This window comes from Erpetoichthys calabaricus, chromosome 11, assembly GCF_900747795.2.
Source record: "Erpetoichthys calabaricus chromosome 11, fErpCal1.3, whole genome shotgun sequence".
Classification (NCBI taxonomy): Eukaryota; Metazoa; Chordata; class Cladistia; order Polypteriformes; family Polypteridae; genus Erpetoichthys; species Erpetoichthys calabaricus.
In genome coordinates, this window is record NC_041404.2 from 138,247,384 (window position 1) to 138,391,562 (window position 144,179).

At 42.1% G+C, this 144,179-nt stretch overlaps 4 protein-coding genes across 6 annotated transcripts; 1 reads left to right on the forward strand and 3 right to left on the reverse strand.

Annotated features, from left to right (window-relative positions):
- Nucleotides 1-560: 560 nt before the first annotated feature.
- Nucleotides 561-16,001, forward strand: clec19a (C-type lectin domain containing 19A). The gene is given in 6 exon segments (XM_051933951.1): nt 561-779; nt 4,344-4,521; nt 8,422-8,455; nt 8,457-8,518; nt 12,473-12,603; nt 15,824-16,001. Coding segments are annotated over 6 exon segments (570 nt in total). The 5' UTR covers nt 561-691; the 3' UTR covers nt 15,901-16,001.
- An 8,520-nt stretch (nt 16,002-24,521) lies between these two features.
- Nucleotides 24,522-80,229, reverse strand: syt17 (synaptotagmin XVII). 2 transcript variants are annotated; one of them, XM_028814080.2, is made up of 8 exons: nt 80,109-80,229; nt 72,639-72,656; nt 65,313-65,461; nt 52,947-53,095; nt 51,321-51,943; nt 37,991-38,111; nt 37,750-37,905; nt 24,522-24,801 (listed from the first exon to the last, which is right to left on the reverse strand). In XM_028814080.2, the coding sequence occupies exons 1-8, from the start codon at nt 80,121-80,123 to the stop codon at nt 24,605-24,607; spliced, it is 1,428 nt and encodes a 475-aa protein (XP_028669913.1). In that variant the 5' UTR covers nt 80,124-80,229; the 3' UTR covers nt 24,522-24,604. The 2 variants fall into 2 exon arrangements, with proteins under 2 accessions (XP_028669913.1, XP_051789907.1); XM_051933947.1 differs by lacking the exon at nt 72,639-72,656.
- A 13,322-nt stretch (nt 80,230-93,551) lies between these two features.
- Nucleotides 93,552-108,259, reverse strand: LOC114661002 (inositol 1,4,5-trisphosphate receptor-interacting protein-like 2). Of its 2 annotated transcripts, XM_028814078.2 has the most exons (3): nt 108,117-108,259; nt 96,133-96,258; nt 93,552-96,042 (listed from the first exon to the last, which is right to left on the reverse strand). In XM_028814078.2, the coding sequence occupies exon 3, from the start codon at nt 96,039-96,041 to the stop codon at nt 94,533-94,535; it is 1,509 nt and encodes a 502-aa protein (XP_028669911.1). In that variant the 5' UTR covers nt 96,042; nt 96,133-96,258; nt 108,117-108,259; the 3' UTR covers nt 93,552-94,532. The 2 variants fall into 2 exon arrangements, with proteins under 2 accessions (XP_028669911.1, XP_051789905.1); XM_051933945.1 differs by having other exon boundaries at nt 93,552-96,258.
- Nucleotides 108,260-125,081: 16,822 nt separating this feature from the next.
- notum2 (notum pectinacetylesterase 2) lies at nt 125,082-137,424 on the reverse strand. The gene is made up of 13 exons (XM_051933946.1): nt 137,320-137,424; nt 135,745-135,936; nt 134,882-135,200; nt 134,606-134,658; nt 133,390-133,485; nt 132,631-132,691; nt 131,878-131,948; nt 131,641-131,743; nt 131,026-131,214; nt 128,942-129,042; nt 128,627-128,774; nt 128,451-128,498; nt 125,082-126,311 (listed from the first exon to the last, which is right to left on the reverse strand). The coding sequence occupies exons 3-13, from the start codon at nt 135,181-135,183 to the stop codon at nt 126,005-126,007; spliced, it is 1,479 nt and encodes a 492-aa protein (XP_051789906.1). The 5' UTR covers nt 135,184-135,200; nt 135,745-135,936; nt 137,320-137,424; the 3' UTR covers nt 125,082-126,004.
- Nucleotides 137,425-144,179: the final 6,755 nt, after the last annotated feature.

Here is a 144,179-nt window from a genome sequence, read left to right on the forward strand (position 1 = left end):
TATTTTGTATTTTTTTTATATACTGTAACTCTGAGGATGACTAGGGGCTTTGGAAATGTTACCTTTGGGGGTCTCTGCTCTTTTACATTTCCAGCTGCCTGCTGTCTCATGACAGTTCAGTATACGAAGTCTTTATAAACTTTAACTCGTCTTTCTATATTTTACTTTACCTGGTGACTGATATCTTTATGTAGTTACGCTTAGGGGGGCCGGTGGTCCTTATATACGTAACTTTGGTGTCTTTATCTGGTTTATTTTACAGGTGTCTGATGACTTTTTATATTTTACTTTTTTGGGTGTCTTTAACTTGTGAAATATTTCAGGTCTTTATATCCTTTGGTTTTGGGGGTCTCTGGTCTAATTTACAGGTGTCTGATGTCTGCCTGTATGTTTGAGTTTGTCTGGTGCCGGTGGTCTTTATGTTCTTTCCTTCTTCCTCTTTCTTCCAGGGCTTTTTGTTCTTCTTCTCCTTCCTCATCCTCTTTCAAAGCCCCTCCTGTGGTCCCTCGTCCCTCCCCAGATTGGCTGTCTTATAGCTCCTCAGCCCCCTCCCTCTGCCCCCCCCCCCCCCACTGCCCTTTTCCTTTTCACCTCACGTGGCTGCAGAGTTCAAATCCCAGAGCCGTCCCTCCTAAAGGCTGCGCCGAAGCACACGGACCCCCGCGCTCGCTCACAACAGACTCACTCCAGCATGCTGTGTTGGGACGTGTGTGCGCTCCTGGGCTACGCAGCCCTTCTCGTTGAAGCATTTCCTTCAGCCAGCATCAGGATAACACAAGGTAGGTGAGCTGGTGGGAGTTGGGGGGGACGCAGTGAGGGGCCGTGGTGGTAGAGCCTGGCATTTGAGAGGCACGTCTTCGCAGTTAGAAATGTTAAATGAGCCGTCTGATTGTGAAACTTCACTGGGACATCAAGTGTGTGTGTGTGTGTGTGTGTGTGTGTGTGTGTGCCTTGACGCCACGGTGCTTACACTCGGGGGGCTTCTGAAAACTGAGACAGAAACCAAAAGTTTCAAATGAAGCCAAAGTTTAGGAGGGCAAAAAAAGCGCAGCGAGAATGGCAGTAATGGCAGGGTGGCATCTCGAGAGGCGACTCCTTTCAGATGAAGGGTTTGCATGTCCACCCAACCCGTGTCCAAAGGTGTGCAGGTTAGGCTAATTCATGGAGGTCCATCTCCGACCCTGGAGGGCCGCAAGGGCTGACGTTTTCAATTCCAGCCATTCCTGCTGCTGATGCCCTCATTTAAATTGTCGTACCGTTAACTCCAAACACATTTCATATCAATTGACCTTCTGATGCTGAATATTAACTTTTACAACCTGACATTTAGGATGTTGTGATGTGCTGAAACTGAGAACACCCAGAACATTGGGTCAGATTTAAGATTCAGTGCCCCTCATGGTGTCCTAAAAGATAAAAAGGCAAAGTAAGTCAAGAGATGACCCGCCACCCTCAGTCCCTTGTGTCCATCGTGAATCCTTTATTAGTATTTGACAAGTCCGTGTTCACTGGGCTCTCTTGTTGCTGCTCTTACATCGCTGCTGAGATAGGCTCCAGCCTCCCGGGGTCCGAAATTAGAAAAGCAGCTGGCACACCATACAGTCACTCAAGTCTTTGGTTGGCATTTCGAGGGCAGATATTTTATATCCGTTAAATAGAAATGGCCAACACTGAACAGCGATGGTGGAGGACAGAGAAAGAGAGAAGGGATTGACATGTAATGTCATGATATTGATGATGTGTGTTTGAAGGAGAAAGAAAGTTTAACCAACGCACCACATTTGATAACCTTCAATACAACGCTGAGTCCATCAGGGACGAGCACAACAGTGCAGCGAAGTGAGAAGACAGCGAATAAATGTGACAGGACAGGCAATCAGCAGTCATGTAAAGTGACACGGGCTGATGGATCTGTCTGTCATATAGCGCCTTTCACATCTATCTATCTATCTATCTATCTATCTATCTATCTATCTATCTATCTATCTATCTATCTATCTATCTATCTATCTATCTACCTATCTATCTATCTATCATATAGCACCTTTCAGATCTATCTTTCTATCTATCTATCTATCTATCTATCTATCTATCTATCTATCTATCTATCTATCTATCTATCATATAGCACCTTTCAGATCTATCTATCTATCTATCTATCTATCTATCTATCTATCTATCTATCTATCTATCTATCTATCTATCTGTTATATAGTGCCTTTCACTCTCTCTATCTCTCTCTCTCTATCTATCATATAGTGCCTTTCATGCTCCCTATCTATCTATCTATCTATCTATCTATCTATCTATCTATCTATCTATCTATCTATCTATCTATTTAATTTATTTACCTTCAGCTAATATACCCCATTTATTCCATACTAGCTGTGTAAGCCCATGCTGTTAAAAGCCCTGGGGTCCTAGAAACTATCAAAATCTTCAGGAAAAAAAAAGATGTCAGGTAATTGAAAGGAACTTCTCTGGGTGTCTCTCTCCTAGGACAGGGATGCCAAACTCCAGTCCTGGAGGGCCGCAGTGGCTGCAGGTTTTCAATCTAACCTTCTTCTTCATTAGCTTTGCTGCTTATTAACTTCTTTTGCCTTAATTTTAATTAACTTGAATCAGGCCCCTTAGTTGTTTTTTTAGATAGATAGATGTGAAAGGCGCTATATGATAGATAGATAGATAGATAGATAGATAGATAGATAGATAGATAGATAGATAGATAGATAGATAGATAGATAGATAGATAGATGTGACAGGTGCTATATGATAGATAGATAGATAGATAGATAGATAGATAGATAGATAGATAGATAGATAGATAGATAGATAGATAGATGTGACAGGTGCTATATGATAGATAGATAGATAGATAGATAGATAGATAGATAGATAGATAGATAGATAGATAGATGTGAAAGGTGCTATATGATAGATAGATAGATAGATAGATAGATAGATAGATAGATAGATAGATAGATAGATAGATAGATAGATAGATAGATGTGACAGGTGCTATATGATAGATAGATAGATAGATAGATAGATAGATAGATAGATAGATAGATAGATAGATAGATAGATAGATAGATAGATAGATAGATAGATAGATAGATGTGACAGGTGCTATATGATAGATAGATAGATAGATAGATAGATAGATAGATAGATAGATAGATAGATAGATAGATAGATAGATAGATAGATAGATGTGAAAGGTGCTATATGATAGATAGATAGATAGATAGATAGATAGATAGATAGATAGATAGATAGATAGATAGATAGATAGATGTGACAGGCGCTATATGATAGATAGATAGATAGATAGATAGATAGATAGATAGATAGATAGATAGATAGATAGATAGATAGATAGATAGATGTGACAGGTGCTATATGATAGATAGATAGATAGATAGATAGATAGATAGATAGATAGATAGATAGATAGATAGATAGATAGATAGATGTGAAAGGTGCTATATGATAGATAGATAGATAGATAGATAGATAGATAGATGTGAAAGGCGCTATATGATAGATAGATAGATAGATAGATAGATAGATAGATAGATAGATAGATAGATAGATAGATAGATAGATAGATGAAAGGCACTATATAACACATATAGATAGATAGATAGATAGATAGATAGATAGATAGATAGATAGATAGATAGATAGATAGATAGATGAAAGGCACTATATAACACATATAGATAGATAGATAGATAGATAGATAGATAGATAGATAGATAGATAGATAGATAGATAGATAGATGAAAGGCACTATATAACACATATAGATAGATAGATAGATAGATAGATAGATAGATAGATAGATAGATAGATAGATAGATAGATAGATAGATAGATAGATAGATAGATAGATAGATAGATAGATAGATAGATAGATAGATTCATTCAGGTCAGTAATGGTGGTCTTGGCCATTTAAGATTTCACCCGGATGACGGAGGGTATTTGGCCATTTTAGTGAGGGCTGCCATTTTTGACATTCTGTCCTTTCCCAGCCCTCAGCTTCACTTGCCGCTGTGCCCCCCATTCCTGTCATTCATTAGTCATCCCGGTTTACTTGGCTTCACCGCCTGAGTTTTGCAGAACCCACACATCAGTTATGACGAAGTGGTCCGCACTGAGTGGGATGTCTCTTGGCAGGCTTTGTTCTCGCACACAGAAGGCCGCTGATATAATTAGAGTTGGGTGTTTGTGTCGGGGACGCGCCGGTGACGTCACTCCGCACAGCTGCCTGGCCAGACGTCTCCGGTCTCTCGCTTTCCTCCATGCTCACCGGTGGTGACCTTCATGTCTTCCGCAGCCCACCCTCTGCAGCTGACCGAGTTCCAGCCGCCAGCGTCCTGCCCGCTCTTTTGGACCGAGTTTGAGGGTCACTGCTATCGTTTCTTCCCCACCAACATGACCTGGGCAGAGGCAGACCTTTACTGCGCAGAGTTCTCCAATGGCTTCAAGTCGGCCAAGCTCACCTCAATACACAGGTAGACACTCAGCACCGTCTGCTGTGACATGTGACGAGTGACGAGTCTGGGGCAGGTGGGCTGGGCAGGTGGGCTGGGGTGACATGCTGTGATTTGAGCCAGAGGGGTGACGGAGGGGCGTGACGTCACATGTCTCAGATCAGACGAGGAACGTCTTCTTTGTCCTTCGTGTAATTTTCTTGTTCGTTTGTCTGTAGGATTGAGATCCGCGTTCGGAGGATTGGAAGGTAAAGACGGCAGAGCACAGAAAATCACTGCAGGGATTTAGGAGTTTAGAGTCGACATGTCTGTCCTGTCGTACTAACGATGTGAGGTGCTGCACATTGTTATCTCGTGTGACACGGCAACGACGGCACCCACGAAAACTTAAGATGGTGTTGGAAACAATGCAAAAATATCTGAACAACATTAAATACTTTACAATAACAAAAACTGTTAGAAAATGTCGTAGCGTTTATTGTGTGTACGCCGCTGCTGCAGTTGCCCCTGCAGTCCTGAGTCTCACTTTGCGATCCTTGTTTGGTGGGATTGATGCCCTCCTGTCATCCAAGTGGCCGTTTTTGGTTTGTTTAATTGGGTTTGTCTGCTTTTTCTGGAAAGTCATATTTTTGGCTTCCTTGCTCTCTTTTTAATATCTTAAAAAATTCTTTAAATATAAATACACTTTGTATTATTTGGAGTCAGAGACCTTATAGTCCTCCTTTTGGTGAACATTTTCATTTTTAAAAGGCTTAGCCACATTTTTTGGGCCTGTGCAGGCCAGAAGCCTGCATTTTGAGTTTGGGGCCGGGCTGTATGGAGTGAGGCCTATCCAGTGGGCCCAACCCTGGAAATGGGGGCAGGTCTGCTTTTCCTGTGATTGTTTTGAGGTCTGCCACCCACACTTGCATACACCGCCATCTTGAAATTCCGTTTCTATGACAGAAGGTGGTGGTTGCTAGGGGGCGTGTCCTTTGGAAGGCGTTCTCACTGTATTGTAGGTGTGTTACTGTATAAGTCGGCCCCACGTGAGGCTCAGTACCTGAAATTGTGGGTACCCCTTGTCACACGCATGTGCTTAGGTGGCAGCCAACAAGCCCTAAGGTGAGCGACACAACACGAGACGAAGGGTTAGGGTAAGGAGTACTGATGTCACCACCACCCCCCCTTTAAAACCGAGCCAAAGAAGAAAAAGAATAACTGCACACCATTACCTTCAATGCTTCCAGTTTCACAAAATGGCCAGTACACAGCAGTCCTGTCTCAGGATACCATAGATGATGTCACTTTCCGGCCCCTCCATGATGACGTCACCTCTGGCCCCTAAAGATGACATCACTTCTGGCTCCTCCACGATGATGTCACTTCCAGCTACCGTGGATGATCTCAATCTGGTTCCACCCTGATGACATCACTTCCGCCCTGTCTGCATTGGTGTCATTTCCTGTACTAAATCACTTCCTGTCCCCATTTTGTATATAAATCCTCATGTGACTACTGTACGATGTCAAATGCTTTGGTTTTCTCATTTTTTCAATCCAAACAACATTATATGGGACAATTCCCCAACTCTTTGTGACATTTCGTGGAGTCAATTCATTTCATTCCATTGGTGTAGTCGACAGGATTTTGTTCCAAAATGTCAGAGGAACAGGACCTTACAACGGTGCTCGCTACTATGATGATGACGGAGTTTCAGACCCTGAAGATCCAGATGGGGGGCAAACAAGAACTGAACTGGCGGAGTCGGAAGCCCGGGCAGTGGCAGCAGTAAGGATGGGCACTGCTTGGTCTCTACCCCCTCGGTTGACTTATGTAACTGAAGGGGATGACATAGAGTCATGTTTTTGGATTTTTGGAGCCAGACAGTGACGTCATTGTTGGGGGCCAGGAAAGTGATGTCATCATGGAGGGGCCTGAAAGTGACGTCATCATTATGAGCTGGACAGTGAAGTTATCACTGGGGGCCAGAAAAGTGATGTTATCTTTTCGGGCCGGAAGTGACATCATCATTATTAGGAGCTGTGAAATGACATCATCATTACGAGCTGGACAGTGAAGTTGTCACTAGGGGCTAGAAGTGACGTCATTATTAGGGGCCGGAAAAGTGACGTCATCATTACAAGCTGGATAGCGACGTTATCACTGGGATCCGGAAACGTGATGTTATCTTTTGGGACCAGAAGTGACGTCATCATTATTAGGAGCCATGAAATGACATCATCATTACAAACTGAATAGTGAAGTTGTGACCAGGGGCCAGAAGTGACATCATTATTAGGGGCCAGAAGTGACGTCATCACTGGGGGCCGGAAGTGACGTCATTATTAAGGGCCGGAAAAGTGACGTCTTTATTAGGGGCCAGAAGTGATGTCATCACTGGGAGCTGGAAGTGACATCATTATTAGGGGCTGGACAGTGAAGTTATCACTGGGGACCGGAAAAGTGATGTTATCTTTAGGGGCCGGAAGTGACGTCATCATTACGAGCTGGACAGTGAAGTTGTGACCAGGGGCCAGAAGTGACGCCATCATTAGGGGCCGGAAAGTGGCGTCATTATTACAAGCTGGACAACGACGTTATCACTGGGGGCCCGGAAAAGTGATGCTATCTTTAGGGGCCGTAAAGTGACGTCATCTATGGTATCCTGAGACAGGACTGCTGTGTAGTGGCCATTTTGTGACACTGGAAGCATTGAAGGTAATGGTGTGCGGTTATATCTTTTTCTTCTTTGGCTCGGTTTTAAAGAGAGAGGGTGGGTGGCATCAGTACTCCTAGCCCTGACCCTTCATCTCGTGTTGTGTCGCTCACCTTTGGGCTTGTTGGCTGCCACCTAAGCACACGTGTGTGACACCCTTTGTGAAACTTGAGCTTTAAAGGTGGTTTGACTAACGGTTTTCTGTCCTTGACTGCGATCCTGATGTGTTTTTTGGAATTTGGTGACTGAGTTCAGTGACAAACGAGGGTCCTCATCGGTTCAAAATGACAGTGCCTTCGTTTCTTAGTTCTTAGTCTCTCTTGGTTTCCACCTCAGGGCGTTGTTGGGTTTTCATCCTCATCCTCTTCTGATTCCGTTTTCTTCTTCCATTCCTTTCCAGGTAGGTAGCTGTAGTGTGGACCACCCCAAGATGAGACCCCGTGTAACGTGTGTGCCCCATAGAAATGGTCATGTGAGCTGCTCCTCCCAAATGTGTGCACCCCATAATGTGTTCCACCGGCAGCAGAGGCTCTTCTGGAGGTACCTTGCCTGCCTGGTCAAGTTCTCCACTACAGGTTTGCACCCCATGATGTCCAAACCCCACAGTAGGTTTCATCTGTGGTTAGAGGGGACATTGTGCGCTGCTCTGTTAGCAGAGTATGAAGTATAAGAACACAGACAGAGCAGATGGAGAGTCGGGGGGCCATCCCCGTATGCTGCGTACCCCTCAAGCAGGCACTGGTCATTTGCATACAAAGTACACACGAGACGATTGATTGGTTGACAGAGGGAGGTTTTATGGAGTCGTAAGCGGAAGTAGAGGACATGAGGGTGACGGAGTGGGACAGAGGAGCCGGAAATGAGGAGATCATCGGTGAGATGAAGTCATCACGGGAGAGGACGGTTCGTTGTGTATGGACGTGTGTTGGGCTTTGTTGTCGGGAGGTCCTCTGCCCAATGTCTGTGTACACAATTTCGGACTTCTGGTAAGATAGAGAGAGAAAGGCTTGATACTCTGTCCTGTACTCCCGTCCCACGTCTGCCGGGCCCCCTAATCGCGCGCCCGTGCGTGTGTGTGACAAGAGGTTGACCTGGGATTTGCTCCACTTGAACTTGGGACTCCATATTGGTGTGTCAGGAACGTCCCGAAGTGGGGGCCTCTGCTTCGCCCCGTCACGATGAGTGCGCTAACACGTTTAATGCTCTCTCGTCCTCTTTTGCAGCTGGCAGGAGAACGTTTTTGTCTATGACTTAGTCAAACAGCCGAGTTCCCGGGATTCCTACGATATCAGGATCGGACCTTCATGATAGGAGGCAGGTGCGTATGCGTTTGTGTCTTTGTGAAAACCGATGGGCTTATGAGACCCCTGAGGTTTGACGTGCTGGCAGCGGGCGTCACTGAAGTGTCCAACATTGTCCTTTAGCTTCTGGATCTCCACTGACGTTCACCAGCTGTAAACCTCTGCAGCCTGGGCCATGCCAGCCATGACTTCATCTGAAAGACCACCCAATGAGCTTGCCCCAAACAGAATTCTTAAATGTGTAAAATTATTAAAATATACAAAACAAAATACAAAAAAAATACAAACTTCAAAGCTAAGAAAAGAACACTCCATCCATCCATTATCCAACCCGCTATATCCTAACTACAGGGTCACGGGGGTCCTGCTGGAGCCAATCACAGCAACACAGGGCGCAAGGCAGGAAACAAAACCCGGGCAGGGCGCCAGTCCCACCGCGGGGCACACCCCACCCACACTAGGGACCAATTTAGAATCGCCAATCCACCCAACCTGCATGTCTTTGGACTGTGGGGAGGAAACCGGAGCAGACATGGGGAGAACATGCAAACTCCACGCAGGGAAGATACTGGGAAGCGAACCCAGACGGGTTCTACTAACTGTGAGGCAACAGCACTACCCACTTGTGCCACCATGCTGCCCGAAAAGAACAACAGGGCAGTCTATCATATTAAACAATATGAGGGCTGGTGAAGGGTGCAGGAGTTTACAAATCGCGTTACTCACATTTGACCGTATGACTGCCGGTATTCGAACTTGTTCTCCTTTGTGTCCTTCCTTTGGTCTGATTATTTGGCAGACGTGGCCTTAACCTCCCACTGCTATGCAGACGATAGACAGTAACATCTCAGGGACAGACTCGCCGACTGCATCGCTGATCTTAGCTATGGATGGAAATCCCCTAAATTTCTCAAACTTAATAGGCAATAATAACACTGAAGTGTTACTGGTCGGCCCAAACTCCCAACTTTCTAAGGCATCCAACGTCTCAGTTTCTGCTGATGGTCCCCTCGTCACACCTGCTCCTGCTGTCAGACATCTTGGATGTTTGGTTTGATTCCTCACTTCACTTTGAGCCACACATCAGGTCTCTTTCCAAAATTTCATTCTATCATCTCCGGTCACATCGCCCGCCTCCGTCCATGTCTGATGCTCGTTGTTTGTTGTTTCCTAACGTCTCGTATCGATTTCTGTAATTCCATCTTCATCGGTCTCCCTGCACAGAAGCTCCAGGACATTCAGATCTCCGCAGCCACACGAAGCCTTCTACTCACCAGCTTCACTGGTTACCAGTTCCATCAAGGATTAAATTCAAGATTCTGCTTCTCACCTTCAAAGCCCTCCATGACCTTTGTTCCCCTCTTCCTCACTCAGCTCCTTACACTCCTGGTCACTCTCTCAGGTCCTCTCCTGACTGTCCCACACACCAGACTCTCCACCTTGGGAGGACAGGCCAGCCTCCTCAACTCTCTTCCCTCAGTCTCTTCCACGTTTGCTCCTCTTTCTTGCACTTTTTATATCTCAACTGAAAACGTTCCCTCTTCTATGAACTTTTGTCATCTGTGTAAATGCGCTGTGCCCAGCGTGTGCTCCTAACGTCTCTCTCTTATGGTGCCTACGTGACCACACGGTGATACCCCCAACTATTCTGAAGCGACGTCTGCCCGCTGATTTGTGTTTTTTGTATCTCACACACCTTTATCGTAAGAGCATCCCTTATCTATGATTAGAAGAAAATATGAAGCTGGTTTTAAATGAAAAAGTCGTCGAAGTGCGAATTAAATTGGTAACTGAGCTGCTGCCACAAACATCGATGTGTCTGAGAAACTGGAGGAGATAAGAAGATGTAAAAAATGAAGTGTCGTATTTTTGAACGGGCGTTATAAGTTGGGGTCTGATTTTATGATTGATTTTTTCGACTTATACGCGAGTATATACGGTACTTGGAATGAACAGTTCAGGGTAATGGGGAGTGCAGAAGAGAAGTGAAGAAGAGAGTGCAGGCAGGGTGGAGAAGAGTGTCAGGAGTGATTGGTGACAGCAAGAGTGACAGGGAAGTTCTACAGGACGGTAGGGAGACAGCGATTTTATATGGGCTGGTGACGGTGGCACAGGAGACAGAGCTGGAAGGTTAGCAGAGTTTAAGATGTTAAAATTGGAAATTGGGGGTGACGAGGATGGACAGGATGAGGACATTAGATGGTCGGCTCAGGTTGGGAAGACCAAGTCCGGAGAGGTGAGATTGCGTTGGTTTGTACCATGTGCTGAGGAGAGATGCTGAGTATATCGGGTGAAGGGTACTAAGGATAGAGCTGACGGGTAAGGGGAGAAGAGGAGTCCCTAAGAGAAGGTTTATGGATGTGCTGAGGTGATGGGGTGTAACCAGAGCAAGATGACGAGGACAGGAAGATATGGAAAAACGTGATCCGCTGTGGTGGACCCCTAACAGGAACGGCCAAAAGAAAAAGAAGAAGAAGAATTACTTCCTAAACAAAAAGGTCCACAAATTCAAAATCTGAAGAACAAAAAAACAAACGTGTGGTGAGAATGCAGCACCAACATGGCCTGCAGTACCCAAAAAGTCCAAAACCAGGACCTCACCAGTCAAACTCAAGAGACGATAACTCAAGAGTGGGGCTCTCTGGCCTGCACGGGCCCAAATGGGGGCACTGGCTTTTAAAGTGCAAAAATACTTTTTAAATGTCCCAAATACACAAAAGTGACCATCAAGGGTGAGGAATCCATAAAACCCCTGGCTTAATAGGACAAAGGCGAACAAATCTTTATACAGGTAAATAAAGAATATATTCACCATAATCAAAAAACAAGCGGGAATAAATAATAAGCACAAAAGGGTAGGCCTTCTGCGGTGGGCTGGCGCCCTGCCCGGGGTTTGTTTCCTGCCTTGCGCCCTGTGTTGGCTGGGATTGGCTCCAGCGGACCCCCGTGACCCTGTAGATAATGGATGGATGCATGGGTAGGCCTTAAAAGACCACCAAGTCCAAAACGCAAACCAAAGGGCCAAATCCAATAAGCCGTAAAGAGCCAAACAACACTAAGAGACGATCTCAGTGACCCCCCCTGCTGAAAGGGCTGAGGGTGGAGCCACAGTAGTGATGTCATGGTGGCCCCGCCTCTTAGGGTGTGCAGCTCCAGTAATCCTCAATAAATTGGAAATAAACCGAACTCACATGACACAATCCTCACAAACATCACATAAAAATAATTTAAAAATCAATACACAGACTACAAGTGCCTTGAGCACGGGAAAGGCGCAATATAAATAAAATGGATTATTATCACTGAGGGAGAAAATCTTAACAACCACGACTCCAGAACCTGAGCAGACAAAAGATACGAAAACTCGCAAAGGTGAAGAACAGAAAGGGAGCCGAGGGAACAAATGCCACAGCAAACAGGCCACGGCAGAAGGGCTCTTGAAGAAGTCCCAGTGTCCCCATCACCTGAGGACATTCATCTAACTAAAGAGCAAAGGGTGGGAAGAAAGCCAGAGGAGAAATGTCAGCTGAAACACGACAGAGTTGTTTGCAGGATAAGAAAAAATGTCTGGGTTGCCGTCTGGGCCACAAAATGGCAGACACGAAGTCGTTCACTGGGCAGCTTCAAAGAGACAACTTTCAGGACACTCAGTAAAGAATTTGGACTTCTGTCAACACAAGATCTGGGTCCACATCAAGATCAGACACCATCCTCAATGGTGTGGACCAGGAGTGGTTCGCCGGTGCCCTCTAGGGGCAGAGAGATGAAGGAGACAAGTCTGTTAGTGGCAGTGCCTCCTCTCGTCCCGGGGTGCTACATGTTACTTTAGGTGACCCTCTCGCAACATGCTGATGATGTCACATGTCATGTCTCCTAAAAGTAGCAACAACAAAACAACGGGCGGTACGAGCAAATGGGGGCTTCGGTAATAATGGCTGAACTTTGACGACACTCTCTTCTGTTGCTCTAGGAGGGGCGTCTTCGAGTGGACCGACGGCACTCCGTACGCCTACAGTTATTGGGATGGGAACCAACCAGACGACGAAATCCACAGCATCCTCGGAAAGGAAGACTGCGTGGAGATTTGGTTCCGCCAGAGCAGTGGTAAGGAGCTGGGGTCGCCTCGCTGGCGTGGTGGTCCGTGTTGGTGCCTCCCAGCTCTGGAGTTGGGTTCAAAATGCCAACCTGGGGTCTTCTGTCCACACCGTTATCTGAAGCTGTTGCAGGTCGTTTGGATTGGAGACTCTGAATTGGCCAGTTGGCGGGCCGCATGACAGGCCTTGTATTGCAATGAGCTGATCGGAAAAATGAAGCGAGCCAAAGATTTGATATCTGAAAGGCCGAGAGGAAGGTGAGACCTCGAGCTCCATATCTAAGCGACGACCTAACGAGTAGAGGAGGTCAGCGAGAACTACAGTAGGGAAAGATGAAGTGAGCAGTCAGTGGGCTGCTGGCAATGCCAGTGAGTCATGAAGCAGTTTGGTTAGGTGCCCTCTCTCGGTTAGAGGGGTCTCGAGCTGTTAGACCTCAATCAGGGTGACTGAAGCCCACTCGTTTGAAGAAACAGAATAGAACAATTTATCAGTAAGCACAAGGATTATAGAAATATGGTAACTGCATAAATATATCATGTGACCACTAGGGGGCAGTGCAACACCCCAGACCTCATATACTAATATGAGCCCGGCGGTGCCACTCTTTCTCCTTCTCTTTCTCCTTCTCTTCTCTCCTCCGCTCCTCCCCGGTGAGTGTCGTCCATCTCCTCGGCAGGGCTGCTCCATTTACACGAGACCCAGAAGTCGTTCCTGTGCCAGCGCATTGTCCTTACGAAGTACGACTCACAGATATAGTGAGGAGCACAAGTACAATACAATAGCATTTACTTTAGTAGAGCCCAGAATCACACAAGGAGTGTCGCAGTGGGCTTTAACAGGCCCCCCCAGCCAAGAAAGAAACTCCCCAGGGGATACAAAAAAATGGAAGAAACATCTGGAAAGGCAGAGGGTGACAAAAAGAATAAGGGGGTCCAACCAATCCACAGAACAGAACACAAGTCATCATCCATACAATACAATAGAACAATAAAAATATGACAAGTACAGGACACAATTCAACCGGAGGTGATATCCCATAATGCAATTTGGATTTGTTCAGGGTCCTGGAGACTTTGGCCATCAAGTCACCTCCCCCTAGCCAATCCGATGAAAGGACCCCCCTAACCCAATGATCCTCCATCAGAGTTGACTTTACCTTAGGCAGGCAGAACAACATGGCAGGTGGGCACCAAGTGCCACATTTGAGCACCAAGAAGAGAAACAGAACTGGTGAGGGTTAGTAACAAATTATAACGATCATCTTGCTAGGGATCTGCACTGGCAATCCCGTAAATGCCAATAGGGACTCTGCTCTGTTGGGCCCTTAACCTGCAATTGCTGAGCGCTTTGAGTAGTGAGAAAGGCGCTATATAAATGCAAAGAAAAGAATTATGACTTGTGTTTTAGTGCTGATGACTAACAGCAGAGATGCAGTCTGCACAGTTAATCAGCAGCTCTAGTCAGGGTGTGCTAAACTGACGTCGTGAGTCTTCAGCCTGAGAGTGAAGGGGCATCTCTTATAGTCGCAGGCAGACCACTCCACAGTTTAGGGGCAAGTCCCTGCAGCATCCCCTGGCGTCAACCTCAGAACTCAACAGGGCCAGTCCAACAGGACTACAGTTCCCAGCATGCCCCTGCGGGGTGTCCGTTATGTCCAGGGATACTGCCATCTTGTGTCTCTCCCCCCACCACTCCCCAACATTCCAGCACGCTGGCTTCCTTGACTGAGCCCTTCCAGGACGCTGGCATCTCCGCTTGCAGGGTTGGCACCTTCTACCCGATCTCCTTCCTTCTTGTCCAGTTACGGACTTGGCCCCCTGGCTGGGTGATGTATCTTGAACTGTCCTGGCTGGGAAATCAGTCCATGCTTGCCATCCTTGACGAGACGCAAGCCAAGCCAGTACGGACGTGTAAAACACAAGGGGCTGGCTGATCAGACTTCTAATTTATCTTGGCGTCTTTAAGGGTGCGCTCCGGGTTCAAGGGGACGATTCTCCTTGCGTTTTGTTAGGTGGTCCTTTGGTCCACAGTCGGGTCTGATGCTGCCTCCCTTGCCAGGGGAAAAAAAAAAAAAAAAGTGTCACAAGAGTTCAGGCTTCTGGAAGTAATGGCTGCTTGTCACACGGTCACCGGCACAGAGAGAGAGTGTCCGGGGGGCTTCTAACCCCAAAGAGAGCAGACAGAACAGACTGCCAGCCCCAAGGAGACAGAAGAGACGAGTGCAGCTTCTTTTGAAGGAAGGTGTCACCTCCGGGGATGGCACCAAAGTCCCCTCCAGTGACAGACCCCTCACGTGTTGTTTTGTCCCCCACATACGGGCAGGTTCAGTTTCGCAACCTGCTGAGGTGCCACCTTTGTCACCAGATGAAGGGCTGGTGGAGCTGCAGGTCAGCTGTTCACACAGGGATGCAGGTGGGAGTGGGTGGTGCAGATGGATTTCTGCATCGCCGTGTGGCACTAAAAACGGGCAATGCCCAACTGTGTCCCACATTCACCCACTAGGGGTGGACAGTTTGGTTATCAATGCGTAACGCAGTTTAATCAAGTCCATCCATCCATCCATTTTCCCAACCCGCTGAATCCGAACACAGGGGTCTGCTGGAGCCAATCCCAGCCAACACAGGGCACAAGGCAGGAACCAATCCCGGGCAGGGTGCCAACCCACTGGAGTAATCAAGACCTAAATCAGAAACAATGACATCATTCACATAAATGTACATAATTGACATAAAGGACACCACGTGCTTTGTGTTTTATTCATTTATTGATTTTTCACAAACCCGTTCCATCCGGTTTACTGCCCACTATATGGCACACACCATCATGTGGTGGGGGGGGGGGCATTCTGAAATTTTAAAGGGGTCTTGCACAACAGAAGAGATTTTCATCAAAAAGCAAAGATGCCCTTGTAAGCAGACCCTCGGGTTTTTGACATCTGTGGTGGTCCGGGCTCCTCCTGACCGAGCCTTAGTGCTTCAGAATTCAAACAGGACCCGGCGTAGCAGCAGTGAGGGGGGACAGGAAGGCCCACTTGTATCTGAGAAGCACTTTGGCCAGTGGTGGGCTGCTGGTGCCCAGTTCACCCTTCACTTCCCTCCACTCTGCCCACCTTACAGCTCATTAATGAGGGTGCTGTGAGGGTCACCACAGGCTCGGGGGTCCTCAGGGGTTCTTCTGACCAAGTCTTCTCTCTCTCTCTCTTTCTTTGTCCCCCTCCCCGTGGATGGCAGCCCTGCGCTCCTGGAATGACAACAGCTGTGACAAGATCTTCCCATTTGTGTGCAAGATGCCCACCCAAGTAAACTGACCAGGCAGCAGTGCAGCAGACACGTCACCGAGTATCAGGTGTGCAGGACCCCCACAACCCACTGCAGGCTCCCATTCAGCAGAAAAGAGAGGGGGGTCTCCATGCTGGGGTCCTGGCTCGTCGTCCACATTGGCTTTACCGACTCCTCACTCCGATTTATTTTTTCCTCACCCTTCCCGAGGGGGTCTCTACCATTTTATCCATTAAAGAATATTCTTCCCATTCTGTGGTCCTCCTCTAGATGTGAATTATCTCGCCTCATTATGTCTTTGGGACGTGACGGACTTCTTCTTCTCATCGGTGTTACTTCGCCGTCATCACAAAGGTGAAAATGTGCTGCTCACGTTCTTCCTGCGAGCTTCTCGTTGTTGTCGACGACGTTCATCGCCGGACTCGCGACCGATGGCGGCACTGCCCTAAGTTAAGATGGCGCCGCAGTAACGTGGGCGACGGGTCTGCCTTCCCACAGTAGGCCCCGACTCCATTTTGGACTTTATGTCCGTGGTGCTGAGCGGGTGGTCCGTACGCTGATGAACGTCTTGAGAAAATTCTAGAAAAATAAAAGTTACGTAAAGTTATCTAACTGTTAGAATTCATCATTGGTGTTACAGTTACAGTCAGAACAGACGGATGTGCGGGACACAAAGTTTTCTCGTTTCCGTTATTTTTTTGCAACTGAGCTTCATAAACAGATCGGTGCGGGCAGCTTGTAGGGCGTGGGTGGGATTCCATCTCTGATTGGACGGCTGCCCCTTCCTGTGTTTTCGTGTGTTCAGGTCTTCGGCTCGTTTCTTGCCGGTGGGTGTGTGTCTGTGAATTGCCCACAGTAGACCTCCAGGGCTCCCCTCCATTGAGGGGGCTATCACATTCTATTATAGGTGCACCGTAGTGGTTAAGATGAGGGTTGGGGCCGCCGTCTCGTCAGAGTCAGGTGATCATCTCCAGCCCCCGATGACTTGAGAGACCACACAGACGTGGCTGGCCGTTGGTGCCCGATACTCTGACAGAGCAGCTCTGTGCCCACTTGTGCCCCTCACTTTCTAGGTGCTGATCTGCTCATCAAAGTGGCAAGCGAGGGTCGAGTCACTCATCATTTCCTTCAAATCTCCATCTCCCGATGTTCTTGGGTTGTTCATCGACTCCAGCAGACCACCTGAACATCTACGGTCTGAAGGTCAGTCAGCTCACATGCTCCCATTTGGCCCTCAACCTCCCCGATATAATCCTCTAACATGTGAGCTTCAGGTCGGAGGTCTCGACCATCAGAGGTCCAGCATGTCCGTGTGGTCCTGCAGCTGCGCTACAAATGGACGGGGCCTTCTCTAAAAAACACAGAATGTTCTTCAAAAATGGAAACAAGAAGAAAACCAAAAACAATTCAACACGAAGAAGAATCGGGCATTAAAGCCACTGTCACCTGCTGGGACTCCCACCTCAGGGTGCCCCGTCCACATGAAGCGGAAAGCAGTCGATCCTGGGAACACGATGGCCACTTCACACGGGTGGGCTACACTCAGCGGGCAGTGCTCAGTGGTGGCATCACCTGGGGACACGGAGTCCACCAGGAGGTCCATCTCAACGAGTGGAGTGGAATTAAAGAAAATGACAAGCCAAGTGGCTCCTACTGGACCAGTCTGTCATATGGAGAGCCTTCCATCTCTTGAGTTTATCACATGACGCCTCACATATCCGTCATGAAGTGCTTGTCACATCCCTCTGTTTTTATAGTGCCTTTGACATCTGGAGGGTCTTCACATCTCTCACCCCCTCTGTTAGTCTTACTATCATGTGGCGCTGCTCCCTCACTCTGACAAATGGATAGATAGAAATGAAAGGCGCTATATGATATGTAGATAGACAAACACCTGGCACTTCATTTGGCCCAAGGGGAAACTTAGCTTTATATTTACAGTATCTCACAAAAGTGAGTACACCCCTAAGTGAAAAATGTCCAAATTGTGCCCAAAGTGTCAATATTTTGTGTGGCCACCATTATTTTCCAGCACTGCCTTAACTCTCTTGGGCATGGAGTTCACATGAGCTTCACAGGTCGCCACTGGAATCCTCTTCCACTCCTCCATGACGGAGCTGGTGGATGTTAGAGACCTTGCGCTCCTCCACCTTCCCCACAGATGCTCAGTAGGGTTTAGGTCTGGAGACATGCTTGGCCAGTCCAGCACCTTTACCCTCAGTTTCTTTAGCAAGGCAGTGGTCATCTCGGAGGTGTGTTTGGGGTCGTTATCATGTTGGAATACTGCCCTGCGGCCCAGGGAGGGGATCATGCTGTGCTTCAGTATGTCACAGTACATGTTGGCATTCATGGTGCCCTCAATGAACTGTAGCTCCCCAGTGCCGGCAGCACTCATGCTGCCCCAAACCATCACACTCCCACCACCATGCTTGACAGTAGACAGGACACACTTGTCCTTGTACTCCTCACACACGCCTGACACCATCTGAACCAAATAAGTTGATCTTGGTCTCATCAGACCACAGGACATGGCTCCAGTAATCCATGTCCTTAGTCTGCTTGTCTTTCTTCTGCATCATCTTTAGAAGAGGCTTCCTTCTGGGATGATGGCCATGCAGACCAATGTGATGCCATGTGCGGCGGGCATACGGTCTGAGCACTGCCAGGTTGACCTCTGCAGCAATGCTGGCAGCACTCATACGTCTGTTTTCAAAGACCACCTCTAGATATGACGCTGAGCAGGTGGCACTCAATGTCTTTGGTCGGCCATGGCGAGGCCTGTTCTGAGTGGAAACTGTCCTGTTAAACCTGTCGCTGTATGGTCTTGGCCACCGTGCTGCAGCTCAGTTTCAGGGTGTTGCCGATCTTCTTCTACCTTATGCTATCTTTACGTAGAGCAACGATTCTTTTTGTCAGATCCTCACAGAGTTCTTTGCCATGAGGTGCCATGTTGAACTTCCAGTGACCAGTATGAGAGAGCGTGAGAGCGATAACACCAAATGTAACACACCTGAGACCTTGTAACACAAATGGGTCACATGACTCCGGGGAGGGAAAATGGCTAATTGGGCACAATCTGGACATTTCTCACTTAGGGGTGTACTCACTTTGTGTTGTAGATATTAATGGCTGTGTGTTGAGTTATTTTGAGGGGACAGCAAAGTTACACTGTGATACAAGCTGGACACGGACTACTTGACATTGGAGCAAAGGGTCATATCTTCAGTGTTGTCCCATGAAAAGACCTAATAAAACTTTTGTGAGATACTGTATATAGTGCCTTTCACATTTACCAACTCATCTATCTTTACAGCTATCAATCAATTATAAGGTGCCCTTCACATCTTTCTATCACTTTATCTATTTGTTATATAGTGCCTTTTGCACGTGTCTATCTGTTGTATAGTGCATTTCACATGTCTACCAATCTATCTAACTGTCCAGTATATAGCGCCTTTTACATCTAAGCACCTCCTACCTGTTACACTGTATAGCGCCTTCCACGTCTGTCAATTTATACATTTGTTTATTATATGGTGCCTTTCACATCAGTCTGTTATCCATCCATCCATTATCCAACCTGCTATATCCTAACTACAGGGTCACAGGGGTCTGCTAGAGCCAATCCCTGCCAACACAGGGTGCAAGGCAGGAAACAAACCCCGGGCAGGGTGCCAGCCCACCGCAGGACACACACACCCCAAGCACACACTAGGGCCAATTTAGAACCTCCAATGCACCTAACCTGCATGTCTTTGGACTGTGGGAGGAAGCCCACGCAGACACGGGGAGAACATGCAAACTCCACGCAGGGAGGACCCGGGAAGTGAACTCAGATGGGTCTCCTGACTGCGAGGCAGCAGCGCTACCCACTGTGCCACCGTGCCGCCCTCAGTCTATTATACTGTATAATGCCTTTAATATAGTGCCTTACATTTCTCAGTTTATTTATTTCCCTGTTTCACCTCTGAGTGCCTTTTGCATTTCTCTCTTAACTTGTTATATATTACCCTTCATGTCTATTTATTATATAGTGCCTTCCCCATCTCTCAATGTGTCTATTTCTCTGTCAATCTCTTATATGGTGCCTATCAAATCTTTCATTTTATCAATTCTTCATGTTATTTAGTGCCTTTCATATCTATTTCTATTTGTTATATAGAATATGTTATACACATGTTATACAGTGCTTTCACATCTTTATCAATGTATCTATCTGTTATCTATTATTATATAGTGCCTTTTACATTTCTCTATCTTCTATATAGTGCTTTTCACTTCTCTATCAATGTATTCATCACCTATAATGTGGTGTCCTTCATATCTATTTTTATTTCTTATATAGTGCCTTTCACGTGTATCCACTATATTGTGCTTTTCACATCTATTCTTTATTTATCTGTTATATAGTGCCTTTTATACATGTCTATCGGCTATATAGTGCCTTTCACTTATTTCCAGCTCCGTTGTTGTAGCCGGATCCCCGGCGTCTGGTTGTTTCCGTCTGTTTATCGCTCCAAGACGAAGCTGCAGGTGTGGCGCCCCCCCCCCCGGTCACGTGACACTCAGCAGGTCATCGGCGCCCCTCTTTATTGTTAGTAAGTGAGCTGACGTCGAGCACACAACAAGACAACAAGAGTTTGGGTTTGGGAGAAACACTCGGGGGTCACAGAGAAGACGAGCGGCTCGTGGAGGGGATTCTGACATCATGGAAGTCCACACTTGACGTCAGCACAGAGGTGGAGTCTCTGGTTTGAGGACACTCAGCTTGTCACACAATATCACCACAATGACACTCGACACAACAGCAAGCGCGTTCCAGGGAGGAGGGTCACCAGAGAGTCACAGTTTGGTCACCTGGAACATCCGCTTGACCACATTTGAACAATTAGAATCCGGTCACGTGACAAAAAACAAAAGGGCAACAGTCACAGGGGACACAAAGAAGATGTCACCAGAGCTGGAAAAAAAAAAAAAAAAAAGCCCATCTGGTGGCCGTGGAGTGGGACCTGAAACCCCAGGCCTCAAGTTCAAGTTGCACCCTGAGCAGCCCACTCAGCTCGCTTATTCATAAAGTATGAGGTGTCTCCCTGTCTGTGTTTGGTGAAAGGCGCTATATAACACGAGGCCCCCTGCCGCCTTTCATCTCTTCACTCAAATCCAAAGGGAGGACTCCACTCCTTTCATCTCTATTTTGTCCCAGGGCTCTGCACTGCTTTTTCTTTTCTTTTTAATTCCGTATAATAATAATACGTTTTATTTATATTGCGCCTTGCCCATGCTCGATGTAGGTGTGAGATAACGGTCACTGGGACAGGCGCTACATAAGCACTCAAATCTGAGCCCTTCAGACTGGTGGACATGGGTACAAATCAGGTATTGTGGGGGACGTCTGGTGCCAGGCTATCCACACGTGTGCCAGGCCTCCTGGTGGCACAGGCAAGAATTGCCCACGTGGACTCTTTTGGCCTGGGGGGGGTATCTTGCTTCTTGGCACACATGCAAGGCCAAGCAGCACATTGAACCCAGGATCACCCTGTGCCCACCCATAAAGCGGCGTGTGTGTGTGCGCACCTGACAAAGGCGTCTTGTCCTCACGGCGGACTTCAGTTCACTCAAATGTGTGTAAAGGGACACGAGTGTGACAGTGACAGGGGCAGCCAAGCAATCATCACGTCAGGCTAAACTTCATCATTACAACAACAGCAACTAAACAAACCCCAGCCCACCCGAGGTCTTCCACTGGAGGGCACCGGTCAGCATCCCACCTCTCAAACTGGACCACCTGCTGGAGCCCCTACTTTGGTGTATTCTGTGCCCCAAAATCTCTGACTGACTGTCACAACTGGGATCTCCAGCATGGAGAAGCCAACAAGGCTGCAGGTTCAAATGCCACCGCTGGCTCACTGTGGGACGGTGGCCTTATCGTGGGCAGAATACATCCGTGGGTGCAGCTTACCAAGATAGGCAGGGCACTGGGGTGGGCAGGGTCATCATCTTCAGTCTGCTCATTGCAAAGGGGAAGAAATGAGAACAATCAATCTGAAGGAGAACAAATGTGAATGGGGGGTCTTGAGGGGTGTCATGGCTGGGGGTTAGCATTAAAAAAAAAAAAAAGTCTGCATTGTGATGTGCCCCTCAGCAGCAGGACGGCGCAGTGCTGGAGTTGAACAGACTCAAAAAAATAAATCGGGGTGACCTCGAAAACTCTGGGGGTGCTGATGGGACTTCAGTGGATTCTGTTAGAAAGTGAACCTTTACATCGACTCACCTGCCGTATCTGTGCCACAATGCCAGGCATGTCCCCCTCTTATCTAGCGCCTTTCACAGACATCACTTCATTTCTGTTCTTCCACTTTATAGTGCCTTTTACATCTCGTTAATTTAACTGTTTGCTTACCTGTCTGCTATAATGGAGGTTTCACCTATGATATAGCGCCTTTCATGCATAACATTAACATATTTCTGCCAATCTATTATATGATGATGCCTTTCACACCTCTCAATTCATGTTTTATAGCGCCTCTCACATCTCTTATCGATTTGTTCTGTGTTGTAGATGTATCTGCCTTTCTCCTCCGTCTCCCACATTTCTGTCGATGTATTTATTTCTCAGTCAGGCTGGGCGGCTGCCGCGCAGTAAGAAGACCGGGGTTCACATCCTGGGTCTTCCCTGCGTGGGCTTCTGAAGACATACAGGTGAGGGGGCTTGGCGACGGTGAGCTGGCCATGTGTGTGTGTGTGACCCTGCCAATGGGGACTGGGACACTACACTGGTGCTGGGAGAGGCTCCTGCGCCCACGATGCTGGTAAGGACTAAGAGGGCTTGTAAAATGATAGAGAATGGCGTATCTCTGTCCACCAGGTACACAGTGGCTTTTCTGAAACTCTTCATTTAACTGTTTACCTTTCTGTTAATTTATTATATAGCGTCTTTCACATTTCTCAATTCACTTGTCTCTTATTTAGTGCCTTTGTATTGTCTTTGCTGTCTATCGATTATATAGCGCCTTCCATATCTCTGTCAATTTAGCTGTTAATTTCTGTCAATACACTTTATGGTCCTTCATAGCTCTCAACTGATCTGTTGATTTCTGTTAATCTATTATATAGCGCCTTTCACATTTCTGTATTCATTTATTTATTCATCTTTTAGTTATATAGCACCTTCCATATCTCTGTCAATTTATCTCTTGATTTCTACCAATATACTTTATATTGCCTTTTGTATCTCTCTATCTATTTTCATTAATCGGTTATATAGCTCCTTTCACATCTCTATTTACTTTTTAGTTATTTAGTGGCTCCCACATCTTTCAATTTATCTGTCAATACACTTTATGGTCTTTCTTGGCTCTCAAATGATGTGTTGATTTCTGTTACTCTATTATATAGCGCCTTTCACATCTGGGCATTTAGTTACTTAGTGGCTCCCATGTCTGTCAGTTTATCTGTTGATTTCTACCAATATACTTTATATTGCCTTTTGTATCTCTCTATCGATTTACTTCTGTTACTCTATTATATAGCGCCTTTCTCATCTCTGTTATATAGCGCCTTTCTCATCTGTTATATAACGCCTTTCTCATGTCTGTTATATAGCGCCTTTCTCATCTCTATTATATAGTGCCTTTCTCATCTCTATTATATAGCGCCTTTCTCATGTCTATGTTATATAACGCCTTTCTCATCTCTATTATATAGTGCCTTTCTCATCTCTGTTATATAGCACCTTTCTCATCTGTTATATAACGCCTTTCTCATGTCTATTATATAGCGCCTTTCTCATCTCTATTATATAGCGCCTTTCTCATGTCTATGTTATATAACGCCTTTCTCATCTGTTATATAACGCCCTTCTCATGTCTATTATATAGCGCCTTTCTCATCTCTGTTATATAACACCTTTCTCATCTCTACGTTATATAGCACCTTTCTCATCTGTTATATAACACCTTTCTCATCTCTAGGTTATATAGCGCCTTTCTCATCTCTATGTTATATAGCGCCTTTTACATGTATCTATCCATTATGTAGTGCCTTTCACATTTAGGGCAACACAGATGATTTTCATTCTGCTGACCACAAAGGGAACAACAACAACACATGAACAGCCGACGACAAACAGGGGCACGCAAGTGGTCTTCAAGCTCAAGTGGTCTCATGGCATCGTGTTTTCATTGTAAAGTGACCCCCTTCGTCTTCATCCTGATGTGCCCCTCGGCAGCGCAGTGCATTGCTGGAAGTGCCAATGAGCGAAATGAAAACCACCAGGGGGCTCCAACATTGGATGTGCTGCCAGAGTCCATGACAAGAACAACAAGGGGCAGCAACAGGGAAAGGGGTGAATGCTGATAATCTACCAGAATGGAGAGGACTGACGGTCTTTGTCATCCTTAATAAACCCGATGCTTTCAAGTGGGCTTGAGTCTCGATTGTGTGAAACTATCAGGCTGCTGCTGTACAGTGATAGGGTGGGCTCGGGGTCACCATCGTCCCTTCTGAAGCTGACTTTGCTAAGCGTTGGGGTGCGTTACTTCTGCTCCATTGGGGTGGCACCAGAAGTTTCTGTCGTCTGCCAGGACATCAAAGAAGAGTCCGCCCCCCCCCCCCCCCCCCCCCCACCTCACCCCAGAGGTCCAGAATGTGTGATTAAAAAAGAAAAGTTGCTCCCCTCATCCCAGTCCTCCTCCCTCCCAGTCCGTCTCCTTTGATTTGGAGGGTCTTGACCGTTCACGTGACCTCCAGAGACGCGGGGGACACCCGGTCACACTCGGCACGGGACCTGAGGCTGTGCCACTGCTCCACGGCAGTGCGATGGGATGTCATCAGGCGGCGCCAGTGGCTGGTTTCGGGGGGCCCGGTTGAGTACTGGCCAATCACGACACGTCCCACAAAGTCGTTGCTGCTTTTCATGTTGTGGCCGTAAACTGAAAAACAAAGAAAGAATTTTATTGGAAAACACAAACACCTTCTGTGGCTGCCTGACACGGGCAGTGTGCCCTCTAGTGGCTAGAAATATAATCAAATCTCATTTTACTCTATTACTACAGTCAGTGGAGAAAATGAATGAGCAGCCTGGTGCTTTGTGGCACAGTAACTCAGCCACTAGAGGGCACACTGCATACGACGAACCGTCCCGTCATTTCTATACATATGCAAGAACAGGGGTCCCCAACTCCGGTCCTGGTGGGCTGCAGGTTTTCATTCTAAGCCTTTTCTTAATTAGCGACCTGTTTTTGCTGCTAATCAACTGCTTTGCTTTTTTTAAGATTTGTTCCCCGGGATTTCTTCATCGTTCCTCTGAATTGCTTCATTTCTTTCCTTAAGCGGCCACCAAACACAAATGACATGTGAAGTGTGTGAGGCAACAGAAGACCAACTAAGTCAGGACCTCAAACTCCAACCAGTGGCTTAATGAGGCGCCGAGTCTCGTCGTTAATTAAACCCGTTCTTTAACTCTGTGGCTCGTTGCTGCCCTCATTGTGCAATAGCAGACATGTCCGAAATTGTTGCTTTTCAAAGGGGGACCTGAGCAGATCGACATTCCTGGGACCCTCAACTTTCTTTATCTTCAGATATTGTGTGATGGACACAGTTTGCTGGTCCTGTTTGGCTCATTTTGTATCTCGTTATTGTTTGGCAGCTTGTGGCGGCGCCACTGCGGAGTGAAAACTTCAACTCCCAGCAGTCTCTGCAGTGGCTCTGATTGGTCGTCTGCTGAGGGTGCTGGGGCTGCTGGGCACAAGGAGGCCGGCATGAGATTTAAAAGGAGGCCAGTTCTACAGAAGAGAGAGGGAAGTCTTTTGTTGTGTCCTGTCTGTTTGCCACTTTGTCTTGTGTTGGATCGTCTCCTGTGTTGGTTGTCATCCTGTGATGAAAGGAAGGAGCGCTTCTGATCCCATCACACGGAAATCCCGGTAGGACTGACCTTTACATTCACATACAGCCAGCTGATCTCCGGACTTTCCACCTCCATCATTTCATTACGTCAGTTGCCGTTTTTCATAGACTTCATCGTGTGTGGTTGTTGTTCGTCGTTTGTTTTTGTCAAGTTTGTGTTTATTGTGTATCGCCGGAAAGGCAACTGCTGTGGGATCCTTTTAGTTTGCGTAATTAAGATTTATTTATCGTTTAATATATTCGTCAATTTCTGCTTTAATTCCGTTTCTTTCTGGTCTCGGTGAGGGAAGTGGGTGCGAGTCGGGGCCAAGGCGGAGTGCGCTCCTGGGCTCCTCACCACAAAAATAAATAAATCACCGTCAACAGGCGGGGAGAATCTTAGGGGTCTTCAAGAGCAAGTCAATTAAAATGAATTTAAAAAATAAGTCGATTAGCAGCAAAGACAGGTCCCTCATTAAGAAAAGGGTGAGAATGAAAACCTGCAGCCACCGGAGTTGGGGGACCCCTGCTGTAGAAAACACCAAAGCTGGAACTGCACAAGCAGCCTTAAGGTGACCACCGGGCCACTCTGTCCCTACCACAGTAAGACGAGGACAACTGAAGCACCCAGGATGGTTTACCAGCACTGCAAGGCCCCCTGGTGGCAACGACTTGTAGTGCACAAACAAACACACACCACTGTAGCAGTAGGGTGTCGGCCATTATGGATGTAGTGAGAAGTCAAGCAAAATGACCCCTTGAATTGGCTAACTATAAAGATTACAATATGCAAGCTTCTATCTAGTTAGCCAATAAAACAAACATACTGTAAGCCTTTCTCATCCAGACATTGAATTGCAAGGGTCCCGCATATCCCAGCAGCACAATCCACCCACTCAAGCAGTCATTCATTTCAGTGTTTGATGTGTTCTCTAAGAGTCTGCATGGTGCCACTGCATTAAAACTGTTCACGGCTACAGCAACACACAGCAGCGTGAAAAGAAGAGTTTAACACAACCTGTGCAGGGTACAGCGTGGCACATTTCAATGGACAAACGGCAACTGTAATGACAATCTAACTGAATGAAAAAAAAAACAAAACAAAAATGGTATGTGCAAAAGTTTGGGCACCCCGGTCTAGGTGCATGCTGCACTCAATCTGGAAACGTTTAACACAACCTGTGCAGGGTAGAAACTTAAGCGTGGCACATTTCAATGGACAAATGCCAACTGTAATGACAATCAAACTCAGGGGTGGGCAAAGTCAGTCATGGAGGGCCGCAGTGGTTGCAGGTTTTTTGTTCCAACCCAGCTGCTTAATTAGAAAACAATCCTTGCCAATAATTTAATTCCATGGCTCATCAGTGCTTTAACTCTGCCATGTCAGGTCATGCTCACATCCCAGAATTTTTTTCATTTCTAAGGATATCATCCAAATGAGTTGAAGTCTAATTCTCAGTCCTTCACTTTTTTCTCTTCAGTTTCCTTCCAAGTATTTAATTAAACCAAATAGCACACGATAAATACGTACAGGTGTACATGGAAATAAGCTAAATGGAGAAATGCTGGTCTCTTTCTTCATCTTGTAAAGCACTTTGAGCTCCGGAAAGTGTATGAGAATGTGCTCTGGAAATCAATGGGGTTGTTGGGAGTTTAAAAGTCTGACATGTAGGCGGGCAGGTTACACTTGCATTGAGCCCTCGAGTCCAGAATTTAATACTCGCCTCTTCGTTTACCTAACGTCTGATGAACTGATTTTCTATCTATCTATCATTATATAGTGCCTTTCATCCTATCTATCTATCTATCTATCATTATATAGTGCCTTTCATCCTATCTATCTATCTATCTATCTACATCATTATTTAATGCCTTTCATCCTATCTATCTATCTATCATTATTTAGTGCCTTACATCCTATCATTATATAGTGCCTTTCATCCTATCTATCTATCTATCTATCATTATATAGTGCCTTTCATCCTATCTATCTATCTATCTATCTATCTATCTATCTATCTATCTATCTATCTATCTATCTATCTATCATTATTTAATGCCTTTCATCCTATCTATCTATCTATCTATCTATCTATCTATCTATCATTATTTAGTGCCTTATATCCTATCTATCTATCATTATATAGTGCCTTTCATCCTATCTATCTATCTATCTACCTATCATTATTTAGTGCCTTTCATCCTATCTATCTATCTATCATTATATAGTGCCTTTCATCCTATCTATCATTATATAGTGCCTTTCATCCTATCTATCTATCTATCTATCTATCTATCTATCTATCTATCTATCTATCTATCTATCTATCTATCATTATATAGTGCCTTTCATCCTATCTATCTATCTATCATTATATAGTGCCTTTCATCCTATCTATCTATCTATCTATCTATCTATATCATTATTTAATGCCTTTCATCCTATCTATCTATCTATCATTATTTAGTGCCTTACATCCTATCTATCATTATATAGTGCCTTTCATCCTATCTATCTATCTATCTATCTATCTATCTATCTATCTATCTATCTATCATTATTTAATGCCTTTCATCCTATCTATCTATCTATCTATCTATCTATCTATCTATCTATCTATCTATCTATCTATCTATCTATCTATCTATCTATCATTATTTAGTGCCTTATATCCTATCTATCTATCATTATATAGTGCCTTTCATCCTATCTATCTATCTATCTACCTATCATTATTTAGTGCCTTTCATCCTATCTATCTATTATATAGTGCCTTTCACTTCCATCTATCTATCATTATTTAGTGCCTTTCATCCTATCTATCTATCTATCTATCTATCTATCTATCTATCATTATTTAGTGCCTTTCATCCTATCTATCTATTATATAGTGCCTTTCACTTCCATCTATCTATCATTATTTAGTGCCTTTCATCCTATCTATCTATCTTTCTACGTTATATAGTGTTTTTCATATCATGTCACGGGGTGCACTTAGTTTTTCACACGCCTGTAAATACAAATCTCAAACAGAGAAACTTTTCTCAAAGCAGAATAAGAAAAGAATAAACAGGTGATTTTTAGATCAATTTAGAGAGCACATGACTGACTGATTGCAAAGTGCAGCCTGATGGGAGCCCCCCAGGCCTGAACATGAGGGCCGCTGGTCCGGGGGTCTTGTCAGTTAGCAGCACCTTTCTTTGAGCTAAATGAAGCTGGGATTGTCCTCTCACTCTTTAATTTTACTTTTCATCTTTCCTAATGGACTCTGTTTTAGGTGGGTGAGATTTACACAAAATGTCAGAGGTGATGTTGAGTAAAACGATTCCGCAATTCCAATTTAACTAATGGAGAAAAGCGCCGTCCCCTGTTCACAGGTCATTTCATTAAAGCTGCCTGTAAATAAAATCTGTAGCTTCGCAGTTGCCAGCCAAGCCACCCATTTCATTATTAAGGCTGGAATCGAGCCCATGAGGGCAGCAAGCGAGGAGAGACGAGAAACGCAGAATGGCAAACAAGCAGTGAAATATTAAAGGGTGTAAACCAAATCTGTGAGGTACATTTAAAAAGGGGCGCTCATTAGAGATGGTGCTATAAAGTGCAACCACACGGCCACAGTGTATGTGCTCACTGGCACCTTAACTCTCAAGCAGAGCAGGATTTCCAAACTCCCTGAGATCACACCAGCTAAGCCGTATTGTACCACCTGCCCCAGTGTGTATCCACCAAAGGAAGAAAAATAAGAAGACATTTCTGCAGCTGATTATGGGCCAATGTCATGGCTTCAATCCCCAGGCCTGCAGTCCAAATGTTCTCCCTGTGCCTGAGTGGATTTTATTCCAGGTATCCCACAAATCCTAAGGATGTGCAGCAGATGTGACTTGACATTGATGGTGTAATCATGAGATGCCATGCAATCGATTGGCTCCCTGTCCAAAGCTGGCACCCCTTTTGTGGCCAACATTGACTGCAAACCCTGAACTGGCCAAGTGGCACAGAAAATGAAAGGATGGATGAAGGCTCTACAGCTGAAGCATTACGTGTGTCACAAGGTGAGAGGGCTTGTCCACTTTTTCTTTATTTCTACAGAGCACAAATCATGGCCGACACTACACTACACTCTTGAGAGCTTTAGAACAGTGACAGGTGGCATGCAGCTCACTTGGCAGTGCACATTCAGCCGAGAGCCAGGACACGGAGCCAGCAGCAGACTCCACACCGCTTGACAAGGAGCTTCTGCTCAAGTCCTCCTCGGTTGTAGGCTGTGACTTACCAAGCTGGCATCACTCTGGCACAGAGACTCACTGACATCCACGTCTCCATATTTATCAACCATCAAAGAGAAATGGTGGAAAAAAGCTCAAGTTGGACAGTTGGGAGACAAAGTCAGAGAGGCGAGATGGCGTTGGTTTGGACGTGTGCAGAGGAGAGATGATGGGTATATTGGGAGAAGGACGCTAAGGATAGAGCTGATGGGTAAAGGGAGAAGAGGAAGGCCTAAGAGAAGGTTAATGGATGTGGTGAGAGAGGACATGCAGGTGATGGGTGTGACAGAACAAGATGACGAGGACAGGGAGATATGGAAGAAGATGATCCGCTGTGGCGACCCTGTGTGTAAGAAAAACATCCTAATATTTGTGAGGAATTTACCCTTAACAAGTCTCCAGCTGTGTTCTTAAAAGCAACTCATTTTAAAATCAAAGTCTCGATCCACTGGACTAATTTTCCCTTCATAATTTTACACACTTCAGTCAGGTCTCCTCTTAAACTCTGAAGGCTCAGCTCTTTGACTCTTTCCTCATAACTCATCCCCTGTAGTTGCTCTTCTCTGGACCTTTTCTAGTCCTGTTATGTCTTTTTTGTAGCCTGGATAGCAACACTGCACCCAATACTCCAGATGAGGCCTTACCAGTGTGAGCTTCAGCGTCACCTCCTGTGACTTGTACACCTCACATCAATGTGCTATATAACCTGACATTCTGTTAGCCTTCTTAATGGCTCCTGAACACTGTCTGGAAGTCAATAGCTTAGAATCCACTACGACTCCTAAATCCTTCTCTCAATTTTCAGATTTCCCATTGTGTATGCAGACCTAACAAGACCTAAACTTAATGCAAGTGTTCATCTCAGCTTTTTTATTCTTCCCTCATAACTCATCCGCTGTAGTTGCTCTTCTCTGGACCTTCTCTAGTGCTGCTATGTCCTTTTGTAGTCTGGAGACCCAAATTGCACCCAGTACTCCAGATGAGGCCTCACCAGTGTGTTATAAAGCCTGAGCAGTGACCTGTACTCCACACGTCAAGGCCATCAACCATGTGGAGCACTTCTGGATGGACTATAAAACGGACCAGTAACCACCACTTAACAGCCAGAGTCAGGAGGAGGAGGACAAAGCTTAGAGGAGAAGTGGTGGTGCCAAAGGAGAGTGTTGTGGTGTGTCATTTGTGTCCTTTGGGCACGGGGAAGATGTGTCCCATGGCTGAAGAAAATAAAAGTTTTATGTATTTTTATACATGCCTCCAGTGTGAGTCTGTGTCAGGTCAGGTGCCTATATAGTGCCTTTTTACACTATCTATCTATCTATGATATAGTGCCTTTCACACATTCTATCTATCTATCATATAGCACCTTTCACACATTCTATCTATCATATAACACCTTTCACACATTCTATCTATCATACAGCACTTTTCACATCTATCATATAGCGCCTTTCATGTCTATCCATCTATCTATAATATAGTGCCTTTCACACATATCTATCTATCCATCATATAGCGCCTTTAACACATTGTTTGTCTCTATTTATCCATCTATCTAATATATAGTGCCTTTCACATATTCTATCGAATATATTTTCTAGTTTTGTGTATCATTTTGTAATCCTCGTTCCTTAACACAGTAAACGTCCTTTTTCTTATTTTTCTCTTTTTCCTTTTTCATGTTCAGCCCACTAGGCAGGGTCTCCTAGCTGTTATGCCAGGTTTTCATCCTTGGCTTAAGGGTCTTTTCTTTGTATTTTATCTTTTTTGTCGAATTTTCAATACAATTTTCTAAATTCTATTATTGAATCTTAGGTCATTTTTTGTTTATTCATTATTTTATATTATTTTCCTATGCATTTATCAGTTCTTTCTATTATGCCTGATATTGCAGCGGAGGGGCTGGCCCTAGCTTTATTTAAAGTGGTCCAGCTGCAGATCTCCTCAGCTCTGCCCTGTTGACGAGGTAATCAAATTACAGAACAGGCCGCCTTGACAGTACATTTTCTTTAAAGGTTTTTGTGGTAAAGATACTTCGCTGTGCACCTCTTAGTATTTTCCCCCTGTCCTCCGACTAAATCCAAAGCACTGAATGTAAACTGGCACCTCCACAAATCCATAGTTTCCAGATGGAGTTTTTGCTCTCTAAGTCATGTGACCTAAACACACAAACACGATTGGCTGTTTAGCGGAGCCCCTGAATCTCAGAGGTCTGCAGTTGGACTCTTCTCCAAATTTCAGGCTCTTGTTGAGACACCACTGTAGCTTACAGAGAAGAAAACCCGTTTAGATACAGGGAGTGCATGCAGACTGCACATGGAAAATGGCTGAGCACAAAATTTGAACGCGGGGTGCTTGGTCTACGAGGTGTCAGAACTACTTACTGTGCAGCCATGAACAAAAGAATGTAATGAAGGTTTTGATGAGAACTGGCACTTTAGCCCAATGTAACTCGTCATTTTCTAATCTCCTAACTTTTCGAAAATGTCAGGATTTGAAAATCTCCATTCTGTATGTTCACTACCATGTAATATACTGTATGCGTGTTTATAGATTTGCATGTCAATCAATCAATTAATCAATCAATCCATTGATCCAAACTCAGAAACAGTTCAAAGTGACAGGGGTGTCTGTTTCCTGCTGCTGGGGGCGGAGGGTCACTTTTGATCATCAGTCCATAACCGTCACATCTACTCATAACTAGCCAATAAAAGTGAAGCACTCAACGCATGTGAGCCCCCCCCCCCCGAAGGGGAGACGCGCACAAGGGATTCCATCACCATAGCAACGGCCACGGAGAGGCTCTTAACGTGGTGGCGGCGGACACAGCCTTGGTCCTTATTATACAAAGGACACCTGCATCTTTGTAAAAAAAAAAAAAATAAAGGCTTTGTTTAGGCAGCCCCCACTCCTTGATGGGCCGTCACCTGTTGGTGGCTCCTGGGTAGATCACACAGTATGCAGGGAACAAACCGAGGCCCACAAGTGCCACTCTGCGTTTGTGTTAACACAGTGACAAGAAGTGTTTAATGAACATTTGTATTTGTAGTTAGTATCACATGATGGCAAGTGCAATCCATCACGTTTGGGGACAAGAAATTGGCTCAGTGCATGACACTGTTGGAACTGCGGGTCACGACACAGCTTACTTCACAAGTAGCTCTGGGTCATCTTTCATTTTTGTGTTTTCCTCTTCTCTGTTCTCACCAGCTTTTGCTAACTTTGGATTTATTTCAATATTCTACAGCAGCGCTTCTCAAACTCGGTCCTGGGGGGGCCCACTGTGGCTGCAGGTTTTTGTTCCAACCAGATTCCTAATTAGTGACAACGCCTGATAACACGGAGTTCATTTAATGAGCTGGAGTTTGTTTTTCTCTCTTATTCTTCATTCAAAAAAAGCACAGCAGCGTGATTTTGACATTTATAAGACACTAGCCGTCCCCCGCGGCTTCGCCTGCGCATTAGTGAAACAGGACAGCGAGGAGAGTCCTGCCCAGCTCTCTACTCCTGACGTCACTCTGCACCCTCCCCTTGGCCCGCAGCGTCTGTCTCTTGGATTAGTGCAAATATATCGCTCCTGCAAACTAACTCTGATTCTTAGCACAATGAGAGAAGTCGCAGAATCAACAGGAATGTTCAAGCAAATTCTAGAAAATAAACACACATCTAAATCCGTGAAGCAGTTCTCTCGTTCGCTAACTAAGCGGAGTTCAGGTTACGCCCCGAGGCCGAAGCGTGAGTGAGGAGGGCCCCGCCCCTCGATGAGCCTCTCTCGGATTCCTGCTAATAAATCGGTACCGCAAGCGAACTCGGACACTTAGTGCGATGTCAGAAGTCGCAAAATCAACGGACTGTTCAAGCAAATTCTAGCAAAAAAACCCGATCTAAATCTGTTATGTAGTTCTGTCGTGAAAAGCGGACAGGCATACAAACGGGTCTAAAAAACTATAAGAAATTTCGCGCTTGGACCACGAAATATTTAAAACCGTTTCTTAGCGAGCAGCTATGGGCCAAGGGTAACCTACAGTCCAAATTTCAAGTCCTCCTGGTTCGGGCTTTTACTAGATAGATAGATAGATAGATAGATAGATAGATAGATAGATAGATAGATAGATTCTACAGCAGCGCTTCCCAAACTCGGTCCTGGGGACCCCCTGTGGCTGCAGGTTTTTATTCCAACCGGATTCCTAATCAGTGACAACACCTGATCACACTGAGCTCATTTAATTCGCTGGTATTTTTCTTCCCATATTCTACATTCAAAAAAGCACAGCATAATGATTTCTACATTTATAAGACATTAAGAAACATTTCTGCTTTTCCTGTTGATTTAAATGCATAACTCTCTTTTGTTGATTTCATTCTATTTTGCCCTTCCTCTATACAGTTTTCCCCCTTCGTTGTTTCTTATTAATGACAAATGAAAACGAGGAGAGCAGACACGCTGGCAAACCACACAGAATAATCAAAGGCTGCAAGTACTTTAGCATCAGACCCACTAATTGGTAAATGATGGATTAATTCAGGGGTCTCAAACTCCGGTCCTGGAGAGCCACAGTGCCTGCAGGTTTTGGCTCCAACCCAGTTTCTTAATGAGAAGTCAATTATTGCAGATGAAGAACGTATTGCTTACCATTTTGATGCCTCATTTTAGTGGTCTCGCTTGTTATGGTTCCCTACCCTCAATTGCTTATTTCAATCTTGAACAGCTGCATTCACTGCTTTAATGGCTCCTTATCTATATATATAATTCACTAAACCGACAGAACAGGCGAGACAACCATGGGATACGCACGATATAGCCACGCCCGCCAACTCACAGAGACCCACCCACCAACGCTAAAACGATGGGATACGCCGACAACACCGAGCCACACCCACCGACAACACAGAGCCACGCCCACCAACTCTAAGACCATGGGAAGAGAACGCCTGCCCGCCAGCCTGACTGTTACCAGCGTGTAAAACCATCACAGCTTTTAACTCACCAAACAAGGACACCCTGTCTCTCGAGGCATTCACACTGCCGGAAGACAACCATGGGATACGCAAAAAAATAGCCATGTCAGTCAACTCACAAAGCCCAGCCCACCAACTCGAGCACACGTCCACCCACGCTCTCAAGGCATTCACAGTGCCTGCTCATGTGCCCGGACGCAACAACTCACCACACACAAATTTTGCTTAATTTGACTCAACATGGGAAACCTCACCCGGCCCGGACACGGAGAGGATTGACAGATTGATAGCTCTTTCTCGATTCTCTGGGTGGTGGTGCATGGCCGTTCTTAGTTGGTGGAGCGATTAGCCCGCTTAATTCCAAAAACGAATGAGACTCCCTACTGCTAAATAGTTACGCGATCGCCAGCCGGTCGGCGTCCAACTTCTTACAGGGACAAGTGGCTTTCAGTCACGTGAGATTGAGCATTAACAGGTCTGTGATGCCCTTGGATGTCTGGTGACGCAAGCGCACTACACTGAATGGATCAACGTGTGTCTACCCGGCGCTGACAGGCGTGGGTAAGCTGTTGAACCCCATTCGTGATGGGGACCGGGGCTTGCAATTTTTGCCCACGAACGAGGAATTCCCAGTAAGTGCGGGTCATACGCTTGCACTGATTACGTCCCTGCCTTTGTACGCACAAACTACTACTACCATGGTCAGGTGACTTGGTGGATTATACAGTATATAGAAAAGCAGCCGGAACCGCAAAGAACAATGAAAAGACAACGTGGCTCAGAGGTGCATGTGGACTGTAGCAGAGGCAAAAGCGTTGGGGGCGAGACGAGTCTTTGTGCCAAGAGATTTATCCAGGCCCAGGGCCGGAAATAAAAGACAAAGAGTAGATGACAAAGTAGAACGTCAAAAAGAGGTTCAGAAACGTTGGTGCGGTAAACATGCAGAGCAGGTTAGAGATAGTGGAAGTATGAAAAACAATGATAGTAAAGATCACATTACCGCAAACAAACGGAAATTATTACTTGATGAAATAACGGAACAGCAAAAAGAGGTCAATATATTGTTCGGATTTAAACTTTAAGTCGGAGACGTGTAGATCATCTAATTCGTGTTGCCATCAGGGAAAAGTAGTGTTTCTTTCCAATGAAGAGGCGTATCTGCAAGAATTAAAAGATTTATTGTCTGGTGAAAGTGAAATCCCGAGAGAGAAATCATTTGTCATTCATGTGAATGCTATTGTCGGAAACACATTTCTTGTAGAGAGAAAGAAACAATATTCAGTCGTGGGCAGTTATATGTCGCATTGTCACGATGTAAGTCCAAAGACGGAATCAAAATTCAATGCGATATTGACGAAAAGGTAAAATCGAAAAGAGATCGAATATATGGACACAGGTGATATGACAGAAGTATGAGGAAGAAGATCTAAGGATACGAGAAGGAATGGAGATGTGAAGAAGATCAGAAAGATAAGGAGCTGCCAGATTATGAAGGGTCTTGTAAGTAATAAGCAGAATTTGAGAGGGAGCCAGTGAAGCTGTTGAAGGACAAGAGTGATGTGTTCTATGGAAGGGGTTCTGCTAATCATACGAGATGCAGCGGCATTCTGAACCAATTGGAGTTTGTAAAGGAGTTTGTGAGGAAGACAATAATCAATACGAGATGTGACCAGAGCATGAACAAGAAGAGCAGTGCTGGTAGCTGAAAGAGATGGACGTAAATGGCTGATATTATGTAGATGGAAATACGCGGACCGAGTAACGTTATTAATATGGGCTTCGAATTTTAAGGTACTATTGAGAATAACACCCAACCTCTTAACCTGGGAGGAAGAAGAGATTAGAGAATTATCAACGGTCAATGAAATAAGATCACATTTATCTAAAACCGATTTAGTTCCTACCAGAAGAACCTCTGTTTTATCACTTATTTAATTTAAGAAAATTAGCAGACAGCCATGATCTGCTAGGTTGGACCAATGGATGTTTTTGGATGTCACCTGCTACGGTGTCACTTGTACTTTCAGCGACTCACACATTTCAGCACCGGAGTCCTAGTTTTCAATTTTGACCAAATCTCTACTGGAGTGTGGAGTCTGCATATTCTCCCTGTGCCTGGCTGCTTTGGTTTCCTTCCCATTCCAAGGCCTCATGCAAAGAGACTGACTGGCAACGTGAATTCTGCCAAAAGTGTCTGTGTGACAGGGGTCCTGACCCGGGTGGGTTTCTGCTTTAAGTTGAATGTTGCTCAATTACTCCATTGGTTGAACGTTGTTGTTCTTACACAGGTAAAGCCACGAGCTTCCTGATTTTCTTACTTTATTTTTTCTTGATGCTCCACTTTGTTAAAAGTAGAAATTACATTTTCTCCATGTATTTTAATAGGACCAACACCCCCATGTAGGGCTGGATCTGGCCTTGTGGTCAATAACTGACCCCTACCTCACAACTCTGAAAGGGATTAACTGGGTTCACAGAATGAATGAATGCTTAGTGGGGTCATTCTGTAGACCTGACATAAATACACCAGCATGTTTCCTTTGGCCTAAAGACTGACCGAGGCATTGGTTTCATGGAGTTTCACACTTGAATATAATCAGTATGCGGTTCTCCCTGCCATGTTGGCAGCGTTTTTAAGGCCTGCTTAATGAACACCAATGACATGCACAAAGCAGGGGCAGAACAGAAAACCTCAACTGGCTCCCCGTTTGGTGTCTGCTTGTGTACCTGTGGCTCTTAAACCCAGCGGCTCCTTCCTCCCTTTTAGCTCCTACCTGTAAAAACAAGGCTGACGTCCTGCAGGTCATCCGGTGCGACTCGGAAGCTGAAGGACTCGTTGTAGTAGGGGTCAATGGTTCCTCGCATGCATGAAGTCTTTTTGCTCTTCACCAGTTTCAGGCCATTCACCAGCTGAATCTTTACAAATGGGTCTGGGGATCAAACAGAAAGAATTTGGCGTATCATATGCTGCACAAACAAACACAAATTCAGTCAAAGCATTGGTGGTCTGGTCACCTGATCCCTGGCTCATGTCTGTCTGCAGCAGCTGTTTGGCCCGAATGATGTCCACATTCAGTCTCCCTGCGCTGGGCAGGTAGTTGAGGGACAAGAGAAGTTCTCCAAGTTCCACTTCATTCTGTGAGGGGAGAAGAGAATATCAAATCAAGTCAGACCTTCCATCCAACAAGGATGCAAGAGGAGTAAGGTGTGCCATCAGAGAGCTAATGGCAGGAGGAGATCCCAACATGCAGGAGTCCCAAAAACCCCATAAATGAAACTGGTATCCTCCCAAAGAGTCCAGTCATGTGGCCCAAATACCATTTTAAGCCTTTTGTTATCGCCATTTTAGCTTATGATTTCAGTCCTGAAACCAAAGGCCTCATCACCATTTCTGCCTCCAGGCTGAGGCTGATCCTTCCATTCGTTTCATACGTTGGAGAGAAGCTGGACAGAAGTTTATAATAGAAACAAAAGATGCATGGGGCATACCAGCCCTGCAGGGGGCACCATTGTTTTATGGCGAGTGAGACTGCTTTACAAGTTTACTAAGAAAAGGGAAGGCAAGCTAAAGTTGTAGAGGTGACCAGGAGAGGAACATCGAAAATACCAGGAAAAAGTTCAATACCGAGAGTGTTATATTTCATCGAATCTTAGCGCTAAACCAGGAATCAACATCAAAGCCAAAGGGTCTGAAATGTTAAGTAAGAACACGAAAAGCAGCATGCAGAGGCTTCTTTGGAATTACCCCCAAACTTGCATGACCGGGAAGTGCACAGTGCCAACCTTTTTATCCCATGAAGTGAAATGTCAGCTCTGTGAAGGGTTGTTGCATAACAACCAACAAATGCTGCTCAAAATGGCAAGACCCAAAAAACAAAGATGGCGTGGAAAAAAAGACGAGGAAAGTATATGACGATTAAAAGTCGATCTCTAATCAAAACACAGGATTTATTGACCCTAAAAAACCTGTTTGAATGTACAGTAAAATATGTCATAAATGGAGCTCCGATAGAAGAGTGATTCATTTAAAATGAACGCAAATCAGGACAGGCTGATCACTTGAACAAAATACTCCTTTATGATGGAGAGAAAGAGCTGAAGTGCCAAGCCTGGATGGGACAGGCAAAGGGAGAGTTATTTTAGATTTACTTTGGGGTGCTTAAAAACCCAAGAACAACCGTGTTAATGAAGAAGCGCCCATTTACATAAAGAATAGAATCTCTTTATAAGGGCTGGTGCTGACACCTCCAAATGATTTTAAGACACTGTGAGAGGGACTTTATAGTCCCAGTGCTTATGGACAACTTCAGAACACAGCAAGAGAGAAAAGAATGGCAAGTTAAACTCATGCTAAAATTGAACAGATTGCAACATGGTTTGAATAGAGACATGGGTCTTATGACCAGATATGAGGATTGTTTGCATCTCTTGGACTGTCCCACACACCCACATTGTATTGAAAAACTCATCAGAAACTTCAAAAGACTTTGTTGGACAGTTATCTTATCCAATGATCTTGACCATACATTGTTCTTCTCTCTTGTTAAATGAACCCTAGCCTGAAGGAGTCTATTAATTTTTTACATGTAAGATTTCTCACTTAAAGATTTAACCAATGTTGTTTCTTGTCCTAGTGTGTATATACACACAGGGAACTCCAGTTTCTGTATTACATCTTGCCTGAAGAAGGGGCCTGAGTTGCCTCGAAACCTGGCATATTGTAATCTTTTTAGTTAGTCAATTAAAGGGGTCATTTCGCTTGACTTTTCACTACATTCATAATGGCTAACACGGTACAGCACCCTAGTACTATAGCCATTTCCTGAAATACTAAAGGATTACTATATGTTATTTACCTCATGTACTTTGTAGTGATGGCTGAAAAAAAAATTAATTGCATGCTTTCACGAAGAACGGACCTAACGAAGTTTCTGATATGGTGACCAAAACTGATCAACAGCAAACAATACAAAAAAAATGTCCATGAAAAAATCTCACGTTACTTGATGTTCACACGTCACGTCAGCCAGTTGTATGCTCTCAATGGGCAAAGCGCATGTACTTTTTTCTAAAACAGTTTTACAAAAATAATTCTGGAAAATGAAAGAATAAGAAGCCCCCACTTTTGAATTAAAGACAGGACTCATGACCAATGAATGAACAGAAACCCAATTAAAAAAAAAGAGTTTCTTTGGCGCTGTTATTGGTGTTCTCCACCTTAACCGGAGGGTTTTTGTGATCACTGGACTCATCTTTAGAGACTTGCATCACAATATCTTATACATAAATGTCTACGAGTGGAAGTGTGTGTGTGTCTGTCTGTCCGGCCCGGAAGTGAGAGGAGAAGTCGGGATAAGGGCTTCACCTCTGAGGAAACAGAAACTCACGTAAGCAAATGCACAAGCAGGGCGAGCACATTGGCACAACGAAACCTCGCAATAAACAGACACTCACTTAGCCGCTAATGCACAAGTGAGGCGAGTACGTCGGCAAAACGAATCCTCCTCGGAGAGAGAAGCCCAGAAAGGAGTTCCTTTCTATTACCTGACATCTCTACATTTCAGGTTTTTTTCTGACAATTTCAATAGTTTCTAGGACCCCGGGGCTTTTTACAGGACGGGCCTACACAGCTAGTTGTATATAAGGATGCTACTCTGGAACTTGACTTTTATCTGTTTTTTTAAGATTGTATAGATTTATTTTTTTGTTACTTACACTGGCTTCTGGGAACTTCAGAGCAGCTCTTTATTAAGTTTTTTACACTGACTTCATATATGAAATCAGAATTAAGCTAGCACGTCAGGTTTTTGAAATACACATCATTGACATTTTGACACTTTTGAATATCAATATAATATATCAACACGATACCTGGAGTTTGGACTCTGTCCCACCAAAATTGTTTTGATGTGTTTATTCTGAAAACAAACCAAAAGACGATTCCAGAGACACGTTAAAGTATATTTATGTCAATTTACCTCAATATAAAAGTGAGGTCAGCGTGCCCAAAAATGTTGGGAGTCACTCGCTTTTGCACTTGTACTGCACATCCATCTCTCTTTGCAAGAACCAACAGTTGTCACCCATCATGCTCGGAGTGAATTTTCCCCGATATCAGTTTTCCATCACCTTTATATCTTGATGAAATCTTTCCTCATGCTCATTTGGTGGAAAAAAGTCGAGATGAGAATGTATAAAATGCGTCTTCAGTGACATTCTGGCTCCCGTAAGCTAATATACTTTCAGCATATTCTCCACAAGATCAGTATAATTATTTGTTCTGTGACTGTCAAGAAAATTCTGGACAACCCGCACGAACGAGGGTGCAGATTCAGTGGGCTTCAGTTTCCTTTTGAACTCCTCGTCAAGCATCAGTTCATGGATTTCAGGGCCAACAAAAACACCTTCCTTAATATTGGCTTTGCTTTTCTTGAGACCAAACTTATTTCTTAAATGCTGAAACACATCACCTGTACTGTCCAGTCACCCTAGTTGTACAAGACTTGGAACATCAGAACTAAAAAATGGGACGTGCTGGACAAAAACGGTTTTCAGATTTGGAGTCAGCAAGTGAAATTTGTTAACGTACAGATGAAAGAATCCCAGTAGCAAAATGCTTGTTGACCAGTGTTATTTTTTCATATTATTGCCTAATCTTATTTGCTTTTCTTTGCTTGTAACTCTCTCTTTGACATCTTATAAAGCACATTGAGCTATGTTGTTTGTATGAAAATGTGCTATAGAAAGAAATGTTGTTGTTTTAGAAGTATAGAGAAGGAAATATGGCTCCGTTACACTCCATTTTGGACGTATGGGCCCAAACGAAACTAAATGTCTGAATTCTGTCTTTTAGAAATGCATCGTAGCTAAGTATAACTCACAATGAGACAAAAGACGTGTCCTTAAAAAAAATCCGTAATCCAGTGAGGCAATGAAACTGTTAGTGGTTGGGAAAGACAAAAATGCTGCAACTGTGGCCTTTTTACCATATTTACTCGTGTACCACGCGGCCTCGTGTAAGACGCGCAAGCAGAAGAAGTAAATATTACAGAAAAAAATTTCCTTGTGTATGACGTGCACCTGATTTTCTAATGCTAATTTTCGGGAAAAAATGTGTGCGTGGTACACGGGTAAATACGGTATTTGAATTTTTTGTGCAATCTGCTGATCAGGCCATCAGAACCATCAGCCACAGCGTAGAATTCTATATACTGTATATACAGTATCTACTCTATATATAAAATCCTAAGCCTAAAAGTGCAACGATTTTATGTCACTTTTTTTGCCACGCTTTAAATCAGGCTTATTTTAAAATCTACATATATATGGTTGGTATCATTCTTTTTAGAATTTTTCAAACTTTAATGTGATATTTTTAGATTTTCAGATTCTTATTCCTACTAGTGGGCTCCGCCCCTGCTTGCTTCGCTCGCCAACCCCTGGCGTTGGGGCATGACAAAGATTGAGATGTATGAATTAGATATAGAATAGTGTGCAGGTGTGGATGATGCATATAGAAAGCAAAAAATACAGTGTTTGGCACAGAGTAATGGTTTATTGGAATATTTCTTTGTACACAACATTAGTAGTAAAGATGGTGTCCTGTCCTTGAATGAGTCTTTCTTGGCATGGAGCATTTATAACTTTAACTTTAACGTCAGATGAACGTCGAACACGTGAGAAGGCAACATAAAGTTGTCCATGTCCAAAAATGGGCTCAGAGAGGTAGATGCCAACCTTGTCCATGGTTTGTCCTTGTGATTTGTTGATGGTCATGGCAAATGCAGGTTTAATGGGGAACTGTCGGCGTTTCAATGTAAAAGGTAATTCTAGGTCAGAACTCGTAAGGTCAATTCTAGGAATGAGAACAGTATTGTTAGCATGTGATCCTGTAAGAACTGTTGCTTGAATAACATTGTGTGTCATGGTGTTGACGACTAAACGTGTGCCATTGCATAAACCCTGTTTAGTGTTAAGGTTTCTTAATAGCATGATTATTGTTCCGTTTTTAAGGTTAAGATTGTGTTGTGGTAATCCAGCTGGGTTAATAGTGTTCAAATATTCTAAGGGGAAATTCAGATGTTCATTGTCGTCATCAGAGTCAACTTTGTCAGAGCTTAGAAAGAGCCGTGTCTCTCCAGGAAGTAATGAAATGACCTGGTTATTAATGTGATCAACATTAATATTTTTTGGACATAATATAGTGCGTTGTGTTAAAAGGGGCATTTGGTCTAAAGAGACCGCTGTTCCAAATATCTCCGTAAGTAAGTCGTCGCAGATGAAGGGTTGAAGAATTGTAATAATATCTGGGTGAAGTCCAGCTGTATTGGTGAGTGTACAATGTTCTAGTTGTAATAACCAATTGTTATATTCGGGATCTGGAAATCGCATGTTTTGTACCAAGTGTATCTTTAGAAAGCAAAGCCAATTGTTTGCGTAACATTTTTTGTTCCGCGGTTTTAGAATCGCGCCGAGGTGAATTTTTTTGTTTGATGCGGGTTCGTGTTTGTGGTCCCGTTACTCGAGCCGTCTAGTTTTGTATCCGTGATCGTGAATTGATGACTTGTTTGATCTTTATCGTTAGGAATATGGATAAGTAATAAGTAGGATCGAACTCACTGTTAATATGCGGACTGTTCGTTTCTTCGTATTATCACCAATCAGGTCTCGCGCCTGTATATGTATTGTAGTTCGGTCTCGTGTTGTTTATATGACGTCGTTGCGTATTTTAAGGTGGACTGAATAATAGCTGAGCGTATGGCATGTGGAGCAATAGGTAAGCACTGTCTAAAATCTACTCCTAATAAAAGTACCTTCACTCCAAAGGGAATATTATTATTCATCAACGCAATGCCAATTGTCCGCGTATTTTAAGGTGGACTGAACAATAGCTGAGCGCATTGTAAGTGGAGTAATAGTTAAGCACTGTCTAAAATCTCCTCGTAATAAAAGTACCTTTCCCGCAAAGGGAATATTATTACTCATTAACTTTTTTAGAAGTTTATCAATGGTGTTGAGTAAGTGACTGGATGCCATTGTACATTCATCTATAATTAATAGTGTGGCAAGACGGATGTCACGTGCATTGTTACTGTGCATTGTCATAGTGGATACCGATGTTTCTGTGATTGGGACCGGTATTTGGAATAAGGAGTGACATTTGTTTTTGGAGCCGAGACATTTTTTCTTCCGCGGTTTCAGAAGCGCTTTGTAGGTGCCGACGTGATTTGTGCATATTTGCGTTCTTGATTTGTTTCAGGGTGCACTGTTCCAATGCGATGTAATATTTGTCCACATACGCGAAAGCAGTATGGGTCATTGCCTTTTGGTGACCTGATATTTACTCCGGTAGATGCAAAATCAAATGAACTATTGTAGGATGTAATGCAGATGCGCCGCCGTGTATTTTGTTGTTTCATGCGGGTTCGTGTGTTTGGTCCCGTTATCCGAGCCGAATCGTTTTGTACCCGTGAGCGTGTATTCATGACTTGTTTGTTCCTCAGCATGCGAAATATGGATAAGTAATAAGGAGGATCGCACTCACTGTTAATATGGAGCCTTTTCTGCAGTTGAACGGTTAATAGTGGTTTATTGTAAGGAGATCCACCTATGCTGCCTAGTGTGAAGGTGTTGAGATGACGTATGTTTAATATGGACAGTTCCTTTAGGAATGGGGCTTTGGGTGTCACTTCTTATTGATGTTAGTGTGTTTGTGGGTCTGATTCGTCGTTGTTGAGAACGTTTCGTGTGCCATGTCTCGTCTCTAATGGGCCTGGCGTGACAGTCACGGCTTCTTTTTTTTGTTGCGTTAGCAGCTTGTTAAATCCTCCTGTTTGTGTGGGTCCCGTTTCGTGTGCAATGGGATTCGTGCGGCGTTGTGTGCTTTTGCGGCGTCTGAGCGGGGGGGGGGGGTATTGGGGGTTGTGGTGCATGATAGGTGGGGCGCGAGCGTCTTCTTTCTTTTTGTGTGCCAGGGGCTTGTTGAATCCCCTTCTTTGTGTGTGTCCCGTCCGTTGCTTGTAGGGTGGGTGGGGTGGTTTTGGGTTCTTTTTTTTTTGTGTGCCAGTGGCTTGTTGAATTGTCCTCTTTGTGTGTGTTCCGTCCGGTGCCTGTGGGGGGGGGGGGGGCTTGCAGGTGGGCGCGAGCGGCTTCTTTTTTTTTGTGTGCTAGTTTCGTGTGCAATGGGTTTCGTGCGGCGCTGTGCGTCGCCTGCGTTTGACTCCTTTTTTCTGTGCTGACTCCTTTTTTCTGTGGTCGAGGGGCCTCATTTCTTTGACTCCTTTTTTCTGTGCTCACTCCTTTTTTCTGTGGTCGCGGCCGCCTCTCGCGGAGCCTCATTTCTTGGGGCGCCTGCGCAGTACGTCTTTTTGCGGCTACGGCCCATGGCCGGATGTCCCTGCGTCCATCCGGTTTAGCATTCTCGGTTAGTAATATGGATAAACTAAAAAATAGCTAGAACTCGTGTCCCATGAGATGAGACTTTGTGCCAAAAGATGCAGATCACGTAGCATGGCAGCAGCAGCAATCCAGCCGCTGATCGAGCAAAGAGGAGGTAAAAAAATAAACTGTATTTGTTCCCCATTGTATCACCGTTTAAGAGGGGGTTTCGGAGGAGCGACCATGTCTCCTTGGGGTGCGTTCAGCCCCCCTTCTTCACATTGCGTGTGGCAGAGATGAGAAGTGGGTCGCACATAGCGCAGGCCAGGGGGCTTGGCGAGTGAAGTGAGCAGGGGGGGAACCCCCTAGTATATATACAGGGTGGTCCAGATGTAATTATGCAATTTTCATTATTCTATAACTTATTAAGTTTATTACATAGAGAATTCACAAAAAATTATTTTTGTTGCCGATAGATGGCAGCACCTGCCCTGCATTCCAAAATGGCGAGGAGACGGTGTTTATTACATGATATTTTGAACAATTCTATTGTCTTGTATTGTTTTCCTGCATTACATTAAAAGTTGCATAAATAGATCTGGACCACCCTATACTATATATATGTACATGAGGGTGGACCCAAAAATAACAAGAATTTTTTTTCTGGAGGCTGGAGGGACGTGAGTTCCGATGTTTGCTGCTATGTGCGCGTACTAGACTGCCCTTTCCATTATTTGGTCAAGCGATTGCATGATGCAGTACAGAGAAAATGACCTGAATTGTGGTGATCAGCATCACGACAACACTCCCACCCACACAGCGTTGAGTGTCCGGCCGTTTCTCAGAGTTTCCCACCCCACCCCTACTCCCCAGACCTTGCACCCTGCAAATTTTTTCTTATTTCCGAGAATGACGAGGGACCTTAAAGGAAAGCGTTTTTAGGATGTAGAGGAGGTCAAGAAGCAAACGGGTATTTTGAGGGTGATTCAATTTTGGGAATGTTCTGAGACATATACATTTTTTTTTTTAAATTCTTGTTATTTTTGGGTCCCCCCCTCATATAAATAAACATATATAAATATATATGTATATCCATCCATCCATTTTCCAACCCGCTGAATCCGAACACAGGGTCACGGGGGTCTGCTGGAGCCAATCCCAGCCAACACAGGGCACAAGGCAGGAACCAATCCTGGGCAGGGTGCCAACCCACCGTAGATATATGTATATGATATATAGTATCTGTCAAATAATACAAAGAGTACACAACACATTTTTCAACTTAATTGGGGCTCATCAGGTGTTTGCAATTTTTGCTCCCCCTCGAACCTCAGACATCAGTGTTGTGCCACGGTGGCTGGTTCACCTACTTGACAGGGTGAAGATCGGAGTATTACATGCATAGGTCTGATCAAACACGTGTCATATACTATTTGTATTATTTGGCAGGTACCACATATCATGTCTATGATCTGCTTCTTGCAACTGAGAGGGCATAGTGGAAGTCTGCCGACTGGCCAACCGACCACAAGTGTTATCTGGTAGGTGACCACCCAAATATCAGATTGTGCTCAGGCCTATGCAGACAGAGAGAGAGAGAGAGAGACAGATAGTTATACATATATACAAAACATTATTCTTCCTGGGCTACTGGCTCAAACTTCACTGGTTGCACATTGACCGAGTGTCTTGATTCTTTTTGAGAAGTGAAACAAATTCAGTTTTGCTTGAATCACTGGCTCATGTCTGATAAAAGTTTAAAAGCAGCCCAGCCTCAGGCTCGAGCGGCTCCCCTGTTTCATGGTTTATGGGCTGTAACACTGGCAAAAGTCCTAGTACTGTAGGTCTTATAATGAACCGAGATGTCAAACTGGATGAGCTTCAAAGTCCCTTGGCCTCCACCATTGAGGATGTGTGAACACACGGGCACAACATGCAATCTAATGCTCATGCATCGGGGTCATGTCACGAGCCCTTTGAAGGACACAGTCTCTTCATGGCACACCTCACTGACACAGAGGTCTTACTAGCACATAACATAAACCTGGAATCAGGACGGGGCACCAAAGCCACAGCAGAGAAATGTAATTTACTTTACTTTATTGTCATAACAGTATCAATTGTATGGAATTTGATGGGAAAAAGGAAGAGCCTGTCAGTGCTCCCTGGGGGGACTTATCTGTTAAATGTACTGCACCTCGACTATGTCCTATACATCTCATAAGAGATCAAATTAGTGGTTTTCCAAGTGCAGCCCTGAAGCAGGAAGGCATTTCATTTGTTGAAACCAGAAACATTTGTGAAATTTTCAAAAACATCTGTTGACTAAAATAAGAAAAGTAAATGCTTCATATGGAAATGACGTCAGTGATGTCAGTTAAAGGAGTCTTTAGAGTGGTGCACAATGAAATTCGAGAAAAACAAATCGTGGGTCATTGGTATATGTGGAAATATACGGGGGCACTATATGGCACCGCCAACTTCTGAATCTGAAGACGAGAATGTTAAATTTCATTATCTTGCTCATCTCACTTGCTGACATATTTGAAACTCCTCATTTGTCGTGGGGTCAAGTCATGGCCTTCAAAGACAGACATTTGGTCCTATGGACACACATTTTACTGGCAGTTCTCTTCCTATTCATTTTGTCCTGCGGGTTAAATTCGCTCGCCTCCTAATACAAGTGTGTTGAGTGTCCTGCGTTACAAAATGCCACATGTGTGAACTTTAGATGTGGTCAAGTGTACCGCGAGTCTAAAATGAGTCAAATTAATTTCTGAACTTATTCCTTTTGTTGTTTGTATTGTTTATCATTCTGATAGTAATGTCATTGCAGTGCCATTCTGAATTATTGTTTTCTGAAGGCACTGCCATTTTGTGCTGGTCTGTGACAGCCACAGTCATATTCTTCTTATATAATACCATATAATAATATAATAATAATAATAATATAATACCACACCTGATCAAAGCACTGTAATGTCCTTACATTGACGGATTAATGGCCAGAAGTCCACATGACCGTCATCATCAAGATCTTCCATGTGAACCCTGAATACCATGAGGACTGATTGAGGTCACTTATGTTAGGTAGAATGCCTAGAGTGGGCTGGGTGGTCTCATGGCCTTGGTACCCCTGCAGATTTTATTTTTTTCTCCAGCTGTCTGGAGTTTTTTTTTTGTTTTTGTGCCCTGTGTTGGCTTATAGCGGGTTGGAGAATGACATGTCCTCCCTGGCCATCGGACCTTACTTTAATTCTATGTTATTTAGTGTTCCCTAATTTTAATTCTTATTTATTTTGTCTTCATCCTGTAAAGCACTTTGAGCGACATCATTTGTATGAAAATGTGCTCTAGAAATAAATGTTGTTGTTGTCCGTTTGTCTGTCCACGATTTTAAATCACCTGTAACTCACAAACCTATTGACCAGAAATTTGGTACACATATACTACGTGATGTCTACTGTCTGCTTTCGGGGTGATGATTTTTATTCCTCTTTTTATTTTTATATTATTTTATTGTAGAATCAACTCTCAGCAGCAGCCAGCAGGGTGGCCGTGTGGCGCATGTGTTACGGGCGCCGTTCTCATTCCCTACCACCTTCACCGTCACTTCCCCTAACTCTTCATATCTTAAATCATTCTTGAGGCAGATTGAACACTTAAGTGCCAGCTTAACTCCTTCAGGGCTGATATTGACTTTTGTCAAAATTCAGGGGTAGCGGATGGTGATCACTGGTAAACTGCAAAAAAAACTCACCCATATGTTTTTGTTCAACTCTCTTTGCTAGAAGTAAAGTTACATAGCTATGTTAATTTAATCTCGATTCCCTACGCGTGCATGAGTAGCAAAGAGCAAACAACCTCTAAAATGGCACCGACATCTGGCGAGAGACCAAAGTGAATGTGCAAAGCAAAATACTCCACGGGCGTTTTACGTAATTTCGTTGAACAGAACTCTGACTTGTCGGACTCAGAGTTTGATGCAAGTGATCTGGAGATGGATATTGAAAACGAAAGTGAGGTACTTTCATATAGCTGATGTGCCTACAGCAGCATTCGCCTGGGAGGGCCACCACATATTGAGTTACACTGTAACTGCCACCACAACCCACCTGCTGTGCGCAGACAGCCATGCAGCAGGCCCACTGTGCATTCCTGCTGTCCACCCAGCCACTGCCACCAGAGATGCCGAACATGAGCCAACAGCAGCCACGGCACGTAGCAACAGACATTTTATGTTGATTTATGTGTGAAATCCATTGTTTTGTGTGCTTTTCAGAAAACTGAGTTTTTTGGAAAAAATATTCAGCTCTCAAAGAGTTAAGTGAAAAATTAAGAAAAATGTACTAAGGAATTGCAACACAAAAATGGACTTAATCAGTTTAACGCAAAAAGATGCTGACGGAAGAAGAGAAGAAGTGAGCCACTAGAGTGGAGAAAACGAGCTTCTCCCGAAGTAGCAAGCGCATCAACCTCTGAGCAAACGAATGCTAAACTTACAGAGAAAGAGGAGGAAAACTATAAGCCAAGTGGATTCACTGCACGTTATTGTGCAGTCCGCCATTGCTGGTTGTGAATAATAATTATTGTTCCGCTAAAAGACTAGTGAGAGCTTTTTGAAAAGTAAACTGGAGAAAAGACGTAGGTGAAAGCCAATGAGTGCCGTAAACCAGAAAGTCGGGCACACCAAAGCCAAATCCTGACCCAAAAACAAACTCAAAAATACTAGCATGAGTCGAGAATAAGAAAATATATTTGAGTAAAGAGTTTTGGAATCTGCCCACATGGATAGAGAATGAACTTTTTGATGGCCTTAACATTCATCACATCAACATTACGATCTCCGAGAACACATCCCTAACTGGATGGGAAGCTTCCTAACAACGGGACCACAAATGGCGATGACTGTGAAACCTACAAAAATGGCGGTGTAAACTGCCCAAACAAATTTATAGAATTGACAAAAGGCGCTAATCTACAAGCAAATAGTAAAATCGGATTCTAGGCTATAAGGTGGTGGACTTCATACAAAGTACAAGTATAACAATGATGTCCTTTGCCAGTCATGACACTCAACTCCTATTTAAAATGGAGGCAAGCACATCAGCCATTCCCTCTTTGGACTGAAGCACTCTCAAATACTAATCTCCTTCTTTCTCTTTCTAGCATTGGAAGATGCCAACAGGTTCTTCCAAGAACGCTTTATAATGTTTGGACCTTTTGCATTGGTGCCTGGACCTTGGATTCTCATATTGTATTTTGGTTTTTCTGCTTGTTCTCTACTCTCCTACCCGTGTTTGGACCTTTCTGCTTGACGCTAAGCTTAGATTTTGTCTTATACTTCATTGTTGTTCTGACAGGAAGAGCGAGGGACAAAATAGTTCACAACAGGACCAGAAGATGGGACATGGACAACAAAACAGGCACAACCGAAAAGTCAAAACACACAGTCGGTAAGCCGACAATCAGAATTCTAAATTGTCGTCAACATTTCCTTTGAAAGGATCAAAAGTACAATACTCCAATGTCTTTGTTTTCATTCTGTAAACTCAGATGAGTAGGAAGTGTTCATCATGACCATTATACCTACGATCCTGTGGTATCACAGCCACACAATTCCGGGACTTTTACCTGTCAAATCTGTACAGACCACTCTATAAAATGGCGGCACCTGTAAAACTAAAGGTGCAAAAGTAATTCAGTAAATTCAGTTAAGGAAAATCGTTTTCAGAATTGGAATCTCCCAAAGGTTTAAAATAAACCTGAAAAGGTCCACCTAAGGGCAAGAAGAAAGCCACAAAAATTTGAAACGAAATCAAATCTCAATAATGGCTCTTTCGTTCGTCTTCTTGTTCACACGCACTCTTGTTTCAGAGGGTCCTTAACAAAATACATTACATTTTTTTGAGAATTTTTAATTTCACACGTGCAAAACTGGCAAAACCAAAGAATGAATATTTTATACCTGTGAACTGGGTACCAATGCTTTCCACCAGTGGCCACCTTTGATCAAATCCACATCACCGAGGGGCATTGTCACCTTGCCAATGACACAGTGGCGTGAAAACTTGTCAAAGTCAATGATGGACAGAAGGAGGGTGCGTCGCTGAGCTTCCATGAACGGAATGTCAAAGGTATAACGCTCCTCAAACACCGGATTCTGGGTCTTCCGCTTGACACCAGTCTGCCGTGAGTTCTTCTGGTCAGGTAACAAACTTATTTTCACATAAGGGTTGGAGTGGGCCATGTCCTGGCGGGTGCTGTCACAGGACATGGGAAGGGGCAGGTCCCGGGCTTCAATGATACGCACAGTCAGATGGTTCTGCATGAGGTCATACTGTGTGCTAAAATGTAACATGCCCAGCTGGTATCGTGATACAATCTCCTCGTCTGTCAAGGAATCCACATCATCACAACCTGAATCCATGGAGTATAGCCGCGGCTCAAACTTGCGGAAGTAGTCATCGTCAGCCGCATAAGTCTTGCGTAGTAAAGTGGGCTGGACCGCCTCCTTCTTAGAGCTAATGGCCCAAAACTCGATTGGCTTGATGTCAATCAAAGGGGAGCTTGGCCTTCTGGTGTCCAAACCTGTGGAAGGAGCAGATGTTTGAGTTAAAACATGACAGGGAGGCTGAAGGTCAAAGAACAGAAAGTGTGAGAGAGACAGCAGGGGGGATTGTGTAGGGGTGGGAGACAGATAGAAGAACACAGAGGTAACCTTCAGTGAAAGATAAGCTAGTGAACCTGCCAGAAAGTGAGGTACTGAGACTTGGGGTCATACCTCAAATGGAGGAGCATTGGGTACCATGAGGAAGAAGAAGCCGAAGATCAATAAAACTAATTGTTACTCTGATATGTGGGGGGCAAACAAGGTGTCCCTGTATATCAGCTTTGACCTCAGCCCACTTAAAACTGGAATGAATATCCTAGATAGCGAACACTAAAGGAAGAAGACTGGCCCAGTGCCACCCACAGGGTAATGACCTCTTCTCACATTTACAGTAGTCACACACGTGTGAGAAGGAGGAAGCTATATGGACCAAGTGAGGGTAATTCCACGCCAGGCCAGGGGGGTGGTGGGGTGCGCTAAACCTTCTTCTATTATCTCTGCAGACTAGACAGGGGAGAACCTGTCTGACTTGTCCCTGAAGACGTCGCTTCCTGTTCCGGCGCCCCAAAAGAACGTCATTTCCAGTTACAATGTCAGGAGAATGACACTTCCAGTTCCCGTATATCACTTCCGGTCTTGGCATTTAAAGCCGTCTTCTAAACAACCATTCTTCATTTCTTGTTTGGACTCCCTATAAGACACAACTGTCTTGTTTTTTAAAAGCCATTGCAGCCGGGGATATCATACAGGTGGCTGCTACCAAACCTTTTTAAGTGTGTCAAGTCTGATCATTTCACGCAGTACACTCTGTATCCTGGAAGTGTGGGTAATCATGGCAGAGGAAATTAGGCTGTACTGTCCCTGTTCAATAGGCAATTGATACCATTTTAGAGTAAAGGAAGAAGGTACCACCAGGGTGGGCAACCTGGGCATTTACAGAGGTAAGCTATAGTCAGCGGGAGGAACGACCAACAGTCTTACTGGAAATGCGGCGAGTGAGGGTGTATGCGGAGCGAGACGTGTCTGAGCTTGATCTTCTGCGGTCCGGAGAGGAGTCCTGGGGTGTGGCAGGGGGGTCACTTGCTGTATTGTCAGAGTCGCCCTCTTTATCCTCATTCTGGTCATTAACCCTGAAAGAAAGCACAACAAAACCTACTCAGAATTTTGATTACTCACATCTCACAGCCTGAACCCTGTTATGATGTTTGGCTGAGCCGCCTTGCATGTGTAGTTTGAACCATCTCTCCACATTCACGTGAGCATCCTTTCCTTACGATTGTGGTGTTTTATATATTTAGATATTTTTTAAATTTATTTAATTTTTTTTTTATTATTTACATATATTTTTTTGAGCTCACATATTTTTTCCGTGGTTCAGAATTACAGGGAAACCCTTGCATCTTTGGTTTCCTATTGCAATTTTACTTTAGACTTGTTAATTTAATATGTTTAATTGTTTTTCAATGGGTGCAGATGTTTTGGTTCTCTCAGCAGTTGCAACACATGACACTGGTGTGACCATATATAAGCTGGCACTCCAGGTGACTCATTAAGTTCGTGGATAATCGATGGAACCCTTATACAAAGCAGAGTGTCGGCTATTTGGAAAATCAACTAGAAATTGAGTTTCTGACTACGAGTTTGTGTTCACTTTCTGGTTTTGTAGAAGGACAGGCTGGATTTCTTGTTTTTGACATGGCAGGTTGGTAACCTAAATCTCATCTTCTGACCCAGTTTTCTCCACCCTTGGGGTCTGCCACTTTTAAACCTCTAGACAAAACATCGTCTGAGGACTCAGGCTTCTTCCTACACCCCTAAGACATTTATGTTTTAGCACAGGTTCATTCCCTGGCTACGTCTTTTTTGTTAATTTTTCAGTCTGGCTTACTTATTATGCTTATTTCTGTTTTTACTGTTCTCTTCTCTTTATCATTTAGTTTCATGTATTACTATTTTTATTTTGTTTAAATATATTTATGCATTGTTTCTTTACATGTCTTTAAGTGTCTTTTGTGTTTTTGGGGGGGGTGGAATCCCAGGGGCAGTACCACCCCTTGCATCACTGAAAGAGGCCGCTCCCATCCCCATATAAAAGAAAGTAGTCCCCACGGTTCATTGAATGCACTATGGTGGAGTGTTGGTGGGTTTTTCTGTGTTGCTTCTTTGAGTTTGGTGGTTTGATTTGCTCTTTTCTTTTGCATTTATTTAAGGGTTTCGTTTAAGGATTTGCAGTGGGACTTGTTTGCTTTCAGATGGCCTTGTTGGCAACTCCTTTTGCATCTTTTTTCATATTTTTGTCAATAAATCTCCTTTTATAAAGATTGTTTTATGGCTATTTTGAGGGCATTATATATATATATATATATATATATATATATATATATATATATATATATATATATATATATATATATCTGTGGTGGGTTGGCACCCTGCCCGGGATTGTTTCCTGCCTTGTGACCTGTGTTGGCTGGGATTGGCTCCAGCAGACCCCCGTGACCCTGTGTTCAGATTCAGCGGGTTGGAAAATGGATGGATGGATGGATATATATATATATATATATATATATATATATATATATATATATATATATATATATATATAAAGTCCTAAGCCTAAAAGTGCAAAGATTTTGTGCAACAAGTTAATGTGATATTTTTTTTACTTTTTTGTCACGCTTTAAATCGGACTTATTTTAAAACCTACATATATATTTTTGGTATCATTCTTTTCAGAATTTATCAAACTTTAATGTGATGTTGTTAGATTTTCAGATTCTTATTCCATTTTGAAAGTATCAATTAAAAAATATCAAGAACTCACGTCCCACGAGACAAGACTTTGTGCCAAAACCATGGCCGGGGCTGTAAATAAAATACAAAGAGTAGCACAGCTGCTGTACATGCTTTTAAATGTTCTAGCACCGCGCGAGATGAAGATCACGCAGCACAGCAGCAGCAGCACAGCAGCTGATCGAGCAAAGAGGAGGTAAAAAAACAAAAAACTATTATTTGTTTCCCATTGTATCACCATTTAAGAGGGGGTTTCGGAGGAGCAACCACGTCACCTTGGGGTGCGTTCAGCCCCCCTCTTCATAACACGAGCGGCAGACTGGCTGCAACTGGGGGTTGGGCGCCAAAGGCAACGGGGGGCTTGCCCCCCTAGTGCATATTATATATATATATATATATATATATATATATATATATATATATATATATATATATATATATATATATATATATATATATACACACACACACACACAGTCATGGCCGAAATTATCAGCACCCCTGGAATTTTCCCAGAAAATGCACCATTTCTCCCAGAAAACTGTTGAAATTACAATTAATTAATTATTGTTTTGGTATACATGTTTATTTCTTTTATGTGCATTGGAACAACACAAAAAAAAATGAAAAAAAGCCAAATCTGACATCACGTCAAACAGAACTCCAAAAATGGGCTGGACAAAATTATTGGCACCCTCAACTTAATATTTGGTTGCACGCCCTTTGGAAAAAATAACTGAAATCAAGCGCTTCCTCTAACCATCAACAAGCTTGTTACACCTCTCAATTGGAATTTCCGACCACTCTTCTTTTGCAAACTGCTCAAGGTCTCTCAGATTTGAAGGGTGCCTTCTCCCAACAGCAATTTTGAGATCTCTCCATAAGTGTTCAATCAGATTTAGATCCGGACTCATTGCTGGCCACTTCAGAACTCTCCAGCACTTTGTCTTCAACCATTTCTGGGTGCTTTTACAGGTATGTTTGGGGTCATTGTCCTGCTGGAACACCCATGACCTCTGACGCAGACCCAGCTTTCTGACACTGGGCCCTACATTGCGCCCCAATATCTTTTGGTAGTCTTCAGATTTCATAATGTCTTGCACACAGTCAAGGCATCCAGTGCCAGAGGCAGTGGATCTTAGAACCTCCACTATGTTTGACTGTAGGTACTGAGTTCTTTTCTTCGTAGGCCTCATTCTGTTTTCTGTAAACAGTAGAATGATAAGCTTTACCAAAAAGCTCTACCTTGGTCTCATCTGTTCACAAGATATTCGCCCAGAAGGATTTTGGCTTCCTCAAGTACATTTTGGCAAACTCCAGTCTGGCTTTTTTATGTTTCTGTGTCAGCAGTGGGGTCCTCCTGGCTCTCTTGCCGTAGCGTTTCATTTTGTTTAGATGTCGATGGATAGTTCGAGCTGACACTTGGTTAATTCTTTAATTTATTGACTTGCCCATTTAAAAAGTTGACAGTTACTATTAGATAACAGTAATTGACTTCCGGAATTAAGTTAGGATAATAATAGTAAACCAAACATTATTAAAAATGGAAAGTTATTTAACATTGAAATAATCTACCATATCTGGAATTAATTCTGCTAGTTGACTAATTTAAACGTGCCACAGTGAAGCAATAATGTGTGCCCCCTTCCACAATTCAGACATACCGTTTATACTTGCGTATAAGTCGGGTCTTGAAACCCAAAAAATCGATCATAAAATCAGACCCCGACTTATGCACCCGTTCAAAAATACGACACTTAATTTTTACATCTCTCTCCTCCTCCAATCTCGCACCAGTTTTTCAGACACATCAAATTTTGTTGCAGCAGCACAGTTACGAATTTCTTTCGCTACTTCAATGACTTTTAATTTAAAACCAGCTTCATATTTTCTTCTGATCGAACGCTCCATCGTAGATAAGGGATGCTCTTATGATAAAGGTGTATGAGGGTGTGAGATACAAAAAAAAGAAAGCAGTGCAAACGTCACTTCAGAATAGTTTGGGTATCGCTGTGTGGTCATGTAGACACAATACATAGAAAAGAAAGGCCGTGTGCTCCGTGGTTACTCTTTCAGGTGGGCTTTAGCATATCATAATCTCTTGGACCAATAGCGTGAGTTTTCCACATTCGACTTATACGACCAACATTATAAAATACCAGAAATTACACAACTCCCGACTTATACGAGGGAGAACTTATCCATGAGTATATATGGTAAGTCCTGTAATGTAACGCAGCCCATGTGGTGATTGTGAATCAAGCGCTCTCGAGCACCACTGACCATATTCCACAAAACTACGCATCTCATTCTCAGACTGGTAAGGAAGGAGGGATCTGGAACAATCCACATTTATTAAAAATGTTTACAATACGAGAAAGAACAGCTTTAATGACTTGCTCAGGGTCTCACAATGAGTAGGACGTGAGCACAAACGGGCAGCCTTGAGGTGTAAAATTCAGTGTCACAGCCACCTAACCAAATGAGTCAGCAGAAGAAAATGACAAAATTCTGAAAGCATGGCCTGCTCAAATGAAGAGACCTGGAGACTCGCCTGGTCTTTTATAAAAAGCTGCACTCACATTAAACCCAATCAAAGAAAAGTAGAATAAAAAAGTGAAAAGCTGGGCTCATGGATGAACCCGAATTTCTGCACAACACTGCCTGGTGGTCACCGCCTCATTATGAGCCCACGCAGTAGCCTGAAGCTGGTGACTCATCTACTCCTCTACTGCCACAGGAACTAAAATTCCTTCTGTGTCTGTTGCTCCGATCTGATAGAATCCTACACCCCCCCCAACCCCCAAAAGGCCCCCCCCCCCCCCCCCCCCCACCTCTTTCATTTCCAGACAGAGTTGTTATCAAATATTACGATTGATTTTTCCCCACTCACTCTAATCCTCTAAAGCTTTTATTCTGGCATTTAACTGTGGAGGAACAAACATCCTCAATTTCGTTTCTGCTCCCACTCACACGTCCTCAGCTATTCATTTACTGCCTTGGTCACTGTGCCGGACGCTGCTGCTCTCCAAACAAGTCCGTGTTTACATGGCTTTCATTTTTTCCAGCACACTCCAGAAACATCCTCAGTCTGTGTCACTCCTGAACCTCACCATTACTAGCATGCATTGTAATAGCCGCCCCAGAAAAAGATTTCAAAATATAATATCATTTTCAATAAAGAACGCAACTCTTTTACTTTTTTTTAATGCAATTCAAAACCTCAAAATATCAAACTTAAACAAGTGCTGAAGTGAGCGCCACCTGCAGCTCTGAAAGTACATGTGCGGCTGCATATCAGGGGTGTACACTCACAATGGAGGACACGTCTGCTACGTAACTCGGGGGGTAACATTGGCCCCTCTTCAAACTTATGCAAGGAAATCGTGTCTGATTTTGTGATTATCTGCAATGTAATGCAACGCTTTTTTGGTTCTGACTTCACAGTCATTAAGGAAAGATGGGGGGCACTGTGAGGCCAGGGTCATCTTACTGGCTGCGTTTAGTCCCAGAACATGAACTCTACCAACTGCATGACTACTACAGTAATTCTCCACAGGAATCTGGGTGTAAGGCAGGTAGCAGCCCTGTATGGGACACCCAGGGCACACACGTGCATACACGCCCACGGCCAAGCGATAATTTAATTATTAATAATTATTAATAATTAATAATTTTTTTACCTGCATTATTATCAGTCTTTAATTTAATATTGTTTTTTGTATCAGTAAGGTGCTGCTGGAGTATGTGAATTTCCCCTTGGGATTAATAAAGTATCTATCTATCTATCTATCTATCTATCTATCTATCTATCTATCTATCTATCTATCTATCTATCTATCTATCTATCTATCTATCTATCTATCTATCTAATTTAGTGCCACTAGTCAAACTGACACACGTGACTTCAAGATGGACAAGAAAATCACAAACATGCATCACAGAAAATGAGCGTAGGCATGGGGAGAATCCACACAGACAGGGACCATCTTGGGATCCTGAAAATGAGAAGTGGCTCTTAATAATGATAATAATAATAATGTTAATAATAATAATCTCTATATTATATAAAAAATCTTGGGACAAGACAAGACCTTTTCAGAGAGACGAGACTTGACTTTTTCAGAGAGACACTTTCATGTCCTGTGAGATGAGACTTTGTGCCAAGAGATTTAACCAGCCAACATAGAACGTCATAATAATTCAAAAACATTGGCGCGATACCCATGCAGAGCAGGTTAGAGATAATGGAAGTACGGAAATTCGAAAGTCTCAAAACAATGATAATAAAGATTGCATTAGCGCAAACAAACGGAAATTATTACTCGGTGAAATAGCGGAACAGCGAAACGAGATTGATTATATAGTTCTGATTTAAACTTTAAGTCGGAGACTTGTAAATCGTCTAATTCGTGTTGCCAGGAGGGGACAGTTCCGTCTCTCAATTAAAAGAATAGAAAATCTTCCTCTTCATAGGGGCGCGCCTCAGGAGCAGGACCCCCAGCAGGAGCAGAGGATGTCTGGGGGAGAAGAGAGACACGGCAGTGAGACAAAAGGACAGCTGCTGTACAGACTTTTAAACGTTCGAAGCGCAGATCACGCAGCACGGCAGCAGCAGCAGTAAGCCAGCAGCTGATCGAGCAAAGAGGAGGTAAAAAAACTGTATTTGTTACCCGTTGTATCACCGTTTAAGAGGGGGTTTCGGAGGAGCGACTGCATCTCCTTGGGGTGCGTTCAGCCCCCCTCTTCACAACATGAGCGGCAGAGACGCAAAGTAGGTGGTGCGAAGCGCAGACCATTGGCATAGGGGGGTTAGGGTTGGCAAGCTGAAGCGAGCGGGGAGCAAAGTAATAACAATAATAATCATTTTTTTACATTTATATAATGCTTTTCTCACTTCTCAAAGCACTTTACACAGTGAGTAGGGAGCGGCTTCAACCACCACTACAGTGTGCCATCCACATGGATGATGTGACAGCCGCCATTTTGCTTCAGTACACTCGCTACACATTTGCTGTTAGGTGGTGAAGTGGTGAGAGTGAGACAGTTAGAGACAGGGAATGATTAGGTCAGCCAGAATGACCACTCCATGCAGGGCAATTCAGCCAGGACATCGGGATACACCCTGCTCGTTACCAAGGATGCCCAGGGATCTTTAATGAACACAGAGAGAGGACCTTTGGTTTTACCATTTTTACAGTGCAGTGTCCCCATCACTGCACTGGGTCACTGGGATCCACACTCAGACCTCAGGGTAAGTGCCCCCTCCTGGCCTCACCAGCACATCTTCCAGCAACAACCCAAACTTTTCTTGGTTGGTCTCGTATCTACAGTAAATACTGGCCAGGCCTGAACATGTGTAGCTTCAGGTGGATGACCTCTTCTGCAGGGCATGTGGTATATGGCTGCTGACTACTTATCATTACACATCCATGCTGCTCCAAGCTGAAATGCTTGCATTCTTTTTTATTCATCCATTCATTTTCTCAACCCACTTATCCATGGCAGGGTCACAGGGCAACTGGTGCCTACCCCAGCAATCACTGGGTGCAAAGCAGGGCACCAGTCCATCAAAGAGTATTCTTTTTCAATAATGCTTCATTATTTATTACACTATTTTATATCCCTGATCATAATGTCTTTTTCAATTACAGTAGATCTCCAATTATTGAAGTTAATGTGGACTGATGCTGCAACAGATAACTGAAAACTTAGATAAAACGGATGGCCATGGCCATTTCGGTTTAAAATTCCACATGTAAGGATACCGCAACACACTTCCTTTGCCCACTCATCGTGATATTCAAGATGAAGACTTAATGAACTACGGAAATGTATAATCACAAAAATCCAAAGCAAACAAACCAGTAGAGCAGGTGCACATGGCCAACACTGGCGACACACTGACAATGGCCGAGGGGTGCAGTTGGAGTGGGGTGCATGAGCCCACATTCCCACAGTCACCAGCTCCTCGACCACTCGCCTGGTACAGTCGAGGTTAAAAGTAAAGTAGAGGATTCGTGGCAAAGCTTTTATGAATTTTAAGGAAGGTAGTGTAGTTATGATTACAGATTCACCTTGGCTAATGCAGAACCTTAGTTATTCAGGGTGTGGATAATCGGGGTTCTACTGTATTCTAGACATTGCTAATTACAGTATGCTGAAAATCAATCCGCTTCTAGCACATTTCAAGGGTGCCAGTATAATTCTGACTTACTGAAGGAATAATGTGACAGGGCCATTGTGAACTGGGCTCTTTAAATAGAATGGGATATTAAAAATTCACTTCAATTGAATATTTAAACAGAATTAAAATTAGAACTGGTTAAAGCTGTGCCTGGAGACGTGTAAGCCCCGTTGCCTCCAAATGGATGACTAGAAAGCAGGAGGCACTCTGAATTGTCTGGAATAAGCCAATGTTTACAGGTAGCCATGGAATTGCTGCATTTAAGATGACGAGCGCTTTTTAGCTTTGATTCTTTTATAGGGGAGCCAGGATTAGTTCTTGTGGGGAACTAAACACAATAATCCCTCAACGTCAAGTCAAATCGTGAAGCAGGCGATAACAGGAGGAGTGTGACAGTGGCCGTACCTAACAAGAAGATAGCTGGCACCGCCGAGAAAACACCAACTGCACTTTGTTGTAGGATATAAAGATGGATTAAGATTATTATCTGAACACTAAATGGCTGAAGCACTGCATCTCTTTTTTAGTATTTCAACCTGGAAATAACCTTTAAGTGTTTTTCTTGCTACAGATGCATGGAGAGGCTGCTCCTCTGTAACTTTTACCTGCATGTACATCCAAATCCTGCCATCTCATCTCTCAATAGACTGTGTGGTGGACGCCCTGAGTATGGAAGGATCAGGGGAGAGACTATTTTCAAGACCGTTTCTCCCCCTTGGCTTACAGCGGGGCCACGGGTTATGAGCATGGAAGCTCAACCCTGCTGGGGCCACCACCAGGGGGCGCCTGGTCATTTACAGGGCCCTATTTGGCAGCACTTCCACCACACCCAGAAGTGCTGCCGGAAGAAGCTCGTTGGGCACCTGCAGTCCTTCCTGGTGCCCTATAAAAGGAGCCAGTCACCACCACTCAATGGCCAGAGTCGGGAGGAAGAGGACAAATCCTGAGGAAGAGTGGAGGTGGAAGGACTGGCGGAAAAAGGGACCGTGTTGGGCTCTGTGAGCCTTGTGTGTGTTGGTGATTTGGGCACTGTATAAATAAACCGTGTGCTGGGTGCAAAATCGTCTTTTGCCTCGCTTGTGCCGGGGTTAGGGTGGCCATACGTGCCCTGGGCTTCACAACTGCTTATCCAGGTGGGGTAAAAAGCTACTGAAGGCGTCAGTGCAAAACCCACCCTCACAATCCACTCAATAAATTCACCACTCGGCTTCCCTTTTGGACATTTTGACAGCAATTTTTTGAGTTGCCCTGCTGTCTCCCTCTTTGGGGGAAATGTTTACGGTCAGTTGCCCTTCCTGATGCCAACCTCATGTGGTGGACAGCCGGGGCCCTTGCTAGGCCTGGACGCCTCTTCTGTATATAGTCCGGGGGAACAGGCATGGATTGAACAGTACCTCCCCAGGGACACTAGATGGCAGCTCCCTGGGTGGCAGTGGTGCCTCGGATTCCCGCAGGGCTCCATGGGAGATGGAGTTCTATAACGACCCTGTTGGGATCCGGAGGTGCTCTAGCTGTTTGATGACCCATTTACGACTGCACTTCCGGGTGTGGTGGAAGAACCACCAACATGGGCTCAGGAACCGCTGCAATGCCCCCCTGGTGGCACCCCCGGATCCCAACAGGGTCGTAGAGAACTCCATCTCCCATGGAGTCCTGCAGGGGGCTGCCATCTAGCGTCCCGGGGGAGGTACGGTTCAGTCCATCCCTGTTTCCCCGGGCCATATACAGAAGAGGCGTCCTGGCTGGGCAAGGGCCCTGGCCGTCCACCACACTCCTTTTTACGACAAGAAAAAGGGACAGTGACCTTCCTGTAACTTGTGTGCTAGTTTGTACTGGACAATCTCTGCCGTGTTCTCCAGTGTGTTATGAGAGTACAAAGTTAGTCTGAGGGAACTGAACAGAAGAAACACAACTCATCTATGGAACACAGTGTGCAGATTGACAGTGGTATCTGTGACAAGTGCTTTGAGTATGGGAAAGGTGACACCTAAAAATGCTGCATTGTTGGTATGTGCAGACTGGCATAGCATTCTCAAGGTGCCCCCACACTGCATGACCTCCACCCATATCATATGGACTGTGTATAATGGTGTGAGACAAATAAACTTTGACTTGATTTGATATCACCCATGTTGCTACACCTATGAGAGGGTACCCAAAAATAATTGGTTCTGGAAAAAAAAATTTTATTAAGTCTTACTTACTGAAACTTTAGTCTCGTTCAAGGTCCTCTCCATGTGAATGACTGCACTCGTCCCAACGGTTTTCCCACTGGTGGAAACATTTTTGGACTCGCCAAAGAGGAACGTTGTCCAAGGCCTGCAGCGATTTTTCTCTGACTTCCTCCACAGTACAAAAACCGCTTTTCTTTGAGTTCTTTTTACAAGAAAAAGTCGCACGGAGCAAAGATCACGTGACATTTCCCCTAAGAGAAAACAACATTTAAGGCAGACTCGCTGTTCTTTATAATCACCCATCACAAAGTACAGCGAGTCTGCATTTAAATTTTGTTTTCTCTTAGGGGAAAACAGCTGCTGAGACTGTAGTGATGCTTGAAAGTGCGTTTAAAGAGGCAGCTTTAAGTACAACACTGGTCTACGGGGGGTTTCAGCGTTTCAAATGAGGGGAGATGTCACTTGATCTTTGCTCCATGCGACTTTTTCTTGTAAAAAGAACTCAAAGGAAAGAGTTTTTGTACCGTGGAGGAAGTCAAAGAAAAATGGCTGCAGGCCTTGGACAACGTTCCTCTTCGGCGATTCCAAAAATGTTTCCTCCAGTGGGAAAACCGTTGGGACGAGTGCAGTCATTCACATGGAGGGGACTTTGAATGAGACAAAAGTTTCAGTAAGTAAAATTTATTAAAACTATTTTTTTTTCCAGAACCGGTTATTTTTGGGTACCCCCTCGTTTAATGCTATCCACATTGATAGCTGCTCTAATTCATGTTTCCATTAAAGAAACTAGGGGGCTCTGCCCCCTGCTCACTGAGCTTGCCAACCCCTGGGCGGGCGCTACACGCTAGTCACTTCACGGCTCTCTATCGGGAAGCGGATGTACAGTTTCAACAGATTGTCATTTTCATGGGAATTGTTACTTATGCATAATAGAACTAACTATTTGACATTATACCAAGTAATTAACCATAGTAAAAAATAGTAAAACGTAATAAATTGAAAGAAAATTATGTTTCATGTTGCATTAGAGGTATTTGCTGCGTTATACGATTTCATTCTGTTTGGCTTTGAAATGAACACACAAAAACTTTTTAAACTTACACTTTTACTGTAAAACTTCAGTAAAAACAATATTTGGAATTCACTTTTTGTCAATATCGCATTGAATTTTGATTCCGTGTTTGGAGTTACATCGTGACAATGCAACGTATAACTGCCTGTGAGTGAATTTCGTTTCTTTCTCTCTAATAAATAAACCGACTTTTTCGAATGTTTGTCACTGTGATTTGTTAATTGTCTTTGCAAAAGCTATTCTAATGGGAAACTGTAAACGTTTTAATATGAATGGCATATCAAGATCTCCTTTGGTGTCTAATGTTATCCCTGAAGATGGACTATATGACTTTTCTTTTTACCTATTAAAATTTTAAATGTCAGAATTGTTCGACCAATTTTGAATACAACTAATCTTGTCCTATTGCATAGCCCATCACTCAGACATAAATTACGCAATAACATTACGATACGTCCTTCTTTCAACACTAATTCGGCCGGTGGAAGACCAGACGGTGTTAACAATTGTAGATATTCTTCGTGATATTGTAAGTTGATGTTTTCATCTTCTGCACCATCACCACCAACTGTTCCAGCGTAGTCTATTGATACGCATTTAACCAATTTGCCGTGTAACCAATCGACAATTTTCATGTTAATTCGTTTGACTTCATTGTTTCTCGGTGCTAGGATTGCCTGTGTACTCATTTCTTCTGTTGATAACACTTCGAGATGACATTTTTCAATAAGATTTGGACATAATACGTCTTCTTTAATTGGGAACTTAAAGTGAGGAAAACGTAAAAATGTATAAGAGCTGAGAGCGCAGGAAGTGAGTCTGACAAAAGCATTCACACGTATGAGAGGTGAGAGGACCGCGGGCGTGGGCCGTGAACCGGAGATTGTGAAAAGGAGGGCGGGACTTGAACAAATCTCTTGGCCAAAGTCTCGTCTCAAGATTTTCTTTTATAACAGAGAGATGTCCTCCTGTGCTACTACGAATGGTGTGTTTGTTTGCATTTTAACATCTTTTGCAATGCTTCCTGCCATGACAGAAGCAATACACATTAAAGATTAATGGAGTGATTGATTTGTTAGCTGACTGATGATGATTAATGACAGCACAGTAGTAATACTCACAGCCACGATGGAGTCTGAGCAGGGAAAGGTCCAAGAATTTCCACTTCTTCATCACTAGGCTGACAGCAGCTACATTCCCAGCAGGACTGGCAGCAAGCCTGGCAGGTCCAACAGCAGAGCAAAATGTTGGATAGTTTGGAGAGGAAACCCTGCAGAGCAGTAAAGGAAAAAGGTAATGAAACCAAATCTTAAGTGAGTCTCCCAGACGGGCATGGCCAAAGGTCAAATGTCATAGAAAAGGGTTGGAATACAATGTGGTTTTAGTTTTTTATTTTTAATAAATTTCACATTCAAAATCATATTTTCAGTTTATCATTCTGAGGTATATGGAGTTTTGTTTGATGAGAAAAAAAAATAATTTAAATGACTTTAGCATAAGGTGAAAAAAGTGAAGGGGTCTGAATACTTTCTGAATTCACTGCACTGTAGACAGAACTTGGTTGTCCCACGGGGGAAATCTGACCACTCACATTCCTCCGCACTTGGCCATATCTTAGGGAGGTGGGAGAAAACCTGAACATCTGAAGAAAACCCACAGGAGCAAAGAAGGGGCAAGTGAAGACAACATAGACAGTGACTGCGCGGAAAAATCAAACCCATGGAGCATCACGCTGCCCATGAGATGAACTATAATCTCACAGGCCTATTGCCTGAATCAGATTTGTGTTAGGAATCAAATCCTGGTGCCAGGAGCCATGAGGGAGAAAAGTACCAGTCCCTGCACAGAGCTGTGGTCAGGTATATAAAATAAAGCTTAATTAAAGTTGTGGAGGGTGGCACTATGATTGGTGCTGCTACCTTACACTGTGGCACATCCGGACTTCATTCTGATCTTTTGCAATTTCTATTAGCATCCCATAAAAAACTGCTCAAAAAAGTTAAAGGAACACTTTGAAAATGCACCAGATCTCAATGGGTAAAAAAAAAATCCTGTTGGACATCTCTAGTGACATGGACTGATATGGTGATGTGTTAGGAACGAAAGGATGGCACATCGTTAGATGGAAATGAAAATGAACAACCTGCAGAGGGCTGAATTCAAAGACACCCCGAAAATCAAAGGGAAAAAATGATGCATCAGGCGAGTCCATTTGGCCAAAATGTCATTACAGCAACTCCAAATTGTATGCCCCCTACCCCCCACAACCCGTGCTAGTATGCATGCCTGACAACATTATAGGTGGGGATGGTGGGGCATGCACCTAATGAGATGACAGATGGTGTCCTGGGGGGATCTCCTCCCAGATCTGGACCAGGACATCACTGAGCTCCTGGACAGTATGAAGTGCAACCTGGTGGCGTCAGATGGACCAAAACATAATGTCCCACCCAGAGGTGTTCTATTGGATTGAGGTCAGGAGAGTGAGCGTGGGGGGCAGTCAATGGGATCAAGTCCTTCATCCTCTCGCCACATGAGGCCAGGCATTGTCGTGCACCAGGAGCAACCCAGGAGCCACTGTACCAGCATAGGGTCTGACAATGGGGCCAAGGATTTCATCCTGATGCCTAATGGCAATCAAGGTGCTGTTGTCTAGCCTGTAGAGGTCTGTGTGTCCCTCCATGGATATGCCTCCCTCCCCAGAACATCACTGACCCACCACCAAACCGGTCATGTTGAATGATGTTACAGGCACCATAAGGTTCTCCACGGCTTCTCCAGACCCTTTCACATCTGTCACATGTGCTCAGGGTGAACCTGCACTCATCTGTGAAAAGCACAAGATGCCAATTCTGGTATTCTATGGCAAATGCCAATTGAGCTCCATGGTGCCCACTAGAGGACGTTGGGCCCTCACACCACCCTCATGAAGTCTGTTTCTGATTGTTTGGTCAGAGACATTCACACCAGTGGTCGGCCAGCATGCTGGAGGTCATTTTGTAGGCTCTGCTAGTGCTCATCCTGTTCCTCCTTGCCGGTGGGTCCTGCTGAAGGGTGAAGGACCTTCTACGAGGGGCGCTGTCCAGGCCTCCTAGAGTAACTGCCTGTCTGTCTCCTGGAATCTCCTCCATGCCCTTGAGACTGTGCTGAGAGACACAGCAAACCTTTTGGCAATGCCATCCTGGAGAAGTTAGACTACCTGTGCCAGCTCTGTAGGGTCCAGGTATCGCCTCATGCTACCAGTAGTGACACTGACCATAGCCAAATGCAAAATGAGTGACAAAACAGATGAGTAGGGAAAAATGTCAGTGGCCTCCCTCCACCTGTTAAACCATTCATTCCTGTTTTGGGGGTTGTCTCATTGTTGCCCGTCTAGTGCACCTGTTTTTAATTTAACCCTAACCCTACCCGTACCCCTAACCCTGAAACTGATGAACAAGCCCCTCTGCTACTTAACTGACCTGATCAATAGCCCACAAGTTTCATTGACTTGATGCTATACTCTCATTAAAAAGCCAGTCAGTCAGTCATCGTCCAACCCACTATATCCTAACAGAGGGTCACGGGGGTCCGCTGGAGCCAATCCCAGCCAGCACAGGGTGCATGGCAGGAACAAACCCCGGGCAGGGTGCCAGACCACCACAGGGCACACACACACTAGGGACAATTTAGAATCGCCAATGCACCTAACCTGCATGTCTTTGGACTGTGGGAGGAAACCCATGCAGACACAAGGAGAACATGCAAACTCCATGCAGGGAGGACCCGGGAAGCGAAACCAGGTCATTAAAAAGTGTTCCTTTAAATTTTTGAGCAGTATAGAAAAAACATGAATGAAAATTAAAATAAACACAGACAACACTAAAGCAGAAAGTCATTCAGGAGCTCCATTGTCCCTTTAGTTCCAGGACAAGGCATTGCAATATCTGCCTGAAGGAGGTGCTGCATCCCAATTCCTTAAAAAAATCTGAAATATCACAAAAGCCAACATGAAGCAATGATCCAATATTCAAGGGGGATGTCAAGAAGTTACATAATGTGAGCTATGAAGGTAAAACAACAGCTCAGATTAGACAAAATGGCAGAGTAATGGGCCACGGGCAGGAATTCAAAAGGAAAAGTAACTGAGACAAATGGTGCTGCAGAAACCATGAGCAAGGCAAATGAACTAATTAAAAAATACTGGGAGCTCATCATACAGAGCGAAAAATAAAGGGAGAAATGTCTGGACTGTGCCTATCAGTACAAGTAGGGTCCTTTCCTGACATAAGTAAGCAAACCAAACTCTTGGGACCCACTGGGCAGTGGAGAGCATAAAGCTGACAGACAGAAAGGGGTGAGAGAGGAGTGTGAGTCCCAAAAATAGCCACAGTGCCTTTAAAACGTTTTCACCCTCTTGAATGTTTTCACTTTTGATTGTTATAAAGCATTGAACCCCAGTGGATTTCATTTGGCTTTTTTGATGGTGATCAATAGAAAAAGTCTTTTTACTATCAAAGTGAGAATAGATCTCTGCAAAATGGCCGAAATTAATTAAAGAATAAAACACAAAATAATCCTTTGCATTTATATAGTGCTTTTCTCACTACTCAAAGTGCTTAGCAATTGCATGTTAAGGGCCTCGCTCAAGGGCCCAATAGAGCAGAGTCCCTATTGGCATTTACGGGATTCGAACCAGCAACCTTCCGATTGCCAGTGCAGATCCCTAGCCTCAGAGCCACCACTCCGCCAATGACATAAATATTCACTCCTTAATCATTACTGGTGTTGCCAAATGGTATTAAGTCCCATCATTAGTTCAATGGAGATCACCTGTCTGGGGTTTCAACTGAACTGGACTCTGAAAAGGATTTAGGGGTTTATGTTGATGCAACATTTTCATCAACTAAGCAATGCACAGAAGCGATTAAAAAGGCAATTGTCAGGTTATATCATAAAAACTGATGAATTTAAGTCAAGGGATGTTATGCTTAAACTATATAATGCATCAGTGGGACCTCATCTGGAGTCCTGTGTGCAGTTCTGGTCACCATGATACAAAAAAGACATAGCAGCACTTGAAGCTGTGCAGAGGAGAGCAACCAGGTGCATCATGGGACTTAAGGACATGTGCTACTGTGATAGACTCAGAGAACTAAACCCGATTTAGTCTCGAGCACAGAGGATGGTGTGGGGACCCAATCCAGGCATTGATAAAGTCAATCAGCTTAAGGGTAAATCAGGTACGTCGAGGACATCAGTAGAAATGAAGGGGACGTGCATTTAAAACTGAAGCCACGAAGCACTTCTACATGCAAAGAGTTGTGGGACCCTGGAACAAAACTAGAGAGACATGGAGTTGAAGCAGAAACCTTGACAGCCTTTATAAAGAATCTGGATGAGATATGGGGACAGTTAAGCTATCAGCTAAATGAAAGGGTGGACTGAATGGTCCCCACTAGTTTGTTCAGATTTCTTGTGTAACTGATTGTATGAATCTGGAAGGTCCAGTTTTCGGTGAGTCAGTATGGTTGCCTAATTGACTAAATAACACTCAAGCAACTCAATGAAAGCACAAGTGAGGCGATGGGGACAAGAAAATAGTCAAGTTAAATCAATCATGGAAAGAGTGTGGCACAGCAGTAAATCTGCTTGAGCAGGCCCTCCACAAGAACTGATGATAACAAGGAAGGGGGCCACCTTTGGGACTTCTGAGAACTCTGAAGGAGTCACAAGCTACAGTGGAAGACATTGGAGAAGCTGCACAGACAACAGCTATTGCTTGGGTACTTCACTTGTCACAGCTTTATAGGAGAGTGGCAAACAGAAAAACAAAAACACACACACACAGGACATCTCAGTAGAAGGCCAAATGGGGACATGTCACCTGGAAGAAGGTTCTGTAGTCTGACGAGACCAAAATTGAGCTATTTGGCCATCAGGCTAAACGCCATGACACACTATCAAAAAACACACCAATCCGTAAGCATGGTGGCGGCAGCATCAGGCTGTGGGGATGTATCTCTGCAGCAGGCTCTGGAAGGCTTGTCAGGGAAAATGAAAGCAGCAAAATATGGGAAATCCTAGGGTCGGCCAGAAATCTGCACATTTGTTTGCTAGCAAGACAGTGACCTCAAGCATAAAGCCAAAGCTACACTGGAATGGCTTCAAAACAACAATGTGAATGTCCTGGAGTGTCCGAGTCCGAGTCCAGATCTCATTCTAATTGAGAATTGTGGCTAGACTTGAAAATGGCCATCTGTTTGTGATCAGCACAACAACAGAGAGACCTTCAGCAGTTTTGAAAAGAAGAATTGAGAAAAATGGCAGTGTGCAGATGTGGAAAGTCAATATAGAAAGAAAGACCCGTGTACACAGACTCAAGCCTGTCATGGCGTCCGTCTACTAAATACTGACTTACAGTCTGTGAATACTTAATGCCAGCAATTAAGATTCTGTGGTTGATATTTGAAATTAATTCAGAGGACTTTGTGGAGATCTTTTCTCACTTTGATATTAAAGAGTCTTTCTCTGTTGATCAGTGTCAAAATGCCAAATTAAATCCATTGTGATTAAATGTTATCTCTTTATTATAAAAGAAAATCTTGAGACGAGACAATTGCCATGAGATTTTCACAAGTCCCGCCCTCCTCTCCACCATTTCCGGTTCACGGCCCACACCCGCAGTCCACTTAGCTCTCATACGTGTGAATGCTTTTGTCAGACACACTTCCTGCACTCTCAGCTCTTATACATTTTTACGTTTTCCTCACTTTAAGTTCCCAATAAAAGAAGACATATTATGTCCAAATCTTATTGAAGAATTTCATCCCAAAGGGTTATCAACAGAAGAATTGAGTACACGGGCAATCCTAGCACAGAAAAACGATGAAGTCAAATGAATTAACGCAAAAATTGTTGATCGGTTACACGGCAAATTGGTTAAACGCGTATCAATAGACTCTGCTGAAAGAGTTGGTGGTGATGGTGCGGAAGATGAAATATCAGCTTACAATATCACGTAGAATATCTACAACCATTAACACTGTCTGGTCTGCCAGCGCACAAATTACTGTTGAAAGAAGGATGTATCGTAATGTTATTGAGTAATTTATGTCTGAGAGAGTGCTATGCAATAGGACAAGATTAGTTGTGTTCAAAATTGGTCAAATAATTCTGACATATAAAATTTTAACAAGCGACAAGAAAGGTCATGTAGTCCATCTTCAGTGATAACATTAGATACCAAAGGAGATCTTGATATGCCATTCGTATTAAAACGTTTACAGTTTCCCGTTAGAATAGCTTTTGCTATGACAATTAACAAATCACAGGGACAAACCTTTCGAAAAAGTCGTTTTATTTAATAGAGAGAAAGAAACGATATTCACTCACGGGCAGTTATACGTTGCGTTGTCACGATGTAACTTCAAACACAGAATCAAAATTTAATACGATATTGACGAAAAGTTAATTCCAAATATAGTTTTTACTTAAGTTTTACAGTAAAAGTTTAAAAAGTATTTGCGTGTTAATTTCAAAGCCAAACAGAATGAAAACATACAACGCAACAAATAGCTCTAACGCAACATGAAACATAATTTACATTCAATTTATTACGTTTTACTATTTTTTACTGTGGATAATTAGTTAGTTCTATTATGTATATGTAACAATTCCCATAAAAATAACAATCTGTTTAAATTGTACATCCGCAACCATATACGCAAGCGGCAGAGCCGGGAAGTGACTAGCACGTAGCACCCACACGGTGGTTGGTGAGAGAAGTGAGTATTTTATAAAAGTCAATGTATGTGTGTGTGTGTATGTATGCATGTTCCAGCATCAGTTACGAACGGCTGGCACGAATTTCATGAAACTTGGTACACATGTTTCTCATTGGTCGACTAAAATTACTGTAGGGTAAAATCAACCCTAACCCACCCTCCCTTCTGGGTACGGTGGGGTCTGATCTTGCAGTCTTGTATGCATGTCATCATCCAGTTGACACTCGGAACGACCACCAGAGGGCGAGCTGGAGGTGACTGCTAGCATTCTCTATGTTTGAGTGCCACTGCGCCCCTGTTGCTTTTGAAATTAAATAGAGTCGTCCAGTTCCGAGTGCCAACTGGATGATAACGTACATACAAGACCGCAAGACAAGCACATTCGTCAGACTTCATTGTTTGTTCATTTTTTTTATTTTTAAAGTTGTGTTTTTTTTTTATTATATTTTTCTCAAACAATTAAAAAAAACACTTTATTTTCCTCCCGGGCAATGCTGGGAATTTCAGCTAGTAAAACAATAAAATAAAAACTTCCAAGGGGGGGTGGTGAATACTTTTCAAGGGCATGTTATACTGCTTGGAGATCCAACAAAGGCCAGAAAGGACCATGGATACAGAGGAGGGAAGGCCCTTGGGATAACTAATAAAATTTAGGGTGAAGTGGGTGAGAGGGACACATACCTCATCAATGGGTTCCAGCTGTCCTTTTAGAGAGCCACAGGCATACACAAACCACGAGGAGACCGGTAAAGACACCAACAAAAAAAAAAAAGAGAGAAACACATTGTTTAGTGACCATCATTGGAGTTTACTGAAATAAAAGTGGACTTAGAACTGGGTGGCCATAGTTTGAGCAAGTCAGTGGTGACATGTGTATCGCAGCAATGCCCACACCATCCCTGCTTAACAGCGAAGATCAGCCCGCAATCTTGGTGTTCTCTTGGACTCTAGCAGGTCATTTAAAGCATACATTACAAAGTTGTCCAAATCAGGTTTCTTCCATCTTAAAAATGTTGGGAAATTAAGGTTCTTTCTAAATAAACAGGATTCTGAGAAATTAATTCATGCATTTATTTCTAGTAGGATTGACTACTGCAATGCGGTGTTCACTGGATGTTCAAACTGTTCTTTATTCAGCCTCCAGTTAATCCAAAATGCTGCTGAAAGAATTATTACAAGAAAAAGAAAATACAAACACATAACTCCAGTTCTTAAATCCTTACACTCGCTCCCAGTTAAGTTTAGGGCAGATTTCAAAATCCTCTTTTTAACATATACTGTAAAACTTAAAATGGCCGAGGTCCGGCTTACTTGTCTGAACTTATCATGACTTACACACCTGAGCGCACATTAAGATCTCAAGATGCCGGTCTGCTTATGATTCTAAGGATTAATAAAATAACAATGGGAGGTCGAGTTTTTAGTTATAGGGGGCCCCTAAACTGTGGAGTGGTCTGCCTGCTACTGTAAGAAATGCCCCTTCGGTCTCAGCTTTCAAATCCCAGCTGAAGTGTTTAGCACACCCTGACTAGAGCTGCTGATTAACTGTACAGACTGCATCTCTGTTGTTAGTTAGTGTTGAGAGTTCTAATTTGTTACTAACCCTCACTTATTCTGTTTCTCTTCTCGGTACTCACATGTGGCACTAGTTGCCACGGCCCACCTGCCAAGTTGTTTTGCCTGCCTAAGGTAAAGTCATCTCTGATGGAGGATTGCATTAATCGTTGGGTAGAGGGTTCCTTTCATCGGATTGGCTGGCTCAGCTGTGGAATGGCCAATTGGGGGAGGCAGCTTAATGGCCGAGGTCTCTAGGACTCTAAACAAATCTGAATCGTATTATGGGATATCATCTACTGTTAAATCGTGCTCCGTACTTGTAATATTTTTATACTGTATTGAGGATGACTTGTTGTTCTGTTCTGTGTATTGTATTGTATTGACTCCCCTTTTTTTTGACACCCACTGCACGCCCAACCTACCTGGAAAGGGGTCTCTATTTTGAACTGCCTTTCCAGAGGTTTCTTCCATTTTTTCCCTACAAGGATTTTTATTGGGAATTTTTCCTTGTCTTTTTAGAGAGTCAAGGCTGGGGGGCTGTGAAGAGGCAGGGCCTGTTAAAGCCCATTGCGGCACTTCTTGTGTGATTTTGGGCTACACAAAAATAAATTGTATTGTATTGTATCATCTCTTAAAAGTAATGGGGAAATAAAGGGAACCCTTTTGTGTTTTTTTTTTTTTTTTTTTTTTAAGAGATAGCTCTCCTATCCTTTGCCCAAACCAGAAAGGCAGGTACAACAGGCCCATCCATCGTGGGGTCAGTGCCCAGCCATGCTGACTTACTACACACACCGGATTTGCTCCTCCAATCGGCAGATGCCTACGTGTCACAAGCAGCAGCAGCTCACTCTATGTTGTCTTCTTCCAATCAGTGCCGCGTCTAAGCAGAGGGGCTGAGAGGCTTTGGGAGAAAAAAAAAAAAAAAAAAAAAAAAAGCACCCAGCATCCTCCCTGAGCAAATGGCCCACTCAGCTGAGGCCCACGAGGAGGAGGCTGAAGAGCAGTAAGGGTGTAAGAAATCCATAAGGCTGACAGGCACACCCTCTTAATGTTGCTTCTGCAATTAGCGGTAACCAGCACCATGGCAACAGTGGACGAAATACTGACCCCTCAAGCCCCTCCTCCCCCCAACCCCCCCCCCCCCCCCCACCACAACCTCTCTCCTCCAATTCAAACAGGTGACATGAAAAAAGAAGATCATCAAGAAGAGAAGAAACAAGCCAACCGCTCCAATGTCCGGCTCAACTGCCCAGGGAACGAACGGCACAAGGAGGCAGACAGGTGGCTTGCTGTTCAGACGTGCAGGTGAACTCATCAACCAAGAAGAGGATGGCAGGCGAAAATAAACACGAGGGCCATGGAACAAACGGAAAGAAGAAACAAAGGCAGTGACTGACAATTCATCACACAAGAAAAATGAGAAATCAAATCACAAGAAAACAAGCCGGCTTCTCCCTGGCAGACGCGGCATCAGGGGAAGGCCTAGTGGGTAAACCGCTGAACTGTAAATGGCAAGGCTGTCACTTCAGTCTCCCTCACTGCACCGCACTTCTGTGAATGCCGGTCACTAAACTTCAGTGTGTTATTGTTATTCCAATAGGAATACAGTGGAGCACTTTAAAAAACTGCTAACAACACGTTACTTTAACATGGCCTTCTCATAACTTCACTTTAATTTAATCCTGATGCTCTGTATATTCAATTCATTATAATAACTATTCATGGTGGCTCTAAAATCCGTACTAACCCCTACTCTCTCTTCTGTTTCTTTTCCCGGTTTTCTGTGGTGGCGACCTGCACCACCACCACCTGATCAAAGCATCATGATGTTCCTACATTGATGGATTAAAAGCCAGAAGTCTGCATGACCATCATCATCAAGTCCTTCCAGTGGTAACCCGAAATACAAAGAGGGCTGTTCATTTATGTTAGGTAGAATGCCCAGAGGGGACTGGGCGGTCTCATGGTCTGGAACCCCTGCAGATTTTATTTTTTTTCTCTCCAGTTTTTTTTTTGTTTTTTTCTGTCCCCCCTGGCCATCGGGCCTTACTCTTACTCTGTGTTAATTAATGTTGTCTTATTTTAATTCTTACTTTGTCTTTTTTCTCTTTCTTCCTCATGTAAAGCACTTTGAGCTACATTATTTGTATGAAAATGTGCTAAAGAAATAAATGTTGTTATAGTTGGTGCAAATGCTGCCTCACAATTGTAACAGCCGGGTTCAAATCTTAGCTTGTTCTCCCTGTGTTCACATTTTTGCTTCAGGTTGTCTAATGGATGAGCAGGTTGGGTTTAAAAATGACCCTGGATTAGCCGTTTAGGAGTCAGGGTGTGAGGGGAGTGTGCTACAGCGTAATCGGCATACTCCCCACGCCTGGCGTCCAGTGCTACTGGGACAGGCTCCAGTTTGTGCAATCCTGTCATAAAATAAGCAGGTTCAGAAACTGGACAAACAGAAACGTTCATTTCCTAATGGTGTAGAAGGTGAGGCGAATGAAAAAGAAAAGCAGGTGTACTGTGACCCAGCTGATACGGAACGGATGCCAGGTCAGCCTGGCATGGTGGGTAACCTGAGAGAAGTCGCTTCACTCCCCCTCTGTGATCACCCCTCGCTATTACATGCACTGCAATGACGATCGCTTCAGAAAGACACTACACAAGGTAAGGGGCGTTGTGATGTCTGCTTGTTCTCCTCGTGTTCCAGCGGCTCCCTGTAGCACGACAAATAGACACCAAAGCGGCCAGCACTTACAAGTCTCTGTTTATGGTCTCTGCAATGGGCTGCCATCCCTTAAAGGACTGGGTGTTTCCTGACTCCACTGACTCTGTAATGCATTTTTTATTCTTATAGCAGATGAAATTAATGAAAATTTGTATTGTCCGCATATTCACTATTGATATTGATACAGAGTAATGGGGATTGTGGAAGAGAGGTGAAAAAGAGAGTGCAGGCAGGGTGGAGAAGAGTGTCAGGAGTGATTGGTGACAGATGGGGATCAGCAAAAGTGATAGGGAAGGTCTACAGGACAGCAGTGAGACCAGCTCCGTTATATGGGCTAGAGACGGTGGCACACGGGACACAGCTGGAGGTGGCAGAGTTAACTCTTTGAGGGCTGAATATTTTTTCCAAAAAGCAACGGTTTCACTCAGAAGTCAACATAAAACGTCCGTTGCTGCATGCTGTGGCTATCAGTTTGCCAAGAATGTGCGGTTTGCTTGCTGCCAGGCTCTCTTTGCGTGGCTGGGACACGGTTGCAGTGCATTACAATCTGGTTTCTACCTCTTATCATTGTTAAGTGGCAGTCCTCCCTGGCGAACATTGTCAGTACCACGACTAGCTGGGGACCAATCAGCTGAAGCTGGAACCTTTGATCACTTGTATCAGAAACTTGAGTCTGACAAGTCATAGTACAGTTCTGAGATAATAGGCAACAACATCGTCCATGGAGTATTTTGCTTTACACATTCGCTTTGATCTCTCGCCAGATGTCAGTGCCATTTTTGCCATTGTGTGCGCCTTGCTACTCACGAGAGCGCAGGGAATCTCAGTCAAACCACTGAATCTAACTTTCCTTCTAGCAACGAGAGTCCAAATAAAATGTAGCGGTGGGTTTTGTCACAGTTTACAGTTGATTACCATTGTCAACTCTTCCTTTTGACAAAAGTCAACCTCAGCCCTGAAAGACATAAAGATGCTAAGATTTACATTGGATGTGATGAGGATGGATTAGATTAGGAACGAGGACATTAGAGGGTCACCTCAAGTTGGACAGTTGGGAGACAAAGTCTGACAGGTGAGCTGTGCAGAGGAGAGATGCTGGGTATACTGGGAGAAGGGTGCTAAGGATAGAGCTGCCAGGTAAGAGGAAAAGAGGAAGGCCTAAGAAAAAGGTTTACAGATGCGCTGAGAGAGGACATGCAGGTGATGGGGGTGACAGAACAAGATGACGAGGACAAGAAGAGATGGAAGAAGATGATCCGCTGTGTCACTACACTGGTTACCTGTGTCATTTAGAATTGACTTTAAAATACTGCTGATGGTTTACAAAGCCTTAAACAATCTGCTCCATCTTATTTTTCGTAATGTCTTACATCTTACTCTCCAAATTGTAACCTTAGATCTTCAAATGAGTGTCTACTTAGAATTCCAAGAACTAAACTTAAAAGAAGTGGTGAGGCGGGCGGCCTTCTGCTGTTAGGCACCTCAAATCTGGAAAAGCTTGCCAATAGGAATTCACCAGGCTAATACGGTGGAGCACTTTAAAACACTGCTGAAATCACATTACTGTAACATGACTTTCTCGTAGCTTCATCTTAGTTTAATCCTAATGCTCTGTATGTTCAATAAATTATCATTATTATTAATGGTGACTCCATAATCCGTACTAGCTCCTACTCTCTCTGCTGTTCTTTTTCCGGTTTTCTGTGATCTGCACCACCACCACCCTGATCAAAGCACCGCGATGTCCCTACACTGATAGATTGAAGGCCAGAATTCCACATGACCGTCATCATCAAATTCTTCCATGAGAACCCTGAATACCATGAGGACTGATTGTGAGGTCATTGATGTCAGGTAGAATGCCTAGAGGGGGCTGGGTGGTCTCGTGGCCTCGGACCCCCTGCAGATTTTATTTATTTATTTCTGTCCTCCTGGCCATCGGACCTTACTTTTATTCTATGTTAATTAGTGTTCCCTAATTTTAATTCTTATTTGTCTTTTTTCTCTTTCTTCATCATGTAAAGCACTTTGAGCTCCATTATTTGTATGAAAATGTACTCTAGAAATAAATGTTGTTGTTGTCCTAACGGGAGAGTCCGAAAGAAGAAGAAGAAGATGAAATTAATGAAAATGTCATATGCCTCGGTGGCTAAAGAACTGGAATGTGAAACAAATCTCTGGGTGACCATGAATACCACTAATGCTCAGATCTGAATAGAAAAGATGTGTAAAGAATTATAACTACATATCTTTAAAATGAGCAAAGGTGATACTTATACATAAGAACAGAGAATTATACAAGATAACAACTGCTGTTCTTTAAAGAAAATAGAAGACTCTATACTGGTTCTGTAATGGCAGTTTACTGGGTTGTGTGGTTCCTCATTGAACCAAAGCTTGACAAAGAACCATTTCATTCTGGGAAGGGGTCTTTGCATAAGAAATGGATTCTTTTGGTTTGAATGGAACAAAAACAGAAAATCTTTACTGACAGATTAAGAAACCCCTGTTATTGTATTCAGCCAGGGTCTTTTTTTTTAAAAAAAACCAGGAGATATTCCTTAAATTTGCTTTCATCTATTCACAACTCTTTATGATGCCTGTAATGGATCTAAACACAGTAAGGTTGTTTCTGGAATCTTCATGTGGATGGTAATTTTGGGAACCAAAAGTAGTTACCCTGAAGAGTAGTCACTCTGAAGAATGGCTTTGGCACATTTATTTTTTAGGAGTTTAAGGGTTTGGATCACAAACTTTGCTTGTTCTCTCCTTACTTTTAAGTCACTGGGTGACCCTGAGTGAGCCTATTCACCTGCCTGGGCTCCAACTGTAAAAAAAGTTTACAAAAACAATTGTATTCCCCTTATGCACAAGTGCTATAACATATAATTATTGTTTGTTTGTTAAACGTCACTGGTGCTGCATGGGACTGGACAAGGAGTATCGGGAATCATTTTTAAACGGCAAATGCTTAAAAGCCAATCCCACATAATATTTGAGACCATGCATGAACCTTCTGTGGGCGAGCCGCAGCTCAAATCCCTGGGCACAGAAACAAAACACACTGTCATAAAGGAACAATTTAGAGACCCCAATTCTGCCTTAAAGGAACAATTTAGAAACCCCAATTCTGTGTTAAAGGAACAATTTAGTGACCCCAATTCACATGAGCCGAACGGCTCTAGCATATGGCATACCCGCTGAAAAACCCTCTACGTAATTGAAACCGTGCAGGAAAGCCGCCGTCAACGAATTCCCAAAACGAATTCGGCTGTTAATGAAGGTGAAGCCCCTCCGTGGAATGGACCGCGTAACCCAGCGCCATCAGCGCCCGTCCAAACCGCCTGTCTCTCGTTCTGTTCATGCAGACCGCAACAGCAGCAACTGGCAGACGAGCCGGGCGGAGCGGGCAGGTGAAGCGCATCTTCTGCGGGTCCGACAATGAAACGCCAGGACGAGCTTCATGCCAGTGGCCAGGAGGCCAAGTGCTTGTCGCTGTCAACTAGCAGACGAATGTCGCGGCCAGCAAGATGGACCTTCCGTCCGGCCACTCAGCAGCCAACAGCGGCGCTCTGTGACGCGGAACAACCCGCCACTACTCCTCTGCTACCTGTTGTTTGTTGAACATCAGCTAAGCTTCAGTTCAGCACAATTTACAGAAACACTTTATTAAAATGAACTTAAAAGTAAATTCCACCTGAGGAGATGACACGGCCGCAGACAGCAGGTTAATGTTAGTGAGGTGACGCGACTAACAGAAGAGACGCAAACCTGGGATTTCTGTCTCGTGCACCGCTTTATTCTTAGTGAACAGCCCACTCGCTCGCACAACACACATCCAAGTCAGGTCAGTTCAGAAGACGCCGTCCTACCTGTATGTAAGCCATGCCGGCCGCTCGGCTCCAGAAGGGAGCAGCTCAGCTCCTTTCCGTCCCCAGCACGCAGCGCCGCCGTCCTCGTGTGCCTACTGCTCGCCCTTCTTCTTCCTCCTCCTCCTCCCTGTCTCCGTTGCGCGCGCTCTCGCTCTCTCTCTCTCTCGCTCGCTCTCAGTCGATCTCTTGCCTCCTTGTGTGGACCGTCACAAGCCTGCCGCTCGCCGAGGCTCCCAAACATCAAGACGGTCTGCCGTCTTTCGGTCCTTCTCGGGCACATTCAGATTAAACAACGTATTGTTCATTTATTATCAGATTGTAAATAACGCTTGAATGCGTTCTTTTGTTATATAGCGTCGTTTTATGATGTTCTTTTTGATAATTATTTTTTATTAATTCAATAAATGTGTTAAAATGTAAAAAGTGTCAACCTGTAATACAGCGCATTTTTAATCTATCTCATACTAGTGACTTTCTTATCTATCACACATCTTATTCGCTGCTTATATTCGTTTCTTCATTTCTGTCTCATCGAAGAACTTTCATGCGTATCTACAGTAAATTATATAGTGTTCTTTTCTACAAACATATCTTATATAGCGCCTTCAATATCGTTCTATTATTTAGTGTCTTTCATATCTATTACTTTATTCCTGTTTCATAATCTGCAGCGCTATATATGATTATACTTCTATAACAGCCGCTCGAATGTTTGTTGTGTTGGTGTTGTTTAATAAAATGTGCCAAGCTAAAGTAAACAAATGTGCAAAGCTTTTAATAAAACCGACAGGATGATAAATGCAAACATAACGGGAGAGGAAGCGCCTTCTGCAGTACAAAGTAGTTAAACGCTGACCCCTGCTGGCTTGATCCTAGTACTACGGGCACATATATGCATTTTACGGGCTGTATTGATATTTTGAACTGGGGCAAACCGCTTTGGTGTGTATGTGTCGTGTTACCAACCCTTTGGAATCGGATAACAGTTTTGACTGCATAATGCCCATTTTGCTGAAGATAATCTAAAAAGAGTTTTATTTCACTTATTTTACTTATTGAACAGAGGCAGCACAGCGGTGCAGTGGTACCACGATGGCCTTGCAACAAAGAGACTGAAGTTGTCGTCCCAGGTACTCTCTGTGTATGTGTGGGATTCGTCCTGGTGCTCTTACACATCCCAATTTCATAAAAGCGATCAGCAGGCCATTGTCAGAAGGTCTGTTATCCATTAGGCTGGGTTCTCCACTTTATCCTTCTCCAAGAAGAAGGCTTTCAAATTCATGGTCACTACATTTACATTTACATTTACATCATTTAGCAGACGCTCTTATCCAGAGCAACTTACAACAGTGCTTAGTAGTCTACGACTGTTCTTCAGTCTTTAAGGCTAGGATTAAATCTACTGTCATTAAACAAGTTACCGCTGACCAAGTTGTACACAAAACCATGCTAGAAGAAAATAGTAAGTTGTTAGTACAAAAAAATTTTTTTTTTTTGAGAAAAGGGTATAAAAAAAAAAAAAAAAGTATGGGGACTTTAGTCCAAGTGCTGTTGAAAGAAGTGTGTCTTCAGACGACGTTTGAAGACAGTGAGGGTCTCCGCTGTTCGTACAGCAAGAGGAAGTTTGTTCCACCACTGAGGAGCCAACACTGCAAAGAGTCTTGATGCATGTCGTCCTCTTCGTTTAAGTAAGGGTGGTTCGAGACGAGCAGTTCTTGTCTCACTACTGGTTCACTATGTGCCTAGCAGTTAGTTGACCATTTCTCCGACATTATTGATAAGGTGAAGACTTGTAATCTGGCTGCTGCTTCCAATTTATTTATTGCACAGGCCCAGTGAAACATTCTGGTGCCAGCCATTAGACTTGTGGTCTTTGAGATCACCTCTAGTCGTCAGTGGCTTTGTCTCAGCTATCATTCAAATCAAAAACCAACAACTCAGCTTTTTAGTTTTTGTTCAAACACACCCTGACGTGCTCACTCTCACTCTGTGTGACATTCTCTTTCCTGCTTGTGTCTCCCCTGCAATTACAGGGCTCACTTGCTGTCCCTATTTTCTCACATACTGTACTTGACTTGTTTTAAAGGAATGGCTGCTCAGACACATCTAGAGGGATCCTCATTAAGATTTGGGGTCCCACGGAAAAGCTGGTTAAGGGTCAGTCATCATCCAACCCGCTATATCCTAATACAGGGTCACGGGGTCTGCTGGAGCCAATCCCAGCTAACACATAGCGCAAGGCAGGAAAAAATCCCAGGCAGGGCGCCAGCCCAACACAGGGCACCCCCCCCCCCCCCCCACTAGGGACAATTTAGGATCGCCAATGGACCTAACCAGCATGTCTTTGGACTGCGGGAGGAAACCCACGCAGAAATGGGGAGAACATGCAAACTTCACGCAGGGAGGACCCGGGAAGCGAAGCCGGGTCTCCTTACAGCGAGGCAGCAGTGCTACCCACTGCGATAGATAGACAGACATGAAAGGCATTATATAGGGTGTCCCAAAATTCACGCAAGAAGTAATTTTGATAGAGAACACAGGTTTTTAATTAAAAATTGTAAAATTTTAATTGATTCATAAAGTATACAGTATAGGGTTATGTATGGAATAGCCTATCGGGTAAATGGCCTCCACGGCTTTGCTGGCACATACACAATCTTTTGTCGAAATTTTCCATGACCGCTTTGCATAAATGTGGCTGAATTTCTTTGATGCAGCGCTCAATTTCCTCCTTCAAGGCGTGGGTGTTCGTGTGCTTGATGGCATAAACCTTAGACTTTGTGGATTTTCTGAACCCCCAAATGCAACAATTTTTACGATTAACAAAGCCATCAAGATGAAAATGAGCCTCATCGCTGAAGATGATTTTGGAAATGTTCAATTCTTGACCACGGTGCCGAATTGATGTTCCTGGACTCTCAGCAATACTCTCATGAACTGCTTCGATGTTTTGTGTTGAACGACTTGTTGAAGGACGGCCAGAGTGTCTAAGATCACTAATTGATCCAGTCTCCCTGAATTTTTTAATTAATCTCTTCACAGTTGATGAAGTTAAATCACTATTCCAACCATATTTTGTATGAAAATTGCGAACTGTAGCTGCCAAACCTTCATTATTTTTAAAATATTGCTCAACAATGAAAACGCATTGTTCTTTCGTGTAGCGCTCCATTTTTAATAACCCTGAACTGTGAGTTGTCACGCTGTCTTTTTTTTCCGTTGGCAACACTTTACTGTACAAATGGCGCCAAATGAAATCTTGCCTGAATTTTGGGACACCCTCTATAATACATAGGTTTGAAAGGCACTATATAATAGACAGATAGATAGACATCCATCCATTATCCAACCTGCTATATCCTAACACAGGGGTCTGCTGGTGCCAATCCCAGCTAGCACAGGGCACAAGGCAGGAACAAATCCCGGGCAAGGCGCCAGCCCACTGCAGGACACACACACACCAAGCACACACTAGGGACAATTTAGGGTCGCCAATGTACCTAACCTGCATGTCTTTGGACTGCGGGAGGAAACCCACGCAGACACGGGGAGAACATGCAAACTCCATGCAGGGAGGACCCGTGAAGCAAACCACAGGTCTCCTTACTGCGAAGCAGCAGCACTACCACTGTGCCACTGTGCCACCCCTGGTTAAAGGCTTATAGTGAAAATAGCAGGTCTGACCGCATAGGCCTCTAATTGTTGGTGAATTTGACATAAATGTCTAATGCGTAGAAATGCCAATTGTTGTCTCCTCAGTACAAGTTGGATGCTCCCTCCTTGAGAATCAAGCCTTTCATTTTGTTCATGGGCCCCGTTTACTGCGGCACGGACCCTTTCACATCCCCCTAGAAGAGTGGCTCTCCATTAAATCCCAGGGGTCCAATGTGGCCGTGGATTTTCATTCCAACCAACTTCTGCTGTTAACTTGACTCCTAACTTAATACTTAAAGTATTATTTCCCTGTTTCTATGTTGTGGTGTGGATCCAGAAGTTTTAAAAAACAGGTTTCCTAAGTTTTAATTGTAGTAAAGCAAGTCTTTGTGCAGGGCAGCATGGTGGCGCAGTGGTAGTTCTGCTGCCTCACAGTAAGGAGACCCGGGTTCGCTTCCCGGGTCCTCCCTGCGTGGAGTTTGCATGTTCTCTCCGTGTCTGCGTGGGTTTCTTCCCACAGTCCAAAGACATGCAGGTTAGGTGGATTGGCAATTCTAAATTGGCCCTAGTGTGTGCTTGGTTTGTGTGTGTCCTGCGGTGGGTTGGCACCCTGCCCGGGATTGGTTCCTATGTTGGCTGGGATTGGCTCCAGCAGACCCCCGTGACCGTGTATTCAGATTCAGTGGGTTGGAAAATGGATGGATGGAAGTCTTTGTGCATGTTACATGGGAATAATTTTGTGTTTTTTGTCTTGGCTTTCACCATTGTCACCATTGTCATATTTTCATTCCACTTTCTGGTTATTAAGCCATTTACTTACTAATGATCATAAACAGCATAGCTGCTGCCACCATGTCTGCTCTGCTCTGCTTGTTCTTAACTGTCATTATTAGGATACGATGAACAGAGACACAAGATAATTAAACATTTAAATCAAATTTCTTATAAATGAAAATGTCTCTCTTGCACTTTTCTGAACACAACATATGAGAATCAGTGACCAGTGAATTACACAATGAGATCAATTGGAGATTAAATTACTTACTTATTGTGAAACTGGTTGAAACAAAAACCTGCAGCACCAGTGGGCCTGAAATTGGGAACCACTGGACTAGAGGGGACTGAGTCACATAGTGGATCTTTTTGCTAGTATTACATCATTGTCAATATTTATGCAAATTAGAATTTCATTGTACTACATACACATGACAATAAACTTCAACTCATTGTCGTTCAGACTATGGTGTGGATTTTAGGTGGCACTCCTGTCCCCCTGCTCCCCTGGTTGTACTGTACACGGTGTCACTGTCAGCAGGGTGGGATCATTTTCATTTCTTGGCACCACTATCACTCACAGTCTGAACGGGCATGAACACATAACATCTCTCATCAAAAGTCCTGCTGGTAGGTTTTCTCTCTCTGTAATTTGTCCAATTAGTGCCGGTAAAGATTTATAGTGCCGTTATTAAAAGTATCCTCACATTCTCTAGAACATTCTGATATGGCAAATGCATCTGCTCTCACTAAAGTATAAGCCACAGCATGTCATTCAGACAGCAGAAAAGACTGTGAGCTTCAAACTGGACTCCAGTGAGGACCCTTCTACTGTACATCACAGGTTAGGAAACGTGACAGAAATGTAATCCAAGGCTACCTTAACTGGGCTAACCTTCTCTTTCAGGTATTACAATCACGGAAACTTCACCAGTCACAAAAAGCAGGAACTACAGTTCTAGATACAGACACCGTTTTTTTCCCTACAGCAGTCACTATGGTTAAATATAGTCTCTGATTCACCTCAGTCTGTTCCTGATCTCCAAACTCCTCCATCCAACCTAAATTACTGTATGGTTACTTTACAAAGACTTGGGTGGGAGTGCAGTTCTATAGCACATTGTCTGATTATTTTATATATTTGTGCTTTTTGCAATATACTTGTATGATTATTCAATACCACTGCATATAATACTACGATGGTGTTATACATTGTATATTGTGCTGCTAATTGTATTTTCATACTTATAAGTATGGATGTAATGACAAGCAAAATTCCTAGCAACTACACTGACTGGCAATAAAGTCAAAGCTTAGTCCAAATAATAGAAACCTCCATCCAGATGAATGTGTGGGCTGATCCTTCATTTGTGAGCACAAGCGCCAACAGATTGTCAACATTTTGTGACGTTACACAATGCATTGGGGAAGGCCTGACTGACCGGACCCCACCCTCTGAAAGACCTCTGTTGTCTTCAGCAGCTACAAGCTCCTGTGAAGTCTGACTGTCAAGCATCTGACCTCCTGGAGAATTCTCTCTCAGTGCAACAGTTAGCTTTACCTCGACTCCCACATCTTGGGAATATTATTCTCATTGGGAAGTACTGAGGTCTCCAACCACATGAGAAGAACACTTCAGGACTAAGTAAGAATTGAATATGCCAAACCCTGCACTCTGATTAATTGATACTACACATGGAGGTCATAGCAAAGGAGAGAATTACAACAAAACTGAGGGCCATCATGAACAAAGCTGCACATCCTCTGTCTGACACGCCAACACAAATTATTCATCAGAAGTGTGTCAAGAAACATGATTGAGGGTCTTTATTAACAACGGCAAATACGCCTGTATATTGAGTCACCGTAACTGACTTCCAAGTCAGAAGTTTGTTTTTTTTTCTTTTTAAAATTTCTTTCTTTTTAGTCATTCTGGTGTGTGTTCAGACAATAGTGTGTGTCTATCTATCTATCTATTACATAGTGCCTTTCACATCTATCTATCTATATCTCATATAGTGCCTTTCACATCTATCTATTATATAGTGCCTTGCACATCTATCTATCAATTATATAGTGCCTTTCACATCCACCTATTACATAGTGCCTTATGCATCTATCTATTTAGTGCTCTTCATATCTATCTATTATATAGTGCCGTTCACATCTATCTATCTATATCTCATATAGTGCCTTTCACATCAACCTATTATATAGCACCTTATGCATCTATCTAGTGCCTTTCACATCTATCTATTATATAGTGCCTTACACATCGATCTATCAATTATATAGTGCCTTTCACATCCACCTGTCTATTATATAGTGCCTTATGCATCTATCTAACTATATAGTGCTCTTCATATCTATCAATTATATAGTGCCATTCACATCTATCTACAGTATATCTCATATAGTGCCTTTCACATCTAGCTAGTATATACAGCCTTTCACATCTATCTATCTATATCTCATATACTGCCTTTCACATCCACCTATCTATTATATAGTGCCTTATGCATCTATCTATTTAGTGCTCTTCATATCTATGTATTATATAGTGCCGTTCACATCTATCTATATCTCATATAGTGCCTTTCGCAGCTAGCTATTATATAGTGCCTTTCACATCCATCTATCTATATCTCATATAGTGCCTTTCACAGCTAGCTATTATATAGTGCCTTTCACATCTATCTATATCTCATATAGTGCCTTTCACAGCTAGCTATTATATAGTGCCTTTCACATCTATCTATCTCATATAGTGCCTTTCACATCTACCTACCTATTATATAGTGCCTTATGCATCTATCTATCTAGTGCCTTTCATATCTATCTATTATATTGTGCCTTTCACGTCTATATATCTATCTAGTAGCCTGACTCCAACGTCACAAACACTAGGTATTTCTTTATATGAAGCAGCTCCCATCTCCTTATAAAGTTTGGTTTTCTCCTTCTGCCGATCCTTCACCTCATGACCAGAATATTTCAGGTTTAGGGAGAAGTGAATTTTCAAACATGACAGAGAGTTTAGCTTGACTGATTGATCTCATTCACATCTTTTTGTGAAAAACCTCCAAAAATGTGTGAAGCCCAATTCTCTGTAAGAGATGTTGTAGCCCACAATCACACAAGATGAGCATCTGAGGCCTGGAGTGAACAAACTGTCTTTGTGTAACAGTTGCCTTTACTGATTAATGGTTCTCCGATTAATGATTATACTGGTGTCCTCATTAAAGGCCAACAGTCTCTTTGTGTGAAGCAGCTTCTATGCATGTTCAAGTCCGATTCTTGGATTTCATGAAGTGAACATTTCAGACCTAGGCCTCTAATGCAGCCCAATTCTGTTTCTGGGGTGTCCTTCCAACACACCAGACAGTGAGAATTTAATCTTTTTGTGTGATAGTTAGTTGTGCTTGATTGACTAAGTATTTGATTGGCCAGTTAAGCTCATTTTCTCCATGAAGCAGCTCCCCTCACTTATGAAGCCTGATTTTCTTGCCCTCCCACCATAGGTGTATTGTGTTGTCTCAATGTGAAAGTTGCTTTGATTTTGTCAGGTTGACTGGTTGCAGACATTCCATCCTTAAAGTATGAACATCTCTTTATGTCTAGTAGCTTCCACATCACACCTGCAGTTTATTTTTCATTTCATGAGCTGAACATCTCAGGCCTAAGTAGAACACACTCTCTCTGATGCTTTTATATTGTTTGATTGATTCCTTGATAAGGCTTTCCCCATTTTTAAAGAACTGCATGCCAGCTTATGTGAAACAGCTTTCTGACTCAGAAAGACCTCAATGTTCATGAACTGAACATCTCTGGCCAAGGCTGAGTGGACTCTCTCAGTATGACTCTTACTTGAGCTCAATTGATTGACTGAGTAGATTACAACCTTCAAAGAGAACTGAGCCCATCTTTTAATGAAGCAGCTCCCATCATCCAAGAAGACAGATTCTCTGTGTGAGGCGATCCCCGACCACAAAATCTCAGGCCTATAGAGGATCGGCTGTCTCAGTTTGACTCTCAACCCTAATTTTGCCAACTTGATCGACAGACTAATTGCACTGGTCTTATCACGGGAAACAAATGATTCTTACATCACAGGCACTGAATGTTTAGGGAGCACAGACTTTTTCATCATGACCAATCAGCTTTATTGCTCGACTAACTGATTGATTAATTGACTGATTGATCAGGTTTGACTCTAAGAATAGCAAAGTCAATCTTTCCATAAAGTATTTCCCATCACTCTAGCAGAACGATTCTGTTTGGTGTAAGGAGTGCAGAACAGATGGCCTCAATTTAATGGACATTGGAAGTGGCACCGAATGACCCAGGGTTGTGCCCAAAACCTAGAGGATGTCGATTCTTCCTACCTTATATGCTTCACTATTTCACACGTTGACATTGGCAAATTTATTCTAACTGAAAAAAGGGAAATTTTTGCCCCAGAAGGTCTTTGATGGTCTGAATGGAGTTGGTAAGTTGTCCACCCTAACATATTGTGTGGGATATGCTTGTTTTTACCTGCCAGTCTGAGTCATGTATGCAAGGTACATGTTGGTCTCATGGTGGAATCCTACGTCCCTCCCTCAGAAGGGCAGACATGTCCTTTCTGATGGTGTCACCACAAAGGCTGGCATGCTGCAGGTAACGCTTTGGGTCTGGTCCATTTATACTGAACACGGAGAACAAGGGGTGTCATGCACTCTTGGGTTGTCAGGAGTCACTGTGACATTGGTACTTATGAGGTGCAGAGGGTCACTAGAAAGTGTGCTGGAGCTGCTCCTAAATGGAAACCAACCAGAAGGGGCATAAAAGGCCATCCAGTCTCAGAAGCAAACAAGCCTGATACAATTAAAAGAAGGTGCTGTATGCTGGACTTACATAAGGATCCCTTCACCTGTGACGACCGGTGCCTTCAGGGGTTTTTGTGTTCACATCCTCCTCTGCACTCCTACCGCCTTCTTTCTTTAAATGAAATGCTATTGCCTGAGACTCAGGACCTTTATGGTGTGAAACCACTGCCATTCAGAGAAGAAGCGAAAAGATTCAGTCCTAAAAATAAAGTCAAGGAATGTAAATCTCTTCTCATTAAATTAACAAACAACATTTCTTTTAATACTAAGAAGTTTGTTGCACTGGCAAAAAGAAGGTCAGCAGTATGTTTAAGTTAGAACGGTTAGTGCGGACTTCTGGTTAAGGGATCAGTTGAAATGAAGAGCAGCAGCCCACCATTCCTGTCAAATATCCTGCCACCAACCTCTTTGCACCCTCTGATATATGGAGTTTTGCCCCCATAACCCACACCCCACCCAGTGCACCTAAATCTGGTATTTAAGATAAACATGAAACACATGTAGCAACATAAAACATTTTATTGTTAAATATTAAAATTAAATTAGAAAATGCACTTTGAGAAAATTCTTGTACAAAATCTTAAATAACAAATAATTCTAAATTCAACCGTGTGGTAGTACCATCCAGGATATAAGTGACTGGAGTGCGGCTGGACACAAAGGCGCTCTGAGAGGTGGAGGAGTCCTTTTCATTTCACATTTTTGTGAATTTTGTCTCACTCAGCTGTTCAAATGTAAAATCCACAATGGACCAATCCAAGGGTGTGATAATAAAACCCAAGCTTTGAAGTTGTTAACACTTCATTTTACTTTCCAAAATGCCTTTCAACTATGATGGACTTGACACGTTAGGAACACTTGTGGCTGAAATATAATTAGGGAGAGGGAAAGCTCACAGATAGAATATAGGGGGCTGAACTCTGAACCTAAACCTAACCCTAATCCTTTAATTCTAAGCTTTTCTTAAGATATCATCATGTTTAATAACGCGCCTTTCAAGATAAGCATCCTGACAAGGAACTTTACAAAGCAAGCAAGACTACAATACAAAGTATAATGTGTGGCCTCTTAGTGGCTCCCATGTTGGACTGTAATAAGAGTTAAAAAGAACCAAGGAAAAAAATGCCAGAATGTCTACACCAATGACCACAGGGCACAACTAAATGAATAGACATTTTATGCCACAGAAGAATTTGGAAAGGGATCTAAATATAAGAGAGCACTCCTGTGAATGAGGTAACACACTCAAAATCACATACTGAGTCAGCAGCTGATCCGGGATGTGTCTTTTAGGACCATAAGGTCTGATTAAGGTCTCAATAACAAAAGTTTAGTAGGCAGGTTAAGGGGATATTTTCTATTTTTACAGTGAACCAAAACGGGCTGGTCAAAATTTTTCTTATCATAAATTAGATCAACAGATAAACTAATCAGAGGGATGGATCATAAGAAAGGCGTCTGAAAATCTCACCGTCACATATTCAGACACTTCTGCTTTTAGAAGGACAGCCTATTAACAGCGACAGCAAAACATTCAAGAGTATCATCAACAGGCAGAAAATGGACCATTTTAACTTTAAGTAGTACGACGCTTTTGCAGCTCTTGACCTCTCTAGGTCATGAATGCAGGCCCTTGAAAAATTGCCAATCACTTTATCTCTCCTGACGGAGAACAGTTGAGGAATCCAAAGTACGCAGCCATCAAGTGTGACCTGCTGTATCATGGTCTTACTCTCGCTGTCATGTCTACTGAACTTCAAGAGAGACAGTGTCTAGGGAAGACAACCATAATACAACTTTGTCAATGATTCAATACAATCCAATCTTGTAAGCATGTGTGGTATTTATATTATATATTTTATATATATATTATATACATACATACATACATACACACACACACATACACACATAATATACACACATATATGTATATATATATATGTATGTATGTGTATATTATATATATATATATATATATATATATATATATATTATATATACACTATATATGTATGTATGTATGTATTATGTATGTATATGTATGTGTGTATATATATATATATATATATATAGATATATATATACACACATATATACATACATACACACACATTCACATATATACATATACATATATACATACAAACACATATATACATACATACACACTCACATATATATATATATATATATTATATACATATACATCTGCGGTGGGTTGGCACCCTGCCCAGGATTGGTTCCCTGCCTTGTGCCCTGTGTTGGCTGGGATTGGCTCCAGCAGACCCCCGTGACCCTGTGTTCGGATTCAGCGGGTTGGAAAATGGATGGATGGATACATATACATATATACAGTACATACATACACATATATACATACATACATACACGCACACACACACATATAAGAGAGATAGAGAGTCATGAATGTGTGCATTTGGCTGGTGTCACAGCACTAAATAAAAGGGGACTCAGAAAAGAGTCAGTGCCAGTGGAATGATATGCTTGTGGGCAACACATTTCTGACGTCACCAACCCAGATGAAGGCCAATGGCCGTGGCCTGATCCTGACCTACACTTTGCCGATTTACCTTGCCCATCTTATAATAGACATTTTGTGCCTTAATAGAGCTCTAGTCTTAATAGTGCTAGGATCATTGCTAACCATGCGCTCGTGCAGCTCAACCTTAACAAACACGAACCCCAATTTGTTTCTGTTTTCCTGTCATATCATATATATATATATATATATATATATATATATATATATATATATATATATATATATATGTAAATGCATACACATACATAGATAAAATGATACAAACGTTAAAAATCAAACAAACTTGAAACTGAATCATAATATTCTGTATACATGTTCATACAGTAAATGCACTGTATTTATACAAACACATTGGTGTTTACACGTACATTATTTTCACTGTGTGTGAAACTGAAGGGGTTTCACGACTGCACTTTAGCAAAGGCAACAGGATGAACTTTGTATTGTTTAAGATTTAGGGTTTCTTTTAATGGTGTTAATTTTCAGGTACGTGGCACACCAAACTGTATGGTAATTTTTAGAAACACTAGCCCCACGTGAATGCTTCCTTCCTTTGACTAGAAGTGCAAGTGGAGTGACTCAAGCTGTCCTCTTTTTTATTTGATTGCTCTATTAGAGAGCCCTGTGCTTGGCCTGTCCAGTCAGAACTCACGTGTGTTTGATTTCTGTTCGTGTTGCTGCTTCACTAATTGCTTCTTTGACTTTCTCCATGGCCTCAGGTCTGCCTGCTCCAGGCAGTCGGACAGCAGGAAACAGCGGCCTATTTGATTTTCACTTACCCAAGGCCATTTTTAGCTGGAAGTGGAAACTCTGATGATTTGAATATTCTTAACGTGGTTGTACTGCAGCCTTTCTGAAAAGCAGCTCTGAAACTAAAAACGCTCCAAGTGCAGAGTCTGGGGCCCTGAAATCTCACAACTACTTCAGTGACACAGACTCTGGATTTATACACATTAAAACAAAAAACGTCTGTGTATGCCAACTGAGACATAAATGCTGACGTGTTCTGCTCAGAGTTAGTGAAGGCTAAAGAGGCAAACTATGTGTAATGTAGCCAGCCTGGAAAAAATGATGCACATCTGGCCACATGTTTAGAAGATCAGAAACATGCAATTAAGGCTGGCCACACAATCCGTCACACCGGTAGGAGGAAATTATATGGGAAGCTCTGCTCAATACCAGGCTCTTATTTTCTTTATATGTGACCTTAATGTTTATGTAAAAAATATGAAAATCAGCGTTCATATTCCAGTCTCCACATTGTAAGAAACCAACCAGGGGCAAAAGATGGCAGAGGAGGTCTGACAGTCAATCCTAGCTGCACTGCTGACTCTGCATGCCCCTGTAGTGGAGGCCACATCGTTTACTGCATGAAGGCACTAGATAGAGGCTAACACACACCCATCATGCACCTCACACTCCATGTCCAGAGTGAACACTTGACCCAGGAAGTAAAAGAAGACACCTGACCAACTGGGAAAAAAGTGCCACCTAAGCTACTAGGTAAAGCAGACCACAAGTGTGTCTGTAAAACTGACCACCTAACCCACTGGCTAAAATGGATCAACTGATCACATTTGTAAAATGGACCATCTGACACAGTGGGTATGGTAAAAGAGACCCTTACATTAAAACAAGCCAAATGACCCGGCAGGTAAAAGAGACAACTTGTGCTGGGGGATACAACCTTATTTAAGCCAATGGGCCACAGAAGGCACCTGACTCAGTGAGTAAAACCAACCTTATCACCTACTGAGAAAAAGGGACCACCCTGCACCAGCAAGTACAAAAGACCTCCTAACCCATAGGTAAGATGAGCTGCGTGAACGAACTTGAGTTAAAGTCCAGCAAGTTAAACAGAGCACCTGATATAGCAGGTAAAATGGTGCACCGAGTCCTCGCTTAGCTCCCAGGATTCTTCATGTAACAACCTCTTGACGTCACAATGACAACTCTTCAGTGTGCCACATATGTGTGAAAGGCACTCTGTCAACGGCACATTGGCCTAAACTTTCTCTTGCGCTTATGGTGGTAGGTCTAGCCCAGCTGCCCAGCCACACAGTCCCGTTCCTTTGCCAGTGGTTTGTAACTGGCTTTCAATTACTAAACATAAGCCCAAACTAAACTAATGAGCTGCACTCTCTCCTCTTAGGTTTCACTACATTACTAATGTCTCCTGAACGTTCGTTCCTGACACTTCAACAACCATCAGAAACGGATATGTGAAAACACTCACGGCTGGGTCACACATCTGCAGAGACAGACAAACATCCATTCACACCCAGACACACATATGTGTATTGCTTTCAAAAACGAGAACCTGACTGTCTCATCACAAAGTGTCCATCGTTTCCTCTTACTAGCCGCTGCTCTCCAACCACAAAGCTTCTTCTTTTACTGACATGCAGTCTTACATCATTCAAATAGCCTGCTTTTTACTTTGTTCACTGGGTGCTGCATCACACAATACTTGGCATCGTACCACAATAGCCGTCAAGTACTAAGTGCCCTCAATCTGGGGCTTTCTAATTTTAAAGAACCTCCTCAGCAGGATTTCAGTGACTAGGTTGAATCGAGATGTTTACACCTCATTGCCCTCGCTGCACTGTCCCGCTGTGGACGACCGAGTCGGATTAGTCGGTGCAGGTGGACCCAGGAGTAAGCAAGTCTTGCCGAGACGAGATCCAGATCAGCAGGGTCAAATCCTGCTATTAGGTTCGTAGGGGGCACCTCTTTGAGGAACTTGGGAAGACAGTGGAAATCCGGCAATGGGCCAGCATCCCCTCTCATAAAAATGTGCCCAATTTGCCTTTTATGCAGGCCGTCTCGAAGGGTGCGCAGCAAGTCCTCCACTCGCTCCACCAGATGGCATTCCTCCCAAGCCTCAGGCGGGGTGCACAAAAGCAGCTGCATCCAGGCCATCTTTATGGCATACGAGGAGAGGACAGTTCTCCACTGGGTGGCACCCTTAACATCCATCATCTGACCACTGAGCTCCCTCATGGCTTTCAGGAGCTGCAGACATTTGAGGTGGCAAGAGCTGGCAGGCATTCGACCCTTAACCCAGCCCAAAAACTTCTGTTCATGTTTGGGGAAGTAAACATTCCACAGCATCTCATGCAAGCTGCCTGGCACTCCGGACTTGGGCTGGGCAACAAGGTAAGCACCGTCCCCAAGGTGCAAGGCAGGGATAAGGCGGACGCCCATGGAGATGTGGCAACAGACATAGTCAGATCGAGGGTTCAGGTGAAGCAGCACGCGATCCTCTGCCAGGCTCAGAGTGATGTAGCAGCGTTGCTCAAATGGGTAACGGATGGCACTCAAGCAGCGCTGCACATTGGAGTAAAACCATCTCAGGACCTGCGGTGGGCGTAGCCTATAAAACTCGCTCCCGCCAAGTTCTCCAAAGAACCCATCTACAAAAGCACGGTGATGCCGTACCCAGTCCGACTTCCGAGGAGCTTCCAGACTGCAACCCGCTAGACCCCCAGGACCACAGTCTCCAGTTAAGTGGCATCGAGGTTCCAGCTTGAGTCCTCGGGGCAGACGCAGGGGAACCAGAAGGTCAAAACAGTCAGGGCTTCCCACTTTGTGCTCCTCGTAGGCACTGCCAATTTGAATGTAATCTCCACGGAAAGCGAGTGAGGATTCGGGGGGAATGTCAGCCCGGCCTGCTCGGACCAGCTCGCTTACCAGTTTGGCCACATGTGCCTTGCTATGGCCTAAGACGTGGGGGGACAGGCGGACCTGCTTTTCATAATAGGTGTCCAGCAGCTCTTTCCTTGCGGCGTTTGGGTGTGCAGCTGGTGGTCCTGCCAGGGATTCCTGGAGCTTTCGCTCTTCCCTCCTTCCTGTCCTTGGAGAAGACGAACAACGCTTGATGAGAAGATAACCAAAGCCAAACGCCAAGATCAGTTTGACCAGAGACAGAAGTGCATGGCTCCGAGTGTCACAGCCATCCGGTCCTGAATCGTGGCCTCTGTGTAAAATCTGGTGGAAGCACAGTGTAGCCAGGAGGATGCAGAAGACCAGGGGCCAGAAAACCCTCAGATTTAGGGTGTACACCGTCATGCTTAGGATTAGAGAAAAAGGTTTCAGCCACTATCCCATTTTAATGACTTCATCCAAACATGCAAGAAGACAAAAGTGAAGCCAGACTCACAGTTCCTCGTGTTGAACGGCGTCTCGCCTGATAACGGTGGCGTCCCCTCCCAGATGAAGAGCCTAGCTATGTCTCTTATTTGCGTGCGCGTGTTGTTCTTTGTTGTTAAGAAACACTTTGGCTGTCCTGCAGAGAAAAAGCGAATATCAGACATGAGAGTTTCTGCCGGGACGGAGCACAGAGGAAATGCCAGACTGTAACTGAAGAATTTGAGTTAAAAAAAAAAAAAAAAAAAAAAAAGCTGTGAGCCATGCGACCGACTTCCTCTCCGCCCTCGGAGCTTAAAGAGACAGCGTCTGCTCCAGTCAGCTTAAAACTCGAGCAGCGAGCAACACTGAGTAGTGTGCTGCTCCATCGCAGCAGGGGGCGCCAACTCCGGCCCTCAAGGACCACCGTGGCTGCAGGTTTTCATTCTCACCCTTTTCTTAATGAGAGACCCGTTTATGCTGCTAATTAACTTCTTTTGAACTCATTTTATTTGACTTGCTCTGGAAGACTCAGACCCCTTAATCCAGGAGTCCTCAATCCCAGTCCTGGAGGGCCGCAGTGGCTGCAGGTTTTTGTTCTAACCTGGTTTCTTAATTAGAAAGCAATCCTTGTGAATAATTTAATTTCTTGGCTTGTTAGTGCTTTAACTCTGCTATGTCAGCTCATTCTCATACCCTAGATTTTCTTCCCCTTTCTAAGGATCTCATCCAAATGATTTGAAGGCTAAAATGGATGAGTAATTCTCAGTCCTTCACTTTTTTCTCTTCACGTTCCTTCCATGTATTTAATTAAACCCAATAGTGCATGATAAATATACACAGGTGTAAATGGTAACAAGCTAAATGGAGAAATGCTGCTCTCTTTTGTCATATTTCATGTTACAGTAATCCCTCCTCCATCGCGGGGGTTGCGTTCCAGAGCCACCCGCGAAATAAGAAAATCCGCGAAGTAGAAACCATATGTTTATATGGTTATTTTTATATTGTCATGCTTGGGTCACAGATTTGCGCAGAAACACAGGAGGTTGTAGTGAGACAGGAACATTATTCAAACACTGCAAACAAACATTTGTCTCTTTTTCAAAAGTTTAAACTGTGCTCCATGACAAGACAGAGATGACAGTTCTGTCTCACAATTAAAAGAATGCAAACATATCTTCCTCTTCAAAGGAGTGCGCGTCAGGAGCACAGAATGTCACATAGATAGAGAAAACAATCTCTAGCAAACAAATCAATAGGGCTGTTTGGCTTTTAAGTATGCGAAGCACCGCGGCACAAAGCTGTTGAAGGCGGCAGCTCACACCCCCTCCGTCAGGAGCAGGGAGAGAGAGAGAGAGAGAGAGACAGAGTTTGTTTATCAGTCAAAAATCAATACGTGCCCTTCAAGCTTTTGTGCAGCATGTCGTTTCAGGAAGCAGCTGCACAAAAGATAGCAACGTGAAGATAATCTTTCAGCATTTTTAGACGAGCGTTCGTATCGTCTAGGTGTGCAAACAGCCCCCCTGCTCAATCCCCCTACATCAGGATCAGAGAAAGTCAGCGCAAGAGAGAGAGAGAGAAAAGTAAGTTGGGTAGCTTCTCAGCCATCTGCCAATAGCGTCCCTTGTATGAAATCAACTGGGCAAACCAACTGAGGAAGCATGTACCAGAAATGAAAAGACCCATTGTCCGCAGAAATCCGCAAACCAGCAAAAAATCCGCGATATATATTTAAATATGCTTACATATAAAATCCGCGATGGAGTGAAGCCGCGAAAGGCGAAGCGCGATATAGTGAGGGATCACTGTATTGCTAATTAGGAGCAATTAAGACTAAAATAAGAAATAAGGGTTCAAAATCTTAACAAGCAAGGCAACTTAAGTGAAGCAGAAGTGTTACTTGAGCAATAAGGGCCTCTTATTAAGCAATTGGGTTGGAGCAAAAACCTGTAGCCACTGCGGCCCTCCAGGACCGTGATTGAGGACCCCTGCCTTAATCCATTATTTCCTAACCTCGGCCCTGTGGCTGCAGGTTTTTGTCCCAACCAGATTCCTAATCAGTGACAACACCTGATCACACTGATCTCATTTAATTAGCTGGGATTCTTTTTCTCTTATTCTACATTCAGAAAAGCACAGCAACATGATTTTTACATTTATAAGACATTTAGAAATATTTCTGCTTTTGCTATAGATTTAAATGCTTAATAATACAATACAATTTATTTTTGTATAGTAGCCTAAAATCACACAAGAAGTGCCGCAATGGGCTTTAACAGGCCCTGCCTCTTGACAACCCCCCCAGCCTCGACTCTCTAAGAAGACAAAGAAAAACTCAAAAAAACCTTGTAGGGAAAAAAATGGAAGAAACCTCTGGAAAGGCAGTTCAAAGAGAGACCCCTTACCAGCCAGGGTGGGTGTGTAGTGGGAGTCAAAAAGAAGGGGGTCAATACAATACAATACAATACACAAAACAGAACAAATCCTCAATACAATATAAAAATAAAAAAGTATGGAGCAGAATTCAACAGTAGATGATATCCCATAATATGATTTGGATTTGTTCAGAGTCCTGAAGACCTCAGCCATCAAGCTGCCTCCCCCATTTGGCCATTCCAAAGCTGAGACAGTGCTGGGCCAGCCAATCAGATGAAAGGACCCCTCTACCTGACGATTCCTGCGATCCTCCATCAGGGATGACTTTACCTTAGGCAGGCAGAACAACTTGGCAGGTGGGCCGTGGCACCAAGTTGATTTCATTCTAGTTTGCCCTTTCTCTGTGCAGTTTTTCCCCTTCATTGTACGTTATTAATGACAATTAAAAATGAGCAGAACAGACACACTGGCAAACAACACTGAATAATCAAAGGCTGCCAGTACTTTAGCATCAGACCCACTAATTAGTAAATAATGGATTAATTAAACAATTAGAACACCTAGAAAAGTATAATGAAAATATTGTTAAGAAAAAAAATAAATTATTCCCATATAACTGCTTGGTACATTTTAATAATATATATTATTATATATTTTATATATATATATATATATATACAAATTTTTTTTTTTAACCAAACTTAGTTTTCTAATTTCTAGATTTTTCTCAAAACTCAGAACTTGGGAAATAGCACATCACTTAATTAGCCCAGGAGTCCAATTAAAAACAGAAGCTGGTTGGAACAAAAACCTGCAGCCACAGTGTGCCCCCAGGACCGATATGGGAAACTGCCTTCATTGTTTCTTTTTCCTTAATTAGCAGCCAAACAATAATGAGATACAAATTGAGCCAAAACAACTGGTGTCCATCATACAATATCTGAAAATAAAGAAAGATGAAGGTCTCAGGAATGTCAATCTTCTCAGGTCCACAAAATATTTTAATGGTGCTCTTAGAAAAGAGAAAATCAACAATTTCGGAAATGTCTGCTGATGCACCACAAGAGCAGCAACAAGCCACGAAATTAAAGAACGGGTTTAATTAATAAGAATTGGCATCTCATTAAGCAGCTGGTTGGAGTTTGAGGCCCTGACTGAGTTGGTCTTCCGTTGGCTCCCTCACTTCACGTGTCATTTCTGTTTGGGTGCCATTTAAGGAAAGAAATGAAGCAACTCATAGGAACAATGAAGAAATTCAGGGGAGCAAATCTTAAAAAAGCAATTCAATTAAAATGAATTCACAAGAAGTTAATTAGCAGCACAAACAGGGCACTTATTAAAAAAAGGGTTAGAATGAAAACTTCCAGGGCCGGACTTGGCGACTCCTGCATCACAGGATGCACTCACTTGTCCTGGGTGATTAACCAAAAGGCATTGGAAGGAAGTCCCAGGTGAAACTACGCTGAACATGCAAACATCCCAGACATGAAAATGAAGTTGAGGTCCAAGAGCGGTTAAGTAGCAAAGAATTGCGCAGCACCATCTGTGACACTCACTCAAATTCTTTCACCTTTGCTCCTTTGTTTTAATTCCTCTGATTACGTAAATATATATATTTTTTGACAAAGTCGTTATATGAAAACAGCGTATTCAAAGTATTATCAAAGAGAAAGCAAAGTGACGCCCATCTGTGTAAGTTCTTTAAGTGAAAATCGTTCTGATGTTGTCCACTTGATTGGATCTAAGGCTTTACAGAGTAAACCTCCAAGTTACTGTCACTGTTTCTGAATACGAGCGTCTTTGATGTGTGTCTCCATCACAAATGCAAAGCAAGGGCTGAAAATGCAGAAGATGAAATGGGAATATTTAATCAGTGGCCAGTTTATGAGCTCTGCCTACTCATTAGCACAAATAGCTTGGTCTTCCAAATAGCCAATCACAAGGCTACAAAAGTTAATATAAAAGGCCGAGAGGTTTAGTTGCCGTTTAACCAAAATGCCCTCTCTAAGCCACATTGAGCGTGGTGCATCTTGGTGCCAGACATGGTGGGTCAACTTCCTTCCTGCGATTTTCACACGCTACAGCTTCTAAAGTTTACAGAATAAACAAAAAGTATTCAGATAATGGCAGTTCAGATAACGAGAGAGGTCAGAGGAGAATGACCAGACAGAAAGGCCACAGATGTTCCAATAACAGCTCTTTCAGTCTACAGTGTGCAGAAGCTCTGCTCTTCTGACCTTGAAGTGCATGGGCTATTAAAGTCATACAACAAGAAGACCATGCTGGGTTCCACTCAGAATAGGAAGATGAGGCTATATCTACTGATTTTGTACTGAATTCTGCCTCTCTCAGGGAAAACTAATCTTCCATTTGGACATTCATGTCTTACCTCCGAGGAAAATGTGATAGTAGTCCTCCATCTGCTTAGTAAAGGTGTCCCTAATCGCTCCTAGTCCTCCATCTGGTAAACTGTCAATGAAGGCCAAAGCTAATACCTCATGCAATGATTTGTGCTTTTTTCTCTCTGTAGAGGAAAAGGTGACTCTGGTCCTCCATTTGGCAATTTGTGACATACGCAGCCTCTTTACAAAAGTTCTGGCCCTTTTATTATTTGCTCCTTAAGAAAGCTTTTGTTTATGTTCAATGATTTCTGCTTTGTACTGTTACTGTTAAGGGAGCCCTTAATTGGGAAACCCATGCTTTGTGCAACAGTCTCAATACAGATAACGACACCTGATTGTGTTATGTTTCTGGGATGGGCTTGACCATCAAGTGGAAAAAATGGAGTGACATAATCCACAGATGTAAGAAAGAGCAGTGGTTTCACCATAACATGCATGTCGTAATGAAATAAACTTCAGTTTCACAATGCTAGTCAGCATAAAACTAGAACAGCACTCCAAGTCATACATATAAAGAAGTAATAATCACATTACATACTTCCTACTCAAAAATATGTACTGTGTAAGAAATAAGTACATCTTCTGTGCACAAGCTGTACAAAGCAATGCTCTACAAGCTACAAGGACTCAAATCTGATGCTGTTTTTCAAAGATTTTCCAAAGGCAAAGATATAAAAAGGGAACAACAGATGTAGCACGAGGGCCCTGACAACTTCAAAAAGGGGAACAATCTCAAGGTACAATGACTCATTCACATGAAAAAAGCCATCTAGGGAAGGAGAAACGGAAGGCGAAGCATTGCCTGTGTTAATCATAGTTAAGAATTACAATCCTAAACAAGCAAAACAACATTACAAGGAAATAATAATAACAGCGGCAACATGCAGACTTCCAAAACTCAAAGCTGTCATATGACAGAATAATTCTTGACAGATTTATTTCACAAAACGGAGTTACACATTTGCGACTCTACTTGATGAAATTCAAAATAAGCTGTCTCATTAGACAAGAGGCTTAATCAAAGGCAACCACTGGACTCTGATTAACCGGAGATTTCAAACTCCTATTTGTCACATATTGCCTTATCTCTAATTGAGATTCACTGATAAATGCTCACAGTGCTTTCCATTAGTATCACCAGTGTTTTTAGTGTATAAGATACAGAGTCATGCTCAAGTGTTCCTGACTATGGAAAAGTCATCTTGGATAACTGGCCGCTGATGGACAGATATTGTCGCTTGTCATTTATGTTAATCTGTTTCTACTTTGTTTTTGATATATTTGAACAAATCTGTATCCCTATATGTGACAGTTCTGTATTTAGTGAGTGTCACGGCACTCTGAGGCTGCACTTGGTGAGGTGTGCCATTCAAGAACAAAGTAGTTTGTACAATTGTATTGTATCCCATCACCGTTTTAAATACTAATTTTATATTTCTATAAAGGTAACAATGGTAATGCTGTGATTAGAGCTGCTTAACCATGGAGACCCGACTTGTCTGTGTGGAGCTTGCATGTTCTCCTTGGCTCTACATGGCTTTTTCTCCTGGTATGTTGCTTTTCCTACACACATCCTGTATTCATACATGTTAGATTAGCTGCCAATTTTAAACTGGCCTTGTGTGTGAGATTTGATAGACAGATAGAAAGGCATTATATGACAGACATACAGATAGATAGATAGATAGATAGATAGATAGATAGATAGATAGATAGATAGATAGATAGATAGATGTGAAAGGCACTATATAATAGACAGACAGACAGACATAGAGAGATAGATGTGAAAGGCACTATATAATAGATAGATGTGAAAACACTATATGATAGATAGATGTGAAAGGCACTATATAATAGATAGATAGATAGATAGATGTGAAAGGCACTATATAATAGATAGACAGACAGACATATAGATAGATGTGAAAACACTATATGATAGATAGATGTGAAAAGCACTATATAATAGATAGACAGACATAGATAGATAGATGTGAAAGGCACTATATAATAGATAGATGTGAAAACACTATATGATAGATAGATGTGAAAACACTATATGATAGATAGATAGATGTGAAAGGCACTATATAATAGATAGACAGACATAGATAGATAGATGTGAAAGGCACTATATAATAGATAGATGTGAAAACACTATATGATAGATAGATGTGAAAACACTATATGATAGATAGATGTGAAAGGCACTATATAATAGATAGATAGATAGATGTGAAAGGCACTATATAATAGATAGACAGACAGACATATAGATAGATGTGAAAACACTATATGATAGATAGATGTGAAAAGCACTATATAATAGATAGACAGACATAGATAGATAGATGTGAAAGGCACTATATAATAGATAGATGTGAAAACACTATATGATAGATAGATGTGAAATGCACTATCTATCTATCTAATAGATAGATAGAGAACTTTATTTGTCCCAATGGTAAATTTAACTTTTACAGAAGCTCAAGAAATGTTTAAATATAACAACAGCAACAACAGCTTCCTCAAACAAACACAAGAAAGAATTACTCAGAATTCAATAGTCCTGTATAGAAACCCTTGTCCCGGGTTTGATTCACAAGTCTGTTTATTTTTGGCTGTAGATGTGCACTTTCTCCCAGTGTCTGAGCTGATTTTCCTCCCACAGCCCTACAGACATGTGTTGGGTTGACTGACAGATCTAAATTGGCTTAGTCAGAGTGTAGCTGAGTGCATGAGTGGGCCCCTGATATGAACAAACACATCTTTCTGCCACTGACTTCCTGATAGGTGCATCCTCGAGGTTGTTCTTCTGTCATATAATGCACGATTAGGAAGGTGTTTTCTCAGCATGTAGGTGTACACAAAATGTCAAGCAGTCTTAAAAATAAATGAATAGATGAAACAGTATTTCATTGCTATGTGTGCATAAACAGAGTATTTTATTGTGACTGTGTATAACAGCACAGCTTGTGCTCCTGAAACTGCAAGAAACCCAGTCTTAGCTAATCGTAGCAGGCAAGCCAGGCAGGCTTCACTAGATTCAAGATTCCAGACTTCCAATGGCCAGTCATTTCCTTTGGATGACAACATCTTTAGGTCATGGGAAAAATTATTTTTGTAACGGCCATCTGAGCTACACAAGGCGCTTCTAAAGCCCGCTCAGTCATTTCCTCCCAAATACAAAAAAAAACAAAAAACGTTACCCCCACCATGTCACATTTCAGCTTTTCAGATTTAAAGACACAGTACCATTAATGAAACAAAAAAAAAGCCTGCTGGCTAAGCAGCAAAAGTAGAAAGGAAGCGGGTCACCATAGCTAAAGAAATGGATGAATAGATTAAGTAATTAATTCATTTTGAAATAAAATAACTTAAACCGGTGATTTCCAACGTGGGGCGCACGCCCGACTGGGGGGCAATTTGAGTATTTAGGTACATTAAACAATTATAAAATGAAAAAACAGAAATTGACTGTTAAAAATGATAGAAAAAAATAAATAATTTTTATTTTTTACAGAGACATTTATATATTTATATAAACATAGAAGGGATGGTGAAGAACCCTTTAATTTATGATTTTACAACTGGCTTGGGTTTTTCTACTTAGAAATCGTTTTTACCATTAAAATAATGAATTGTAACAATGATTATAAAATTCTGCAATATAACAAAAATATAAAATGATCAAAATATTACTAATATTTTTTATATTTATGAATATCACATCTCTTATTAGATGTTTTCAAAACTGTATTTTCATACTATATATATATATTTTTTAACAATTTCTTAGAGATTTCTTCGTCAGTACTTCAAACTATCCTTTCCCTCTGTTGTTTCCATGTTCTTTGGAAGCTTGTTTAGACCAAATTAATAACATTATGGGTTTCCTCCACGTGAGTAGGAGTTCACTTTTTGAAAAGGTAATAATAAGAATAAGGTATATGTTACAGTGGAGGACATCATGATTTTAGAGAGGCCTAGGTGGGGCATGGGCAAAAAAAGGTTGGGAACCACTGGCCCATTCCTGAACATCACGTCTTGCACTCCTGTTTTTCATGAGCCGTAACAATGTTAAAGCCAATTAACACCATAAAGATTATCCAACAGAACAAGACACATTCCACTCTCAGAATGTGAAATCTTTTATTATAGACAGATAGATAGATAGATATGAAAGGCACTATATAATAGATAGATGTGAAAGGCGCTATATAATAGAGAGATAGATGTGAAAGGCACTATATAATAGATAGATGTGAAAGGCGCTATATAATAGAGAGATAGATGTGAAAGGCACTATATAATAGAGATAGATAGATAGATGTGAAAGGTGCTATATAATAGAGAGATAGATGTAAAAGGCAGTATATAATAGATAGATGTGAAAGGTGCTATATAATAGATAGATGTGAAAGGAGGTATAAATAGATGTGAAAGCTGCTATATAATTGATAGATAGTTGTGAAAGGCACTATATAATAGATAGATAGATAAATAGATGGAACTTGATTTACCCTCATGAGGAAATTTTCCTTTTTACAGAAGCTCAAAAACGCTCATAAAAAAAAACTAAAAAAATATCTAACTACACCAGTTGTAAATGGTGGTTATGAAGCATATATCTGTTTTATGGATGGCATTGGTTTGGTGTGGGGCAGTCTCAGGTGAAAGTACTGCAGAGGTTTTCTTCCAACCAATAGCAGCTACACACAAGTCCATCAGTTAAACTCCCGTCTCTGACCCCGTAAGTTACCACTGTAAAACAATTGTACTGTAGCTTGACCCTTGTACAACTCTTTGTTCAATTATTTCCTATAAAACTGTACTGTATAAACAAAAGATCACTAACTCAGCACAGTCACCACTACGGACTCCCTAAATTATATTGATTAAGTCACTTCACCTATTTGTTCTGACATTGTAGAAATACGGAGACAATTTTCCAGTGTAAAATGCCACACGCTCCCTAATGGCTACGGTGCTGGACTAAACATCTTGAGATTATTTGTTCGATTGCTGCCTCCGACTCCCTGATGATCCTGCGAGAGTCACTTCACCTGCCTTTACTACACTTGTAAAACAAAACTGTGTGCCTTTAATGTACTTTTGCTTGGTGCTCACCACCGTAAACAGTAATATGTGATACAGGATCTTTCATCAATCCCAACCTCCAACACCCTTTTTAGCAGGAATGTCAAACTCAGATCCTGGAGGGCCCCATATTTGCGTTTCTGTCACTTTCCTCATTGGTAATCATTTATTACTGAAACAAACGATGTTGCCTCAATTTTAAATGACTTACTTTTTAAGATCCAGAACCCTTAAATGTTTATTTTTTGCTTATCCAGCAGCCAAACAATCCTAAGATGTAAAGCTAGCCAACACATGGCCAGAACACCCAGGGGTCTCACACATTATTGCTTTTTCAGTCCAGTCAATCTTCTATTTAACGGTTAATGAGTCACATGTATTTAACTCTATGGCTTGTTAGTGCTCTTATTCTGTCACACCAGATGTCTCAGAAACTGTTTTCTTTTTTCTGAGATCACCATTCAAATTTTATGTTGTGTTCAGCAGATCTCAGATCTTCACATTTTTCTTTACTTTAATATAACAGATATTGTATGGGGTGGCACAGTGGGTAGCGCTGCTGCCACGCAGTAAGGAGACCTGGGTTTGCTTCCCGGGTCCTCCCTGTGTGGAGTTTGCATGTTCTCCCCGTGTCTGTGTGGGTTTCCTCCCACAGTCCAAAGACATGCAAGTTTGGTGCATTGGCGATCCTAAATTGTCCCTAGTGTGTGCTTGTGAGTGTGTGCCCTGTGGTGGGCTGGCACCCTGCCCGGGTTTGTTCCTGCCTTGTGTCCTGGGATTGGCTCCAGTGGACCCCCGTGACCCTGTAGTTAGGATTGAGCGGGTTGGATACTGGATGGATGGATATTGTATGATGAACACGGGTGCAAATGGAATCAAGTTAGTCAAGTCATCTTTTGGCTCACTTTGCATCTCTTTAAGGGATGGGAAAGGCACTATATAAATAAAATGTATTATTGTTATTTAAAGAAAATTTTAAACAACAAATGGTTCACAATCTTAACTAGCAAGTCAATTAAAACGAAGTCAAAAACGTCTGCTCCAATAATAGCAGCAGCTGGCTACTAACTAACAGATTAGTTGGAACAAAAACCTGCAGCTCTATATAATTTAATTTCATGTAATTTTAGTGCATTAGATCTTATGTTGTAAAAGCCTTTGTGACAATGTGTGCTGTGAAGGGTGCAATATAAATGATTGACTTCAGTTACCAGTGTCCTCATCACAGAAATATATTAAAACAACTGTGTGATAGCAATCCACATGTACAGTATTTTAGGATGGTCCACCCTACAGAGAAGCAATATGTAAAATAAAGCTTTGCCTTCCAGCCTCCATCACTAACTTGATGGGAAACCCTGGCCGACTCTCTTGTTATGCTGCAAGTTAGCATTTCACAGTACTGGGCACAAGTGAAAATAACATCCCTATAATGTGCTAGTGGTCACCTTACAGAAATAAGGAGACATGTGCCCCTCAGCGGCTAAAGTGCCTGACTGCAGATTACAGGTTTTGGTCTGATCACAGTCCTTAACTCACTGTCAATGCTCCAATTGTGCATATAAAGTACTTAATGGTATCCAGTACAGCAAATCACTGTATAAAATAAAGATTATAGGTTCTACATCTCTGACTAATGGTATCTGCTAGAGCTCCAAATGTGAGGCACCAAAACTGCCTTTCCTTGTATGTAAAGCAGTCACTTTGCGATGGCTGTCGCTGTAAATCACCTCACATGCTGGTAAACGTGCATGTGGCATTTCCTATAAATCAGCACAGTCTGTTTTTCTTTCTGCCTATCTCATTTTCTTCAACCATTCTACACTGGCAGTGACTCCAGGACTCCGCTAGTAGCAACCTGAAAATCTCTGAAACATCTGAAAGGTGAACAACAAATCTTTTTCATTGGACATGTAAGTATTACAACTCTTAAAAGAGGTTGAAAAATGAAAATGTTTACACTTATAGTCCTGTACTGTATATCCAGCACAATGAAATATTGCTTGGCTCCTTCCGATCAGTGACAGTGGCATGAAACCAACAACAGGCAATGAATAGGAGCACCAGATTACATAAATAAGCACCTTTCATGATCATTTTGCCTGATGGGACATGTGTTGTTTCTTTTCACATTCCTTACCCGAGTGTTTGCCTTCTCTTTTCCATTTCATTTAATCCTTTCTCTCCATCTTTCTTCTGACTGCTGAACAGCATATCTTTGAGTCTAGAAGGCACTGCCAAATCATGGGTGGTGACACTTCTGGGATAGGCTCCAGTTCTTCTGGAAAAAGTGGTTTTAGAAATGGATGGATTATTCATAATTAGTTTTACTGAGGTGCAGTGCAGCAGTTCTTACAATACAGTAAACATGATATACTAATGCAGCATGCTGTACTTGAGTAAACGTCCAGATAAACCAATCCGTTCACTGATTTCTATTTGTTATGCTTGCCCATGGAGATAAATAAAACACTAAGACTAATATATTTTTACAATTTTTGAATGAGTTTTTGAAAAAAAGGCATTATAGAGCAGTACTAGCGAACTGTATCCCTTAACTAGAGAAAGGCTCTTATGACTTGTAGTTTTTGTTGTTTTTTTTTTTTTTTAACTAAAATATTTTGGTTACATCTGCCTATGGCAGTATTTCTTCTCCTTTGCATTTAATTTACTTTACTCTTAACAGTTTCACTAATTTTTATTGGTTGAATGCATCGGACCTTTCACCATATTAGTCACAATGACATGACATTTAACAATATCTTATTTTCCTTTATACCTTTTACTGAAGGTCTTTTATTATTTTTTTATCTTTACTATGAATGCTTTCTTCCACTTATCCACATATTCAGTAACTTAATAATAGTAAGAATTCTTTACATTTATATAGCGCTTTTCTTACTACTTAAAGGGCTCTCCACACAGGGAGGACCCAGGAAGCGAACCCGGGTCTCCTAACTGCGAGGTAGCAGCGCTACCCACTGCACCACCGTGCTGCTGATCACTTCTCATTTAGTAGCCGCTGCTTTGCAATATTTTTTGCCTATTCTCTTCTCTTGTCTTCTCTAGCAGCTTGTGCTACTAAACAATCATTGCAGCTTCCAGAAACAATATAAACAGCCTGCTTCTGAGAGTCTTCTTGTAGTTCATTTTGCTTCATTCCCAACACAGTAACACTTTTACAATTTTAATCTATATCCAAGTTTCTTTTAGTATTAGTATCTTTCCTTTCGCCCTTTCTTACATCATAATTTTCTTATTTAGTTTTTATTCCTCAGATAACATTTGCCATTTATTTTCTATTGGCTTCTACAACTCCTTATATTTGTCCTGTACTGCCCTCTAGTGGAGCAACAAAACTTGAGATTTAGAGTTCTGCTGCCTGAAGAAAAAATCAGGAGTGGTCTCCCCTCGACTTTCTCATAGACTCAGATATGGGGACGGATATTTGAGGAGTAAACCGCAAGACAAGGATTAAGGTATCAACCCAACAGGGATGTTGAGGCACTAACTCCGGTCTAATTTAAGGATTTGCAATTTTTTTTTTTAAATCATGTCTTTATGCCAAAACCCATCACCAGTGTTCGATTAGTCAAGCACCACTCAGTGAACGAGTCGAGGCCCAAGATTTGGAGCACCTGCAGCATTAACGCTGTAGACTCATGAAATACTCCCAGTTAAAAAAAAGATTTTATTGTTGTGTTTTACTATGTAGTTCATAGTGATGGCCGTGAGAACTTTTAATATGATGCTTTCATGAAGAATGAAGAGAAAAAAATCAGGAGTGGTCTCCCCTAGATTTTTGCATACACTCAGATTTGGGGATGGATATTTGAGGAGTAAACCGCAAGACAATGATTCTATTTGTATAATATGTACATTAAAGAACCATCAAAAACAAATCAAATTGAATTAATAACATATTGAACAATTATTATTGCCCTGTGGTGGGCTGGCGCACTGCCCGGACTTTGTTCCTGCCTTGTGCCCTGTGTTGGCTGGGATTGGCTCCAGCAGACTCCCATATATGTGTTAGGATATAGCGGGTTGGAAAATGACTGACAATTATTCTAAAAGTAAAGTTGAATAAATCAGACTCTGCAGCTTCATGAATAAAAGGTAAAGTACCACTTCTGGTTAGCGGAAATAACCCCAAAGTTGACAGAAATTTGCGTTTTGTACCTAATACTTGTATGCAAAATTTGGTTGACTGAAGTGAAAGCGTACTCAGGTCATCGTGCTTACATAAACACACACACACACACACACACATAATTTCAAAAATGGTATTTTTGGATTCAGGGAGGTCTAAAATGACAACCTCGAGGTCGAAGTTTTGGACAATTCCAATACTTTCCCTATATTTCGTGTATGAGAAAGTAAAAAAAAATTCTGCTAGGTTTAAACATTTTGCTCCAATTGACAGGTCATTATATTGGTTTGACGCTCTGGCATTTGCATATTGCTGAGGGACACATTTTTTTATTTCTTGTGAAAGTCCAGCAGGGTATTTTCCTAAAACACCAATACAGGATGAGGTAACAATGGCAGTCAGAGTCACCTATTGCTTTGCACCTATCGGTTTGTTTCTTGTGATCAAATTGTCATCGGGTTAAGAAATGCTAAGAAGAAATAATCAATTACAAACCTCTCAAAGAACCAAAGGCTAAAAATCATAAGAGTCAGAAAAAAAAAACCAAAGAAAGAAAGCCCTGTGAGGAAGATTTTAAGAAAAAGATGACTTAAGACAGTGCCTGCTGGGCAGCTGTGAGGGAAGACCACATCTCAACCACTGGGCTAAAAATAGAAGATTAAAGAATCAGCCCTTCCACATCGCCAGTCACCAGACAGTCACATTCAAAATTCAAATCAAATTATGCTTACTATAAGTGGTTATGGTACAGGGACATTTGCACTTGTATTAAGTGTAGTCACTATCTGTTTCTGAGCACCTCTGAATACGGTCTGTGCACTCTGATCATGAGTGAACTTACAACTGGTTTTAATGTGCTCAAGTGCATTCTGATCATAATTGGATCACCAAGAACAAATGTTAGTACCAGGTGTTAATGGAATTTCCAAAAATCAGTAGAAAGAAACTTTGAAATCTTTCAGAAAGAGGCCAATGAAGCATTTGCAGCGAGCCCAAGGAAAAGATCCACTGTTGAAAAATGTTAGAAGAAGCAAGGAGAGGTCTACGAAGATAAATACATGGGAATGTTATCAGGGAATGGAGGAAAAAGCTTTGGAAACAAAGGAGCAGGAGGTGGTGAAACAGGGGGGCAAACATGGAATATGTCGATACAAGCATAGATACAAACTTATCTGAATTGGGAGAGATGGCTATAAGAGCATATCTAAGGTTTGAAGGTACCCCAAAGAAGCCCCCTTCTTCCTCTAGGCGTCCAAGATGGAGTCGTCTCTGAACAGGCTGTGCAGAAGCTGTGACAATCTTAGGTCAGCGTTCCCTTCTTTCTGACCACCAGGAGGTCCCTGGCAAGTCAAAGAGTATCCTTTATGCAGCATAAAATGTAGCGACCAGCTTTACATTATGAGGGACAGACTGCAATGATTACTAATTATTATTCTCCCTGACAGAGAAGACCTGCAGAAACACACATAGTGATGCTGTTTTCTACGTTTAAGTTTTGTCACGTCTGGCTGATTGAGTGCTAAAACTGTGACAAGGAGTGATAGTGACTTTTCCAGAAGAATAAAGAATGGAACCAAAACTTCCTCCGAGAGCAACTTCTCCCAACCATCCAAGAACAGTTTGGTGACCAGCATGATGGAGCACCGGGCCATAAGGCAAAAGTGATAACTAAGTGGCTCGGGGAACAAAACGTTGCAATTTTGGGTCCATGGTCAGGAAACTCCTCAGGCCTTAGTCCCATTGAGAACTTGTGGTCAATCCTCAAGAGGCGGGTGGAAAAACCAAAACCCACAAATTCTGATTATGCAAGAATGGGCTGCCATCAGTCAGGATGTGGTCCAGAAGTTGATGGACAACATACCAGGGTGAACTGCAGAGGTCTTGAAAAAGAAAGAAGGGCCAACACTGCAAATATGGACTCTTTGCATAAATGTCATGTCATGGTCAATAAAAGGCTTTGAAACTTCTGAAATGCTTGTAATTCTACTTCAGTACACCACAGAAACATCTGACAAAAACATCTAAAAACACTGAAGCAGCAAACTTTGTAAAAACCAACACTTGGGTCATTCTCAATGCTTTTGGCCACGACTGTAGTTGTGGCCCTTTCGAACCATGCGTTGATATTCTCCTAGTCAGTAAATGACAGTGTTTGGTCAGTGTCACAAAGCTACTAATTTCACAGCACAGGATGTAGGACACAAAATTGTGGGGTAGAGGAATCCTTCCATCAGATTGGCTGGCCCAGCACTGACTCAGCTGTGGGATAACCAATAGGGGGAGGCAGCTTGATGGCTGAGGTCTCCAGGACTCGAAACAAATTCAAATTCTATTATGTAATATCATCTACTGTTAAATCCTGCTCTGTACTTGTATTATTTTTATTTTACTGCTAGTTGATTACCCAGTGGCTTCGCTCACCGAGTGCAAGGGAAAAAAATAAAATGTAGTCTATATGTTATTAAACAGTAAAACATTAACATTTAAGAAGTAAAGCAATATTGAGCACAACTGGAGTGATTTGGGGTAAACTACATTTTAAAGGCGCTATAACACAACAGGTATGTAGTACTAACAGCAGGTAAAATGTATTTGGATTATCTCTCAGTAGTAGATTCCTTGTGAAAGGCGCTACACGACTGCTGTGGTATAGAAATTACATTTTCTATGTCCAAATTTCTGCCTGACAACGTTGCACTATGTGCCTGTGATTTACTTCTTAAAATAATTCATCACAAAAGGAACCTTGAATGTTGCGGGGTTTTAGTGACTTGAACTCACCGTAAGGGACAGTAAGTAGTAGTGCTGGGTAATTTACAAACAGAGTCCTGCTTCGATGGTGCCGATTACACTCAATCGCAAAGATTTCCACTCTCCCAGGAGCCAACGGGGCACTTGAAGTGTCACAAAACAGTGCGAGAAGAGAGGACGCTGCCCGAAACTATGGAGCTCTCGACCCCACGGAGCAGCCTGACATTCCAAGCCTCCCAGCGTCCACTTTGTTCTCACGCACATTGTTTACAGCTCGCCGCAGTTAAAAAGTAGAAAGACGCAAAGCTGCTTTCCTCATCTATTCCGCGTGGTCATATGTAATTTCCGTTTCATACGTAATTTTTTTTTTAAACACGAAAAGAATTTTATATATATAAATTATATTGTATTGAGGATTACTTGTGTTCTGTGTTGTATTGACCCCCTTTTCTTTTTGACACCCACTGCATGCCCAACCTACCTGGAAAGGGGTCTTTCTTTGAACTGCCTTTCCCAAGCTTTCTTCCATCTTTTTCCCAATTAGGGTTTTTTTTGGGAGTTTTTCCTTGTCTTCTTGGAGAGTCAAGGCTCGGGGGGGCTGTCAAGAGGCAGGGCCTGTTAAAGCCCATTGTGGCACTTCTTGTGTGATTTTGGGCTACACAAAAATAAATTGTACAGTAATCCCTCGCTATATCGTGCTGCGACTTTCGCGGCTTCACTCTATCGCTGATTTTATATGTAAGCATATCTAAATATATAACACAGATTTTTCGCTGCTTCGCGGGTTTCTGCGGGCAATGGGTCTTTTTACTTCTGGTACTTGCTTCCTCAGTTGGTTTGCCCAGTTGATTTCATACAAGGGACGCTACTGGCAGATGACTGAGAAGCTACCTAATCAGAGCACACAGTTAAGTTCCTGTGTGCTGATTGGCTCAGCGACGGAGTGCTGCATTAACCAGGAAGTCTCATCTCACTCATTCAGCATTAACGTGCTCCTGCTACTGCTTCAGGGGCCATGTCCAAGCACCAACAGAAGATGCAAATGATTGCAGAAAAGGTAAAAGTTTTGGATATGTTGAAGGAAGGGAACAGCTACACCGCTACAGGACACCATTGCGGCATCAATGAGTCCATGATTCTTTTTATTTAAAAAGGAGGAAAAGCATACAAGATCTACGACCGCAGTGTCCTTTAAGCAGGGCGCAAAACGATTTGCAAGTGGACATGATAAGGCAGTACTGTAGTCTGGATGGAATCTGCTTTAGGGATTTGGATTGAAGAGTGCTGCAAGGAGAACAACGGTGGTGCTACACAATCACCTGAAGAGGCTCCTTTAGAAGAGCTGCAACGCTCTTCTTTGTTGTGCAGTAAAATTAAACTCATTGTTATCGGACAAGTGTCATTGTTGGTGAGTAACCATAATTAATTATCTACATACAGTACTTATTACATGTACATAGTTTAGTGTCACTGTACACACATTTTACTGTATACAATTTTTCTTGCATTGTACGTATTTATTGCTGGTGGCCTGTCTGTCGTAATGGCTGTAACATATGTGATATCGGAGACGCTCGATATCTTTAAAATAATATTTAGGTTTTACTGTATATAAACTGTGTTTACATACATAATTTCAACGAATCTTACCTAATATCTAAGAGCATACAAAAGGTTTATGCTGTATAATTGTGCGGGAAATGTTTATAATAGTGTGGGAGAGTTTATAAGGGCTTAAAATATATAAAAAGAACCATATGAACATATGATGTTCACCTTTCGCGGGGGGTTCTGGAACGCAACCTCCGCGATTGAGGAGGGACTGACTTTAAGAGAAAGAAAAGAAGGTGGAGACTCATCAGAACTGTTGATCCAAAGCAGTGAAGGAAAGGCGAGTGTAACATTCTCGTGTGTAGCACACCTACAAGATGAAATGATGCATCTTAAATGTCCTTGCATGTCTTCCTTGTGTTTTGATGACCTGCTACGTCATATTCAGCGCACCAGTACCCACGTCCGCCTTGCGTGTCTCCAAATCTGACGTCATTTTCGCCGTGCGTCAATCGCGCATATATCTAAATGCAAACTAGGCTTTGGGCAACAAACCGACATCATAAAGAACAGGAACTCGCGACTCACCGCCGGGTTGAGAAACGCTGCTCTAGAAGGTTCGTTCGGTCGGTCGGTGGGAGGGACGGAGGGGTTGGAAGAGTCCGCGGCGCTTAAGAAGACGTCCTGTTTCTCAATATACATCATCAATTCCCTTCCATTAAGCAAATGACAGCAAAACAAACAGGATAGACGCGTGCTGGAGTTGCGACATTCGTCCAGAGGCGAGCGGCCGCCGAGCTGCGTTTGCGATCGTCACGAGTAATCGCGAATGAAGACGCGCCGAGCCGAGCCTTGCACAAATGTCAACCCGTGTAACTGGGGTTTTAAAGACGTTCTCGTGTGGCATTCTTAGGCAGGCACCTACGCGGAGTGAACCGTGATCATGTATTCAGTAAAACAATAAATACCGACGTTCGTGAGGGGTCTGAATTGCCCTTTACCGTGCGTTAGGACCACTGCCTCCTTCATCTCGTTTACTGTTCCCATTTACACTTCCTTTCAGTCCGAACAGTTTTACAATATTATTGTGCCCCCCACCATGCTCACATTTTTATACACGAGTTACCTGAACCTATAAGTGAAGTAAGTATAATAAAATAAAATAGTAAAATAAGGTAAGTATAAGTAACCTTACCCTAGAAGTAAACCATTCTTATTAGTTTATCACTCACCTTGCTCCATTAACCTTCACCATTGGTGTTTTAGCGAGCTTGCAGACCTCGAGGCTCATGCACTCAACTTTTCTGCCGATTTTATTTTATTTTTGTCTTTCAAATTTCCCTTCTTAAGTCTCCCGTTTTGCGTGTTCTGACTCGCGTGTACTTAAAGCCCCGACTGGCTGTTCGTCTCGACCCACAGCGCGTTCCTCACTGCCTTTTCCCGCCTTGTTTGCTTGGCGCCAATTAGCGGCGAGAGGCGGAAGGCGGGCGACACCTCGAAGGCGGCAGTTGAAGCTGACACGGCGTGCAGTGCGGTGAGTACTCTCTCCTTAACGGGAACCAAATGAACTTGATACGCAATGTAATTTTCCACGTCCAATGTTATACATACTATGTGATATCATCTAGCGTCTGGCGCAAAAAAAAAAGCTTACAAAATGGACTGGAATTAGTCTTTTGAAACCGTGTGTTTATTTAAAAGCTGCGTGGTGCCAGGGGCCAGTACGACGGTATGGTATCAACCCAACGGGAATGTTGACGCACTTTCCTAACCCCGGATTAATTTAAGGATTTGGATTTTTTTTTTTTTTAAATCATGTGTTTATGCCGAAACCCACCACCAGTGTTAGATTAGGCGAGCGCTGCTCAGGGAACGAGTGAAGGCCCAAGATTTGGAGCACCTGCAGCATTAACGCTGTAGACCACAGGTGTCGAATTTCAGTCCTGGAGGGCCGCAGTGGGTGCAGGTTTTCATTCTAACCATCTTCTTCATTAATGACCAGTTTTTGCTGCTAATTAACTTGTTTTGCCTTAATTTTAATTAACTTGACTCAGGCCACTTTGTTGTTTCATCCATCAATCCATTATCCAACCCGCTATAGCCTAACTACAGGGTCACGGGGGTCTGCTGGAGCCAATCCCAGCCAACACAGGGCGCAGAATGACAGGGTGCCAGCCCACTGCAGGGCACACACCAGGGACAGTTTAAGATCGCCACTGCACCAAACCTGCATGTCTTTGGGCTGTGGGAGGAAACGGGGAGAACATGCAAACATTCACTGAAGTGAACCCGGGTCTCCTAACTGCGAGGCAGCAGCGCTACCCACTGTGCCGTCCCACTTTGTTGTTTCTTTTTTCTTAATTAGCAACCAAATAATAGTGAGACACAAAACAAGCCGCCACACGACCAGCTCACCTGTGTCCATCACACAATATCTTATATATAATTCACCAAGTCTACTCACTCACTCACGTCTGTCCGAAGCCGAATGCGCAGTCGCCTTCTGCGCAGCTGCCCGAAAAACCTTACGAGACCGACATCACGGCAGGCGGCGGATTTATGGCCGCAAAAATTCAAAGAGAAAGGCAACTTCGATTAAAGCTCTAGAGGCCTGAAAGGCGATTTCGACTACAGCTTCAGGCCTAATTACGCATTCATTCAATACACCTATATCAGGTTTGTGGTGCTTATACTTACTACTATTGCACTCGTGCCCGTTTCATCTTACTTAGTCGAAACAGGCTCTTTGTCTAGTCTGAAAATAAAGAAAGGTCTCAGTAAGGTTGATCTCTCAGGTCATGAAAACATTTTGACGGTGTTCTTAGAAAAATCAACAGTTTTGGAAATGTCTGCTATTGCACAAGGAGAGCAGCAACAAGCCATAGAATTAAATAACGAGTTTAATTAACAACAAGAATCGGCTTCTCATTAAGAGACTGGTTGGAGTGAAATTGGTTGGAATTTGAAATCCCAGTTTAGCTGGTCATCTGTTAGCTCGTTTCACATCTCATTTCTGTTTGGCTGTCATTTAACGAAGAAAGGAATCAATTCAGAGGTCTGAATCCTTGAAAACAAGACTATTAAAATGAAGGGAAAAGGAGTTCATTAGCAGTGATCACTGATTAGGAAAACAGTTAGAAAGAAAAGCTGCAGCTACTGTGGCCCTCCAGGCCCGGAGTTCGACACGCCTGCTGTAGACTAAGGTAATACTCCCACTTAAAAAATGATTTGATTGTTGTGTTTTACTTACCCCATGTTCTGTAGTTCGTAGTGATGGCTGAGAGAAACATTTAATATGATATACAACTTTTTCTCTCCATTCTGCATAAAAATATGATAAAAGCCAACAGTGACTACTACTATATAATGGCAAAAAAAGATGGAAATTGAAAAATGTCCATAGTAAAAAGAAAAAACAATCTCACGTTCCTCTCGTCATATACTGCCATGGCCCAAAGTTTTGAGAATGACCCAAGTTTGGTTTTCACAAAGTGTGCTGCTTCAGTGTTTTTAGATCTATGTGTCCGATGTTTCTATGAGATACTGAAGTGGAATTACAAGCAGTTCAAAAGTTTCAAAGGCTTTTTATTGACAATGACATGAAGTTTATGTGCACATTCAATATTTGCAGTGACTAATATGGAGCTGCTCATGAACCTCAACGCTTTCACTTCACAGTAACAGCAGTTACACCTCACTGGTACTCTTTAAGACTTGTGGCAGAGGTGGCATCCTGTGACAGTGCCACGTTTGACCGTTTGACGTCACTGAGGTCTCGAGTACGGCCAGCCAGTGTTTGTCAATGGAGATGGCACGGCTCTCTACTTGATTCCTGATTTGATGCACCTGTTAACAATGAGAGACCCAAACTAAATCATTTGGAGGGGTGTCCACATACTTGCATCCATATAGTATGCATAGAATAATTTTTATTAGGTTCTTATTCACATAGATAGATAGATACTTTATTAATCCCAAGGGGAAATTCACATACTCCAGCAGCAGCATACTGATACAAAAACAATATTAAATTAAAGAGTAATAAAAATGCAGGTAAAAACAGACATTAACTTTGAATAATGTTAACATTTACCCCTCTGGGTGGAATTGAAGAGTCGCATAGTGTGGGGGAGGAACGATCTCCTCAGTCTGTCAGTGGAGCAGGACAGTGACATCAGTCTGTCGCTGAAGCTGCTCCTCTGTCTGGAGATGACACTCTTCAGTGGATGCGGTGGATTCTCCATGATTGACAGGAGTCTGCTCAGCACCCATCACTCCACCACAGATGTCAAATTGTCCAGCTCCATGCCTGCAATAGAGCCTGCTTTCCTCACCAGTTTGTCCAGGCGTGAGGCGTCCTTCTTCTTAATGCTGCCTCCCCAGCACACCACTGCGTAGAAGAGGGCGCTCGCCACAACCTATATGTAGTGTATACAGTCGAATGACCCAAGTGTTGGTTTTCACAGAGTTTGCTGCTTCGGTGTTTTCAGATCTTTCTGTCAGATGTTTCTATGGGATACTGAAGTAGAATGACAAGCCGTTCAGAAGTTTCAAATTACATGAAGGTTATGCAAAGAGTCAATGTTTGCAGTGTTGGCTCTTCATTCTTTTTCAAGACCTCTGCAATTCACCCTGGCAGGCTGTCTGTCAATCAACTTCTGGGGCCAAATCCTGACTGATGGCAGCCCATTCTTGCACAGTCAATGCTTGGAGTTTGTCAGAATTGGTGGGTTTTTGTTTGTCCACCCACCTCTTGAGAATTAAGGTCTGGGGAGTTTCCTGCCCATGGACCCCAAATGTCAATGTTTTGTTCCCTGAGCCACTTAATTGTCACTTTTGCCTAATGGCCGGAGCTCCATCATGCTTGAAAAAGCATTGTTGGTCACCAAACTGTTATTGGATGGTTGGTAGCAGTTGCTCTCGGAGGATGTTTTGGTCCCATTCTTTATTTATGGCTGTGTTCTTAGGCCAAATTGTGAGTGAGCCCACTGCCCTGGCTGAGAAGCATCTCCACGTGACATGAATGGTCTCAGGATGCTTTATTGTTGGCATGACACAGGACTGATGGTAGCACTCAGCTTTTCTTTTTTCTGGATGTCCCAAACAATCGGAAAGGGGATTCATCAGAAAAAAATGACTTTTCCTCTGCAGTCCAATCCCAGAATATCAGTCTGTCCCTGATATTTTTTGGCTTCTTTGCTGCCCTTCTTGACACCCACCAGGACATCCTCCAAACGTCTTTGTCTCACTCTCACCTGCTTGCTTCCATTCTTGAGCCAGCTTTGCACTGCTGGTACCTGCAGCTGAATCCACTTTAGGAGGCGCTCCTGGCACTTGCTGGACTTTTGTGGGGGCCCTGAAGCCTTCTTCACAACAATTGAGCCTCTCTCCTTGAAGTTCTTGATGATCCGATAAATGATTGATTTAGGTGCAATCTTACTATCCTTGCCTGTGATCCCCTTTTTTTTTGTAAAGCAATGGTGGTCCTTTTGTGGCATAGTGGAAATGCAGTGGAAATGTTTTTTTGGAAAGATTAAGTTCTTTTTAATGGCAAAGAAAGACTTTACAATTAATTGCAATTCATCTGATCACTCTTCATAACATTCTGGAGTAGATGCAAATTACCATCATAAAAACTGAGGCAGCAAACTTTGTGAAAATGAATATTTGTGTAATTCTCAAAATTTTTGGCCACGACTGTAATCCACATAGGGGAAAAAAAGGTTTAAGGTTTTTCCATCCTGAAAAGGAAAGACTGTTAAAGACCTAACGTTTTGATTGTACAGCCTTCATCAGGTATACAAATGAAAAGAAAAAAGCGGATAACAAATATAGGGGGAAGGAGGGACAATGCCAGGGCAGATGAAAGGAGAATAGGTGTGAAAACGCTTCCATTAGACAAGATGAAGAGAAAGATGAAGATGACAGTCAGTCATCAAGACTTAGAGAAGTGTGTGATCCCAGGTTCAAAATGAGTGTAGCTACCTCTTTTTTTCTTTAAGTTTCTTTGAAACACTGTGAAAGAACACAGAGAGATCAGTACCGCTGTGATCAAGGGATGTGAAATGTTCTAACAATAGCCTTCGTAAGGTCTCTGATTTTAACGACTGCTAGCTGCCTCCCTGTTTCACCTATGTAAATAGCAAGACACTGCAGTAAATACGTTTTTTAGATTAGCAAAAAGCCCGTTGTTTAATATCGAATTTACTTGTGGCACCAGATATAAGGGAATTCTGGGTGACATATTTGCAAGTGACACAGTAGCTCTTGCTACAGCTCTCTTCTGTGAAATGAGCTGTGGACGTGAAGTTTGTGTAGGGGGAATTAGGAAAAAAGGCTCCTGTGGAAGGATCAATATACAAAACGGGGAAATTTTGTTTGGGAGGACTGGAGATACAGTTAGGTCCATAAATATTTGGACACAGACACCTTTTTTCTAATTTTGGTTCTGTACATTACCACAATGAATTTTAAATGAAACAACTCGGATGCAGTTGAAGTGCAGACTTTCAGCTTTAATTCAGTGGGGTGAACAAAACGATTGCATAAAAATGTGAGGCAACTAAAGCATTTTTTGAACACAATCCCTTCATTTCAGGGGCTCAAAAGTAATTGGACAATTGACGCAAAGGCTATTTCATGGGCAGGTGTGGGCAAGTCTGTCGTTATGTCCTTATCAATTAAGCAGATAAAAGGCCTGGAGTTGATTTGAGGTGTGGTGCTTACAGAAATCTATGAGCAATTGTGCTGTTCCTATGAAGCTCCGTAAGACAGCGCTGACAAGGGTAACCACTATATAAAAGCAAAAGTTCCCTAATCAGTTTCTAGTAGTGACTGACTGTTACCCTGAGCAACTCACCTCACCTGTAATTGTCCCATCTGTAGAGGGACAACAATTATATTTTAAATTAGCCAGGGATTTTTTTTTTACAGTTTGTTTTTATGCATCATGATGTCACTAGTGTAGAAGCTGCTTTCTGCAGTCTTTGTCTTGTGCCTAACAGCATGTATTTGTATTATTAATTGCTTAAGAAAATGTATTGTGGTAGACCTTGCTGTCAAATGTAGTATTTTTACATGATTATTGATTAATTGAAGAGCTACTTGCAGTAATGAAGGCATGGAAAAGCAATTCTGTATTAGGAGCTGACTGGTGAATAGAGATTCCTAGGCAGCACGTCTGGTTTAATTTTGTTCATTACATGAAAGGTAAGTTGATACAATATAAAACAAGAGAATAAAGCTTCCGATGGCCTTTTGTTAAACATTATGTTTAATGTGTTTAGTGCACAATATGTATTTATCATATGGACTGCACATGTACTTCTCAGGGCAAATGTCAACCTAAAGAGGCCAATGTTCTAATTAACTTGCTGTTCTTTCTCTCATCCTCCAGTCACAGTCCGTTCCTATGTCCCTTTGACTAAGTAAGGCATTTGAGTAAGCTTTATACTTGGTTTATTTCATCTGACCCCCTGGAGTAAATGAAAATCTTTTATCTTCAGCTTCTGTAACTCCTATCAGCTTCATGCTGCCCTTTTGTGGCCCAGGCTTCACCTTAACGTATTGAAAGCATTAAGCAACAACTTTTTATTTTTCATTTCTTTTCATTACAGAACTAAAAAGCACATGTAATACTGAAAATGGTGTGTGAGTTTATCAGTCTTTGTGCTTGATTAGCTTTTTTTCTCCAACACTTTGAAATGAATAAAATGGATTAAAGGCCTGCATAAAATTAGGCAAACAGAAAAACATCCATCCACTTTCTGAGCCTGCTTTCGGAGGAGAAGAAAACACAAATTCTGCTCATCAGCATACCTGTAAAAAAATAGACCTCTCAGGGGGTCTGTAGTGTAACAGACAAAGCAGTGGCCTGCACAAAGTGCTACACCTAGATTACGTGGTTTGTTGCACATTTGGTGAAGGTTTCCTTTTTCATATCAGGGTGAATATTAAAATCACCCATAAGTACAATAAGAATATCATTAATTATTTCTATAATTTGAGCTCTTGCAGATGAAGTGGTATACTCATTGTTACATAAAAATGAAATGTCACCCCTACACCTTAGCTTTTGGTAAGGTCTGTTCTTTCTGTTGTCTGTTTATATTTTATAGAGAGGTCTATAGTGAACTCTACACTAAAACAATGGTTTTCCTGTTCAATCCTGAAGGCCCCCCGTGACTGCAGCTTCTCATCCCACCAATTTCTTCTTTTACTTGGACTCTCCTATATTAAACAAGTAAGCTATTAATTCTGAAGTTTTTTGTTTGCATCAGTCCAGACTTTTGCAAAGTTTAAGGAATGAAGCAGGAATTTGTGTGTGAAATACATAAGAATTTATTTTTATATTTAAGTGTTTTTTTATTGTTTTCTGGTTATTCCATTATTTACTAATAAGCATACAAGTGGATAATACTAGAATAGACGCTCTTTAGCATTCCGTGTTGTTTACACTGATGTCCGCTATACTTGTCATTTATCATCACTTGGATACAGTCAACTCCACTGAAAAAACGAATTAAAACAAAAGTTAAGAATCTAGAAATATTTCAGAAATATGTTTCTTATAAATGTAAATCTAACACTAATGCACTTTTCTGAATGCAGAATAAGAGAAGAAATAAAAAAGGGCAGCTGATTAAACAAGAGATCAATTCAAGGGAAATGATGATCTACTGATTATGAAACTGTTTGGACCAAAAACCTGTACCCACAGGAGGCTCCCAGGACCAGAGCTCTAAAGCATTTCATAGGTAAAATACAATTGTGTCTTTAGTTCTATAATGTGACCTCTGACAGGTGAAGTTGCTCTCTTAGGATCACACAGGATGACTGAATCTGTGACTGTGTAGTTGCAGTCCAACAGCTCAGGCATTAGGAGACCACAGTCATTAAACAGATTTTACAGAAAAACACGCATTGAGGCAGTTTGTTTGTTTCAACCACATATGCTTATAGCACACAGTTCTTAATCATTGTAAGCTATAAGTAGATAAACGGAGCATGCTATGATATTTTTATGAAACAACTGACATGATTTATCACCGTTTTAATAATAATTACTGAACATTTGGTGATGTAGATTTGTGTAAGGAACCTCAACTTTTTCATGACAGAATCCAGAATGATTATTTCATTGCATACTTGGGTGGTTAAAAATGTACTTTAGAATCAGACTGCTGCTGTCTGTTCTGCAAGACAAATGTTCTACAAATCATGACCAGGCTGGAGACTGATACCAGCTCCTTGAAACTGTGAAGCAAAAGTACCGATACCCCCACTTTAGTCCATGTCATTTATTTTTTCTTTAATTAATTGATTTCTTTTCAAACCTAATTGTAGTAATGCTCAGTTGTGGACAAAGGAAACCTTTATCAGCTGTAGGGAGCTCAAGGTCTGAACCAATCCAAGATGGGGTGACCATTAACACAAGATTTTAATAATAGTGATGATTATATTTATATAGTGCTTTTGTAACTACTTAAAATTTACATAGACAGAGAGGAACTACTCAGCCTCCGTTTGTGTGCAGCATGCACCTTTTGTGCAAATATGCTCACCACACATTAGCTATGAGGGGGTGAAGGGGTGATGGAGATGGCCAGTTAGAGACTAGAGATGATAAGAAGGCCTGAATGGATGAGGCCATGATGGGTGTTGTTTTGACAGATTTGTTAACACTCTTATACTTGCTTCTGATGTCAACCTGACCTGTTTGGAATATTTAAGTGAAAAAAATGATTGCCTACACCATACATACACAAACACACGGAGGACAAGCAAATTCTGATACAGATACTGATCGGTGTGGGATTTGACGTATAATTAAATGTAATAAGACAATTGAATTTAGTAGCCATTTTTATTTGATTTAAAAAGACAAGTGGCATCACCTTAACATACAGTTTAAAACACCAAGATAAATCCAGGTACCGTCCACATTGTAGATTGAGAAACTTCATTTGTTAATGAATTTGTGATTTTCATGGACATTTGGATAGAAAATGACAACTTCAAAAAAAATGTAGATTTAAAATTTGTTTGTATGTATATTTTTAATAATTTGACTATCTTCTCATATAACTTTAATTATGTTTTAACTCTAACATATTCTAAAAGTAATTACAAGAAGTATTAGAATAGACTGTTAAAAAATAACTAAGATGGATAAATTACATATGTGTTAATGAACAAAGTTAATGATTATAAAATGTTGTTTTCAAAATAATCTCAAACAGTGTCTTGCAGGAAAATGTTAGTAGTCTGAAATCATAAATAATTTTAATGACACCCACACTGAATCATTTAAAATAGTTTGTATAAAAAGATTAGATTAATATTTGTCATTTGCAAAAAATGAAAACAAATCCTAAATGGCAGGCAGCCTTATTTTACTGAAGCATAGTGACTGGCAGGTAAGGTGCTCTCATATCTTTATACATTTTGGGAAAGTGTTTTTCATTTACAACATAAACACATTTTTAAAACTTATTTATTGGAAATAACATGATAAATATGGGAAAGAGTATTTCAAAAATAAATATTTTTACTGCAGGAGTGATCCTGAGAGAAGGACTAAATTAGAGCAGCATGGGCAAAGGAGGCCACACTATTATTATTATTATGGCAGCATATGACTAAAACAAATAGAAACTGATATAAAATAAATACCATAACATGTTTAAGAGCAGGCACTGAATTCTTGATTGGAATATTTGTAATGAGCTCTTAAAAGTTTATTTTGTCTCAATAACAGTATATATGTAATTGTAAAATCAAAGAGACTAAGAGTGAATTGAAATGTGTATAGACTGCCCACAAATATAATATTTAAAGAAATATAAATGTTTAGTTTTCTATGCCTGAATGTAATGTTACCAGCATATAGCAGCACGTATACTCTTATCATGGTGTACACAAGTCTGGCATTGGCTAACAGAAGTTCACACTGCAGTTCTTGTAAAACATTTCTTTACTGAGGAGGCAGACTACCACTCCGGTGCCTTACTTTAAAAATTACTGGGTTGCTGTTCCAATTTTGCCAGTTTAACATTTATGAATATCTTAGAAACATCAGGCTGCTTCTCATATACTCAACCAGAGCATGTATCTTTCTCTCATCTCGACAGCTATAAAAAGAGACCTTTGTTTCAGTTCGCTTTTTGTTGAAGGGGTAAGTTGATAACGTCAGGTTATTTTTACCTTAAGTGGTGTCAACGACCTACTTATTTGAAATGGAGCTAGCACAGGTACAGCAGAAGCCCTGGGCATTTTGTTTATTGACGATTTTGTCTTTTGTCACATGAGGGTAATCGTAAAAATATGACATATAAACTTTCTTCATATATGCACTTCATTTAAAATAAAAAATCAATAGGCTTTCCTTGTAGGGCTATGCTATAACTACTAAATATTGTGAAATTGGAAGCTTCGTGAGTCAGTAATATAAATATATCTTTTCGGTCGTCATGTGTTCCTTGAAAGGAAGTTAGCTAGCCTAAAGTGTGTATCGAGAAGTACAGCAATCGCATAACATGGCATTGTTTGATGGTGTTTGCCTAGTCTACTTGTTAGCCACCGTTACTGATCATCCCTAACAGATGGCTCACCTCAACCTTTAGCTCTTGTGCCAGCTTGTGCACATCAAGCCCCATTCCTATTAAAATCTGTGACAAGCTCATTTCTTGTCCTGATCTTTGGTCAACCAGGGGAGGGCAGGTTGGATTGCATTGAGGCCACTGGCAGTTATCAATGAGGTGGAAGGGGCATCCTCTGATGGGAGCCTTGTTGTTCTTGGAGGCTTCTTGAAGGCTTTTATCCCAACACTGCAGTGCTCTGTTGAGAGATGTGCCCTTAACTTGAAAATCCATCCAGTTGCTAAACACAAAAAAAAAATTGTTAATTTTACTTTGGAACCATAATGTATTTTCTGCCATATCTCTCTATTATAAAAGAAAATCTTGAGACGAGACTATTGCCAAGAGATTTTTTTCAAGTCCCACCCTCCTCTAAACCATTTCTAATTAATGGTCCATGCCTGCAGTCCTCTCACCTCTCATTCATTTTGTCAGACACACTTCCTGCGCTCTCAGCTCTTATGAATTTTTACATTTTCCTCACTTTAAGTTTCCAATTAAAGAAGACGTATTATGTCCAAATCTTATTAATCTCATAATTTCATCCCAAAGGGTTATCGGCAGAAGAAATGAGTACACGGGTAATCCTAGCACCGAGAAACGAGGAAGTCAAACAAATTAACATGAAAACTGTCAATCAGTTACACGGCAAATTGATTAAATGTATATCAATAGACTCTGCTGAAGCAGTTGGTGGTGATTGTGCAGAAGATGAAAACATCAACTTACAATATCCCATAGGATATCTACAACCATTAACACTGTCTGGTCTACCACAAGCCGAATTACTGTGTAAAGAAGGATGTATCGTAATGTTAGTGTGTAATTTATGTCTGAGTGATGGGCTGTGCAATAGGACAAGATTAGTTGTATTAAAAATTTCTAACATGTAAAATTTTAACAGGCAACAAGAAAGGTCATATAGTCCATCTTCAGGGGATAACATTAGACACCAAAGGAGATCTTGATATGCCATTCGAATTAAAACGTTTACAGTTTCCCTTGAGAATAGCTTTTGCTAAGACAATTAACAAATCCATCCATCCATCCATTTTTCCAACCCGCTAAATCCGAACACAGGGTCACGGGGGTCTGCTGGAGCCAATCCCAGCCAACACGGGGCACAAGGCAGTAACCAATCCCGGGCAGGGTGCCAACCCACCGCAGGACACACACAAACACACCCACACACCAAGCACACACTAGGGCCAATTTAGAATCACCAATCCACCTAACCTGCATGTCTTTGGACTGTGGGAGGAAACCGGAGCTCCCGGAGGAAACCCACGCAGACATGGGGAGAACATGCAAACTCCACACAGGGAGGACCCGGGAAGTGAACCCAGGTCCCCAGGTCTCCCACCTGTGAGGCAGCAGCGCTACCCACTGCGCCACCGTGCCGCCCCAATTAACAAATCACAGGAACAAAACATTCAAAAAAGTTGGTTTATTTATTAGAGAGAAAGAAACGAAATTCACTCACAGGCAGTTATACGTTTTGTTGTCACGATGTAATTCCAAATACAGAAACAAAATTCAATGCAATCTTGAAGGAAAGGTAATTCCAAATATTGTGTTAACTGAAGTTTTAAAGTAAACGTGAAAATAATGCATATGTAGCAATTCCCATGAAAATAACAATCTCTTTAAATTGTATATCCGGTTAACCAAACCCGGCGGTTGGCGAGAGAAGCGAGCAGGGGGCAGAGTTCCCTAGTTTTTGTAAAATAAATCTAAAGAAGGTAATAGGGAACTGTGCTGTTTGCATAAACATTCAATCCCTTTTGTTTTAGAAGTTCAAAGTTTTCACAGGTAAGAACAATTGCCTTATGAGGCCGCATTAAACAGAGAACATTTAAAATAACTGGTACATACTGTAAGTAAGAAACTCTACAAATTGTTAAAATGTGGGGACTAAATAAAGTATATTCCCTTTTTGTTTCTAAAATTTCTTTGTACCATAAAAGAATGTCACATTAAAAAATGAGTTTCAGACCTTTGTAATACAAATCTGAATAAATGTGCAAGGCATCTGTATTAACGTGTGAAAAAGGATATGTTTGTTAAATTTGTGTTCTGTATAAAAACACTTGAGCATGCTGTGTGTGCAAGGTTTTAAGCAACCATTTCTGTTATTCCAAATGTCAACAAAAGTACAAGCTTCATCATCTGGAAGACATTACAGAACTAGAAAATTCTAGTATAAAGTTCTAACTGAGAAGAATGGCAAACTGGTAAGTGCAAATTATAGCCATGTTTTGACAGATAGTAGGTTCTGAGATAAATGGCCAGACAAAAAACAGTGAGATGAGCTCATATTGAAAGGATGAAGAGGCATATATCTTTTACGGCAGTAAGGAAGACATTCTGGGTATGTTACCTTTTAGTAATCAATGTGTGAGACAGGCACGAAGGAGCAAAGGCTGCCCTGTAAAACAAGAAGCACACATTATCCACAGCAAAGACCTTCAGACAGTAGATGGTGTTTGCCAAGGTTTCCCCACAACAGTTGCATCAATAAAATTGAAAGGGAGCATAAGACCTAATAATACTCACTGCACGTCTCGTAATGAATTCTTTAGTTCTCTGCCTAAATTCTGGATAGATGTCCACTGATGCTCTGTCAAGGACTGACTTCCAAAGTTTATGTTTTCAACTCTTAGCTGTTCTTCATCAAAAAGCCATTGAACAACAAAAACTGGAGCTGTAATGTATATTTACAGTAAAGTGACAACAGTGTAGCATTACATCTTTACAATTGTGGTAAATTACAATTATAATTGTGGATCACTTTGCACTTATTTTTTTAACACATGTTTGGGAGCAATAACATCTTATGCACTTCATATATATGCTTTATTGATATCTTACATTTTATAGACGAGTACAGCTTGTGCCCTAGGAAACACTGCCATTCTTCTCCTTTTTTGAACTGTTGCCGACACTTTTCTGGGACAATTCCATTCCATAATCTGCAGAGATAAAATTGTAAGGCAGTCATTGTCAAACTGAGTTCTGGCCAATTTTTGTCTTCACTTCAGCTGCTCATTACATTAGACGCTGAGTTTCATTCTTACACTTTACCATCTGCGATCTGCCCTTGGGTGTGCTTTAATTTTCTTCAAGTTTAGCTAGGAATATTTTATTGCTGTACTGCTTTTTTTCAACAGGAGGAGTCATTTCTAACCATTATCTGCATGAGCAAAAAGTTAGTCAATCACAGAAGCATGGATACCATGCAGAAATCAATCTACTGTATACGGGAAGCAGCAGATAAGACATACACTGCATACAACCCTTTTCTGGACCATCTCTTGTGTTATGGGGACATGGGAAGTTGGAGGTGAGGCAGAAATCAAACCCTGTATGGGTGAAAGAAAGGAACACATTTCTAAGGGAAGGACAGTCCATCATTGGAAATGTGTACGTTATGGGACAAGTCAGTTAACTTAACAAAACACTTCTTTAGAATGTGGGAGAAATTGGAGCAAATGGAGGAAACTCAGTCTGACATGGAAAGAACAAACAAAAACCGCACAGAATGGTAAGGCAGCCACCTTATTCACTGTACCACCATGTTTTTACTTCTGTGTAAATGGAAGTTTGGTGATGGGGTCAAAAATTTGAGTGAAGTCCAGATTCTGATTCTGATAACTTCTTCTTCAAACAAGTTGTATAATGTCTTGGCCTATTGCTTTTTATCCCCATATGTTTCAAAAAATGTTTGACTTGCCCCATGACAACTTCCACAAAAATTGATTAACCAAGATATTTACTGTCTGCTCTGTTTAGTCATGGAATAACATGCATAACTTATTTATTGTAAATATATACAGTATAGGGTGGTCCAGATCTAATTAAGCAACTTTTAATGCAATCCAGGAAAACAATGCAAGACAAAAGAATTGTTCGAAATATCTTGTAATAAACGAATGCAGGGCAGGTGCTGCCATCTATCGGCAACAAAAAAGAATTTTTTTGTGAATTCTGTATGTAATAAACTTAAGTTATAGCGTAATGAATATTGCATAATTAGATCTGGACCACCCCGTATTATGTGCATGTGCAAACATTTATAAGCGAAAATTGCTAACCGCTTATTAGACCTGCCAGAGCATCTGACTGATGATAAAGAGAATGAAATGAACGCAAATAAACACACACACACACCTAGATATGTAAAGGTCGATGTGGGCATTGGCATAAAGCCACCTCCGTACCATTCTGTCTATCTTTGCAGCTTGTTTACTTCATTTTACCCAACATGCTTAATTTCAAACTAAATATTAATTAAGTGATCCCCTTGATTTGATTTCCTGTTCATTTTACTCTCCATTTATTTGTAACTCATATAATACAAATATTATTATATAAGCTAACTAACAGTGCTACCGGTCTAAGACAGGTTGAAATCTAAGTAATCAACAGACCTCCACGTTAAAGCTTGCGGTGCACCATGCAATGCATATGTCCCTGTTATGTGCCATTTGATATGGGGTTCGTTAAAGCCGTGTCAATGGTTTTTTTATGTTTAATGTATGTTGGAATGGCAAATGCAGTGCTTTTCATTCCTAAAAATGCGCCATGTTTTGGAATGACAGAGACCACCGGACAGGGAGACAGACTGACTCACAGGCACTTGACCTTTTATTAAAGTAGATGTGCTTGATTGTAAATTATTGTTCAGTGCAGTCAGTTGTATTGTAAACTCTTGTGTTGAATGATTTCCTGCACGGATCACTAAAGTGTAATTTACATGAAAGTACTGTATGGACCATTCCATACTGATTTTATTAAATACAGCCAAGGTGAGATTTTTTTTTATAGTTTAGCATAGTGCTATTTTAAATTTACAAAGGTTTAACGGAACGTTTCTTGTCCTATTTATTTTAAAGAATACATCTATTAATGCAATTTTTCAGAAATTCACACAAAGAGAAAGTCGTATTTCTTACCTGAGTCCCTTTTTAATGGCATCAGTTGGGCTGCAAGATGTTGCATCAGTGCATTCATTTGCTTGTTGCTGCTTGCTCTCCAAAAACCACCCAGAATCCACCAAACCACGGACCTGGGCTTCTGCCCCTAGTTGCTCTAGGAGACTTGATACTTTTTCAATGTTTAACAGAACTCCGGTTCCTCCAGCACTGGGGGAGAAAAATGATACAATTCATTTATTATTACTTTGAAAGCAGTGTGTTACAGTGAAGTTATATATTTGAATTGAAGTATCTATCTATCTCCTGTATCTATCCACTGAAGCCAGTGTTCTAGTGACTGCAATTTTCAGCTATCAGGTGTAGTTAGCTTTTGCTTGTTTCTGGTTTCCCTGCTGTTCTGAGCACAAAGATATGTTAGCTACCAAAGTTTTACTTGAAAGCCAGAAGTAAAACAGAGCAGACAGACTAATGTTCTAAGAATACCACTTCTCTCTTTTCATTTGTGAGGCATTCCAGTTGACAAGTGCAAAACATTCTAACCATGTTGTTGGTAGACTTTGTCAATTAACGGTTAATTTTAGAAGTCTGCCATTATGCAATATCACATCATTTATAGGTACATGAGAAGCTTACCTTGTACCAGCCAGCATGATGACCTTGGCTTGCTTCATACCTTTGGGAATGAGGTCTTTAATAACCTCTCTGATTATGTGGGATCCCATGAAAGCGTAGTCCCCTGCAGAATACATAATCGCACATGCTGCTGAATGCCCAAGTACACCTTGTATGAGAGGCTTACCCTGTCGGAAGCTGTGTTAAAATTCTTTTTCATTTTCAAGATGAGTCGTATTTGGAGAGTCCACTACTTACCTGTCTCCTTTCCTGTGCGAGACTTTGGGCTAGTTCCACTCCATACATCACTTGAGCAATAGGGAATAAATCTGAAAAATAAATTCATCCTCAAACACTACAACTTAAAAACATTACTTTGACAAACATGGAAAAAAGGGCGATACATTTTTATGAATGTTATGTCGAACAGTGGAGCCAAGCCAGGATAATACATAATTTATATTTTAGTTCTTGAGGTTGCAAAACATGGTAAACTAGTAAAAAAGTCTTACTTTTATAACCCATTAATTTTTAAAACATTGGATAAATGGTTGTTGGAAAAAATGTTACATAGGATTTGTAGGTACTAGTGATAATAATTATTACCTATAGTTGTCAGTCTGTCTTATTAACTTGCTTTTCCATTACTTTGTCACGTGAAGTTGTGGCCTACTGCAGTGGGACAGATAGGCGACTAATTTGTTGCAAAATACACTCTTGCACTCGCAAACGCTCACTCACATTCTGCTTATTTAGAGACACCCACTAACCTGGCCTGCCTACCTTCTGATGTGTGTTAAAACACACAGGGAACTAATCGAGAAGATGTGCAAATTCCATACGCACAGTAAATAGTAAGATATTCTCCTTGAATCTGAAACTGTGAGCCAGTGATGCTAACCACTGCGCCACCGTGACATTTGTAAAATTCTCTTTGGAAATTAAGATAAACAAAATTTGTGAAATAAAATAAAAAGTAAGAGAGAATGTAACCTTTCAAGATCCACTTACACTATGTTAGCATTCCACCACTGGGGATTTTCTTCAGGTTGATTTGAAAGAATTCCACTGCCTATGGGATGAAATAAATTTAGTGAAAAGTACAGCTGGGAGCGTTTTGGGTACCTGGTTTTGAAGTTGTACTGTGATTTTAGTATGTTTTTATGGAAGAATGGTTAAATACCATCCACAAATTTGAGATAATTTGCATGAATACCTTCAATACATTAGCTTGTATGAATCAGTCATTATTTTATTTAATGCTTGCAACAGCAATATCCGTAACATTGCACAGCACAAATCAATTAACAGTGCAAAATGAATCACAATGCTGTCAGAATACATGAGTATGGATGTAGAAAGGACAATGAAACTGATGGAAAATAATGTTAAAAACACCAAAGAAATGGTAAAAAAAAAAAGGATTCAGAACTGAATTGTGTCATTTATACAGTGCGAAAGAAACATAAATGTAAAAAAAAAAACAAATCTCAAACAGGCTTGAACTAATTTGAGTTGCAGGGAGCTGGTGCCTGTCCTAGCAGCACTGGGTGCAAGGCAGGAATCGGTCCTGGACAAGATACCAGTTCACACCTACAGGGTACAATTAGTAGTTGTTGGTTAATATGACAGGCGTATCTTTGAGGATGTGGGGGAACACCCACCAATAAAAACAGAATGTATTGTTTAACACGACACATCATAGAACCTTTTACCATTGATGTCTTTTATATTGTTTTCATGTATAGGTTAGATAATTATATTTCTTACCTTTTTTGTTACTTGGCCATTCTGTTGAGCTCATGAGGCGACGGCTATTTTTGTATCTGCTATCACAGGTTTCTTTGTTATAGCAGCACCAGCCACCTAAAAATAACAGATTCTAATATTAGCAATACGTTACTAAATAAGAACACATATTTAAGTATTTATACTGGTATTTTAGGTATGTGTAAAATGTGGATTTTAACATACCAGTGAGCTAGAACAATTTGCCATCAAGTCAAGGACTGTCCTTCTACACACACACACATATATGCATTAAAAATTGTTTTCCTGCATCATTACATACATAATTGCAAACCCCTATATTTAAATACCCATATAATACAAACAAACAATGTACATATTTATACTGTATATACATACTAAAATTACATAGGCATTTATTCTTAAACAGTACATATTCATTTAACGAGTACATGCATTGACTTATACACAAGAATTAAGCTTCATTGCTGGTACATGAAGCCTGAAAACCATGAGGACTGATTGAGGTCATTTATGTTAGGTGGAATGCCTAGAGGGGGCTCGGCGGTCTCGTTTCCTGGAACCCCTGCAGATTTTGTTTTCTTTTTCTCTAGCCATCTGGAGTTTTTTTTTTTTTTCTTTTCTTTTCTGTCCTCCCTGGCCATCGGACTTTACTTTTATTCTATGTTAATTAGTGTTCCCTAATTTTATTTTTATCTTTAGTCTTTTTGTATGAAAATGTGATATATAAATAAATGATGTTGTTGTGTCCTGTTTTCCCAGCAGAGTTTGGTGTTTTTAGCCCCAATGCGCCTCTTGTAGTGAAATGTCCACAGCACTAAGGGTGGTGCAGTGGTAGTGCTGCTGCCTCGCAGTAAGGAGACCTGTGATTCGCTTCCCAGGTCCTCCCTGCGTGGAGTTCTGCATGTTCTCCCCGTGTATGCGTGGGTTTCCTCCCACAGTCCAAAGACATGCAGATTAGGTGCATTGGCGATCCTAAATTATCCCTGGGGGGTGCGTGTGTGTGCACCCTGCCCAGGGTTTGTTTTCTGCCTTGTGTTGGCTGGGATTGGCTCCAGCAGACCCCCGTGACCTTGTGTTAGGATATAGCAGGTTGGACAATGACTGACTGTCTACTGCGTTAACACCAACAACAGCAGAAATTAGAATTAAATTTTCAATAATTACTTGTATAAGAAGCTATAAATTGAATACTCACCAGAAGGTAGATACCTACCTTCTAAAAATACGAGCCACCGTTTACTCCCTTTGTACTCCCTGTAGTAAAACCTGCCAATATTCAAATAAGAAACAGATATTAATGAAAATAAAATTGCTTCCTTACCCTTTAGAATCTGTAATACTACCATGATGATTATTTGCTACAGAAGTATTTTCCAGGTTTCCCCTAATAATAGTGTACTTTACAAAGTTTATCTAAGATGTAAGACAAAAGCTAATCCTGTGACTCTGTCAGTAAGGTGTCGTCTTATCGTGGAAGAGGCATCCTTACCCAGCAACTGTGCCATCATTGCATGTAACTTGTGTGTTCTTCAAGAAATGGAGTTTCATGTCATCCCCTGACTTTGGAATCTGATGTGCAGCATTTTGGGGGTCTTTAGCCTGTGACTCAACAAGTTCTTTTTTGTCGTCTCCTGAAATGGAGTCAGGTGCGAGGGTCTCATCGTCAGATGTCCCAGGGTTTATTGTCTTCCGGCCTTGGCTCGGAACTTTACTGCCCGGCTTTGTCCGTTTGCTTTGAGAAGCCACTTCACCCAAAAGAAGCAGGATCACTAGGTGACCTATGCAGTTCATGTTAGCAGGTACCACACCTGCAAGAAAATTATTATAAACATGTCAGCAAAACTGTTTAAATGAATGTGTGTCTCATGGGCAAAAGGGTGCATTTTGATGTGTTTATTATTATTTATTTAGTACACACCTGTATACATTGTGAAAGAAAATGGAAATGGCATTTTAAGAAAATGTAAAATGAGCAAAAAATGCGAGTACCTAATTAAATCACAAGAAAATGCAAGACTACTTCTGCTTTTAACAAGTTGAAAGGATTTTGTTTTTGCAAATTAATTTACATTTATTAGTAAGTATTATGTGTTCATTAACTCCAGCAACAGTATGAGTGAATTTTTTAAAAATGTTATTCTAGGAAGTTATTTCTTATCTGAACACTTCTGAAAGTGTATTGATAAATACCTCATTTACACAAAATCAAAAAATAGAAGCATTTATCAGGTATGAATATTACAAATGGTTTCAATTGTATTTCCGATAGTTACATGTGAAATTTTTTAAAATGAAAAACTGAAATTCCCAAACTAGTTGTATAGAAAATAATGGATATTGAAAGTAACCTACCTGTTTAATTATAGAAGTCGTAATCAAAATACGTCTGTTGTGCCAGTGACCCACTGCTTCTTCTCTGGGCAAAGTTGTGTGTGTTTTGAGGAAAACAGAGATGATTCAAGTAGGATCTGAGATTTGGGGTGGACTTTATATTGTCACCATATGGATCCCATTTCCCTTCTTTTCCTTTGAGCTTTTGCCAGACTTGGGAAGTTGACACATCCAAAGAATGAATCGTAGTGAGAAGAAAAGATAACATGTTACTCTTAAAGTGATTTCACACCTCACCATTCTGTGTTTGATTTCAATGATTCATTCACTGAAAGAAAAAAAATGACACAGGTACAAGACATTCACTGTTGTTTGTTTGAGGAATTTGTGTCAGTCTTAGGTTGTTGAAGTGTCCAGGATCACCTGTGCAAAAAATGAATTGTATGGAGTTTGTATCTCCTACAGATACCTAATAAAGTAATGTGTGTTCATGACTTGAGTGTCTAAAACATGAGGCTTACTAGTTAAAGAGCCTCGTGTTTAAAAACAGTTTGTACATCCAAGTGGTGTATGTTGTGAAAAGCTGTGCCAGCCTGGCTGTCTGACTGCTGTCCTTTAACACCAGGATTGCCCAATGTCCTGCCCCTTTTGTATACTCTGTATGCTGTAGTGTTTGGTTCAAGACATGCCAATAGGAGAAGCATGAAAAGAATTCCAGTGTGCATACTGCAAATGGTGAAAAACAAATGTAAACTGGAATTTAAAGGTATTGATGTGGAGGGCAAAAATATTCCATATCATAAATCATAATAATAAAAAGTTTGTTTTCCAACATGTATGTCAATAAAAAGACATGTTATTGAATTTCACCTTAGTTTAGATATAAGGCAGTGTTCAATTTTTTTTGTAATCATTTTTATTCTTGAACAACATACATACATACATAAAGGCCCAAAGAAACAGCCCAAGAAATTGAAGGAAAACAATTGCAGGAAAAATTGCATAGGAGAGAGCATTATGAAAAATGTGCTTTAGTACAGAAATAGAAATGACTTGGGCAATCTTTAAAAAAGAGATATATTATGAGTAAATTAAGATTTACTATTTTTTTATTGTTATTAACTGTAATAACTTTGTTTTTTAAGTGAAAGGGTTTCTGTGAAAATTCATAACATAAATCAAAAAGTATTCTTAAAAGTTATTAAACTTTTCATCTGATAGTAGAAACACTGTTGTTTGTCTCTTCTCAAGGCACTTCAGATCAGTGATATCTGTAATCAAAATTGAAACGGTCACCTGTTTTCTTTTCATTTATAAATACAGATACCTACACACTCCTAACCATACCTGTTCCGGTTTTCCCATAGAGTGCCTTATGACTAAGTTGCTTCCAGCCAAGTCCACTGCATGCACAACAACCCTACAGGTACAAAACTCTTCCTTACTTTCAATTAAAGTGAAAGCATTTAAATGGGCTATGCAGTTTTGCATATAATTTCCAAAATCATTATCAGAATAAAATTGCATTTGACTATGTAATAACACACTGAAGTGTCACCATAAAATATATGCCAAGTAAATTGCTTAAGTACTTACCTTCAGCCCGGGTGGTGAAAGCTCAGTTCCCCAGAGAGCCTGAAGGGAATGATTTTTCTGGCCTGTAGATGAACATGGTGGGTGCAAATGCAGGCTATTTGAAACTGTCTTGCATATTTTTGAGATAGCTACATGGTGACGCATCGATCAACGTAGGGCATCACAAGCCAGGACTCTAAAGCTCTCATCAATGAAATGCACACCATCCATCCATGTCCGTCAAGTGTGTTAATTAGCTTGGATTGATTGATTGCAATCAGCAAAGCCAGCAGTGTTTTCGAGAATGGCATGTGCTATCCTTTGGGGTCCTGGCTTTTCATGTGACAGTAACGTCCCCTAATGCCTTCTAGCCTGCCTAACCACTTTTCCACATGTACTGCCTCAGCACTCTGAATGTTTGTAGGATATATACAGTACATTTGCTTCAGTCCACAGAGTTTACTTTTTGCAATTAAAAAAGGAAGTTTACTGGGCTTTTAAATAAAAGTATTGTTTTTATTCTGACAGTAAAGCAAAGTATTATTACTGATAGTAAAGAAGTCAGTGGACAAGTATTTAATAATTAGCAAATTCTTAAAGGTGACTTAGTGATTAACTCACTGGCTGTCAGCTCTATCAACCTGGGATCAGCCCCTGGCATATTCTAGTTATGTTCTTGTGAGTTTTGTCCAGGGATTCCAGAATGTCTGTTTTATAATTATTTGACTGATATGAGTGGATATGGTTGTGTGTGAATGTGCCCATTTATTAAGTATTGTGTGCAAAGAGTTACGCAAGGTGTTGTGGGAATCTAGAACAAAACAAGGAGACATGTAATTGAAACAGAAACTTTGACACCCTTTAGGAAGTTCAAGCACTTTATTGTCATTGTGTAACACAACAAAATTACTTTGTGACAGACCCAAGGTGCATTTAAAGAAAAGTCAAATAATTCCAAATATGTCATATACAGTGTTAAGTGATCAAGTAACCAGAGCAAATTATTATTGCTCAAAGTACAGCAGCATAAATTGTTATTGCACCTGTTAATGAATAGTAAATTACATATTATATATTGTATTACATTATAATAATAATAATAATTCTTTAGTATATTGCACATTACCAATATAGCTTGTTGCACATGTTCAATTAAAAATGATCTCGGACTGAGGAGATTCAGAGTTCAGAAAGTTTACGGCAGATGGGAAAAAGCTCTTTTTTAGTCTGTTTGTGCGTACGCGGATTGACCTAAAGTGTCTGCCTGACGGGAGGAGCTCAAAGAATTTCCAGGATGAGTTTTGTCCTTGAGAATGTTTTTGGCCCTTCTCACACAACGAGTCTTATACAAGAGTTCAGGTGATGGCAGTTCAGTCCCAGTAATGGCCTCTGCTGTTTTTACGACCCACTGCAGGGCTTCTTGAGCAGCCTTGGTGCAGCTGTTGTGCTAGGCCATCATGCAGTTAGTTAAGATGCTCTCTATAGTGCATCTGTAGAAATTAACCAGCAGCTTCTGGGGGAGGTCAGCTCTCCTTAGCTTCCTGAGAAAATAGAGGCGTTGTTGTGCTTTGCCTATTAAAGCCCAGGACAGGTCCTCTGAGATGGTGACTCCTAGAAACTTAAAGCTGGAAACTCTCTCCACAGCATCTGCATTGATTGTTATCGGACTGTGATTGGTCTTTTTAGTGGTCCTAAAGTCCAGAATAACTTCTTTGGTCTTTTTGGTATTTGAGACCAGGTTGTTGGTGTTGCACCATGCTGTCAGATTCTGAACCTTTTCCCTATATGCAGCTTCATTGTTGTCTGTTACAAGCCCAATGACAGTCGTATCATCCGCAAATTTAACAATAATGTTTGATTGGCGGATGGGTTGACAGTCACGGGTGAAGAGTGCATAGTGAAGGGGACTTAGTACACATCCTTGTAGCACACCAGTGCTCAGGGTAAGGGTGGAGGATGTGTGTTTGCTCATCCTGACAGACTGGGAGCGATTGGTGTGAAAATCCAGTAACCAGTTGCATATGGACGGAGTAAGTCCAAGTGCATAGAGTTTTTTGATCAGCTGGTTAGGTCCTCAGTTGATCTGTTTGACCGATAGGCAAACTGGTGTTGGTCTAGATCAGCTGGGATGGAGGCTTTGATGTGGGTGATTACCAGTCGTTCAAAGCACTTTGCGATGACAGGGGTGAGAGCGACTGGTCGATAGTCATTAAGACAGGTTATTCTCTTTTTTTCGGAACAAGTACAATGGTTGTGGATTTCAGGCACAAGGAAACTACACCTGAGGAGCGAGAGAGGTTGAATATTTGTGTAAATACCTCCGCTAATTGGTCAGCACAGGCCTGGAGCACACGTCCTTGCACATTATCAGGACCTGCTGCCTTCCTTGTATTGATGTTTTCGAGTGCCTGCCGTACATCATGTATGTGTACGACCAAAGGCTGTGAGTCTCCGGTCAGCTCGAAGCTGACTGGAGGCTGGTTATTGTCCTTGTCAAACTGTGCAAAAAAACTTAAGTTCCTCTGCTAGGTTGGCATTGTGATTGGCCAGTGTGGATTGTACGTCATTTTTCTTTTTGTAATCCGTGATTAATCAGATGCCTTGCCACATCTGCTGTGAGTTTGAGTTACTGTCAAAGTCTTCCTCAAAGTATCTGGATGAGATGTTGGTATAGCACAGCTATTACCTGAAGAAACAAGCAACAAAAGGACTGAATGGTCTCCTGTCATTTGTCAAATGTCTTTTCTCTTCATGGTGTTATTTCCAGTGACCGCCCCTGCATTACATAATTTTCTTCTGGGGTAAACTGCTGTTTTAGAGTTTTATAAGATGGATGATTAGTTCCTGCCTCGTGTTCAAAGTTGCCAGGTTAAGCTCTGGCCTGAGCTGGATTGTTTGTTTGTAAATGTGACATTTGTTGAACATGTAATTAATAATCGAGTGTAAAGTGCTAATCCAATGGTATTCTGTTAAAGCCTGCTCTGTATACGGTAGGTCATCCCTCTTTGTACTGTATTTACTATTCTATAGCACAACACAAGCTGGCAAAAGCTATTGTGTGCCTTTGTACTCATTTCATCCTTATGTCTATTGGCTTTATTACGTCTTTTATTTCTTTAGGACATCATAATAGGGTGGCACTCTGGAATGTGTAATAATCATTTATCAGAGGTCTGGCTATGTGTGTGTCAGACCAGGATGAGATTAAATAAAACAAATGACCACCTCTGAAATTAAACAACTTCATGGGCACTGTTTGACTGCATTATTTTACGAATTAATATGAAAGGGCACATTTTACTTACTGGTGTATGTCATCATTAGATTATTTGAAAACTGCCAGCTGTCTAAGGTGGAGTGCTTTATATTTTTTAGGTAAATAATAAATGTAAAAAGAAACAAGTGTAGGTAAATGAAGAACAAACCTTCAAGTTTGTTTATTATTAAATGTACAGAGAACAATGAAATTTGTGCTGCTATGTCTGACTGACATTCAGCATGTCATCATTATGTTAGTGTATTTCCAGTCTATTACCTCACTACAAAAAAAATACAATATGTTTTTAAAGTTTAACTTCATTTAAGATTTATTGATTAAATTATATGATACTCACACAAATAGCCTTTACTTTATATCACAAACACCAGAGTCGGCCCAAGGATTAAGCAATGTAAAAGTATCTATCTATCTATCTATCTATCTATCTATCTAAATGACTGCATAAGGCCCTGTGGCCATGAGGGGGCTCCCAACGACTCAGCCTGTCACCACCTTATGGTGTGCACTCAGACCCACTCTGCGATCACGTGCCAAACTCCAAAGGAGAACCATCCGCAAACCGCTCTTTGATTATGCTGATTTCTAAAGGGGGTTACCCATTGGTCTTCGATCACGCTGATTATTGCAAGGGAAACAATACCCAGTCCCCCCATTGCTGCACTTCAGTCATTTTTATCCCTATAAGGAGGATAACCCCCCATATTAGATCACACCCATCCTTCTAAGGGTAGCATATGCGATCTTCAATATCATTCAATGCTTCAAAGAGGACCACAACATACCTCCTATCCCACCACTTAGGCCTCACCAAGTACAAACCTGCCTCTGACAAACACCACCTCGAGGCACTTAATACGTCCAGATCTGTAGTATTGTTAGAATTCTGTTACTGGCAGCTGTCTTTATTCAAAGGTGACTCACAAGATCAAGATGCACTACGACTGTGTAGCATGGGCACATTAAATGACTTGCCAAGGGTATCAAAGGAAATTCAGGGTGGGGAGTAATTGAGAAAACCTTTAGTGTACTTTTATTATTTTTATAATCTGAGCTATGGGAATTGAAGTGACTATGGCAAGATTGCACAAGAAATTGAGTGGAGGCTGATTAAAAAAAAAAAAAAACATTTGACATTACTTTTTTAAACTAAACCCAATTCTAAGGGACACTGAACAGGCAAAGTATAATAAATTTTTGTATTTCTGTTCAATAAATATCTAATATATAAAGCTATATGTGTGTTTGTTTGTGTATCGACACCACATTTTGCACAGATTCCTTATTTGTACGGGGAGCAGCATTGGCCATTTTATTAGGGAGGTGCCCCAAGGAGGTAGTTTTGGGACTTGGCACAGGTATGCAAAGTTACTCTAAATTTTGGGTGTAGTCAGTGAAATTTTGGTTTGGGACCTGAAGTTTTCTCCCTGGGGAATTTACTTAGCAACTGCACCTGCACTTTGTTACATTCCACTGCCAACTACCCCTACTATCCATCCATCCATTATCCAACCCGCTATATCCTAACTACAGGGTCACAGGGGTCTACTGGAGCCAATCCCAGCCAACACAGGACGCAAGGCAGGAAACAAACCCCGGGCAGGGTGCCAGCCCACCACAGGGCACACACACATACACAGCAAGCACACACTAGGGACAATTTAGAATCGCCAATCTACCTAACCTGCATGTCTTTGGACTGTGGGAGGAAACCCACGCAGACACGGGGAGAACATGCAAACTCCACGCAGGGAGGACCCGGGAAGCGAACCCGGGTCTCCTAACTGCGAGGCAGCAGCACTACCCACTGCACCACCATGCTGCCCACTACCCCACTAGTGTTTTGTATTTCTGATATTTTTATATATGTGTATTCTGTATCAATTTCTGTTTAGTATTTATATTTGTGCAATGAAGGAGGGGCGGCACTGTGGCGCAGTGGTAGCGCTGCTGCCTCGCAGTTAGGAGACCCGGGTTCGCTTCCCGGGTCCTCCCTGCGTGGAGTTTGCATGTTCTCCCCGTGTCTGCGTGGGTTTCCTCTGGGGGCTCCGGTTTCCTCCCACAGTCCAAAGACATGCAGGTTAGGTGGATTGGCGATTCTAAAATTGGCCCTAGTGTGTGCTTGGTGTGTGTGTGGGTGTGTTTGTGTGTGTCCTGCGGTGGGTTGGCACCCTGCCCAGGATTATTTCCTGCCTTGTGCCCTGTGTTGACTGGGATTGGCTCCAGCAGATCCCCGTGACCCTGTGTTCGGATTCAGCGGGTTAGAAAATGGTTGGATGAAGGAGGTAGTAAGAAGTTAAGCAAAATGTCACCTTTTATTGGCTGACCAGAAAGATTACAATATGCAAACTTTTTATAGGCAACTCAGGCCCCCTCTTCAGTCAAGATGTAATCACAGTGAAGGAGAAATAACTTGAGTCTGTGGTGGGGATCATACAAACATGCTTTATATAGCACCTTTCACAGTTAACCCCCTCAATGGGTACTTTCTGAAAACATAGTTACAATACAGTTTCCCATTTTGTACAATTTGGTTATTAGCATTCAGACAAAGTGGAAAGTCAGGAATATGAAATAAAATGTCAACTTCATTTTTATAGTGAAGCGTTTCAGTCACAAAGTCTTAGTCTATTAACAGTAACAGACCATGGCTGCAAGTGTTAGAATAGTGCAACTTCCCAACATGTGCATTAACAAGGTGTTCAACAGTGCTTTTACAACTACAAAACAAATGTATCATCTTCCCTACGTGTGCTCCGGTCCAGAGCAGATCTAACCTTAAAAAGAGGTACTTGATGCGACTGTGTCAAGAAATACTTTTGGGTTTGTAGTTAACATTTAATAAGAAGAAACATTCTAAAAACACAATATACTGAGTGAGCAGTACTTGTTGCCTTGTCTCTTCACAAGGCCTTCTGTAAAGATTTGAGTTCCACCCCTGCTAGAAAGATGAGTAGTTAGTCTGAAAGAAGCAGTCTGCCATATGCGTTTGTGTGATGCAGATGCACACCCTTGATGGACTCGCACATATTAGTCACGTAGGTATCAATGTTCTTTAGTGCTGTCTTAAATGTGGTAGTTGATTACATCTGGAATTATATTCTGTAAAGTACAAAGAATGTAGCATAAGTGTAATACTGTTTATCTCAAATTGTACATATTTTTGAAAGAGATTTGTGTATTTAAAATCCATCCGCCATCCAACCCGATATATTCTAACTACAGGGTCACGGGGGTCTGCTGGTGCCAATTCCAGCCAACACCGGGCGCAAGGCAGGAAACAAACCCCGGGCAGGGCACCAGCCCACCGCAAGGCACACACATACACACACTAGGGACAATTTAGAATCGCCAATACACCTAACCCGCATGTCTTTGGACTGTGGGAGGAAACCCACACAGACAAGGGGAGAACATGCAAACTCCATGCAGGAAGCAAACCCAGGTCTCCTTACTGCGAGGCAGCAGCGCTTACCACCATGCTGCCCTTAATGCAGTAGACATTTCACTACAATACAAGAGGTGCATTGAGGCATAAAACACCAAACTCTGCTGGGAAAACAGGATACAACAACAACATTTATTTATATATTTAAAATGACCT

Excerpts from the sequence above, each read along its gene's own strand:
- syt17 (XM_028814080.2), bottom strand. Across the intron at positions 53,096-65,312 it reads GCTCAGACTCCATCGTGGCT|GGTTAATGACCAGAATGAGG; the intron begins GTGAGTATTACT and ends GCTTTCTTTCAG. Across the intron at positions 38,112-51,320 it reads CATTGGTACCCAGTTCACAG|AATGAAGTGGAACTTGGAGA; the intron begins GTATAAAATATT and ends CTCCCCTCACAG.
- LOC114661002 (XM_028814078.2), bottom strand. The coding sequence starts at position 96,041 with ATGACGGTGTACACCCTAAATCTGAGGGTTTTCTGGCCCCTGGTCTTC.
- notum2 (XM_051933946.1), bottom strand. The coding sequence starts at position 135,183 with ATGAACTGCATAGGTCACCTAGTGATCCTGCTTCTTTTGGGTGAAGTG. Across the intron at positions 131,949-132,630 it reads TGGTGGAATGCTAACATAGT|ATTTATTCCCTATTGCTCAA; the intron begins GTAAGTGGATCT and ends TTTATTTTTCAG. Across the intron at positions 129,043-131,025 it reads GCCATTAAAAAGGGACTCAG|ATTATGGAATGGAATTGTCC; the intron begins GTAAGAAATACG and ends TTATCTCTGCAG.